General features: G+C 42.8%; 2 protein-coding genes across 3 annotated transcripts; one reads left to right on the top strand and one right to left on the bottom strand.

Moving 5' to 3' along the window:
* Positions 1-25,674: 25,674 nt before the first annotated feature.
* On the top strand, positions 25,675-84,428 carry LOC128909277 (amine oxidase [flavin-containing] B-like). Of its 2 annotated transcripts, XM_054200718.1 has the most exons (16): positions 25,675-25,782; positions 45,997-46,091; positions 47,045-47,182; positions 62,738-62,842; positions 63,613-63,704; positions 66,560-66,701; positions 67,903-68,052; positions 68,705-68,864; positions 70,283-70,379; positions 71,112-71,165; positions 75,309-75,366; positions 76,351-76,448; positions 77,538-77,649; positions 79,297-79,359; positions 79,775-79,935; positions 82,938-84,428. In XM_054200718.1, exons 1-15 carry the CDS (start codon positions 25,737-25,739, stop codon positions 79,928-79,930), a joined length of 1,566 nt encoding a protein of 521 aa, XP_054056693.1. In that variant the 5' UTR covers positions 25,675-25,736; the 3' UTR covers positions 79,931-79,935; positions 82,938-84,428. The 2 variants fall into 2 exon arrangements, with proteins under 2 accessions (XP_054056693.1, XP_054056685.1); XM_054200710.1 differs by having other exon boundaries at positions 79,775-84,428.
* Positions 84,429-92,713: 8,285 nt separating this feature from the next.
* Positions 92,714-132,978, bottom strand: LOC128909271 (amine oxidase [flavin-containing] A-like). Its single transcript, XM_054200699.1, has 15 exons — positions 132,867-132,978; positions 120,478-120,572; positions 117,738-117,875; positions 110,876-110,980; positions 109,527-109,618; positions 106,357-106,498; positions 104,381-104,530; positions 102,088-102,247; positions 100,751-100,847; positions 99,127-99,180; positions 98,149-98,206; positions 97,639-97,736; positions 96,061-96,172; positions 94,541-94,603; positions 92,714-94,078 (listed from the first exon to the last, which is right to left on the bottom strand). Exons 1-15 carry the CDS (start codon positions 132,943-132,945, stop codon positions 93,923-93,925), a joined length of 1,599 nt encoding a protein of 532 aa, XP_054056674.1. The 5' UTR covers positions 132,946-132,978; the 3' UTR covers positions 92,714-93,922.
* Positions 132,979-139,136: the final 6,158 nt, after the last annotated feature.

The raw sequence follows: 139,136 nt of genomic DNA, 5'->3' as shown, positions 1-139,136 counted from the left end.
AGTTGTTCAGATAATGTTGTGGGGCTTTGTCTTTGCTAACACACCCTCTCACTGGACCTGGAATGAGAAGGCTTTCTCCTTTTTTCCCCTCACCGCACCTCACCCTTCAGGCAACGTCTTCCCTCACAGAAAGGCTGGTTCAGCTGGGACCATCCTGTGGTTTGCTCAGGATGAGATGTGATACAGGCTTTCAACTGGCACCACCCTATGCCCTCTTTTTTTCCCCATTAAGTTTCTGAGTCCAGCTTGGCTTACTTTTGGAAGGCACCAGTCCCAGCAGTGGTGGTGTTACAGTTGAGCTGGAGGAATTGCACTCATGGAGACCAGAGGGAAACACCAGACCTTTGCTGGTACCCTTTGCTTGTAAGAAAAGCCTTATAATGCCAATACATTTTGTGCCTGTCAGAAATAATCTGTGATTTTCCAGAGTAAAACAGCCTATGACCTAGCAAATTTTAATTATTCTGTTCCCAGCTGCAGTGGGTCTCTTAAGTGCTTAAAGCTGCACAGATACAGAAATGGTTTGCTGGTTCAAGCCTTATATGAATCATTAAACTGAAGAGCTCACTGCTTTCTTGGAGATGTCCCACTGACTTTCCTTCATCTCACCTTGCCCTCTGAGCTTGGAGAACTTCTGCCAGACAATTGATCCTGAGTCTGTCTGTCTCCTGGTGGCCTTTATCAGGGCTTTTGTAAGCTACCGTCACAGCGCTTATGGCAATAACAGAGAGGTGAAGTTCAATGACATCCATGGTACACCACAGCCTGCACTGGGCCTTCACATGAGCCTTAGTTGACACCTATTCAGCAAGTCCTTGCAGATCTGCCACGGAGCCCTGAAACTCAAACAGGAATGTGTAGATTGCAGCCAGAATATTTTTGTGAAAGAGGAGAAAAATAAAAGATGGGAGGTTGCTGTCTCATGGGAATAGTCTGATAGTCTGTTGCTTTGTGTCTCTCGCCTCAGTTCTTCGGATCTGATATGAGAAAAGAGATGCTCCCGAGTTTCCTCCCATGGGTGAGTGGCTTTTCAGTGCCTAGTCCTACCTGTGTAAAGACAGTGGTTTCTTACTGAATTTGTCAGAAACAGGATTAAACCCTCTAGGAAACAAGGAATTTTTCCTCTGACTTGGGCCATAAGTATTTTTGAAAAATCCAAATGCCATTAAAAAGGTCAGGGAGGGTGTGTCTTCCTTTGACTCTGTAGTTATTTACAATACAAGGGCTGTGGAAAAAGGAAAAAAAATGATATCCAGGGTAAAAGTGACTGACGGCCTTCTAAAACAGATTGCACTATAGGTAACAGGTATTAAGACAGATACTCTTAGAAAAGTGCAGCAGGCTGTGTTGGAAAGTAGCATCCCAGTAATTTTACTGTGTTGCACATGTACAAATAAGCTGTTTGGAAATCCAAATAGTGAGTCTATCCCTTTTATTTTGCGGGCAAGGGGTTACAATCTTTATTTATGGTTCGAGAGAGAGGACGGGTAATCACTTGTCTGCAAATTATATTAGCTGGCTAATGCAGTGAAAATGGTCCTTGGTGCTTCTATGATATGAAGACGACGCTTTATGTACATCAAGATACAAAAGATCAGAGTTCACTAATGAGAATAAGTAATCTTGTTTGGCCTGCACCAAGAATACATATTTCAAAATGTTTTGGTTTGCCCTTTTTTTTTTTTTAATACACCATTTGGGAGAGGTCTAGGAATCAAAAACTTGTATGAACAGACGAAGGGACATGTATAATTTGTTCGAGTCAGAATTAATGCTTCCTTTAGATGCTGACCAACAGTATGGCCCACTGAAACAACATTTTAAAACCAGTTAATCACATTCCCAAGTAATCTACATATATTTATGTCATCTGTATTTTCTAGGAAGAATTAAAGAGCCAGTCCTGAGTTAGAGCTGTTTTCATTCAGATGCACAACTGCTATGCCAAGCTCTGCATGGATCTCAAGACTTCCTAACACAAAAACTAATGGAGGTTAGCACTGGTGTTGTGTAGTGTAGGTAATCACTGTACAAAACAGAGGATTAACCCAGGGAGAAGCAGTACGTGGTGTGCCAGGATTTATCTCCCTCAGCCTCCTACCCAAAGCACTGGAGACTTCGTCTTGCTGGGTCTAGTTCTGCTTCCAAAATGATTGATACTCAGGAGGAGAGAAAGAAGGCCCTCTTCCCTGAAAGCATCAATCCCTAGGTCTGTAACAGATGGAGGTCAAACCCCCTGTTTGAGTGGAGGAAGGTCTGGAATCAGTCTCCAGTGTCTCGGATGAGCGTGCTGCCACGCAGGAGCTGTGCAAAAGGGAGGTGGTGCAACCACCGAAGCGGTTGTCACTAAACGCAATGCAGTCTGACTGAGCTAAGCACGCTCTGAGCATTGGCAGAAAAATCAGGCTGCTCTTTGGACTGGAGTTTTTTGTGTGCCAAGTGACTTTATGCAAATGCAAGTTCCAGGTAGTGCCTGTATAAAAGGCAGAGATAACCTCTGCTGGTCACAGAGGCTTCTGTCTGAAACTCTGAGGCTGAACATGTCCCAGGCAGATGTCTGAGTGTATTAAAAATTAGATTTGCAGAAGTCACATGGATAGTATTGAAAATTCAGAGTTATGCTCATTTTCTTCATCCCTTTTGCCTGCCCTGCTCCTCCTCACCCACCCTGCACCTCTAACACGTGGAAACAATCATGCTGCTGGGATCCCATTGCTAGTCAGACACATCTCCACATTGTCACATACAGAGCGTGTCCAAACATTCCCAGCAACTGGGAATGGGATGCTGGAAGAAGAAACCTGTGACCTGCTGCAGCAAGACTGTGCAGACTTAACCAATTCTAATTTTATATAAGCTAGATTATGTTCAAATATTACCACTCCAGGGACTAGAGTTTCTACTGCCACACATATTTCATTCCTTTGAAGTGCAAGAGAGTCCCTACACTGGGACAACGCATCCCTGTGCTTCCTAATTTCTCCCATGTTGTTTCTTTGTTTATATGTGCTGCTGCCTTTAACGCCTTGAGCAATGAGGAGCTGGTAGTCCACCTCTCTTCCTCTGTACTCTCCAATTTGGATGCAGCCTCAGGCGGGAAGTATATGCATCATCCTCCTCTATGCTGAAGACTTCCTTCCTCTTTTGCATCTTGTTTCAAAGACAATGATGTGCTAATTCTGGTTTTTCATCTGCAGGCACTGTAGAGTCCAGGACACTGGGGCTACCTGTTTTGTGACCTGGTGTCGGACACTCACTAATGACTACTTTACGATTTTTTTCCCCTTAAACTGTAATGATAGATACAGGTACATGTGTATGTGTATGTGTACACACACACGCATGCACAGAGAGAGAGAGAGACAGGGAGGGTGAGACTGTGTTTACACTAGGATGGGAAAAGCTATAGTTTCTAGCCTTGGATAATCGCAGCTTTGTGGGAAATGATTTATAGCACAGTCTTTCAATGAAACATAAAAAAGAAACATACAGAGACACACGCAAATGTACTTTTCTATATTCATAAATATATTTTTATGCGTTTAAACCTCAATGGTGCCATTGCTGTCAGACAAAACAACTGCATGAATGACCTCGAATGCAATAAAAGAAAAGGTGGTGAACACAAAATGCCGCTAGGTCAGCAGCATACCTGGCTGCAACGGAGGCAAAGGGCATCACTGACTCTGCTCCTACGTTTTGCTGAGTAACCTGCGCTATTCCATGGAGGTGGAGCACAGCGTGTGGCTCAGGCATGATGAAATCCCTGCGGATCCCTCCTCCCTTCCTGGGAGAGAGCCGGGGCTGGGGCTGAGCCTTTAGGTGGAGCTCACGTACCGCCGCTCCCGGGAAGAGCAGTGCTGCAGCTCCTGCGGGACACAGCTGGCCGAAAGGAAGGAGAGAGCCGGGAAAGCAGAGCTGGTCTCCCGATTTTCACAGCTCGGGTTAACAGCCAGGCTCCTCACAGGCTGAAAAATGGTTTCTTTTGAAAGCTGTTTGAAGACGACTTTTGTCCTGCGTACACAGGACCTAAGGCTGCGAGTGGCTCCAGCTTGGCTAGGCTACCTTACGTTACCGGGGCTGGAAGTGGCGTGTGCACCTGGCTGCCAGTGCAGGATGAGTACGGCATCAGAGACTCTCTGTGTAGCTCCACACAGCCAGGGAAGCTCCCTTCAGGTCTACTTCCCATCCCAGTCTAAAAGGATCCCATAGACTTTCAGCTCCAGAATGAGACATAGGGACTTTCAGCTCCAGAATGAGACATAGTATGGCCCGGGAGGAGCACGGGACGGCGGGTGCATCTGGCACATTTTGCTGCATGGCTGCAGAAGGCTGTGTTGGGCTGTGGGATGGGGAGAGCGGCGTGGGGGCTGTGTGATTGGGACGGGGGGCGGTTGCACAAGCGAAGTGCAGTGGAAAGCATGAAGAAGCAGGCTTCTGGGCAAGTTTTGTGCTCGGGAAAGGAAATTTGGCAGGCTTGCAGCTACTGCTAATTGTGTCCTTCCCGGTTTTTCCCATCCCTTCTGTGAGATCTGGCAGGCTGGAAAATGGACAGAAATAAGTGGAAGAAAGCTTTATGCTAGCAGCAAATCACGAATCAGTGGACTGTAATTAAGTCACATGTGAGGGCTTGCAATTTCATCTAACACAGTAAAACCTGTGTTTCACACTGTAAAGGTGATACCAGGCTTGACAAGCAAGGCCTGTGTCAGCTCAGGAGGATAAAGAACCTGGGTGTCCTGGAGAGCACCAGAGGATAGTATGCAGCAGAAGGGGACGGGAATGGTCCTTAAACCTATAAAACATGAAAAGGCAAAATACAGCACTCCACTTTTCTTATTACACCTAAAGCTGACAGTAATATCATACCATGCTCACAGAAGGGACTGACATAATCTCAAATCTTGTCCACCATGTTTTTATATTCCCAAGCCTCCTGGGATGAACAGATGTTTGGGACAGCAAACTTTTTAAAAAGCAACTTTACACTGAAGCTGGCCAGCTGCCAGCTGTAGGATGCTGAGGATCTTGCATGGATATCAAAGAGGGATCAGAGGTGCCAAATGCCCTGTTGAAGGCCTGGCAGCGAATGGGAAGGTTAAATTTATATCAGCTGTCCCCAGCTTGCTGCCCCAGGGCTGAACTAAGAAGTTTGGTGGTTAGAGTGAGCCTGGGCTGCAGGGTCAGGGTGCAGATGGCCTGTCCCAACACTGCAGCTAGAGCGGTGATGCGTGTTAACAACAGAGCTGCTCTAACGCGCCTGTTCTTTCATGACATTTTGTGAAATACCATGACTATGAGCTCTTGCTCCTTCTTGCACTTAACGTAAGTTGACAGGAGGTTTGGTCAGGGACAAACAAGGTTGATATTGCCAGTCTACAACAACTTCAGCCAGGAGAGTCTGTCTTACAGCATCCAAGTTTATGCAGCTGGGGCAACTAAATGGGAGGCAAAGTTCAGATACTCAGTTAGCAGCCAAGGCTTTTGAAGAGCGGATTTTGTCTTCTGCCTTCAGCTTCATACTTAAATGATATTTAAGTCTTTACAGCTGAGAATCAGTGACAGGTAGAAGATGAGATGTAAAGTAATGCCTCCAGGGAAGAACTGTCTGCAACCATGCCATAGACAAACGAGAGTCCAGAAGGGCAAGAGGCATTTTTGAAAAAAAACAAACGAAAACAAAGCCTAAATCCAAACCACATAGGCTTTGTAATTCTGCAACCTGCAGAGCTACTCTTCTTTCTTACTTTATTTCAGCGGGATTCTCACAAATTCCTGGTCTTTTTCTCTACTTGTGCAAGAAAAAATCCTGATGGTTCTGAATATCTGTAAAACAGCAAATTGTTTGGTGGGTTGTTTTCCAGACAAAACTTCATCAGCTGAAACTACATCTGTACCAAAAATCCTTCCCCATTTTATGATCTCTCCTACCAGTATCCAAACCTCCCTCTCATGTACATTATAAGAAGTTTTGAAAGGAAATCAGGTTATAAGGGAAACGAATTTTAACAGTGGTATTGGTGCATGCTTCTCATTTTGTTATTACTTTATTTTCCTTCTTAGTCCCCTGGGTTTTTTTTCACAGGAAAAAGCCAAATTACTATAAATATGTAAGCAACATTAGTAATTTAAGATGATCTCATAGGTCAGGGTTAGAAGACTCACTATCCCTTTCGTATGCCAGACCACTACCCACTACTGTAAGTAGTTACTGAGATCAGCAATAACAAATTCCAGCATGGCAGCATTACTGCTATTTGCACTGTAAACATTACCCTTCTTGCTGGTTTTCTTCTGCACCCTAAAAATGTGCACAAAACCCATGACTAGAATATACTGAATACAGCATATTATCCTGTGTGACACGCAGAACTTGGCAGGCAGGATTTGGCTCACAGATCAAGGCACCCAGAATCAGGCCTATGTCCAATGTCCCGTTGCAGTCGGTGGAGATCCGGAGACTACTGAGTCTCCTGTCAACTCACCTGACTAGACATTGGTGTATACCTCTGGGTGAGCTGCGTAGCCTTTTAGACTGAACTGACTGTCCTGACTACATGCCAGTGGATTATAACAGGAGGTTAGACACCTATTGCATAGGCAGACCTGTCCTCTCCAGTCTTAATCTGCATGCTGAATCAACCTGCTATTTCTTTCCTCAAAAAAAAAAAAAAAAAGAACAATTCCATTACTGTAATTTATTACTTTTATTATTATTCTTATTGCAGAAAGTCACAGGTACAGATCAATATACTGTACACACAAAAAAAAGAAGGACAATTTTAACTCAAAGAATGCAGATCCCGGTATAATCGCACAGCAGCTGTGGAGATCAATAGGAGTCACAGGGATGCTCTTAACATAGTTTCTCTAGTGATAGCCTCACAAATAAAATGAGGAAACATGGTCTAGATGGAACTTCTGAGAGGTAAATAAGCAACTACTCTCAGAGAGTAGCTACTGGTAGACACTGTCAAAATGGGAGTTTACATCAGCAGGGGCCTTTCATATTTTCACTGATGATCGAGATGATGGAATAGGGAGGATGCTTACTCTATTTACACATGGCATTAAGCAGGAGGGACTGCAAATACAGATTAGTATTCTAAGCAATCCTGATAAATTGAAGGTACTGCCTAAAGTAAACAGAAGGGAGACCTGAAGGATGCATCAGACAGGAAAGAATAATCAGTTGCATAAATATAAACCTTCACCAGGAGGAGATGCAGGGGATATGGAGGGTCACAGCAGAGCATAAGTCAATAACATCACGTCGTTATGAGAAAGCTAAATGCGATAGTGGGAGGCAGCATGAGGTAGCCGAAGCAATCCTGCCGCTTTATTCAGTGTTAGTGAAGCTTCAGCTGGAATAGCGTGATCAGTTTAGAGCTCAAAAAGCACTAAATGGAGAAAGTACAGACAAGAGAAATTCTAACAGTCAGAGAGCACAAAAACATAACCTATAAGAAAGAATTGAAGGAAGTCTGTTGTATAGCCTGTAGAAGAGAAGGCTGAAGGAAAATCTGCTGATAATATTAAAATATGCAAAAAGCAGCTGCAGGGATTAGATTCTTAATATCTATAATGAAAAAACATTCTTACGCAGAAGACAATGAAGGGCTGGAGAAGATCACAGTAGATGGCTGTTAAGTTAGGTGCCTTTAAGAACAGTTTAGACAAATTTTAGGTATAGTTGATCCTAACTCTGGGTGGTGCAGTGAATTAGATGATTTCCTCAGGTCTCTTTCCATGCCCCTCTGTGTAACAGCCCGTCACGACCATTTTGTCATAATATGTTTCACTTGGGAAAGATCATGACGCATGACTCCTGAGGAGAGGTTAAAAAAACTGTGCCAGTAAACAAATCAGACGAGGTCAAGGCATACGCCCTCATTGCAGGAGCTGCTGCAGAAAAAATTATGTCGAAATGATTTTCTTTTCAGGAGGCAGAAAAGGAGAGTCACTTGCAAGCTGCTGTTAAAACCGAGCTAAAAAGACAGCAGAGCTGCAATGGTTTGAAAGTGTAAATATACCGTGAATTTATTACACATAATGGGGCAGCTTGCAGAGGTCTGGCAACATTTGGCTTGTTAAAGTGTAGGCTAAGGTAGCCTCTTTGTCCTGACTGTTCTTTGGCAAGAGGAAATCTAGCTTTAGCTTGCAGCTGTGAGCTTGAGCTCTCGGTGCCCGCTGCAGATGCCGGTAGAGCTGAGGTAGGTTTAACCCAAAGTCTTAAAAGCATACCTCTGCATCTGCTTTTACCCTTCCCCCCCCACACACAACTTTTTCTCTCCAAGACTGACTTGATTCTATTTCTCCTGGTTTACCTTTTTACTCCTGTTCTTTTTTATACTTTGTACAATGACTTTAAAACACTTGTCACATTGCCAGGAGGCTTGGAAGTCTCTTGAGGCTTGAAGTCAGGTCCTTGACACAGCCAGTATCAACACTAATCCTTCTTTACTATAATGCTCCAGCAATAAACAGATATGCTACTGGTCTAAAGTACAGTGTCAAGACCATAAGAAATAAGAGAGCTAGTTTTTGAATAAAGGAACAGAGGCTTAGACTTTATAGCCATGAAGGTATATAGGACAGGGGATGTCCAAAAGGCAGGGGAAAAGGTGTTTTGAAACCTCAGAAACCAGCCCAAGAGAAAACATTTTGAGGGGAGAAGGTAGTGGTGAGGCATAGGGATATGACTTGTAACTACGATGCAAAAAAAGATGTAAATGCTTGTTTCATAGAGAACAGGCACACGGCGCTACACTGACTGTCTGGGCAGTCGTCTCCTGGGAGTCTCTGCTAATGGCAAAGAGCAAAGGTTAAGTGAAGATGTGTGAGGAACATCAGCCTTTCCCTGAATGAGCTTTGCTGTGCATATGCCTCTGCTAAAGCAATACAGCTCTGAGATACCAATTCAGGAGGCTCCTGGGTAGTTACACGGACTTCTTGTAATGCAGTATCGTCATTTACTAACCCCTCTTTTTCACTAGAACTGATCAAAGCAAGCACTTCCACTTTGCAAAAGCGCTGATTATGCTTTCCTCCTCTCCTGCACCCCCCACCCTCACCCCTCAACCCCAGCTGAAGAGGGAGTTATGTTTGTGTACTCCCTGCTTTCCTATCTACTTCTCTGTGCTCCTGGAACAGCTGAATTTCAACCAAAGCAACACTAAACCAAATTCAAGGACAAGCTAGCAGGGAAAAAAGTCAAACCACAAAAACAGATCTTCAGTTGCACCAGGAAGGAGCGAAGCCCAATTTCTCATTCTCTGGATTCAGCGGAGTACCTCATCATACAAGGTAAAGACGTGCCACACCATGCTTTTTCTGGTTTTAGGGTTTGTAACATTTCTTTCCCCTGTCTGCACTGACAAAGAGCAGCAAGAGCCTGCTGGACACCGGCTCCTCTGCTGCCGTTCAACATCTGAGGCAATGAGCAGCTCCATGATGCCAGGTGTTTAGTAACATGCAGCCGTATTTTACAGGCTGGTTGGAGTGTGAGAGGCAGCATGGAAAGAGGATGATTGTGGGGAGCTCTTCTCTTTTTTTATACCAAGTGTAAATCCTTCAGTCACAGACACCACAGTTACATAGTCTGCTGGAGAAGGCAAATGCCTCTTACAGCTCATGAACGTGTATGACCTATGGACCATTTGGGACAATAATTATGATCTGGAATATGACCAATGTCAACAAGGAGATAGGGTGACATTATCATTGTTTATTTGAAGATTACTTCATCTTTAACCTGTCTTGAAAATCACTAAGGTTATGAACCTTCTGGAGAAGCATACACCAGCCAGTAGAATGCTTTGCCCCTCTCTCATTTGATCGCCACGGCCTTTTCAAATGCCAGCACTGAAAATTTTTCTCTACTGAGATGTAAATATAGGACATGTGTTCAGGCTCTGAGGCTTCACAGGACTACATTAATAACCAGAACATAATTTTTAATTGTATTCTGAGGTATCATTCTGATTTTACTGGATTATGAATCATGGCTGAGTATCAGACAAACCTACCAAAACTCAACGTGTAGAGGAAAAAAATAACCTCATTATTGATAAAACTCGAGACTTTTCATTTTGCTGCTTCATACATTTAAACCAGGTTGTTCTATCACTTTCATTATAAATAAAAACAGCTTCTCTGTCTCCTGGCAGGCAACATATGTGCTTCTCCCCACCTTCCCTCTCCTTCAGGGACTGGTACTTTGATGGGAGCATGATTAGCCAGTGGAAAAAAAAGAGGAATCTTGCTAGAACAGAAGCAATGTCAAAAGAATGCAATAAAAGACCACACTGTTCACACGAAAGAGAACAAACAGGTACTTCATAATACAGATGAGACACATCACCTTTTTGCTTGCCTATTCAAAAGCAAATAGTGACAATACAGTTTGTCTTATGCTGAACACACATCAAAATGCTAAGATGAAATAAGTATCAAATAATGAGGCCTGTGATAAAATTGTTAATTTTATGATATTCCTCTTCAGTATTTATCTCTGTTACAAATGTTTCCAAAGAATTCCTCTTGAAGAGCACTAATACTGTTGAAATACAACTAAAATTGCTACGATCTATGACTAATATTAGTGTAGGATAGGACAGGACTAGTGCAAACTGCAGAATATATGCAGTGACAGCTCTCCTTTGAAATAAACTGTTTGATGCTGTGTGTGGCATGCTTGAATTTTAAGCTATAGCTTGCATCTGGAAGTGCTGGAAGTATTTCTTCCCAGTAAGACATTCAAGTCTTAGACTATTTCTAGTGGATAGAACTGTGGCATGCACTTCACATCAGCCAGAAGACAGACATTTATGAACAGAAAAGCCTTCTTTTTTTAAACATCTCTAATCATAATCAAAACAATTCCGCTCAGAAAGAATATTGTTCCATACTTAGGAATGAATGGTATAATTTTAATTTTATGCCATAACATTAAGCTGTGCCCAGACATTAGTATTCATTTTTATTTTATCTTCACTCCTCCATAACACCCAGAGGTTACAGAGTCTGGTGTTCTTCGCTTGGTGATCTCCAGATTTTTTATCCCTCCAGCCTACGTTACCTCTCAGAATTTCTGTAGGCAACCATACATCTTCAGCACAGTTCTAATTGGAAATACTGTGAGGGTGATGTTAGCTCCATGATCATTTGCAGATGACTTGCCACAGTCTTACAGAATTCCATGCTTTGAAGACAGACAGTTCTTCAGGATTCACTTACAGGGTACAAAGAGTAATTTCCTTTAAAATTCAGAATGACATTATTTGGTGGCTAATAAGCAACGCCATTATCTCTGGAACAGGTCCTTGTTCTGGATGTGCGCTACAGTGGGTCAAATGATGAAGACCAGCTGTCTATGAATGTTGGAAACCATTTTAAAGAAATTCCATAGTTACTGCTCATGACATCATATTATCTAACCTCAGTCATTTGAGGAAAGACTATTCTCAATGCACAGTGCCATCTTAAGACATTAGCCCCAGGGCCAGGTTCCAAATTGTCAAATCCAACGGCAAGTGCCCTGGCCACATAAGACTTACTGTGCGCCTGCAAGATTATCCAGAGAGGAACTGTGCTCTGGTTCTGCAGAATCCCTGTGCTTACCTTTATTAGAGCGTGTCCTATGCACAGGTGCTGTACCTGTTTCTGCGGTCATTGGTCAACGCTCATCTGGAGCTCAGGACACCTTGCATAGGCTGTTAGCAGGAATACTTTCCAGAGGGGGGTAAAAACAAATTAGAACTATTCCTAATGAAGAAATCAATTAACATCAAACAGCTGTCATGATCATATTCCATATCCGGATCAATTAAATGTCACTACATTCACTCCTCTGGAGTACATGTGTGAATATTTGTGCTATCTTAACCTCCTGTCACCATAAAGGAGACGAATCTAAGCTTTACCTGCACTTCCCTGTGTACTGTTGATTGCCAAAGCCTTGTACATCTGCAACCTCTTTTCCAAGCACCGCAAAACAATGTGAAAGTAGGTATAGTGACACTGCCATACCACAACAAGATGAGAACTAGACACAAAATTTCACAACACAGTTTAGAAGGCACAAACACTGTTTACTTTACAAAGGCTTATGCAAAGGAAAACATGACATGGAAAATTCCAGGCATGCCCTTGGGAGAGATAAACTTTTATACAGAGCAGAATTCTCTGTAAGGAGTCTGTTGTGGTTTAAGGCATGACTGCCATCTTCCTTCCCATTCGGAGTGGCCGGAAAGACCGTTCAAGTGAACAACAGCACTGCTTATTTTGCTGGGTTCCTCTACACCTTCTTAGGCCAAAGTCTCACTATTTCCTCACACGGATTAGCAATGTGTTCAGTATCAGCAACACCTGAAGTCACATTCACTGTGAAGAAGAGAATGCCACCTCAGCTTCAGGAGGCCTCTCTGGCCCTCCATCAACATGGAGCTCATGTGAAACCTGCGAGTTTACCTCTGACCTGTTGATCAACCCGAGTAAATACAGACACGACTGCCCAGCCCAGCTCTGCAACACGGTTTGCAGTAGCACTGAACCTAGAAGACAGTTTTATGTATAGTGATCTCCCAGGGGCGTGAAAATGGTGCTGGCTTTCCCCAGGAGACAGCTCAAGGGTGGAACAGAGGGTCTTAAGAGTTTGACTCCCGGCTATATAATTCAGTGGCTACTGGCCAGCTTCTGCAAGATCTCTCACCACTTGCCGTGGGACCAAATCTACGGAGCTGTGCAGTGGCGTGTAATCCATGCTGCGCAACACCTTCTTCAGAGGAAAACCTATACCTGTTTCTCGAGGGAATGACACTTTATAATGCAGTAAAAATGCAGTGTTCATGGGGATATGGCTACTGAGTGCCAGCTTAAAAAGTAAAAGTACATCAAAGAATCTCACTTCAGAATACATTCCCTCATTAAGCAAGCCTCATGGTTATATAATGTTTACAATCCCAGAGTCTCCTATGCAAATGTCAGCATTTTTTTCAGAAATACCACATATATTTGCTAATTAATCATAGCATGTTTACTTTGCTTATCTCTACTATTTTTATTGGTCAGTCAATCCCAGACAAAATGCTGACTATTATAATGAACTCAGGGTATTTGAAATCACTAACCAATATTCAAAAGGCCATTTCTTTCTGGTATTGTCTATACATATTCTCCAAGTACAAAATTATGCAAATATACTTGGTTTATCAAAATCTTACATTGGTGCTAAGGCATTTATTACTGTGAATTTATAGGACCTGACTGACAGAATTGCTTCAATTGCTTCACTTGACTGACATAACTTAAAAGTCACATTTATTTGCCAGAAGAATTACCGGATGAAATACTTCTTGTACCTTTGTCTGGAGAGGTACCAGTTCCAGAAACCTGTGTGTCCAACTTCTCTGAACTCCTTGCACACGCTAATGTTCTTTTCATCTAAAATCATACATGAAAAGCGAATCAGTTTTTTCATACCCAGGAATTTTAGAATAGCAATAAAAACCATAAGACAGGCTCTCAGAAAACAGTCCCTGACATCAGTATGAATCTCTCCACCGACTCCAACAGCCACTGGAACAAGATCACAAAATACATCGGTATTTATTTGCCAAGCAAATAAATGTGGCAGAAGTTGCAGATGGCTATAAACTAACCCCTCACACCACAGTCTGCAATACTAAAAAAATCCAAACAATGAAACTTATTTTGTGACCTACCTCCAAACTGGCGGAGACACATAGCGGATGAACCAACCCACAGCTGAACTAGTCATATGCACAATATCAACCAGAGCAGTAAGCAGTGCTACTATATTCAGAAAGACGTCGTAATAGTTTCCCTGACCATTATGCTTATATTGCAGATACATGCAAGCACCAGGAATAAAGACTGAGGAACTTCAGGCTCACTCAGCCACGGTAGAGAACGACAACAGTGGGGAATCAGAAGAAAATAATGCAAAACAAGACAGACCAAAAGGATGTTAGGGAAGCAGGCAAGACTTCAAAAAGAGTACAGGCTCAAATCAGTGCATGGCCTGATCCCAGGGCATCATCTGGAGTTCTAAACAGAACATTCAAAATAAAAGGATGCCTATCTGAACAAGCAAAGCAAATGGAAATAGCGTTGCAGAATACTCTGCTGCAAGTGCCTGCCTACAATGAGTTACAAACATCTGACACATCACCATCAGGTATCAACCATCCCCCAGAAGGGTATTAGAGAAAGCAATGGCCAGTGCACACAGAAAGGAGGCAGTCAGCCAAATGCACGCGACGGCTCAGGACCAAAATTTTAATCCCAACAGAGAAAATGCAGAAGGCTCACCTTGGGTTTTTTTTCTGCCATCTGCTGTGAAATGATAAATGCCAGAATATGAAGGATCACTTCAGTGCTTCTCCCAGGCATGCAGACAGTGGAGTCAGATATTTGAAATAGCTTCTGTTTTCACACCACAACCTAGATGGGTTGATGATATTCTAGACTCTAGATGATATTCTGATTCAAGAATCTAGTTCATGAAGATAGAGCCAGGACCAGGTGAGGTATTTACGTAAAATAGTTCTCAGCCCTGACAATTCCATTCAATGCAGTCACCAGCAACAAGAAACTAGATTTCCTTGAGCTGAGGAATGGAACAAGAACCAACGTCCCCTGGTGCTGTCTGGCTGGTTGCTCATCTCTATAAAAGTAACAGCATTTTAAAATAGCCTGTCTAGTACTGACCTCCTGTAAAATCTACCTTTTGTGAAATACAACCCACAGTAACACTAACTGCATGCTGGCTACCTCATAAAACCAAAATACTGACCACAAGAAATGTGAGAGGAGATCAAACGATATTTTTATATGAAAACTATTGTTTAGTGTCTGTATGTGACAGAAGTTAAAATTCTGATGTATCTAAACTCAATGTATTTTTATTTCATCAGAACTAGAAGATCGGCTTCCATAGATCTGTAAACATAAAGTGAATGCAGCAGGCTCATTTTGCAGAAAACAGAGAGACTTATGACTGATCCTAGCTGCACTGTAGAGGAGTGCTAATATAAATAAAATACCTCTGCCGGTTAGGCTTATTAAAATAACCAAGCGTTTCAGAAGAAGCAGGCTATAAAATGGAAGACAATAAGTGAAGACAGACCTAAATACTTAAAGAGACAAAAAATAGCATGAAGACAATATGAAAAGCCTTACTTATTGTTAGACCCAGATTGTACAGATTTTAAACTATGGTACATCTCGTAAGTGGATACATATGTATTTTTTTTTAATTCTCTGGAGGAGGTTTGTCTTTTATGGAAAAGAGTTAAAGGAAGCATACAAGGAAAAGTTGATGAGGAGCTAGGCTTGAGAATTTATAGGGAAATTAAAGATTTTAGAGAAAGTTTAGGCCTGAAAAGAATGAAAAATATGTATCCAATAGAAAGGAAAAATAACAACAGTATGGAAAATCTACCCCAAGCCTCAAAGAATAGCATCAAGTCCGGACCCCAGAGGATTTAGCACAGAAAGATTTGGATTAAACTCAGCACTTTGCAATGCCAAGATTTTGAATGTTTAGAAAACACAGAGTACAAAGGGCAATTATAAGATAAAAACTTGATTCTGGTCCAGCACACAGCTAATGCTGTTTGTGTCTGTGGGTGCTTAAAAGTCTGTGCTATGATATTAATAATTAGCAAGGCCCCACTCGTCTTATGTAAAGGGGTTCTCCATGCCCATTCAGGGAGCTTTGCTTCGGGGCACTAAAGGGCACTAAAGAAGGGCACAGAGGATGAGCAGGACAACACGGGCCTTTGCAGAGCAAGGAGCCAATTCATCTTGAAGTCACAACCTCCTGCTGCTTCTCAGAAGCAAAGACAAGATCCTATGGTCTGTACAAAATAACCCGACTGGTAAGTTTCCACAGAAAATTTGTATTGATTTCTCCTTTTCTTCAAGGTTAGAAGTATTAGTTAGCACTTCTGCCACCTTCACCAAAGAACTCTATGAGTAGCTCTTTGCTCCCTAAGTCCATACCTGGAGTTTTAATCATCTGAAAGTTTATCTAGTCTAAGTCAATTAGTATCCTTGGAGAGAGCCAGGCACCTCAGGAGGAAACATGTCCCACCTCTCTTCATTAACTATCCTAGTATAGTATAAGTCAGTCTCTAGACCTACTATCTCTTCAGTCTCTACACCTACTCTCTCACCAGAGAAGGGAGCTTGTTGGCCAGTGCAGATATTCAACATAAGATGAAATGAATCCCACTTAGAAAAACTATTACCTCTTAACCTTCTCCTCTTTAAAATTAGATTTTTTCACCAGCAAGCATATCTCCCAATCTGGTAATTATTTTCAGGGCTCTTCACTGAAGCCACTTCAATTTATACAGGGCCATCTTGGACTATAGAAGTGTGCACGGAAGTGCAAACAACATCCCCCTAGTAGTCACAGCAGCATTACCACATACAGGCATAGTAATACATAATACATGCATAAAAGCCTCCTCAGTGCTAATAACCTCCATATCAGTACATGATAGCCTGTTGTTCATTATTTCAATTCTTCCCTAAGTTTGTACTGTAGGAGCTTCCAGAGTATCTTCCTGTCTGCTTTTTCCTGCAGAAGAATATGAGGTTTGCTACTGGTGCTGGTCTGTTTCACCACAGCTAACAATTAGGGGATGAGGCATTAGAAGAAACATGGGGGAAAAGTCATAATTAGAGAATAAGGAACCAGAGGAATGCAAACCTAGGAATTCCTTTTGACTCCATTCAGGTGAAATGGGTTAGCAGTGAATTAATGAAGGCTGGCAGTGACCAGACTGAGAGGGAGCTATCTTTCAAGTGACAGATGGAAATGGTGTGCTGTGACTTCCGTAGATGAGAAGCAGCAGGACCAGCCTGATTAAGAAAAAGTAAAAGGTCACCTGCCATTATTCACTAAGAAAACATTTGACATAAGTGAGAGGCATAACCTGTCTCTTCAGGAACTCTTCAGATTAGGTTACTAGCAAAGGACATGGCAGTCATTTTTGTTAAAAGGATAAAAGTGTTTAACTTCCTCATGTGTTCTGAGGTATGCCAATGCATGTTATACAAGGCACTGTCTGTTTAGAGGTATAAGGAGGAACTTCACTGCTATCATCCGCTTTGCATCTTTAGCTTTTGCTCATCTACTTCAAGAAAAAAAAAGAAGAGCTCCAACAGACTCTAAACAAGAAAAAAACAGGCATTACATAGCAAAGTGTTGATTTTCAGTTCTGAACTTATGCCTTCTGGTCACTGCTTAGAAAACACTGATTATTTTTGGAGCAATACCCTTTGATTGCAAACTGGCTCTGTCTGAAGCAGGAAGATACTCATTCGGACTGGTCTTTGCCATTCCAGGTCCTGCCCTGCCCGGTGGTCTCTTTTGTGGCAGTTAGGCTATAGGTGAACTGGAGGGCTTAGGAGCACCTCATTCCTACATGGACAATGGGGGAACCAGTGCTCTGCCTTAGCATGATGCACACATGGAGTTTGGTTTAGCTGCTGATGTTGAGATTTTTTTTTTCTTTTCCATTTTATTTTTACTTTCTAAGAGACTTTGATTTTTCTAACTCCTTTACATGTACTTAAAACAGTGCTTTCCATTCTGTCATTATCCTTGTCTATATGCGTCACCTGTGGATCTGTCTGCTAGGACTTCTGGATGGCGGGAACTGGCATTGCCTGTGAATGAATGCAAAGTGTCTTTTGAAATTGGTAGAAGTCCATGTCACAGATGCCAGATGATGTGCCACAGTACCAGGCACCTCTGCCAGATACCAATATTAATACCAATAGCGAACATGACGGCAAACCTGACAGTGGATTTTTTTTGGAGAAAAATTTTGCAAAAGAGAAAAGTAATAGGAAATTGGACACACCAGAACAGAACTGTAGCTAATGGTCAGGAGAAGATTAGCATAGTGCAAGGATGAGCTTGATGTTGGGAAAATAATTTATGCTAGTTTAAGTTTTTTCCCCTTATTTTTCTTTGTTGGCTATATTAGTAACTATGTATATACTTGTATTATTACCATAATTGTTACTAATCCTTGTATCAGAATGGTGGTTACATCAGTCACAGGTTTGTAAAAGCAGGCTCATTAGGACAAAGAGTGGGAAAGAAAACTAGAGACTATGGAGTAGGAGGAGCTGGAATGTTTGAGACATCACATCAACTTTCCTCCACTCCTTCTTGGGGTTTCATTACACAAGCAGTCTTGATGAATGGATTCTCCATGAGATCTAACGAGGGGACATGTGATTGACTCCTTGTTGTGTTAGAGCCTGCATGGCCTCCCTCCGCTGAATGGGAGGCTACCCCTATACCCACTGCAGATGCTTATGGCCAGGAGGATCCTTAAGTCTAAAAAGACAAAGAGCTAATAAGAAGAAAGCCAAAATTATTTGGTGTTATAATGCTGTGGTCTAGAAACTTGTGCGCTTGTATTTAATGATTATTGTATCAGTAGGGACCTAGCTTTGCTGGTCTTTCTGACTAATCTGATCGGCTTCAGGGTCCTGAGGGCACCACCAGCCCTGAGTGCCCCATGTCAGTCCCCCAGAGCTCCCCCCACCTGCTTACGGCCCAGGACCCCATGTCAGCCCCCCGGGGCCATCAGCCCCTGCCCCAGCAACACCACATTAGGGCTGGTCTCCAGCTCCCCACAGCCCTGTCCTGCCTGGCCATGGCCCCCCCTGAGCTGGGCCCACCCGCAGGCCCATGGCCTTGCCTAGCCTCAGCCATCCCCATCCTCAGGGATGTGCCCTATGCCCAGGACTGGGGCTGACATGGTGCCCCTGGCTGCTCTGGGATGGGGGTGGGACAAGCCTGGGCTGCCAGGTCCTGCCCTGCCGCTGTCCCATGGGGGGATCCCAGAATCCTGGCCCCCAGTGCCAGGCATCTGCCGGCCTGGCTGCACCATGGCACTTGTTCTGTTCTTGCGCTATAGCTGTGTGCGCTCAGGAGTAACATGTTTACATTCACTCATCACTTTTACTAATGGGCTTCATCTTGTAGGTTTTACATTTAATGATCAGTCCTACTTTGAATGGAATCTGACTGATAAAATATTCAATTTTTGCTTATTAGCTCTAGATTAATGTCAGACTGGTGCATGTTGGATTAAAAATCTTGGCTATTAACATTTAGGATCTGCAGTTAACATTCATTGCTAATCAAGATACATTTTGGTCATGGCTGATGCCGCCGTAGGGCGAAGGGACAGACTAGACAACCTCCTGAGACTCCTTGCAACATTTTCCTTTATTGGAAAGCCTGGCATGGAGCTTATGCACATTTAGTTGTACAGTATTTCAAAAGCACTGACATGTGCTTTCACAATTTCTGCACTGATTGCTTTAGAGAAATTTGAAATTATGTAAAATATATGTTCAAAAATGTATTTAAACCTGCCTGTCTTCTGTAACATCAGTATTCAGCAGACACAAAGGTACTAACCAGAAGAACAGCAGACCTGGTTGCAGACCAGAGAGGTAGCAAGCCATGTTCAAGGGATTCTCTACCACAAACCAGTGATGAAGTACAAGTACCAAATTCAGTAGGTGCCTGGAATCACCAAGTCTCAAATGTATATGCTCATGGCTGATGGAAAATGCAATCTTGCTCTTTACAACCAATCTCTTCGATATTTTTCTCCTCGCGGTTTCTCTGTATGTGACAGCAATGCCCTAAGGTTGTGTCTAGACTTACCTGTGCTCCTGAGCCTGAATCTCTGACCATCAAACAGCCGAAAACCTGCCAGGCCCTTGTGCCCTGACCCGAGTTACAAAAGTCTAGGACCCACTGTGGTGTGCCATGGTGTCCACCTAGCCTGTGTGTCCAGGCTTCCTACCTGTGTGGTAGGGGACGGTGGCAGTGGTGGGGCAGGGTGGGAGGCAGGATGAACACCCAGGGCTTGCTGACATGGACCTGGCACAGTGGGAGTTTGCATCCAGACCCAGGAATTTAGAAGAATTCCTGGCTCTGATCATATCACTGTCGCTGAAGCACCCTAGCAATGCAGGTGCTAATATAGCTTGCAGGTAATGGAGGAATCCATTTTGATGCTTTGATTAAAGGTGATGTCAACGTGTATTACCTGCCGGTAGGAACTTTCAGCTGTGAAAACTGTCTTGTCCTGAAGCAGAGATTTTCCCACTGAATCTGATGAAGAGAGACTGTAACACATAACAAAGAGCAAAAAGCTGGCTTATTAAATACACTGCTATTTAAGGAGCAGAAGCTGAGAGGATGCATAATTTAAAATGCTGCACTGTGTTTTTATCAGCCTCTGATCAGACAGTCATGAATCATGTGCCTAAATTCTACCTCTTAGTCTTTGTAAATTTGGAGATCTTTCTCTTTGACCCCTACTCCATCAACTTTCCACTAATTTCTCCAAATTTAGTCCAGAGCTGTCAGTACATTTTCTACCAGACAGTATAGCTGTAGCATAGCATAGCATAGTATATTTAAGCTGTCTCATTGCGACAGTGTTTAAGTGCCTAACAAAATTTATGAAAACAATTCTCTTCCAAGGTGAGAAAATGTGGATGCTCTCTGTTGCTCTGTTTTCTCAGAAAGTTTGCTTTGCTTTTAACTTTATGCATTCAAAGGATAATGCACCAAAATCAAGGCAGAAGTCTCTTTACTTGTTTCATTAGTTAGAAACACACGGGATGTGGGAAGTAATGGGACCATAAAAACCAAAACCAGAATCCTAATATGATTAGAAGAGAGGGTTCCAGACAAAAAAAAATAATCTTTATGCCATCAAAGAGGCTTTCTTAGGATTATGTATACCATTCTGGTCATACCTGTTGAAGACAGATACTTTTGGACTGAGACAGGTGTATAAAAGAGCTATTAGAATCAGCAAATGTGTATCCCAGTATGTGAGGACACCAAAGTGCTTGACAAGCATCAACACTGCAAACAGAAAAGGAGCAAGGGGAATATGATATCTGTTTAAATGCATCATGGTGCAAACATTTTTGAAGAAGAAACTACCGAGATGAAAAAAATGAACCTTTGAAACATATTTATTGTGGGAGAGAGAAGGGAAGAACTACCGGCTGAGCTTTGGGAGAGGTTTGGTCTGCAACGAATGTTAATTGGAGAGGCTAAATGTTAATAGCCAAGATTTTTAATCCAACATGCAACAGTCTGACATTAATCTAGAGCTAATAAGTAAAAACTGAATATTTTATCAGTCAGATTCCATTCAAAGTAGGACTGATCATTAAATGTAAAACCTACAAGATGAAGCCCATTAGTAAAAGTGATGAGTGAATGTAAATATGTTACTCATTAGGACTATATTATGTGTCCATGATGACAGAAAACAAGACTTAATGACACAGATGTTTGCTCTGTTGTATCTCAATAGCAACACTTTGAGGGCTTTGTGCCCTCAAACGCTCCCAGGGACCTTCATGTGACGCTAGGGCATGCACCACATACCCTCAACTGCAGGCAATACAGCCCTCTGTTTCAAACACTCACATTAAAAAAAAATAAAATAAATTATTCCTTACAGCCACAGGAGGAAGAGAGGGACCAGAGTAATCCCAGGAATAAGTGTTACCTATTGTGGACATTGGGAATCTGTGGCACTTGGCATTAAGTACATAGATGTAATCATAGCTACCCTTGCCAATAGCCCAAATAAAATTACCCACTTCTGCTACTGGAATAGCCTCCCCTACCTTTCGTGTTTTATATGGGGTTTGAAATAATATCTACAACTATTATTTCTGACAGCCATTTGATCATAGAATCATAGAATGGTTAGAGTTGGAAGGGACCTTAAAGATCATCTAGTTACAAGCCCCCTGCCATGGGCAGGGACACCTCCCACTAAGGTTGCTCAAAGTCCCATCCAGCCTGGCCTTGAACACTTCCAGGGATGGGGCATCCGCAGCTTCTCTGGGCAACCTGTTCCAGTGTCTCACCACCCTCACAGTAAAGAATTTCTTCCTAATATCTAATCTAAATCTACCCTCTTTCAGTTTAAAACTGTTACCCCTCGTCCTATCACTACACTCCCTGATAGAGTCCCTCCCCATCTCTCCTGTAGGCCCCCTTTAAGTACTGGAAGGCTGCTATAAGGTCTCCCTGGAGCCTTCTCTTCTCCAGGCTGAACAACCCCAACTCTCTCAGCCTGTCTTCACAGGAGACATGCTCCAGCCCTCTGATCATCTTCATGACCCTCCTCTGGACTCACTCCAACAGGTCCATGTCTTTCTTATGTTGGTGGCCCCAGACCTGGACACAATACTCCAGGTGGAGTCTCACCAGAGTGGAGTAGAGGGCAGAAACACCTCCCTTGACCTGCTGGACATACTTCTTTTGATGCAGCCCAGGATGCGGTTGGCTTTCTGGGCTGCAAGTGCACATTGCTGGCTCACATTGAGGTTCTCGTTCACCAGCACCCCCAAGTCCTCCTCCTCAGGGCTGCTCTCAAGCCATTCTCTGCCCAGCCTGTATTTGTGCCTGGGATTGCCCTGACCCAGGTGCAGGACCTTGCACTTGGCCTGGTTGAATTTCATTAAGTTTGCAGGGGCCCACCTCTCAAGCCTCTCCAGGTCCCTCTGGATGGTATCCCTTCCCTCCAGTGTGTGACCACACCACACAGCTTGGTGTTGTTGGCAAACTTGCTGAGTGTGCACTCAATCCCACTGCCCACGTTGCTGACAAGGATGTTAAACAGGAGCGGTCCCAGTACCAGCCCCTGAGGAATGCCTCTCAGGGGCGTCTCTCAGTATGAAGAGGTCTTGGAGTTTATTTAACCATCCTTGAATCAGACAGATCCTTTTAATCAGAGTAAGAATATGTATTTCTGAGCAGGAATTGAAAAATGGCATCTTCTATTAATTCAGCCCCACCAGTCTCCCAATAACTTTTTATTCATGTTGTTTGGAGAGACCTCTTTTTCTCTTCTCCATTAACCACTTCTCTTAGAGATAAGGAATTTCTCCCTGTAAATGATCAATCATGTAGCATTGCTTCAGGCAGGGCAAGTATCACTCAGAAAAACTGTTTTGAGAGGGAGATATTTATGACACTTTTAATGAGACAAAGGTTCTTTTCTTCCATATTTTCCAGGTAGAAATGCAATAATACAAGTAAAAATGTAGATGGTCTCATTAGACCGCTTTCTTTTATAAGAAGTTGATACGTGTATGGCCTTAATAAGGAAGAGATCATATCTAAAAGTACACAAAAAGGGTAAGCAAGCAGCTAGGCAAAGTTCTACTTCAAAGTTCATTCTTATCTCGGATAAGGAATGAGAGCAATAGGGAAAAATGGGGTGAGGAGCAATAAATTTTTTTTCACAAATTTTCATAATTTTTTAAAGCAAAAGATGAGTTTGATCAAAGCAGACTTCACCAGCACAAAACAATCGAATGTCTAAAATCATCTGGAACTGCAGTTCCAGATACAGCACCTAACTGCAGTTATGATATTCCTTACTACAGTGATGAAATGAGACCCAAATCTCACATACAATAAAATATCCTAGACATTAAACACATTAGGTATGGCAATGCAGCTTTCTGCTGACCCCATTAAAGGGAATATATATACTCGCTAACTATTTCTTAGGACTAGCAACCTCAGAAAGAAATCCAGTTCGAGTTCTGAAGTATGCTGGTGGATTTCTCACATTCAGAAAATTAAAAGGGAATGAAAAAAAATGTGCACAGACAAGAGGCAAATAAATTATGGCCACTGCCCTCTCCTCTTCCTCTTTTACTCCTTTTTCTTCTCCTCTTATCTACCTTGATCTCTCCTCTTACCAGCAACCAGCCTGAACTCCAGAGATATAAATGTATCATTCTGCTAAGCATATCAAAAGAAATAGTACCACGTCCCTTGTCTTTAAAGAATTTCCTTGTTTATTCCAAGAGGTGACATGGCCCTCCAGATGATGGCTCAGTCCCTAGCACATCCCCTGTCCCTCCGGCATGCCTCTCCCAGCCCAAAGAGAAAATACTGGATCCTGGAGGACTCGCCTTCCCATGAAAGATAACTGCTGCATGTGTTCTCTGGGTATCACCGCTGCAATTATTAATCTAATGGTCACAAAGTAATAAAGATATCAGGTAAATCAAATGAAAATTTCCTACTTCAGATATTGAGAACTGTGATAAACTAGTTTCAGCTAGATATTGCTCTTTCTCTAGGTTTGGGTTTTTTTTTTTTAATTTAATCTTTCCTTTAACGCAAACGTCCCCTTATGCTGAAATGGTGTTTAGTTCACTATTTCTTCAGGTTTTGGGGGGCTTTCATCCTAAAGGCTGGACTTTGTCTGTCAATTGCCACGCAGCTCAGAGAAAGAGTGGGTAAGAGACAAGGAGAAGAGGCAACCAGGTGAAGAGGGATGGAAAAGGCATTAGAAAAAGGGCAGGAGAAGTATGGAGAGCACATCTTTAGGGTATGAGAGATGAAGCAGAAATGGGGAGGAAAGTGAGGTGGAAGCATATGGATTTATTTTTTTTTTATGGAAGAAATTTTTATGATGAGAGTAGTGAGACACTGGAACAGGTTGCCCAGAGAAGCTGTGGATGCCCCCATCCCTGGAAGTGTTCAAGGCCAGGCTGGATGGGGCTTTGAGCAACCTGATCTAGTGAAAGATGTCCCTGCCTACGGCAGGGGAGGTTGTACTCGATGATCTTCTTACAACCCAAACCATTCTATGATTCTGTGAAAAATATACGGGGACAGAGAATGCTTGTTAGACAGTATACTTGTAAGACGAAGGGTATTTCATCCAGGGGTGTCATGAAGACGCTAGAGCCTTAGCACTGGACATTAAACTTAGTGTCCACGAACGAAGTGTCATTCAGCGTGCATGAGATATGTTTGCATGCTTTGACCATTCACAAATCCAGTTCTCCTGGAGCCACCCTCGTGGTAAAGTAGAAACCCGAGTGATGGGAAACCCTGCTGGGTGTGTAGGGGACCAGCCTAAAGGCTCCAAGTGAATTTGATGCCACTGTTGTTTCTGGATGAGCCAGTCCTTTTCCCCGCGGGTGGGGAGTCTCTTGGGGGGTCTCAGCAGATGACTCTCAGTGTGGAGGCCGATCTGGAGGAGCACTGACCCATGCCACCATCGCACAGCACAAATTGCGGTTGGCTCATTTTGAGGCGTGCTCAAGAAAAGCACTAACTGGTCTTCCAGAGTCTGTACCACCAGCTGTGGCTGCCACAGGTCCCCTTTGGTGGCCCCAGTGATGCCGCAAAGGATGCAGAAGCAGACTCCAACATTTCCATAGCCTTCAGAGAGCGGAGGGCAGCAAGCTCGGGGGGGCTGCGCTCCTCAACCAGGGCCACGGGTGGCTCTCTCCCCAAACCCTCCGGGAGGTAGGAGAGAAAACAGCAATGGCTCTCTCCGTGGGTGAGCAGGGCCGGTGCCAGGGGTCGGCCATCATCTGGAGGGTCGGCGGCCCCTCAGCAGGAACCCTGTTCGCCCTTCCCCCGGGCGGGCCTGTCGCCCCCCGGGGGGGGGCTTCCGTCACCGGCGGGCCCCGGCACAGCCCCGAGGACACGGCGGGGCCCGTCGTCGCCAGCCCTCGGCATCGCACGGGGCGGCGGGAGGCGGCGCCCACCGGCGGGGCGGGGCGGGGCGGGGTCCGCCCGGGGAACGCCAGAGCCGGGCCGCAGCCGCCGTGGGGAGGGAGGGAGCGGTCGGTGCCGGGGCAGCGCTATGGCCGAGAGATACGACGTGGTGGTGGTCGGGGGCGGTATCTCAGGTGGGTCCGGCGGGCAGGGGCGGGGGGGGTCCTGCCGGCCCTCCCGGGCGGCCGGAGGCAGGGAGGCGGCGGTGCCGGCGGGCGGACGGACGGAGCATCGCGGTGGCGACAGGGGAGAGGCTGCGGTGGTGGTCGCCACCTCCTCGGCCTGAGCGGGTCTCCTCCGGCGAGCCCCAGGTGCCAGCGCATCCCGACCGGCTGGGGAAGGCTGGCTGAGCAGTGCCCCTGGCTCAGGCTGAACGCCACAGGGTGCAGGCTGTGTGTTGTTATTTTTTTTATTCTACTATTTTATTATTTTCATTTAATTATTTTATTATTTGTATTATGTTATATTTTTTATTCTATTCTTTTTTATTCTATTATTCTTTTTATTCTTTATTTTATTCTTTAGTTTTTCATTATTTTATTCTTTATTTTTTATTTTATTATTCTTTATTTTATTATTCTTATTATTCTTTATTTCATTCTTTATTTTTTTCATTTCATTATTTATTTTTTATTTTACTTTTCTGGTTCTTCCACTGTCCAGCCCTGCCGTCCCCCAAACCTGTGTAATTCTCGCCACAACCCCTGGAAGTTTTGGGCAGGCGAGGCCATAGGCGCTCGGCATCCTCTGCACCGAGTCTGGAGATGTTATGCAGAGGCGCTCGGTCGTGCATGATTAATTTAAATCTTGGGGTGCCTTCTGTTTAGAGCAGGTAGAAAGGGAGATAAGGGAGAAATCAGCTGGATCGCTCAGTAAGTTTGTAGTTCCTCATTCAGCACAGGTGCGGATTTGAGAGCACGGGTGGTCTGGCAGATATGGAACAGCAGGCATGGAAGCCTTCCTGCGCTGAGTAGCAATCTGCTGTTTTTAACCTAAGCCTGGCGAGAAGACCTCTGTGCTTGCCCAGAATGAATCTCTCTCTCGTGCATTTTGTTCTGAGATACACGTGCCAAATAAATTGTGTATGTGCAGTAGGTTATATTTTTTTTCTCTGCCTTTGATATATCAAACAGTTGCTTTTTGGCCTGTTAACGTTGGGAGGTAAGCGGTGTGGTAGCTCCTGTGCTGCATGTTAGTCTCCTCGGTGCATAATGAGTATGCAGATGTCCACAGATCCAAGTAGTATCTCTTGCCAAATTGCAAACAAATTACTCAAGATGTGTTACAAAACATGATTTTATTCATCCTTTTTTTACATAGCTTTTAAATTCCACTATTTATTTATATGTAATTCTAGATGTCTGTTTAACTATTATATTAAGGTGTGCAGCATGCAATTTGAATGATACAAAAAATGCAGTGAGCAAAAGCATTGGCATTATCTCCTAAGGGTGATTCTCTGATAACAAACTGCCGAATAATTATCGAAAGTTTCAAGTATGATTTTGCAATTAGCAAAAACTAACCATCGCTTTTCTGTAAAGCACGATTGATTCCGAACACAGTGTTATGGCTAATTTTTAACTTACACCGTGTTTCACAAAGTCAATTACAGGAAATTAACCAGTGGTAACTATCTCTTTATGCCTTCTAAACAAAAATGTTTCCCGTGGCGTGTTTTTCTGCAGCGGTAGTGCTACAGGTTCCCAGTGTTGAATGAGTCGGAGTGAAAGAGTTAGTGTAACAGCTTTTAATATACCCTTGTTTTTCATGGTTGCCATGGGAATATTCTCATGGCAGGCCTGCACAGCCCACGTATGTTTTTCTGAAAGTGCAGATGGAACAGAGCAGCAGTGCTATGCCATATTAAATCATGTGCTTCGCTCTTGGCTATCTGCAGCCAGCATCAAGTGGCGGGGGGTTTGTGTAAGGAACCAGTTTTCTATTTACTCCCTTTTACACCAAATCTTCTCCAAAGCACTCTAGTTTCATGCTGTAGCAACTTTTCTCCTCACACAGAGGCTGGAAAAATACACATGCACAAAAATTACTAATGACTAAGCACCTCTCTTCAGTCACTTTCCTTTAGCTGCGATGTACAGCTCCTGATTCACCTCTGTCTTCTGCCCACTCGCTTCTCTGTAAATCATTGACCTTGCAGCTAGGTGATGAAACTATGGTTTTATGTCTCCTTGCTCTGATAGAAAACCCATGCTGACAAGGGTCAGCAAAAAAGACACTGAGGCGCTGGAGCATGTCCAGAGAAGGGCAATGAAGCTGGTGAGGGCTCTGGAGCACAAGCCCTATGAGGAGCGGCTGAGGGAACTGGGGTTGTTTAGCCTGGAGAAAAGGAGGCTGAGGGGAGACCTTATCGCTCTCTACAACTACCTGAAAGGAGGTTGTAGAGAGGTGGGGGTTGGTCTCTTTGCCCAAGCAACAAGTGATAGGACAAGAGGAAACGGCCTCAAGTTGCACCAGGGAAGGTTTAAATTGGATATTAGGAAAAAATTTCTACACCGAAAGGGTTATCAAAGCAGTGGAACAGGCTGCCCAGGGAAGTGGTTGAGGCACCATCCCTGGAGGCATTTAAAAGACGGGTAGACATAGTGCTTAGCGATGTGTTTTAGTGGTGGTTTTTGTCAGTGTTAGGTTGATGATTGCACTAGATGATCTGAAAGGTCCCTTCAAGCCTAGGAGATTCTGTGAATCTATGTGCCAAACCTCTGCAGAGATATCTTCTCCTGTCCACTGGAGAATGAAGTATATGATTTTTAAAATGGGTTGCTCCTTGGAGATCCGGTTTGTTTTTGCTCCGGATTTGATATGCGTTCCTTCAGAAAGTCCCTGGTTTTGAGGTGCAGCCGATGGGGACTGTACTGTTCCTGCCTTTAGGTGAGGAACGCATGTGTCAGGGTACAGCTGTAAAACAGCAGAAAGCTCTTGTAACCTTCAAGTGTGCTTGAGTTAGCCGGTACAGCCGTAAGCAAAGCAGGTAATCACAGAAGAAACAGAGTTGCCGTGCCGATCTGAGGAGGATGTGAACAAACATGTTGCAGAGAGCTCTGACCCTCTTTGGCAGCAGTTCTTTTTATCCAGATTTAATCAGTAGGGTCTAAAATTTAAAGAGTAAAAAACCTGATGATGGAATAGCAGTGCAGAGACCTCCACAACACTTGACCATCACTGTTCTCCTTTGAAGGGGATGTTTTATCTGAAGATACCAGTTCTTTTGCTGAATGGTTTTCAGTGTCCTTTGCTACAGGCTTGTTGAAAAGCAGAGACTAAAACTACAGAGATGGCTAATTTAAGTGTTATGTAATGAAAATCTACTCCAAATTACTCTTCATTAATTTCTTTCAAGTCTAAAAAAAATGGTTTGTGGCTTCTCTGAAGATTTCAGATCATCTCAATACAGTTGATGACAGCAAAGACCTTTAAGGATAAGGAGGGTTTACTAAGGAGTAGATTCTGTTTTATGGGTAAAACTTCTGCTGAAGTCCTTGAAATTTTTATGAAAGGTGTAGATTTTAAAGGAATATTTTAAAAGAAAAATTCCCAACTTAAAAATGCATATGTGAAAACGCTTAGCCACACACTGTATATAGTATGCCTGGTACTAAAGAATATTTAGATCAGAAAACTAAAGGGTCCTCATAAAGCTGGAAATTGCATCGTGACAGGTTCTTCTGTCTGCTCAGAGCCGTGCCTTTTCTGTTGAAGGGCTCCTCAAGCATGAGGATGGAAACGACTATGAGAAAACTATGAGGTTGTGTCATCAAACTTGCTTATCTTCTTAGTAGAGGCACCGATGACAGAAATTTTCTTAAATCAAATCTTGGAATCTGTTCAGAGGTTTCGTTTAAAAACTTCCTCCACATGTTTTCAAAAGTGCCTTCCTGTCCCTGGTTTTGCCATGGGAACCTCTTTCCTTTTTTTGTTTTCAAAGAAGTTATCAGATTTTATCCTAATGTTATGCCAGTCCTACTTAAGAAAATGCTTCTCTTAAATTTCTGGTTGCACACATTTTACAATCAAAGTGAGGTTAACTGATTTTTATTTTTTTTTCCTGAAAGGTGAAGCCTTTTTTAAATTATGGTGAATGTTTTTTGAAGTATGCTTAGTGTTTTCCCGTTCACAAGAAACCTGTCATGTTCCTGTAAGTTTAGAACCAAAACCTACTGTAAGATAAAATATTTCCATTGAAACATCAGGTTTTTAAAATATTTGGATACCTGTTATTGAGCTATGACTTTGCTCTATACTCATCTTCTTAGGTGTTGCTTTGTATGATGATCTAATAAGCTGTATAATTACAGTAGCTCTCACTACCATCTGTTGAGTCAGTTTCAAATTACTTAAAAGACCAAACCAAAACGCCCAAAACCATATCAGGTGTTTTGGGGGCTATTATCTGAAGATGTGCAATCTGTTTTAAAATAGACCGAAGCAGAGGACAAAATTTTTTTTCAAAACAAAACTGGGTCATGTTGTAAGAAAAGTATACATGAGATGCATAACCTCCACTAGTTATTGCTTCTTTTTGTTCTCTGGTAGTAATTTACAGTGTCATAATACTCCTCCTCTGAAAAGATCGTTTGCCAAAGGAGATGCTATTTTTGGAGAACATCACTAGTCTAGCAGTCCTATACTAGATGCCCATTTGGAGAGGGGAAAAAAAAAAATCCCAGACCAAAAAAAAATGCAGGCAAACCAAAATGAAATAACTGTGCATGATCGAATTGAATGGATCCATCTGTGGAAGGACTGTGACCCTCTCCAAGGAATACCACCCTCTCCGAGATGCACTCGGAAAAAGGGAATCCAGGACATTTTTCTGTCAGTTGACGTGATGAAGCTCTTCGTTCACATTTTCAGTCGTCCGTCTCTGCATCTGCCATCAGGGGGTTCTTCCTTTTGTATTCAACTACTCTCATGGCTACTGCAAAGGAGTATGAGGCAGTTGCGTGGAGCCTGCCATTTAACTTCTAGATTCTTCGCAATAAAAACTTGGCAGTACACAGTAAACAGGACAGAAAGCAGCTGCGTAGTGTTGTGAAATAGTTTGGTAGCCTAGGCAGCAGGGACAACACTTGTAATTCACTGACCGATACCTCCTAATCAGTCTGAAAGTTGATTTGATAAGAAGCTTTCCAGCCTACCTGCAGGAGCCATCTCATCTCCCAAGGCTCAGAGCAATGCATCATTAAGGAAAGCTTTTCCATTAGCTTATTTAAGTGTTATGAAAGGGTGATATTAGGGAAAGTTCATTGGTCTGTTCAGTAAAATGTGAAAACCATTCTGGAAGGGGCAAAAAAGGTAAGTTAGGCTGGCAAAGCTTTGGGCAAGGAATTCCTGGGTAGCTACTACGGAAATAACTGGTGGAGAACTCAATTTTGTGTGTAGCAGTTGATGTTAGAGTTACAAACTGTAGACCCCACAGGATGTTCTTATCTATACTGCTGAATTGCATGGTTTTTTTGGCAAACAAGATCAAACACAGGTGAGGCTGAAAGTTCTTTGTAAGAAGGTTCAGTGCATTGTTTACTTGGACGACCACCTGCACTGGTGCTTTTAGTTCGTTACATTTGTCATAGTCTAGCCTAGTGCTCGACTGGAACTTAATCACACTGAAGGTGGTGGTAGTATTCATCTGCATTAGTGTATTGCTTCAGATCAAGTGTGTGCCTTGAACAAATCTCCTGATTGACCCTACTTATTGCTCTACAGTGTGCAGTGTGCAGGCTCAGAACATATGCATTGGATTCCTTTTTGCATGAGACCAAATGGGAAGATGTGCTCTAGGAGCTCACCTTTTGAGCTGCAACCCCTAATGTTCAGCCTGTAGGACCACACAAGAGCCAGTCTGAAATAAAGCCCCTTTCACACATATAGTATGAATACTGGGTATTCAGGATACAACTGTTTTACTCTGCAGATCTTCTGCGGTTCTGCACTATTTGCTAACATAGACACTGCAAACTTGCTGTCTTGGGATACTTCTAGTTTTGCAGATCAAAGATAGTAACATGGGAAGAGTAAGCACAAAATTTCCATTTTGTGCTGCTCTTACATGAAGACACAGTTAAAAATTTACTTGGTCATCCTGACCACGGATGTGCACCTGCATCCTCTGTCTCCATCCTCTATGTCTTCTCCTTGTCTATTTTTTTTCTTTCTTTAATTTTCTTAACACCTTTAATTTAATTAGCATCAAGAGACTGCCAAAAGATCACATTCTGTCCACTTGTTAATTTTGATTTGCTCATTTTACTCCTTGGCACCATCAAAGACAGGAGTAATTTTAAAGACATGTGATTCAGCATGCTTCCCCCCCTCTAGCAAGTGACCCTAGTGTCAATCTGCAGTGAATAGCAAGACATCAGTCACCACAGTGATATGAGTCTTGGTCAAAGGCTGGTGTCCACAGTACCTGAGGCTGTGAGGAGCAGCCCACTGCTCTGGCTCCATCCTGGGGGTGTTCAGGCTGTCTGACATGATCTCAGGAGTATGCGAGGACTTAAGGACAGCTAGTGAGTGGAGGTAGTCTTATCAAAAGGTGCAGAACTGTGGCAAAAAGCGAAGTAGGCATGTTTGTACTGCCTAAGTAGGCAGCCTGAGCAACGTGGGCTTACACAGCCCTGATAGTCCTAGAGGTGAACTTCCAGCGCTGCTTGTAGTATCATAAACCAGCAGAGAATTTGCTTTATATTTACGTATCTTACACAGCAGCTAATGACAATGAATTAGGTCTTATGCATAATTTAGTCAATTGAGAAGGCTTTTCTTCTTCAGAAGTTACTATTCTGTATGTAAACAATCTGGGTGATTTTGGCATATTTCCCACTGGCACAATTTCTTTCTCTATAGCACAACTGACAGCTGTAGTTAAGTAGTTCTGTTACTTAAAGATAAGAAGCCATATTGTCTCACTGCCCCTTCCCAGAAGAGGAGTCGCTTGCCTTTGTGTTTGTTCTTAGTTCTATAGCAGCTACTTCACAGAGTGCACTGATACAGTGGAGAAGTTTACCGTGGTTATAAAAGTTTGATGAACATTGGTATAGTGGATCGAAGACCTTCCTTTGGTTTTCCTTTACAGAGAATGTGTCTTGATGCACTTGCAAAGCTCTCAGTTACCTTTCTGAAATTAGGCATCGTTCATAGAATAGTTTGGGTTGGAAGGGACCTATAAAGGTCATTTAGTCCAACCCCCCTGCAGTGAGTAGGGGCATCTTCAACTAGATCAGGTGGCTCAGAGCCCCAACCAGCCTGACCTTGAATGCGTCCCGGCATGGGGCCTCCACCACCTCTCTGGGCAACCTGTGCCAGTGTTTCACCACTCTCATTGTAAAAAGTTTCTTCCTTATAAGTAATCTAAATCTACTCTCTTTTAGTTTAAAGCCATTACCCCTTGTCCTATTGCAACAGGCCCTGCTAAAAAAGCAGTTCCCATCTCTCCTGTAGGCCCCCTTTAAGTACTGAAAGGCCATAATAAGGTCTCCCCCGGAGCCTTCTCTTCTCCAGGCTGAACAACCTCAACTCTCTCAGCCTGTCTTCATAGGAGAGGTGCTCCATCCCTTTGATCGTTTTTGTGGACCTCCTCTGGACTTGCTCCAACAGGTCCATGTCTTTCCTGTACTGAGAACTCCGGAGCTTCAGCTGTGCTTCAATTTCTTGAGCAATTCCATTCATCTCACTACAGTTTCAATCATTTAATTTTTATATAGCTATTTTGGAACTTAACATGATTGTCCTTCTGGGCTGATAACCTATTTTGTCCTTGTAAACTTATGTCAGATATTAAGGTTCTTGCTGCCTTCTGAGGTGGTTTGTCAAAATGTGATCGTACATCTAACTGACTAGCTTTATTTCCTTCTGGACTGATTTGTGTCTAAGGTTTATAATTTTGTAACGTTGTGTGATCCTTGTTTAAAGTTTTTTCTGCTGATTTCAGTGGTCAATGAGAGTGCACTACAGCACGTTGGTATTTAAACCATGCATGTCTAGTATTCTTTTTAATAACCCACCCATGCACCTGTATTTTGCATAGCCTTTTCTGTCCTGTCAGTTTTCTGTTCAAACAGTTTGCTTAAAAGTAATGTCAGTTTGAAGTCCCTTAGAAACTTTATTTGCTCCATAAACCATTATTATGACCAGTACTGGGGGCTGGAGTGGTGTAAGGGAACAGAAAGAGGAATGGGCATCAATAAGTCAGTTGTGGAGACCCTGAGTTCTGGATAAGTTAGAAAAAAAGGAGGTGCTGGAAAGTGCCTGTCAAGCCATAGAAGAGTTGCATTGACTTACTCAAGAAACAGTGATAATATTATTTATGGGAAGAAGAGGCTTCTAAGGAGAAAGAAAGTAAAATATTTTCAGGGACAAAGGTGTTCAAGGGAATTCAACTCATCTTTTTCTTCTCCCCCATCTCTTATTCTGTCCCCTCTCCTCCTTTGTGCTGCCCCCACTATCAGACAGGTGTTGCCACCACCCTCGCAAATATGTGGGGCTGATGTACCCATGTCACCCACAGCCCTACAAGGACTCTGCTGCCTGGACTTAGTGTTAGGACGAGTGGGCTTTTGATGGCATCAGGAGCATTAGCAGCTATGGATGGAGAGCAGGGAACTGCTTAGGAAATGATGGGCATTCAGGTTTTTTTGTAGGTGGTCTGTGTGTGTGTGTAGAAGAAGGAAGGGCAGGGGACAGGATGGGGGCACACGAAGTGCAGACCATCCCTGGAAGAAAAGGTAGTCCAGTCTAGGAAGTCTGCGACCTGGTGAGCTACTTCTGATAACTGGTGTATATGGCAAAATACATCATAAATGTGCTAGTAGTTTTTAAAACTAGCTTAACACTGAAGAGTCTGGCTGTGGTTCATTAGAGCCTCTGTCAGCTTGTAGTTACAAGGATTAGGTTACGGTGGTGACTGCTGTTTGGCACTTCATGTTTCAGGTGGTTAAAGAGTTCCATGAAGTTTTAATTGATTCGAAACCTGTTCATCTTACAAATATTACTTTGTACTATACAACTTCTTCACTATTTTTCAGTTTCTACCATATAACTCAGCTGGCAGTGAGGGAGGTGGGGAGGAAAGATGCCTTTGTAGCCTCCTGCCCCCCAGCCGGCTGGTCTTTATGTAGATGGTATAATTCATATGTAAAACATTGAATGCAGTCTCTTTGGTTGACTACACACGGCAACAGCTGCTCAAACAGCCAGTTCATACTATGCATCATGATTACCTGGATAGCTTGCATATAAACTCGCATCCTGTTTGCTGGAGTTGATAAATCTGTCTTTGAATGCATTAAATATTGGAGCGAGACACCTCTTTTGTTCCAATATGAGTCATTTTTTTATGAGGCTAACTTGGCCAGAGACTGAATCAGTGAGTTATGCTAGATAGTGAGCACAAATGAGGAAAGGAAAGAGTGTAAATTCTTTTATTTTACACCTTAGACGCTTTTCTTTTCCTCTATGCTTCTTTCACCTTTTTCCCCCCTGGCATGCATTATTATCAGAATGGGACAAAACTAATGGTAGCATTTTTTTCTTTCATAATAGTGATGTTTTTCTGACCTGTTTGGCTCAAACTTTTTCCTGCCTGCCCTTAGAGATGGAGGGAAGAGAGTCACTTGAAAATCTTATTTGATGGTTCCTTTTTGGGTTTCTCTGGATAACATCCATGTTCTCAGCCTTTGGTATCTCAGCCTGGTTCATCCTGAGCTGGCCGTTAAGAAATGGAGTGGTCTTTTTGGCATATCAGCAAAGAGGTGGCTGGCATGTAAAGTGATTATACACGATGCTGGGAAGTGGTGGGGTTCGTCTGCATTTTTCAGTTATTCAAATAGATAAAATGTTCACAAATCCTTGTAAGCTTTACAGGTGAGTAGTATCTAGCCTGAGTGTTAATGTGTGTGCACACATTAACATATTATATGTGTGCTATAATGATGATAGGAATTTCCAGGGAGTCACTGGAGCATGACTTGGTGGATATTTAAAAATGACATTGAGATATGCTCAATATAAATCCATAATTATTAGGGGCAACTGGGTGAAAATAGTTGTGTGAAGACCAGGGAAAACATGAAACAAAAGGGATCACTGTGGAATGAGGGCATGGTGGCCCTGCTGGGGGCTTTGCTAACTGCCATGAGAAGTGACTTTTCTAGGTGGATGCCTGTGAGTCTAGATGGATGCCTATGATATTGAGAAATCTGGGAAATTACATGTTACTCTTTAATGTCAAGATATGAGAATGACAGTGTGTTTATTTTTTAAGTTCAAATCTTCTATTTGATCATGTATTTTAAGCACTTTTCTCGGGGAATTAAAAAAAATGAATTCTTTCTTTGAGAACATGCAAGATTTAGCAAAATGGATAAGCATTTCTCTTCAGGGGCAACTGCGGCATAATTTTGCAAAATTTTCCAGACGTAGCTTAGTCTTTTCTTCCCATGTTGCTGTGTACGGAAGGCAAAACTCTTCTTCAGAGTAAATCTGGCTGTCATTTTGTTTGCTTGTATGTCTCCCTCTAATAGTAATGCCTAAAAGTATGCTTTTAGAAAACTACCTGTGTAGCGCCTGAGCCGGTTCATTGTGCTAAGCTTTGTTTGTTCCAATGCTACGGTATGTTTGTTGTAGTGCTACCTTGTCTTTCAGTTCTCTGTATCTCCTCTACTTATTCCCTCTGTCTGTTGTGTTTTGAGGCAGCCTAGACTGTAAACTATCAGAAAGGGATGACCTAAGCCAAAGGAGGCCCTGAGATTGAAGGTGTGAGATAATATTGCAGTAAAGATGATAATAATAGTAATGCCGTTAACTTTAACTCTTCAGTATACCCTGGGGCCATAACAAAGGGCATGCAGAATGTGATTGGTTTTTTTTTTTTAACCTGACTGGAGCTTAGAAACAGAATTCTCACTCTTCCTTTTGAAGTGTGAGGCGGGCATTGAACGAGTGTACTGCTCCATGTGTAAGACGTGACAATGAAATGAACAGAATACTGAATAAATGATTGATACTAGAAATACTCATCCTTTGAAATGCTGGAGTGCTCAGTTTCATCAGTCTAAAGTTTCACTGGAGGCTTCAAATGTAAAAATTCAATGGAAACTAAAGGGAAGCCCTGGACAAGGGCAGAACAGCTGTGGCTTCAGCACTTGAGCCTGGGCACCACAGGACTGAAGGCACTGGGTTTCCACCCAAACGCAACAAGTTTTCTTTGTGCTGTGCCGGCAGGGCCTGAGCTTAAGGTATCACCACTTTGCTCATCTCACTGGTAACCAGCCAGGCTCTATATCACTTAGCTGGGTGTGATGCCTGGGACAAATGGCAATCCCAGGCACAAATACAGGTTGGGTGGAGAATGGCTTGAGAGCAGCACTGAGGAGAAGGACTTGGGGGTGCTGGTGAGTGAGAAACTCAACACGAGCCAGCAATGAATGTGTGCTTGCAGCCCAGAAAGCCAACCGCATCCTGAGCTTCATCAAAAGAAGTATGGCCGGCAGGTCGAGGGAGGTGATTGTCCCCCTCTACTTTGCTCTGGTGAGACCCCACCTGGACTATTGTGTCTGGGTCTGGGGCCACCAACATAAGAAGGACATGGACCTGTTGGAACGGGTCCAGCGGAGGGCCATGAAGATGATCAGAGGGCTGGAGCACCTCTGCTATGAGGACAGGCTGAGAGAGTTGGGGTTGTTCAGCCTGGAGAAGAGAAGACTCCAGGGAGACCTAGTAGTAGCCTTCCAGTACTTAAAGGGGGCCTACAGGAGAGATGGGGAGGGACTCTTTATCAGGGAGTGTAGCGATAGGACGAGGGGTAACACCTTTAAACTGAAAGAGGGTAGATTTAGATTAGATATTAGGAAGGAATTCTTTACTGTGAGGATGGTGAGACACTGGAACAGGTTGCCCAGGGAGGTTGTGGATGCCCCGTCCCTGGAAGTGTTCAAGGCCAGGCTAGATGGAGCTTTGAGCAGCCTGGTCTGGTGGGAGGTGTCCCTGCCCATGGCAAGGGGGTTGGAACTAGGTGACCTTTAAGGTCCCTTCTAACCTGAACCATTCTATGAAATGTGGACTGAATGTTTTTAATGTTGATTTTAAGAACTCTGCTTAATAAATGCTGTTCCCTGCGCACTGGATTAATCATCTAGGAGCACTTCCAGGGAGAAGAGATCACAGAAAGCTGGGACTAGAGTTTATGCTCACGTAAAGTCGCATTAACTCATAGGGATGCTCATACTGACCTCAGTGACAAGGTTACAGAACCAGCGCTCAGACAGAACAAAACTCATTGCCTCGGCTAGACAATGAAATGCTAACAGAAATAAATTTTATTTGTTCAGAGTGCCGTATCCTAGGCAGAAATGTTATGTCCTTTGTACAAATATTTTAAGTAAATGTACATTTTAAGCAGATACGCAGATTGGTAATGTCTTTTTTTGCTCTTTGGGGTTTCTGAAACTGTAATTTTATTATTTTTTAAGTTCTTTGGTGTTGTGATATTCATTTTAATGGCATTCATTGCTGCACAGTGATACAGCTTAGGAAGAAAGTTTATCTCCCCCCCTGGTGAAAATACTTGCATCAAAAAAGAGTTGCTTTGATACCTTTCACTGTACTGTTCAGCATGTGAAGGTAAGGCATTGAGAATAACCAAGAGGAACAATTTACAGAGACCGAGCTCTACCATGTTTTTTCAGCTCTGAGCTACAATTTTTGTATCTTTCTTCCGTGAGATTGAGTCAGATATCTAAAGTGCCTTTGTAATTAGAGAACTTAAAATGTTACCTTCACCCTGAAAGCATATGGGTGTAGGTGAGGGGCTAAGTTAATAAAAGGTATTGTCAGGGTGCAGTATCTTGTTGTCCTTGTAGCCCTTTGCTTTTCAGAAGTATTGTCACCTAGACAACTCTTGGAGCAATCTGGGTGCTGTGTACCTTGTCTTGCAGAGGACTAAGAAAGCAATGAAGTGGGAAAACTGACTATTGTTCATGCTCACCGTTTTTGATAGCGATGTGCCAGTCTGATGTGAACTGAGTTTCAGGCAGTGTGCTCTTAGCTGTCTCTGTTGTAGTGCTCCCATTATAAATTCAAGGGACATGCTCAAAATCATAAAAGGATGGTATTCTTCACAAGAGCAAAATCCCTTGACCTTTCCATAATGTGAGAAAAGTTACAAAAAATGCCTGTATCGCGTAAACTCACCCAGACCCTGGGCCAATATTGGCTTTGCTTTTTTTGCTGTTGTTGGTTTGGTTTTTATTTTGCTTACAATCCTTATCTATAATGCCTTTACAGGCATTATTGTCTCAAGCCATTATTTCAATTAAAACATTTTAGCTGGCTAATGATGAGTGACAGAGGTAAAGATGACCAGCGCCAGGTTCAATCTTTCAGTGGCAGAGCAGTAATCGGATTGTGTTCATTAAAGCAGTCAGCACAAACAAAACCAATGCTATTAAATTGCAGTTTCTAACACTGTAATGCAATAAAGAAACTGTGGAAGACTCAAAGGAGAAAACCCACTGGTGGAAAATGGCTGCTTAGCTGTGGATGAGAACATGCCTTTTCTCTGCTTCTGCCCTCCATCCCTTCAGTATGGCAGCGGTGTGCAAACTGTATTACGCTAACGGCACTGAACTAACAGCGTGTTTTTGAGTCATCTCTTAAAAGGAGGTCAGAGAACCCTGAGTATAAACAAGAAGGGGTTTTGTTTGAATTTTAGAGTAATTAGGCCTAAGCAACAGCAAACAGGATTCTTCCATTAACTGATCTAATTTTTCGATGCTAGGAACTTACCCAGCGGGGATTCCTGGTCAAAGGAGTGTTTTTTTGCTTCCTCCACAATTTACCTCAACTGCTTGGGGCATAGTCCTCTTTATTTCTTCCCATTGCCCTAGGTCAAACACTGCAACTGTGTTGACCACGGAGAAAGGGGTTCTGCTCAAAAGTTCTTCTGCAGTGTTAAGACAGATGGATTTTGTTTTACTGAGTTCCGTGCAGCAGTTTCGGCCAAACTCATTTATTTGCTGTATGCGTTTTGTATGTTTTTCTGAGCATCAGAGATGTTAGGTAAGGGTTCCTGCGTGAAGACATCTAATAGTGAGGGAAGTTGTGTTTCCCATGTGATCCCACAGCAATACCAGCTTCTGTAACTTTTTGTAGGTTTTGACAGATTTGCTGATTTTACTTAACACTTCAGCTTCTTAAGGCTTCGTGATTTTTGTGAGACTCCTCACTTCCATTAAGAAAAGACATTAAATTCCTGGCCCCTCTGGTCAACATGAGACTTAGACTCAAAATCAAGAAGAAGAATACAAGTCTTGAGATTTCTAAAATAAGAGCTTCAAGATGTTAAATGTCCATGGTCAAAGGTGGTCTGACTAATATTTTTGAATACTTAAGAAATATTTGAATTCATTTACCTTAGTGACTATGAACTCCTTATTTGTTTATACATAATCAGTTATGGTATGTTTCCTTTTTTTGCTATCAGTCTTGTGAAACACTTTTACATCCTACAATTTCTCCATTATCCCCAGGGCAGAGGACTGTGCTCGTTATGCCATTTCCAAGGTGCGTTTTGAGACAGATCCTCACGTTGAGCCTCGTGCTATGTTTGTGTAATGCCCTGGACCCCATCAAAGTGGTCAGGCTCCGGTGCTGCTGGCTGCTCTGCCCACTGGCTCTGGCTAAAGGAGCAGCTGGCATCTGACGTCTTTGCAGACGGTGATTTAGATGTGGCAGAACAGGTTGAGGGCAGGGAAAAAGTCCTCAAGAAATTCGTCAGTTTTGCCTTTATGTACAAGGTACGTTACAGCAGCAGCTTCTCATGCAGATGTGCTTGAGCTTTCAGCTGGCTGCTCGGTGGATGACTTGCAGTGCAGCTGCTGCACCTCCAAATACACTGTGAAAACTGGTTGTTAGCCCCTGCTCGAACACACGATGTCAAGGCGGACGCTGTCAGCAGTTAACCGAGCTGCTTGTAGGCCTCCTTCAGACGTGTATGTCCAAGTTGTGGAGGCACAACAAAGGTAAAAATCAGCTCCTTGCCTCTTCGAAGTGTTGGATGTTTCTATTCTACTTATAGAGCCTGTGTTTGGATGCAGAGCCCCAGTGTCTAGCATCTGTTACAAAAGTTAAAACTCCCTTGGGCAGTACTTTGTAAACATATAGTTGATGTCAAAATAAATAAAGAGGAGGAGAGGGAGAAATATCAGCCAATTTCATGAATCTGAGGAAATCCAGGTGTGAGACATGCAAGTTCTGCAGAAAGACCTGCAAGTAAGTGCAGTCCAAGTATGATGGCAGCCTTTCTTCCTGCTCAACCTACAATTTTAATTGGAGAGACACGTTTTTAAGATTATAAAGTAAACAGGTTTTTTTGACAGCCATCTTGGAAGCTATTAAACGAATGCCAGTGGCTTAGGGGCTCTTTCCTTGCTCCCTACATGAATTAAAATTTAGAATTTGTAGATGATATTTATAATTACATATATGAAAGAAGAGGTGGTTTTTTTCCTTCTTAGAAGGGAGATAATAAATACGGGACAATATGATAAATTGGTGAATAATAGAGAGAAAGTACATCAGGAACTGCAGGAATGCCTTCAGAAATAAACTTAGTCCATATAAGTAAAATATTATTTAATATAAATATATAAATAAAATATAAATATTAGTCCATAATACGTGGGAGTCAGATGAAAAACGTGACTCTTGTAGCATTTGTCAGTCCAAATGTGAGTTTGGATTCTGCCCTAGCACAGGAATTTAAATTTTTATCTTTAAAAAAAAAACAAACAAAAAAACCCAACCAAACAAAAAACCCCAAGCAAAAACTGAATTAGATGTTATCTTAATATAAGAAAGGTGTTAATATTAGGAAGTGAGGTTATAATGAAGCTTGAAGCTGTGTAATCAAGTGGTGCAATTTAAGATGTTTAGCAGGTACACAGATATCAAACAGGAAAGAAATAAGTGTGAACTGAAGATGAAATAATTATTGTGGTTATTACATTTGAGTAAGATCTGTGTGAATGCAGAGTGCTGCGTGATGGAGAAATGATTTTCGTGGCTTGAACTTGCATTATAAAATTCTGGGGGAGGCAATCTCTCACCAGTATCTCTGAGTGGCTGCGGTTGGGTACCAGGTTGCTATGGTAACGGATGAAGGCTTGGCTGGTTAAACATCCTCTAAGCACAGTGGTATTTTTCAGTCTAGGGCTTCAAATAAGACCTATCATCTTTGCTTCTTTGTTGTTTGCATTAATTATCTGCCTATCAGTTCTCTGAGCAGAACTGCAGGTGAGGCTGCTTAACTGTATGTTTTTCTGCCATGTATATATGGCTCTTTGTTGCCCTTTGAAGAAAGCTGACTTGCAGTGGAACCTGAACCCAATTACTGTCCTCTGCGAAGTGGGGGCAAAAGTGGTTGAGCCCTTATAGTGCAATTCAGGTCTGATTCTTTTGAAATGCTCCTGGGGAGGAGGGAAAGGTGCCACTGGGTGATGAAACATTGCGCATGAAATAGGAATAATAGCAACATCAGTCAGGTTTTTGGATGAACTTTACATTTGGATATGGCTGTTTCACTTGCGAGGACTGGGGGAAACATTAAAGATCTGCCTTTGGTTAGTGATGTGCAAGAGTGAGAGGTAAGCCAGAGGCAGTGCTGAAATGTGAAACTTGTGAAGGGTTAAACACTTCAAGAGGAGATCTTACATCATGTGTGATGGATTTTTCCAGGCTTTGCTTCACAGGCTCTGTGCATGCTTTTTGTGGCAATTGGAATATTAAGCACAAGAGAGGCCACTCTGACTCTTGCCCAGAGAAAAGATTGTGGTTTGTAGGAGTTTCCTGCAGCAATTTTTAGTTTCTGAAAAGCAAACCTCAACCTCGTGCCCCAATATTCCTGTGCTAGTATTCATTTCCATTTTAATATGTTTTTGTTGCTGTTCCTGGTGCCTTATCTGTCCTTGTATCACTTTGGCTCGGAGCTCTCCCTCTGCAGCATCCAGTCCTCTCGCTGTTATTGTAGTAGCAGCCCAAGAGCCCTTTTGGGGTCTTGTGTCCAGCTCCAGGGAACAGGTACAGGGTGGTGTGGCAGTACTGTGATTCCAAATGTGTGAGATACCAAAAATAGCAGCATTCCCAGCTGTCAATATTGCACTGTAATGTGGTATCTGCGACAGCAGTCTTGCCTTATCCTGTGCTGTGCTTGCTCTGAGACCTAATATGGTCCTTTGCTCTGGGCCTCTGCCTTCACATCTTCCAACTCTTTCCCCAGTTACACATTTGTGATGAGGAAGAGGAAGAGCTAGAGGTTGGTTTTGTTCCCTGCCTTTGTCAGCAATTATCTGCATAATTTCTCTGGCAAACTTTGGGCCAGAATAGAGCTGTCACATAGGTCAGAGAAAAGTGCTTAGTTTGGGAACCCTGTAGACTGCAACTTCCATTATGGAGTCAAGCTCCAAGGACACATCCCTCCCTGTACAGAGATCTGATCTGCTGGAGGATGGTCATGGGGCAGTGAGATACTAATGAGCCCAATCCTCTCTTCCACACGGGTTTATTTTTTTTTTTGTATTTGCATCAGGAAAGAGTAAATTGCCATCCATTTCTAACAGATACATCTGTGGATGTATGGAGAAAAAGAAGGTGGCATTTGCCCCGAAATAAACAGTAGGGAGTAAATAGTAGGTAGGTGCAATAGGCTGGATGAAAGGTGCGTAAGGACCTTCTGGTGGCATCTGGGCTGACCACTGCAAATCGGATGCATTTCATCTGAATCTAGAGAGCTATCCTTTCATAAGCTTGTCTGTCTATTCATCTCTTGGAAATAAACTGCCTTTGTTCCCGGCTGTACTGAAATGTTTATGCATTAGATATTAATACAGAAAGTCAAATCTCATATTCCTTAATCAGTGTTGGTTACTGAATATTATTAATTGATTAGTCAACGCCTGTTACCATGATAAGCCAACAGAAACCTGCAGTGACAACAGCCTTCAGATTATGTATTATTTCTACAAATTATTAATAACTACTATTGATCCTCTCCCAACTGATGAAACATTTGTCTTTTTTGAAGAGCAATTTTTTTTTTTCTTTAACTGGTAAGCTATATTTATTTAGGAGTTTTGTTGCCTATTTTTCCTTCAGGAGCCAATCTCTTTTTGCAAATTATTTGAAGGGGTGGTCTGTGTTTCCATACCATGACTGTTTTCTGTATTTTGTTCTTCCTTGGTATCGTTAAATATTTGTGAGTGTAGTCAAGGCCACTGATCCAGCCAGATGTTTTTGCAATATAATTTCCTCAATAAGGAAGTATGGAAAGACCTTTACCAGCGTCATTACTGGTTTTCTCACAAACACTTATGTGAAAACACAAGATAAATAAGCCCATGAAGCTAGAAATAAAAGCAGGACAGTATGATCTTTTAATGGAAACATCTGCTGCTTCTCTTCAGAAAATGTCAAATCCTTTAGATAGATAGGTCTGTACCATTGTCTTTTTTTTTTTTTTTTTTCTTACAGATGGGGAAACAAAGGGCTTCAGTGATTTAACCAGCACAGTGCAGCAGGTTCACTGCAGTGCTGGGAACAGGACATGGTTCTCCTACTTGTAAGCCACTACTTGACAACGAGGATGTTCTGTCACACCTTTAGTAGCTCTTAGTAATATTCTTTCTCTATCCAGGGCTGCTATATTTTCTTAATTATAATTTCATTCAGTCCTTCCTTGCTAGCTTTGGCCATCTGTTCTTTCTGCCAGCTCTTTTGCCATTTCTTTCATGGCTGTCTTATGCCTAGAACAATCTGCCTGGATGACTCCTCCTCAAAAACTACATGTGCTAGGACACAGAGAGGAAAGTGATTGCCTTCTGATGGTGACAAGACAGAGAGCCAGAAAGGTTAGCTAAATTGCAGTGTATGAGTGTGGCTTGTAGCCTGGCCTGTGCTGAACTTTATTCAACACATGCTATCAATTCAAGAGGATGGCGAACCCTCTAGAATATAACTCTTGTCATCCCACTAGAAGCTTGCTCACATGCGGCCAAAGTAAGAACATCAGTTTATACAAATCTCAGTTTGTGTGCTGAAGTAAAAGGCAGAGATGATCTTAAGCAGTTGAGAGGTTGCAGGCTGTATCTGCTCCATGTTGTGCACCCTTTCTAGTTCCCATCATGGCTTGACATGCTGCAGGGCCCGATGCTAATATTTTCCTCTGTAATTATGAGGATTTATGGCATCAGAGCTAAAATGAGATGTTCTCTCTTGTATTCCTGTCCAACCTGCTCTAAGTGACCCTGCTTTGGCAGGGGGATTGGACTAGATGATCTCCAAAGGTCCCTTCCAATCCCTACCATTCTGTGATTCCCATTGTTCCCTCTCTTGGTGTCTCAGCTTCAAGAATTGCAAGATGGAAGTAAAAATGTATGAAGAAAATGGATAAGGAATGAAGCAATTTTTTTGTGTACTCTTACCCATATTTTTTCTTCTTGTTGCCACACAAAAGTGCACATTCTGTCTCTTCTGATTCAGACCATGTGTTCTTCAGGAGAAGAAACCTGTGACCTGATGGCGGGAACTTTGTAATGTACTTAAAATTTTCAGAGCTGGAAAGCAGACACTTACACAAATAAGCTTCCGGAAAACTTTTGAAATTTAGGACAGTCCTAATAAAACTTCACTTCCTTTTTTTGTTGGGATTATAAAAGATGACATGCTGATGTTAGAAAACAGAAAGCTGTCCTCCCCTGTGGGTGTCTCTGCATGGCTGGATCACTGTCGTAACAAGTGCTGGTTTATGCAGCAGAAGAGCTGAGCATGTGATGCAAAAGGTGCTCAGCACATGAAAATTTGACCACAGTTTTAATATGTAGCTTCAGTTCCATTTCACGGTTATTGGTTTGGGTTTTTTTTTTTTCATAGAATCATAGAATCTTCATGGTTGGAAAGGACCTTTGAGATCATCGAGTCCAACCATACACACACAAAAAAAACCCCTACAATCTCTGTTACTAGAGCATGCAAATATTTAAAATTATCTAAAGGGTGTGGCTTCCAATGCCCCCCCGCCCGTGCGGCATCCCGCCAGCCCAACGAAGAGCATCTTACCTTGACGTGGTGTATCAGGTGCTCAACTTCATTCACTTTATACGTCTCTATTCCTAATTCTTTAGATAACCGCAGGACACGATTTTGTGTCCCTGGCGAAGTGTTTGAATGAAAAATTCAGGATTTGGATGGATAGCGATGTAAGTGTTTACATGTCAATTCACAAAAACCATGGGGTGCATATACAGAAATATTTTTTAATTGTTCTTTTTATCTTTTAGGTCTCTCGGCAGCCAAACTGCTGACTGAGTCAGGCTTGAATGTGGTGTTGCTGGAAGCCAATGACAGAGTTGGTGGAAGAACTTTCACCGTAAGGGTAATTATCTGCAAACCAGTTTATACTACATATACATACATACATGCAGTATATACTACACATCCATATAATTATACATGTGCAGGTGGTTTGTATATGCATATTATATGAATACTGTACATAACTGTATTTATTTATCTTTCCTGCTAGAGGACCTACTTAAGGGAAAATTTCTAGAGCACTAGCAGGTGGGGAATTTCCTGATATCATACCAGCAAGAGTAGGGAAAGACTGGCACGATGGTGGGGACAGAATATTTCCGTGTGATCTGCAGACTCTTGAGTCATCAGTCCATTCCTCTGGGAAGGAAAACATGATTAGCTAAGTTTCAAAATCATTTTGCAGGGAGAGACCCTGGAGAAGGCTCTGTGAAAAAACAACCATAACAAGCCCCATGAGGAGTCACATAGGCTAGAGGAATGGCAGGTGTGGCTGGGAACTAGAGCATGTCTAGAATTAGAACATGACTAGAACAGTATGTCTCCCTTCACTCCTTTACCTTCTGCCCTATCTTGACCTGGGAGACCCCATCCCACACTACTCATTAGAAAATTTTGCCTGTGCTACTTCCTAGTACAGTCTGTTTTGATCTAGTCCTTGGCGAGATGCCTGACTGAGCAAGAACTGCACAGATGTCTCTGACTCTGTCGTCTTCTCTCTGCCTGTCAGGCTCTTTCCTCTCATGTTTGCTAAGGCTGTAATGTAGCAACGGGCCAGATCAGCTGATTATGAACTCCTTATCTGAGTTCCTCTGTAATCACCAAACCAGAACTCTACCAAAGAATGAAAGTTTTCCATGGGGAGAGGAATCTTAGCCAAAATGCGCTGGGAGCATTTCATTTAAAGAATTCCTCTGTATTGCTCTTTTAACTTGTATGCTATTTACAAAGGGCTTATCTTTTTTAAATGCTTTTTTTTTTCCCCCCTTTTGTGTGTTGTGTGTGATAAACTAGAATAAACAAGTTAAATATGTGGACCTTGGAGGAGCTTACGTGGGGCCAACACAAAATCGTGTCCTGCGGTTATCTAAAGAATTAGGAATAGAGACGTATAAAGTGAATGAAGTTGAGCACCTGATACACCATGTCAAGGTAAGATGCTCTCACATGCTGCTGTAGACACGCAAGTTGTAGTGATCTCCTTCCTTACTGTTTTCCATCCGTGCTACAGTGGAGTATACCTGTTTAAGCATGCATCATCTGAGTTTCTTGGAGAAAAATAAGTATTTTGATAATGAGAAACTCATACAAATTGCTATATGCATGCACATCTACATGTGCACCCTGTAGACGCATCCTGTTAGCTGTTGCCTTGGTTCGGGTCTGACTTCAGGTCAGCTCTTATATACGCTGCCCAAGGTGTCTGAAAGTTCCGTTGAGAAGCCCTAGAAGTATCTTCAATCAGGCTGAAAGTTTCTCAAGGTTCTCCTAAACCAGTGACAATTATTATCCTGACTGAAAGAAATGTGAGAGGTTAAGTCTGGTTTTGCTGATGGGGAAACTAACATGTGGAGTAGTAAAAGGCATTGTAATAGTAATTGGAAAAGGCTCTGGGAGTCAAACGTTGTTGTGGAGGCAGATCTAAATGATCTGTTCATGATCTTAAACAAGACAGCTATGGCAAAGCTGTTAAAAAGCCCACGTATTCATACTATACTTTCTCCAAAAGAGCATCCTTTCTCCTTTCCTGATATAGAGCAGTGTTGCACTCCCACAGAAGGGAAACTTTCTATGTTAGTCCTGAGGAAATTAACATTGAGTTTCATTATGTGCTTATGAAAAGCCATTGTGCAATGACTGGCAAAATATTTGTCAGATAGTTGTTGATGTTTGATCAAAGGTTAAAGAAAACATTGACAGATTTAAAAACAGCAATAGAAAAAAGGTGTTCTGCCATATGTTTTCCAATGTTTTCCCCACTCAATTGTTATAAAAAAGGAGCGTGTTCTTAAAGTGATTTGCTATGGTGACTGTCAACAATTACTTCTGCTGTGGTATAACTCATGGGTACTTCCACACTGTTATGTCTCATCTGCCTCTGGAATCATCTTCAAAGCCAAATTTTCTGCTTGTTCACACTATTTAGCCTTCAGAGTCTCCTCAATAGTAATAGGAGATCATCCCATGAGGGGAAACCTTAATGGTAGAAGAAAATTGACGTGGCCACTCAGGATGACCAGCTCTTAGGACAGCTTTGCTGTCCTAGCACGGAGGCATTCCAAAATGCTGCCAGAAGTCACTGAAGCCAAAGCTGAAGATGACACGTGGGCCTGATTTATTGTCAGCAGCCAGTCAAGCATGGCTGCTTCTTTGGTAAGCCACACCCTATTTTCTTTTAGGATCTCTAGGAACCAGCTTGTGGAGGAATATTGGTATTACTAAGCTGATTGAAATAGCCTTTTGTTTTCCAACAGGCTTTTAGAGTGAGGAAGACAGAATCACACAAAAGTAGATGTTTGGGCTCTTGCCAAGGACAGTCTGTCTTTCCCTTGAAGACAAGTGTGTTATTGCATGAGTTACCAGAGGTTGTGCGTAGCCTTTTACCATCATCTGTAAATGCCTTTTAGCTCAGGGTGGTGAGTGCTGGTGTGAGTCAAGGCTCTCAGCTTTTCTCTTTACTCAGCACTGATAGAACTTGCTGGCATTCAGGGATGTATTCCAGGCTGGCAAAGAGGTGCATGCCTTGGCTTTGTCTGGATGTTGGGCGTAGAAATGGCCTTGAATTGGGACACTAAAGCATTAGGACACAAGTCCAGGGAATGTATACAGTAGTATGGCTTGTATCCAGAAATCCAGAGGTGGGGGAAGCCACTCTGCTCCTGGAGCATTCAAGCCATCCACGCCTGGAGATATGGGGTCCTTGCTACTTTGGCTAATGCCTGCATCCATGCAAACAGATCCTGGGGAGCTGTGAGGAAGGCTGAAGGCCTGTCATTGCTCCAGCACTCGTGTGTCTGTGCTAAGACCTACTGAGATGCTCATAGATGACAGTTTACGCCCTTACATAGGGCAGGACGATGGAACGTCCATGGCAATTTGATGCAGGCAAGTGGCTCGGTCTGAACGCTGGCTGGCAAATGTGAGATTGGCACTATGCCTTACACAGAGCCATGGAAAAAGCTGCCCTGGAAGGGAACCTTGGAGATTCCTACTCCACCCTGGGCTTGGAGCAGCGCCTGCCTCATAATTAGGTCAGGTTGCTTGGGGCCATTCCCAGTCAAGTGTTGAAAGTCTCCAGGGAGAAAGATCCCACCTGCTGTCTGAGGGGCTCCCAAGGCATGCTAAGAGCCTGCAGGTTGGATTCAGACAGAGTTTGTAGGCTCAGGCTCACAATGTGGCTGCCTGTAGAGGAGCTCCTGAAGAGAGGAGGGAGAGAAGTGTGTGCCAGGACTCCCTGTTAGCCAAGCAGGAAGTAAAGAGAAGGAGATATTCCACAGTCAGTAGCACCCGCTTTGAATCTCCTAATTTTGTTCATTTAAAATATTTTATTTCCCTTTTGCTTCTGTGTTTACACAACTGTGGAAAAGTATTAACATAGTTCAAGAATTACTCTGAGTTAAATAATTGGAACGTGAGCGCTATATAGTAGACATATGCATTGTTGCGTGGCCAAATCGGTGTAATAATCTTCAGCCTTATGCATTTCGTGTATCTGTAATATATTCCTTACAGGTGTCACACTTTCAGCCATGTGGCTTGCCCATGCTTTCCCTGCAAATGGTCAATGCTCTCGTGTGCTCCCTGAAATCTAAGCAGGACTCTCAAGTCATAGCTTGCAAACCAGATTCCGAAATATACAAAGGTCTGTTGCCGCTGTGTGAGTTTGGATTCACATGCTCACCCAAGCTTGGTGACTGTGGCCAAAAACAGTTAAATTCTGGACCACAAAATTCTCTGAACCCAGAGAGGCAATGAAACCTAAAGGTTTTAATTCTTCTCTCGCTACGCAATCAGGTATCACAGTGCATCTTGTAAAATCAGATGCTTTTTTTACATATACCCAAAGGCAAAATCAAGCCTTTCATAGTTAATTAAATTCATTTTAGGGGCTTTTTAATATAAGTAATATATGCAGCTTCTTTGTACTACAAAATGAAAAGAATGCATTTTGTTGATCTCTGGGTGGGTCTCCGCTAATTAGGCTTTACCGACTTGATTGAGTTGTATGGTTTTTTTCCCCTTTAATCTTTTTTAATGTCAGGTTCTGTTGTGAGATTATTTTTTGGTCTTTCTTATATTGTGTGTGATATCTTCAGCGAAAGTAAAAATGATATTTCTTGCCCTACATTTTTTTTTCATTCCCTCTGCCTGTTAAGCAGCCTTTTTCACGGTCTTTGAAAAGAGATTAGTATGTTCTTTTCATTTGTGTAAATACTGGTTCATCAGCCTTAGTGAGAAAATTAGTATAGCTCTGCAAGTAGTATTCGGTAGGCAAATTGCTGCCTGAACACCACTGCTTTTCAATAGCCTAGCTGAAGTTAGGTTCATAAATCCAGATTTAAAAAGCTTAGCAGAACTATCTGAGAAGTCGTCATCTCCTAACAGTCCTCCCATTGGACTGGTAGGCAGATGTAAAACTTCTTAAAACAAGATAACTTTTCCTTAGCTGCCCAAGGGAGGATTCAGGGGCCTAACTTAGATAGGGAGATTTGCAGCTTTTGACTGGTGTCAGTCTTACAAAAACAAACCAAACTACATATAGTCCAGGCAATTTTTACCTTTGCCATGTAACAGTCCCTGTAAAGAAGTATTGAAATATGAAAACATGTCAATTATTGTGAGGGTTTAATTTTCAACATATTTTTTTGTTAATTCAAATTGCACTTCACTTTTGTGCATTCCCAATAGCCATGCAAACTCCCTGCATTTTAAAACACAGATTTACCATTGTTATCAAATGTAACACAGGTTCCTTGGCTAAGTAAGATAGCTGTGGAACTGGTTTACTCTGCTACTGTAAATCTGTCTAAAGAAACACTTCTTTGTACGACTGGTTTGCCAAATTAATCATTCTAGATCTTGATTCCTTCATATTCATCTTGCATGATTCCTCCAGCAGTGTGCCTAGGTAGCCAAGAAGGCCAACAGCATTCTGGCTTGTATCAGGAATAGCGTGGCCAGCAGGAGCAGGGAAGTGACCGTGCCTCTGTACTCAGCACTGGTGAGGCCTCACCTCGAGTACTGTGTTCAGTTCTGGGCCCCTCTGTACAAGAGGGACATTGAAGTGCTGGAGCGTGTCCAGAGGAGAGCTACCAGGCTGGTGAGGGATCTGGAGACCAGGTCACATGAGGAGAGGCTGAGGGAGCTGGGCATGTTTAGTGTGGAGAAGAGGAGGCTGAGGGGAGACCTCATTGCCCTCTACAACTACCTGAAAGGAGGTTGGAGAGAGGTGGGTGTTGGCCTCTTCTCCCAGGTGAATAATGACAGGACCAGACGAAATGGTCTGAAGTTGCGGCAGGGGAGGTTTAGGTTAGATATGAGGAAGAATTACTTTACTGAAAGAGTGGTCAGGAGCTGCAACAGCCTGCCCAGGGAGGTGGTTGAGTCACCATCCCTAGAGGTATTTAAGAAATGTGTAGATTTGGCACTTCAGGGCATGCTCTAGTGGCAGAGATTGTAGGGGTGGTTTTTTCTGTGTGTATGCTTGGACTCGATGATCTCAAAGGTCCTTTCCAACCATGAAGATTCTATGATTCTATATACAGAAAGGATGATCTACTCTTTGTCCTGCTGTGGTGCCAGCTGAACATCCTCTCATTTTCGCTGATGGAGAGCTTGCATGAAAACCTGGCAACATAGACTAGCAACAAGATTCCTCTTATTGGCTACATTAGACCATCAAAGCTTGATTTTCAAAATCTAGTTGTTAGCCTGTGGTAGATACTGCCACTGATGCTCACTGACATTTTTTTTCCAGCTATTTTTTCCACCAGAACTTTCTATGGGATAATGCCATGATCCTTCCTGGAATTTCACCAAATTACAGCATTTTCGCTAGAAAGGGTTGGTAACATTTATTCCTTTTAATCTCTGTGTTGTCTGTGACAGAGACAACAGACTGTAGATAGTGTTAACAGCTGGCTTAGTAGTTTTGACAGCCAGTTTCCTCCTGTGGTGTTAATTAAGTTCTGCTTGTTGTTTCCTTAGTGCCAAAAGGCAGACTTGGCATTGTGCACATCCAAGGGGGTCTTTCAGGTTAAAATGCTGGGTGAAACACGAAGCATCCCCTCCCTACTCACTGGACAGGTTCGTGACAGTGAGTTGCAGATTAACTCATTACCTCAATTAAGTTCCCTGTAAAAGAATGGAGTTTCCTCATACCCATTCATCTGCCAGCAGCACTGGCTAGAGGTGTCCAAATGCATATCATGCCCTCTTCAAGTTTAGCACAACTTTGATACAAATAGAATCATAGAATGATTGAGGTTGGAAAGGACCTTTAAGATCATTGAGTCCAACTTTTATCCTAGCACTGCCAAGTCCACCACTAAACCACGTCCCTGAACCCCACATCTACACGGCTTTTAAATACCTCCAGGGATGGTCTGTCAACCACTTCCCTGGGCAGCCTGTTCCAGTGCTTAACAACCCTTTTGGTGGAGAATTTTTTCTTTTTTTTTCCTAATACCCAATCTAAACCTCACCTGGCACAATTTGAGGCCTTTTCCTCTCGTCTTATCACTTGCTACTTGGGAGAAGAGACTGTCACCCACCTCACTACAACCTCCTTTCAGGTAGTTGTGGAGAGCGATCGGGTCTCCCCTCAGCCTTCTTTTCTCCAGGCTAAACAACCCCAGTTCCCTCAGCCGCTCCTCATAACATTTGTGCGCTAAACCCTTCACCAGCTTTGTTGTTCTTCTTTGGACTTGCTCCAGCACCTCAATGTCTTTCTTGTAGTGAGGGGCCCAAAACTGAACACAGTATTTGAGATGTGGTCTCACCAGTGCTGAGTACAGGGGGATGATCACTTCCCTAGTCCTGCTGGCCACGCTATTTCTGATACAAGCCAGGACGCTATTGGCCTTCTTGGCCACGTGAGCACACTGCTGGCTCGTATTTAGCCAGCTGTCGACCGACACCCCCAGGTCCTTTTCCACCAGGTAGCTTTCCAGCCACTCTTACCCAAGCCTGTAGTGTTGCGTGGGGTTGTTGTGACCCAAGTGCAGGACCCACCACTTGGCCTTGTTGAACTTCACCAAATTGGCCTCGGCCCATCGATCCAGCCTGTCCAGATCCCTCTGCAGAGCCTTCCTACCTTCAGGCAGATGCCCAGCTTGGTGCTATCTGCAAACTTACTGAGGGTGCGCTCAATCCCCTTGTCCATATCATTGATAAAGATATTAAAGAGAACTGGTCCCTATACTGAGCCCTGGGGAACACCACTGTGACAAGCCGCCAACTGGATTTAACTCCATTCAGCACCACTCTTTGGGCTTGGCCATCCAGAAAGTTTTTTACCCGGTGAAGTGTGTGTCCATCCAAGCCGTGAGCAGCCAGTTTCTCCAGGAGAATGATGTGGGAAATGGTGTCAAAAGCTTTACTAAATCTAGGTAGATGACATCACAGCCTTTCCCTCGTCTGCTAAGCGGATCACCTTCTCATAGAAGATCAGATTTGTCAAGCAGGACCTGTCTTTCATAAACCTATATTGACTGGGACTAATCACTTGGTTGTTCTGTACGTGCCACTTGATGACACTCAAGATGTTCTGCTTCATCACATTCCCCAGCACTGACGTGAGACTGACAGGCCTGTGGTTCCCCAGATCCTCCTTCTGGCCCTTCTTATAGATGGGCATCACATTCGCTAACCTCCAGTCAACTGGGACCACCTCAGTTAGCCAGGACTGCTGATAAATGATGGAAAGTGGCTTTGCGAGCACTTCCGCCAGCTCCCTCAGTACCCTTTGGTGGATCCCATCTGGCCCCATAGACTTGTGAGTGTCTAAGTGGTGTAGCAGGTCGCTAACCATTTCCCCTTAGATTATGGGGGCTTCACTTTGCTCCCCATCCCTATCTTCCAGCTCAGGGTGCTGGGTACCTCGAGAACAACTGGTCTTACTGTTAAAGACTGAGGCAAAGAACTTCTGTGTTTTCCTCATCCTTTGTCAGTATGTTTCCCCCCACATCCAATAAAGGATGAATATTCTCTTTAGCCCTCCTTTTCTTGCTACTGTATTTATAGAAACATTTTTTATTGTCTTTTACAGCAGTAGCCAGATTAAATTCTAGTTGGGCTTTGGCCTTTCTAATTTTCTCCCTGCATAACCTCACAACATCCTTGTAGTCCTCCTGAGTTGCCTGCCGCTTCTTTCAAAGGTCATAAAGTCTCTTTTTTTTCCCCCTGAGTTCCAGCCAAAGTTCTCTGTTTAGCCAGGTGTCTTCTTCCCTGCCAGCTTGTTTTTCAATGCATGGGAATGGCCTGCTCCTGCACCTTTAAGATATCCTTCTTGAAGAATGTCCAGTCTTCCTGGACTCTTTTGCCCTTCAGGAATGCCTCCCAAGGGATCTGTCAGCCAGGCTCCTAAACAGGCCAAAGTCTGCCCTCTGAAAAACCAAGGTAGTAGTTTTGCTAACCCACCTCATTATTTCTCCGACGATCAAAAACTCGATTATTTTGTGATCGTTATGCCCAAGACAGCCTCCAACCATTGCATCACCTACCAGTCCTTCTCTGTTCACAAACAACAGGTCTAGCAGGGCACCTTCCCTAGTCGGCTCCCTCACCAGCTGTGTCAGGAAGCTATCCTCGACACACTCCAGGAACCTCATAGAATGTTTTCTCTACACTGTATTGTATTTCTAGCAGGTGTCTGGTAAGTTAAAGTCTCCCATGTAAACAAGGTCTAGCGATTGTGAGTCTTCTCCCAACTGCTGATAGAGTGTTTCATCTGCCTCTTCATCCTGGCTGGGTGGTCTATAACAGACTCCCTGCTATGATATCTGCCTTGGTGGCCTTCTCCCTGATTCTTACCCATAAACACTGAACTCTGTTGTCACCATCATCAAGCTCTGGGCAGTCAAAACACTCTCTAACATACAGGGCTACCCCACTGCCTCTCCCTCCTTGCCTATTCCTTCTGAAGAGTTTACAGCCTGCCATTGCAGCACTCCAGTTGTGTGAGTCATCCCGTCATGTTTCCGTGATGGCAACTATGTCATAGTTTTCCTGCTGCCCAATGGCTTTCAGCTCCTCCTGTTGCCCATGCTGCGTGCATTGGCATAGATGGACTTCAGCTGGGTTATTGATCCTGCCACCTTTCTGGGGGGAGAAGCCCTAATTCCTACGTGACCCATTCTCAGACACTTCTGTGGTTTCTAACACATCAATAACCCTTGTGTCTTTGCTGTTGCCTGGCTCTCCATCCCCTACCTCCACTGAGACGGCAGACTGAAGGACCTCTCTAGGACACCATTCCTCAAACATTGGTGTGCTGACCCTAGGCTTATCTCTAGCAAGCCTGGTTTTATCCCTTTCCCCCTTCAACTCTAGTTTAAAGCTCTTTCAATGAGCCAGGCTCGTTGAAATATTGTATATACAATCGACATCTCTGGGGAGAATGATAAGGTGAACCCAGTCTGCAGCTCATCACAGAAGGTGAATATTTAGTCTTATATGTGCAATATTTTTAACTAGGACCACAAATCTGCACTAATGCTAGTGGGTTACATACTGATCTACAATAGATCTGCAGAAAAAAAAATTTTATAGCCCTCTTGGGTGTCATTCATTTTCAGTACTATTGTGCTTATTAAAATGCAGTTTGCTGTGGTCTTGTTCATGAATAAAAAATGCAATGGTCCTGTTGTATTGGGATTTAATTAGCAGCTGGGTAAGTGACTGCTGTATCTAAAATTATAGAGTTTAGTGGTGTTTCTTCTGTGATATCAGTGACATATGCACTGAAGCTAAGCAATATGATTTATTTAAGCTTTTGACCTGCTTCTCTACAAATCTAAGGGCAGTATCTCCTGGCATAGTCTGTAGTATAGAGCGTAACAGCTTAAATGGATTTTTGAATGACTAGATAAAAGTGCTTTCATTTTTCTTTGTATATCTTAATTAGAGTGCAGTCAGAGAATGAAAAGTCTGTGAGACTCTCAGTTGCCATCAATTTAAGCGTGACAGAATGGCATAGCATCTTTTGGGTTTTTTTCCCCTTTTTGCCGACAATTTGTAAGCAAGAACTCAGGGAACTGAGAAGAATACATCTGCATCTTTAAGGAGCTGGGCATCTGGTGTCTTGAAAAGGAAGCCGAGTAAATTCAAAGATGCTTAAATTACTACTCGGCCTTGGTAGTTTCACATGTCATTATTGGAATGCAGATCTAGGTTATTTTAACTCTTCACTAGATAGGAGGATGCGGGCTTTCCTGTCACAAGATGCTGTCATTAATCACACTCACTGGTAACGTCAAAAGCGAGGTTAACCTCAAAATCATCAGCCTCTGAGAACTGAATAGGCTGAGGTTGGTGAAACCATCTCCCGGACTCCCACAAGGGATATCCTCCACGCTGTGAAAGAAGATCAGTATTTGGCAGGAGTATAGGAAAGGCTGGTCGTGTTTCAATCTCATTGGACCTGTAAAGGAAGTGGCCTTTTTTGGTGCCAGCCGCCAGCCACCTGGGCAGTAATTGCAAGCAGGAAGTTCATAATTAGGCCTTTTAAATTAAAAAATAGATAATATTTTTGTATTACAGCAGCCTAAAAGAAGCAAGAGTGTGTACGGCAAATCTGCAAAGTGATCTCTGTCAGAGGGGACTGTAGAGCAAGGTCTCGCAAGGGATGTTTATTGATCAGGAAGATTGACTGGAAGACTGGCAGCTGTGACCTAATCGTAGCATGAGGATGAAAGTAGTAAGAAAAATGAACTGGAAATCAAGCATGCATTTCTTAATTAAATCCGAATGGAAAGAAACTTCCTCGGTCTTAGCTCACAGACCCCAGGGTCTGTTCCCTAGGAGATAAGGAAAAGGAGCTGTGCTCCCACCTAGCTTATTTAATTCAGGCTGCTGGGAGAAAGGCTTCAGTTGCATCTGATTGTAAGAACCGATTTTTTTTTTTTTTTTTTTTTTTTTTTTTTTTCCCTTGAGGAGCTGACTGAGGTCTGCAGAAAAAGAGAGAACTGTGTATTTCATAGAGGAACAGCTGGCTGAGCATACCGAGTTTGACACATTTGTAAAATTTTATGTAAGGTTTCTTTTTTTTTTTGGTATGAAATTTAGTAACTTGGAGTGTCTCAGAAACAAAACTAGTGAGCTTAACATTATCTTCTACTTTAAAGACAGTTTCAGTTGTGAGAGAGCGTGTGTGCCCTGCATGCTTGGTTATGTTATCTGTGGGCAGAGTTCATTTGATGGCTTTCTTCAAAATGAAACTCTTCTTTTCTCCTGTTTTCGTTTGGTTTTGCCCATTTATCTGCTTTTGGGAGGGGAGGGAGGGTTTTTTAAAGACTGATTCTAGCAATATGGAGAAGTTTTCTATCGATTTTATCCACTTTGTTGGCAGGTTTAATTCAGGTGTTGAAAGTCACACGTAGGCCCTGTTTCAAAGACTATTAGGACCACACTCCCTGTAGATCTGTGCTTCATAAGACACCTGAATGCTTTCTGTAAAGGTGTTTTTTAGTGTCTGAAAACAAAAAATTCCATTCTAGTAGGAAGGAGGCTTAGTTAACTCTCCTCTTAGCTGATTAGAACAGTAAGTTGTATTTGCTTTTAAATTCAGAGCAGAACCTCAATTTCCCTTTCTAAATCACTTCAGTGTTGTTTTTCTTATTCTGCCTTTTTGCAGATAAGACAAGTATTCCAGCAATTGTATGACGGATGTGGTGGCAGAATGAAGATGGACTTTATTTCTATGATATGGCAGAAACAAATTGTTCCCAATTAACTTGTTTCTTTTTCAGGATGCATGTTTCAAGCCAATGTGTCTGGCTATGCTACACTCAAAATGGAATTACTTTTGCTGACCAAGTTTCACAAAACACTGGCATCCACAGCTGATGATCTCAAATTAGATATTGAAAGATATTTGGAGGATATTTTGGTGTGCCTTAGCCAACGGTACAAAGCTACAATAGTATCCAGATTTTCTTGTGCTGCATTTCTATTTTTTAGCTTTAGGAGATCTGTCAGTATAGTAACCAGCTGAGTGTGTGAGCTCCTGAACAGTTTTTCAAAGAAGGGAACTTCAATGAAGGTCAACACTGTAACAGGCTTCTAAGTAGGCCTGTATACTTCTCTCGGCTTGGTCCACCTAGTTGACATGTTCTGTTGTGAATTATAATCACACAAGAGTCTTAGTCACAAAGACACACATTGTTAGATGTTATGGATTAAAAAAAACACCAAAGAACACCCCCCACAAACCAAACCCAAAGGATAGTTTTCCACAGGGCGGTAGATGAGAAACTGAGTATCTGAGACAGGTAGAGAGTTACAGCCTGAAGTGATGCTGTGCTTTTTCTCGTTTTCCTTCTCACAACTTTGCATGTTTCTGTGCTTTATATGAATGACGTTAACTAGGATTTTAAGTTGAGAGAACAAGGTGTGTGTGATGTACCAGTGCTGTGCATCAGCAGAGGGCACTACGTGCCTATAAACCTGTGCAACTGCGAATTAACATGCAGAGTGACATCTTGGTGAAGTTAGCAACAGTTACTCCAAGGTTTAGACGATTTAGCTGAGGGAATATCTGTGCTCAGTCAGTGATCCAGAGAATGCACCGCACCACCTCGTTTCTTCCAATGAAAGCTGACTATATTTATAAGATGTTTATACTGTGCTGTAAAAAACACATGGATCATTGGCACCAGGGGCTTTAATTCACGATACTGCATCCTACTCGGGCGCCACCTGGGTACATAACATTTAGGGGAGCATGAAGTTGTCTTGTGACTGCAAAAGCAGACTTCCTCCTGAGATCCCACTCTGCGTTGAGATGCTGATGTTTCCTGGTAGAGCGCGTTCCTTCTCAGCCAACCATTCACTCAGTCTCACCCTCCCAGGAGAAAGTGTGTGGGATCCTGTCCCTGTGCCCTCCCAGCTGCTGGGGCTGATATTAAAGGAGTTGCTGATACTCAGTTGCCATGTTGTGGTTTTCTCCCCCTGTAATAACCCACTTCTTGTGTCAGCTATTTGACCTGAAACAGAGTTGATGTATGCAGAAAGTTTATTTCTGTGCTAATTATATTACATGGGTCCAGTATAACTAAGCCAAATGTTGGTTGACGTGAAACAGATGGATGAGAAAATCTGTTGGGAATTGTAATATTTGTGACAAGCACTGGATTTCTCATTTCCCTGTTTGTTTATTCCTGAGACAGCTGGGTTGCATGAATTTCCTCCCTATAGTTTCAGCTTCTTCAGTATGCTTTAGCCCATCCTGCAGGAGAAGTTTTTGTAAGCGGCAAGTGACCCATGCAATAGCAGGTAGACCTCCAACTGCTGATGCTGGTGTTCTGCTTTTGAAAGCATTGCAAGTGGCATCATGAAATAGTTTCTAAAAATATATATATGCCTGTATTAAATGCTACTAAGCTCTAAAAAAAAAAAAAAAGGTAAGAAATACTTCTGAGCATTATAGTACTGGTGTTGAAATATGTCAAATGATCAGAAGGGGTGGTTATTATTGCTGGTTTTATACTGCTCTGATTTAGGTATAAAAATATTTGAAAAGGAAATGTTCTGTGCATCTTGGGGCATATTTTTCATCTTGCCTTGTTTTTCTTTAAAGATTATGCAGCACCAGGAGGTATGGTGAATGCTATTCCCAGCAATATGCTAGGCATAATTTCTCTAAATATCAATAAGGTTGTTTTCGCAAAAGTGCAAATTCATTAGAAATAGAGATGAAATATTTCAGTTTTTTGGAAACTACTCAGAGCTATGTGTAGTCTTTCTTTGGTGCTGCTATTTTTGTTTTTGTGTAGAGCCTAGTCTTGCAGTTTCTTCTCAAACAAAATTCTGATTGACAGCTCCTGGAGTTTTGTCTTTGTAGGAAATAAGGATCAGGCCTTAGGTAACGTCTTACAAGCTCTTGAAAGTAACTTTCGCAGGAGACTCCATCGCTTTTATGATTGTTTTTATTTTTCCAGGTTGAAGTTTGGTCTTGTGCTTTATGAGACTCGTCACACCAAATTTCTGCACAAGAGACATACCCAAGATTGCCCTTTAAGCAGTTCAAATGCAGTGAAATAGAATACTAAAACAAAGATACCTTTTGTGTGTCTCTTAGCTGTGCGCTCATGAGGAAGCCCCACAGGGAATTCGTAAGACTCGAGTTAACTCAGAGGGGATAATTCAGTTAGGATTGCCTCTGGCAGAGAAGAAAGCTCAGAACAAAATCAATAATTGGAATAGTCCATTCTGATGCTACCCTGGTTTTCTTTAGCACAGCAGTATACGTGTTTCATAAATGTAAATCTGGGAAATGCTAGGTACTTAAAACTAAGCTGATATGCTCTGTCTTTGAAATACCTACAGGATGTTTACACTAGTGAAGGGTGGCTTCAGTGTTCGGAAGAAGGCATGGTAAAACTGACTTCTTGCTGTCATAGCAGTTAGTTATGGAATTTTAATATGCCCAAAATGGCTAAAAGGTAATTACCAACATGGTTCAGATTTTACTAGCTGGGACAGGAAGGTACTCCATCTGAGAGCTTTTGCTGCTCTTTCACAGCCCTTTGGCAGCAGAATATGAAGGTGTGCCCCAATTCAAATTAATTTCATGTTAAGAGATTCCATAATAGTACACAGATGCCCATGTCAGTACCAAATGCTTCTGATGAAACAAACTCAGGATATGTTTTCCTGATTCCAATTAAACGTATTTTCATATGATTGAGAACAAGAGCTGTAGAAGTGCGCTTTTTGTTCCATGTTGAATGAAAAAAAACCAAACAAAACAACTCAGTTTTCTGGAGTACTTGTAAATGTGCTGTAACTCAGTGTTTCCAATTTGAGAATGGATGTTTTCAACCTTGGTACCTCTGGCTTATGAAGTGACTGGAGATCTACTCTGGCTATGACAAAACTTCTGATTGAAAACTTTTTAGAATTTGATGGTTTGGCATTTTATAAACCATAATCTTTCCTCAAAAGCACTGCAAAATGAAATTGTTGTTTTGCACCTACTTCTTTGTGTGTCCATGTGCCAAAGAATTAATTCCTTTCCTCCCACACTTCGCTTTCTTCCTAACTTTTGTTACCTTCGTGTTTCTGACAAGGATTCCGTTAGTCCTGCATCTGTATAAAGACTAGGTGAAAAAAGTTTCTTCTTTACTTTCTCTAACCTGTTGGGGTTTTTTTTTGTAAACTAATTTTCTCTTATTCTTACCCTTAGGTTTGATTTTTGGCCTTACTGCTTTCTAACTGTCTCTTGCTTTGAATTAGAAGTCCTCAAAGTTGTTAGCCAGCATTTTTCAAGGTTACATCTCATTTTTTATTTCTGGACCAAGTTTTGAGTCTTTTGGGGTCCCTTTGTGCCCTTTTACTGTCTCCTCTGGTGCTTGCAAACACCTGCAGGTTTGAATAATGTGCCCCCTGTCCCTTCTTTCACATTATTAATAAAGAGGCTAAATCACATCAAGCTTGACACTTCTTCGAGTAAGTGGTCTTTGGATACTTCTCATCAACAAGACCCAGTGGTGGTGGTGTTACTTGGTTCTAAATATTAAATCTTGATGCAGTATTTCTTTTGAAGCCAGTGGAAAAGTTTGGTGTTTTTTTTTTAGTGATGGGTTGGTGTGGCGCTGCATCAAATCACTATTAAAAGTTAGCACTTCTACCAGTTGACATTCAAGCTGATGCAGTGCCCACTTAAATACGTAATTTAATATAAGGTTTGAAAAATCAGCTGTGTCACACAATATGGCCTTTATTGTTTATCTATATTATGGAGTCCAGAATGCATTGTGGAAAAAATGAGTAACCACATAATGCTAATGAGCATTTCTTTGTGAATTTTTAAAGCCGTTATGCTGCCATCCATATAGTTAGTCAGGGAAATCTCATGTAAATAAAATAGCTGTACAAATTACCTGTCTTCTTCCACTCTCAGTTCAGATAAACTTTCTGACTATCTAGTAGTGGAGAGGTAGATATATAAAATCTACCTATTAAATAGATAATGAAGTAATTAGAACATTCTTATTGGCCACACTGTCACTCTCTGGAATTTATGGCCAGAGGTGTTGGATTGGAAGAATGAATCATTGTTAGTAAATGCTACATTTTTTGTAGGGCTTGGGATTTTTAGGTTAGCTGAAACTGGTTTTTTTCAAGGAAGGTATCTGAGCTCTGATTTTAGTGTATAATAAAGCTCTTCACAGCTGCTTTTTTCTGATTTTGAAAGAAAAAAACCTCCACTAAATACAGTTAACAGTTCGGTCTTTGCATGAGCATTTAGGAGAAAAAAATGTATTTTTCTCTTTTCCAGTAGCAAATAGCCAATTTTTCACCTCACTTGAGCAATGCTGATCCATCTTGGTTTTTTTGGTCTGGTCTTAGTGACTCTGCTGCAAGGTATTAAATTTGTGCTTTATTCCAGTGAACACTTAACCATTTGGTGCAGCTTACCACACCTAGAAGCCATGATTATGTGTTTAGTTTTTATGATGTTTTTGTTTGCTTTTCATCTTGTAGGGTAAGTCTTACCCCTTTAAAGGTCCATTCCCTCCTATGTGGAATCCATTGGCCTACCTGGACTACAACAACCTATGGAGGACCATGGATGAAATGGGAAAGGAGGTATGGCATGAGGAATTGCAGCTGAATGTCTCAGCTCAGCTTTGTCTCCAGGAGGGGCAGAGTGAAGGTGGGACTAGGATGCAGATAGGCCAAGCTGCTCTAGCTTCAACAAACCTGGTGCTGGCAAGAGCAGCATCGTGCCATGCATTTTGGTACACACTGATGGTCAGAGCACATGCTATAAGTGGCATCCTAGCAAGCTTTTCTGAAGGCCATGCTGCTGAGGCTGTCTGCAGGCATACCTTCATTTCTCTGTGTTTATGAACATTAGGGCTTATGCACGTGAATTTTAGCACTTTGCCTGACGATTGGGTAAGTAATATTTTAAGAGGCTTGTAGACCTCAAATGTCCTTCTCCACCCTCAAATTCAACGCAACCATTTTAGTTTGTTACCAGTAATGTATGTTTTCCATTGACTGATCTATAAGGCTTTGAGAAGAATCACAGAGAACATCTATGTTTTCACTTGCACAGATGAATGAGAGAGATATGGAATAACTCAGAGACATTCCCCAGCACTGAACTTTGCCTTTCTAGGCAAAGTTTTTAACGTTATTCACTATTCTTAAATCTGAAAAATAAAATCTTATAACAAACAAACAACAAAAACCTAAAGGTATCCTCTGTTAAGTTCACTGTATTACCTGGCAGGAATTTGCTGGCTGAATTACCATGTAAAGATGAGATTGTTTGTGATTTTATGTGTTTGTTGTCTCTTTCTTATGCCACTCGTTCATTTGCTGATGAATGCTCTTCTTTGTCTCCTTAGATTCCCAGTGAAGCCCCATGGAAGGCTCCACATGCAGAAGAATGGGATAAAATGACTATGCAAGATTTCATAGATAAAATATGCTGGACAAAGTAAGAAACTCTTTAATACGAAATATAATAGCTTATATTTATATACCTTAAGGCCTCCAAACAGGCGTTACTGCTTTGCAGACAGATACAACTACCACTAGAATAGAGCCTTTTTAAAGAAATGCGGTGAGAAAATCTTGTAACAATGGACCAACGCACCTGTTAGCACACACAGTAGATTATGTTATATTTCTATAAGTTTTTAGCCTAAAATAAAGATAAAAGGAAAATGTATTTGGGGAGAGTTACTTCTGAAGACATAGGTAGTGCCTCCATCTGTTATATGCCCATGCCCTCTCTTTACTGTGTTTTTAACTTTTAAGAGAAAAATGGTCTGGCTACAGCAGGTTTTTGAATCAAACTTTTGATGGAACAACAACATTCAGCTGATTTTTACCAAAGTGCTATAAAAATAACATTTGTCTTGAAATAGCACTAAATCACTTTAACACCCGTCATTCTGTTGTTTAACTGCTGCACTATATACCACCCAGGAAAACTGAAAATGCTTCCTGTTTTTATGTATACATCAAAGCAATTTCTCTTTACTTGCAACAATAGTTTGATTGATTTTTCTTCACACTGAAGCAAAAAAAAAAAAGTTAATTCCACCTTGCTGTAAAGCAGATTGATTTCTACGGCAACCTCTTCAGAATTGCTAAGCACCCAACGCGCGGCTGCAGCGAGCCTGCAGGAGCGTGGTGCAGAAGCCTTCTAGCACCCACTCAAGCTGACACTGTCGTCGAACGGGGGCATTTCTACAGCTTTGGCCAACCTCTGGAGAGCAATGTGATCATTCTTAGCGGGCAGGAGGCTCTTATCCAAAAACTTTTAATCTTCTGGTTGTTTTGCTTTAACAAGAGTGACAATTGCTCAAAAGCATATAGAAAGCCTTTCTAGTTTGTGTCACCATCTATATTTAGTAGAACGAAGTAGAAACGTACACTGGCAGTTCTGCTGGCCATCTGAACCTCTGATTTGGTAAGGAACTATACAAGTAAGCAAAACGCCATGCACCGGTAGTCAGTCACTCAATGTCCAATATCTCAGGTGATTACAGTCATATTTTTTCAAACTGTGATGGAATAAGACTTGACATTTTACCTGAATATTGGCGTAACTGTCAGGCTCCTTTAATTCCAAGATGCTTTTCAGATTTTATATGTTGCATCTCAGTTTGATTTGCCCAGTTTGTTCAAGATTTAGGTAACATGCTGTAGAAACTTCCTGCCCTGGAAGGTAATGATCCAGAATGGTAATCTTCTACTATTTTCTCTCATCTGTCAGCCTGTACAGATTTGCTTTTGGCTAGAGTTGCATGCTGGAAATACCCCGAGTGCTCTTGATTGAAATCATACTGCCATTTTTAGGTAAAACACTAGGAGAAACTGGGGAGCTGAAATGATGAAAAGCAATGGAAGAAGGCAGCAGAAACTAGGAGACTTTAACCACCATGAAATAGCTTCTGCTTAACAAATATTAATAAATACATATACTAATTCTTCCATATATTTCAGAGTTGATCATAGTTTACAGTATATGTTGATACAGACAAAAATGGATAAATTTTTTCTTTATTATTTTTGGTTGTCAAGAATGAAGCCAGAATGCACCCGTATTTCAGAAAATGCATCAGCTTTTTACCTTACTGGCACTCTGCATCTTTAGAAAGGGCAGAAGATGCCTTTTTTCCTCTGTAGATCTACAGCTCTTTGTAATAGTATGTTTGAGTTACGCTTATCACTTTTTTTTTTTGAAAGTTCGAACACTGAAAAAAGAAAGAGGCAAATAAAAGTGGATTCTATACTGGCTTTGGAAGTTATTGATTGCCTGATGCCTGGCGTATGAAATACCTGAATCTCAGTCCCTGTCAATCACAATGCAGTTAAGTTGAGCATCTCCCAGTCCTGTCCATGTCCCTTTAAACTCCTCCTGAGAGCGAGGGCAGAGGAAGTATTTTCTTCTAACAGGAGGAATGTTTCCCTGAGCGTTAATTAACTCTGTCTTAGTGCACCCCAAAATCTTATATGGGTTTATACAGTAGTTTTCAGTAGAGCTGTTATGAAAGCGCCAGCTGGAGGACATAAAGTAGTGATCCTTTTTCAGACACAAGTTGCTTTTCCACTTCTGTGTTCATCAGCACTGACTACCAGACCACTGTTTAAAATATTTGAGTTGAGCATCCAAAAGTATCCTTTCCCTTTTCTTGCCAGACTTTTGCATGAATACTCTGTCTCTTCACTTACGGCTTCCTACTTACACTTCTTTCCTTGTTGTGTTCCAGCTGCAGCACCCTCCCTGAGCACAGCAGAGGAGTGGGCAGTGAGGGGTTGCTGGCTAATCCAGAGAGCTGAGATAATTAGCTTAGATGAGATCCTTAACTTTTTTTATGACGAGTGTTGAATAATCTCTATGCTGTATGCGCGAGTGACTGCATTCAGCAGGTGCAAACAGAGCTGCAGATCTTTTGTGTAACCCAGGAACCATGGGAGGACATGGTGTGTTTTTAGAATCCAGTGAAGACAGGAGGGCTTGCTTCCCTTAATCCTGAGTCTAGGTTGACAAGCTAACTGCCTTAGTGGCGTAAAGTGACATAAGCTTTCATGGGCTCCTGTGTTTCCTGGTGCCCTGATTTGGCTGGAATACAGCAGTGTTTGATTAACATGTTTTTGCAGGGTTGCTTGAAAAATGTCACATAAAAGGAATTGGTAGTTTCTTACTTCATCTGAAATTAAGGAATCCTTTATCCGCAGTGAAAGAAGAGGTTGCCAAAGTCAGTCTCTCCCGTACTAAAGAACGATCTTGTCACCCTTCTCCAATTTTTGAATTAACTCACTTTCTTGTCTTTGTTGCAGAGCTGCCAAGAGTTTCGCAACTCTGTTTGTGAATGTTGATGTCACTTCTGAACCCCATGAGGTCTCTGCCCTTTGGTTTTTGTGGTACGTGAAGCAGTGTGGGGGGACGACAAGGATATTCTCAACGAGCAATGGAGGACAGGTATTGTCAGCCATCACCTTCTGTGTCTTGTTACGGGCTCTATTTTAAGTTCATTCTTTTACTTGTTTATTTTAGTTGAGAGGGCCAAGTGGGCCGTCCATGATTTTGAGACAGTAGCACGTTGATAACTGTTTCTCTTCATTTACACATTAATCCGGATCTTGCAAAACTAGTGTTGAAGGCTGTTCCTGTGCTGAAGGCATTGGCCCAGGGATCAGTAGATTTCTATCTGTTCCTGGCTCTGGTTCTTACGTGTACTTTGCTTATCCATATTGAAAAAAGGAAGTTTCATTTATGTGTATTTCTATCATGAGGCTGAAGCAAACCTTACCACTTTGGAAGCACTTAATGGAAGTAGCAACGCTACCTGCGTGAGCGTGTAGAGTGCTCCAAATTAATACTGAAAGTGTTGCCCGGAGCTGGGTTCCTAAAGATGCAAGCTTCCAAGGATTAAAACTATTAACATTTTAAAATCAGTCTGAAGAAAATGAACACTCCTCCTTAAATATGCTATTGTTCTGAAATACTTGAAATATGGTACATTATTAGTGCTTCTGCATTTCAAGAAAGGACTCTGTTAATGATCATCTACTTGAGAAAAGCAAATTTTACGAATAGTATTAGAAATAATTATATTTTTAGAAATGCAAATTATTTAATCATAAATAACTAAAAATACAGATACATTAAAACATGTTAAAATGCATAAATATGCATAGATACACAATAACTATAGATAATTTAAATGTCAATGCATTGAGTAAAATATTTGAATTCTGTATGATGTTAGAAGTGATTTGAGTTTAAGTTAGGTTAGATTATATACTGCAGGAGATATTTTTGGTGTGAGCTATGTCACTTCTTATAACTTGTTATTTATTATGAGTATCAGGGTTCCTACTTCTGATACACAGACGTCTGCAGGGATAAGAATGAACTCGAAGAAAGGTTTAAAAGTTACTGATACTTCTGGCTTTGGCTGGTGGTCAAATATGGGAAGTATTTGAGGAGTTCACTGAAAGAGAAAGTAACATGGATGCATTTTCCGGGTGAGACTGCCAAACTTCCCAAAAATGTTTTGGTAACAACAGAAGAAAGGGGCGTGTTTTGAATGCCAAGCAAAATGTTTGCCGTGATACATACTTCACAAGCACCGCTCTGCTGAGTCCTCTTTGCCGAGTTGTTGTTTTCTGTGTTTCAGGAGAGGAAGTTTGTTGGAGGCTCTGGCCAGATCAGTGAGAAAATAATGGAGCGCCTGGGAGGCCGGGTGAAGCTGAGGAAGCCGGTTGTCCGCATCGACCAGTCGGGTGAAAACGTCATAGTGGAAACCTTAGATCATGAATTATATGAGGTAATGAAACCTCTAACAGTTAAGCAACCACTTGTGCTGGGATGGCTAGAAAACCTTTTGCTTTTCTTTTTTTGACTTCTCCAAGATCCTCTACAAACATGTAGCAGAGATTTAAGTGACTACGACAGAATGTCACACTCTCTGATTGTCCTGAAGTAATAGCAATGATAGAGCTTTAAAGTGATGCCCAAAAAGCAAAGTGTATATTCGAACTCTTCCTTTGCTAGCATCTCTTCTTTGTGTTCAGTTACCTTCCGACTTAAAGGATAATTGCAAGGTGAACACAAAACCGTAGCTTAGTAATAAACTTTCTGTAGAAAACATTGCAGGCTTTGCTTCCAAGTTGCAACAGAGGAGTCCAGGTGGAAGGGAGACCAACAGACTCTTATAACACAGTGCATTTTTTTTAAGCACTGGAGAAAGAGCAGCTGCCCATCATTCAAACAGATGGCTGTTTATATAATGCTTGTTTGTTGTTTAACAAGCAGGATTTTGCAAGGGTTCAGTTTTGCAATTCTTATGCTAAATGCCAAAATTGCTTCAGAAGAAACACCCTGCAGCCTCCCCAGATGCCTGCCAAGATCATTAGAGCAATATACTTAGGATGGAGTAGTGGAGAATGTATTTGGCTTATGTATAATTTCTTTTCCAGTGCAAATATGTGATCAGTGCCATTCCCCCAGCTCTCGGCTTGAAGATTCATTTCAACCCGCCTTTGCCCCCAATGAGAAACCAGCTCATCAACCGAATCCCCATGGGCTCAGTCATCAAGTGCATCGTGTACTATAAGGAAACCTTCTGGAGGAAGAAGGGTATTGTGTTTTAATTGAATAGTAGTGACAGAGAGAGGTACATGGTAATGGAGTAGACTTTGTGTTTAGAGGATGCAGGACCTTAGAAGGAGACTCATACACTTCTATGCCATTTTTACCTTCCCCTGTTTGAAAAACTTGAGAGATCTGTTGGGAAGAGAGGGTGGACGGGGAATAAAAAGGAGGTAGGCATGAAAGCAGAACTCATGCCTGTTGTTTATTACCTTGGTTGTTCTTTGTTGTCCTCTCCTTCAGTGGCTCCTAAGTATGAGATGAGTCTCTCCCACTTGTACAGTAATGTAAAGGTACAAGTAATGTGTGATGGAAAGAGGTTTTATCCTATCAATTATCAGCCTGCAAAAATCCTGCCTTCTGGATGTACTGGGCACGATTTATTTAAAGTGTCCTCACATAGACATCCCCAGCTGGGCTAGTCATCCTGGACTCCCTTTACATGTTGAATACTTCCATCATGATTCCTCAGCTCTCATTTAGAACTTACTGAATCTAAGACAAACTGCAATGGAATAGCACCCGTTTCTCATGACTGATTATAATGAGTCCACATTTGTGTTTGTCTACAATTGTCATTTGCCCTTCATCTTTGTGAATGATTTTAAGAGTTATGGATCCTGGCATATTCTGGCTATTAGGTTTGGAATGGATTGGCAAGAGGTGACTCCCATTTCCTGATAGAACACATAGTTTGCATACTTATTTTGCTAGCACCATTGTTCTTCTTCTAAGAACAATTTATTTTTCTTCAAACCTTCCTTTTAAGAACAATTGTATTTCCAAAACAATGTAGGAATATCTCCTACGTCTGACATAAATGTGATATATGGAACAACTGTGGCAGAGGCACTTGACTATCTTCAGTATCTGAGAGCAATCTGTTTCTCTGCAATTAATAATTACGTTGCTAACCAGGTTGCAGAATAATTTATTTTTCTATCATAAATTCAACACTAGGAGATTCCTGTATTGACTTTCTGTTTTTAAGATGCTTGAAAAGGATTGTTAATTGTCAGCACATCTAAGATCTAAACTTTTCTAGAGAGGATCTAGCACTTCTGACTGAAGGCAACACTACACTGCCTTGCAGATCATCAAGGGAGCTGTGTGCTAATCTTTGTCACTTAATGGGGGTTGCTTTACTTTTTTTTTTTTTATTTATTCTCTTTTCCTTTGTTTTCATATCTCCCTGTATCAGAATCATAGAATCAGAGGATGATAGAGATTGGGAGGGACATCTGGATGTCATCTAGTCCCATGCCTTGCTCAAAACAGGATGAATTTAGATCTGGTTGTTTAGGGCTTTTTCCAGTCAAGTTCTGAGTATTTCACAACTTCTTGGAAGCTTGTTCGTGCATTTGGATACATAGATCCTAACTTCTTTTCCACCTTGTGCTTAACAGGGTATTGTGGTACCATGATCATTGAAGATGAGGATGCTGCAATTGGTTTAACACTTGACGATACTAAGCCTGATGGCAGCTTTCCTGCCATAATAGGGTAAGAGACAAAGAAAGTGTCTAGTTAATGCATTTTTGTTTTGTCTTGGCAACAACTGAAACAGAAAACCTGCTACTCTTGAAGGGAAGTACTTTAAAATAGTAAAAGGATTGAGTTTCTCAGTGTGTGATGAATATGTTCTATGATTTTTTATTTCATAAGAAATTCTCTATGATTTAATAGCTAATTTAAAAAAAAATGAAGTTCTGTTTTTCTTTTTTTTCCTCACCGTCATCTTTTGCCTTTTTGTGTGGCAAAGTACAAAACTGGGGAAGAGGAAAGGAAGGAGAAGAAAAAAGGTTCCAGATATTTAAATGAAAATTTGTTTTCTAGAATTATACTTTGGTTTGTTCTGTTTGGTTTTTTTTTTTAACAGACAGAGAGTATGATCAATCTTAGAAAGTTTATTAAACAATAATTTCCAGTTCAGTCCTAGGCTTCACCTCTTGTTGCTATATGCCTGCACCCACTGCCATATAAAGTTAAGGTCATTGGGAAACACCTCTACAAATATTCTAGCCCAAACTTCAGAGTGGTTCCTTCCACAGTGAATCCTGCAAGCGGCAGGCAGGGCATGTAACACTATGCAGAGAGGTGAAATGGATATTTTGGATAGAGACCCAAAAGCTATTACTCTGAATCACAGCATCCCATCATAAAGTATTGACATTTTAAATAATGCAGGAAATGAAGTAACATAATGGAAGTAAATTGTTTGTGGTCTTTTTGCAGTTTCATTCTTGCTCGGAAGTGTAGAAGACTGACAGGTCTCACTAAAGAAGAAAGGTAAGTACAAACACTGGAGATCTGCGTGGAATCTGAGTCAATTTTTTTTTTTATAAATGACCAGAGCAGGAAAAAAATGCCCCCAGTTTGAAGGAAGTTGTCTGTAACCTTGTGACAGTAGGCGGACGTCACTTGAAGGAAGAAGATATTTTACTTGGTTTTGGGTGAAGGCCCCACAGAATTCCTACAAACTGGCAGCAGATGAGGTAGCTAGCTCCTGCCCTTTGGAAACTCTCTGGTCCTGGTTCTCATTTTCCATCAGGGCTGCTCTGCTTATGTGACTCTAACAAAAGAACTGCTTTAAGCTGCTGAATATGAAAGTAGTGTAGATATTCTGCTGCTCCCACTGGAAAGGGTTGAGGGCCAGCTTCATTGGCCCACACTGCTACCTCTCTGGATCCCTGCAAGTGTGCTGAGCTTTTTGAAAGCTTGTCAGAAGGGGCAGGTTGGGCCACTGTGCTTGATTATTTTTTTTTTTTATTTTATTTTTTCTAATCACCCTGGAGGGTGCTTTCAGTGTCTGTAACTTACCTCAGCATCATGAAAGGGTCAGGAAGCTGCCTCCAGCTCTCCACCCTCAGTTATGGGGGGAAAAAATGCCCGTTAGGCACAGATGAAGGTGTTTGTTTGTTTTTACTGTCATCTTGAAACAAATCTCTGCATTCGGTAGTGCTCTTTCGTTTATTACTGAAATAGAATTTACAAAGTAATGAGGTTTTTCCATCACACTGATTCTCGGTATCTGATCAAATTAAAGCTACAAGTAGAGAGTTTGGATATGAGGGAAGCCTTATTTTGACATGGAGAAAATACATTTGTTTTTCAAGCATGCCACAAGGAATACCGTGTCCAAGTAAACATTTTTACAGTAATAGTTAGTCTAACTAGAGAAGATGTAGTCATCTCAGATTAGCTTCGGAGGTAGTCTAGCCGTCTGTAGATAAAGGGTCTAAATGGGGCTGTTAAGGTCCCAGTCTTTTCAAATGGCAGCCTGGTACCACAGAGCACTTTTAATTTTGGCAGGATTGGACAAGGCAGCCTTTTCCTCAGCACTCAGGCTTTGAGATAGACCCCCAGCAGGTGTGTGATGATAAAAGTAGTGTAGATATTCTGAAATACAGCATGCCCAGCATTTAAGCCATCATAAACACCAAATGGTGTCTTACGCTGCGTGTCAATAAACTAGATACAGATGAGCATTTGCAGTATTTGAGAACAGCGTCTCTTTCTGTGAAGTGAAGCGTTGTCCTGACTGTTTGCGAGGCACCATTAAGGAAAGGTTGCTTTCCCCTGGGCGTTGAAAGCATTAGCAAATTATCTCACTCTGCTGCTGCCTACCGCCAAGTTTTAAACAAAAGGATTTTGAATTCTTGTCTTTTGAGGAATAAACCTCGAGACGGGGAAGGACTTTGCTTTGGTAAAGAATGGTTGTGAAATATGCTTGGGTTGGTACCGGATAGATGTACCCTGGTGCAGGGGTACCCCTCTGGCTCCTGCAATCCTGGCCACAGCCAGCCGAGGCAGGAACCCGCTGGGCTGCACTGCACTGCAGCTCCTCTCCTGCACAGGAGCACGAGTCTCCTTCCAGTAGAAATCAGGGTCCAGGAGAAGGCAGAGTGTGAACCTGGACCTTCTTGCAGTGTACAGTCAGGGTACAACCAGTTTGTGATGTTTAGATGGGACTATGGGGTGTCTACGGTGTCTGTCTCTTCTGAGGACAGGCTTCTTGTGGCACCCTACAGAGGATGCATCTTGCTGAGATGCTGTGCTCGCCTGTCAACACAAGCTGGGCTCTCCATTTATCATGTTGATGACAGGGTAAGGTTTTTGGTAATCCTTGGATATGAAGAGTAGGATGTAGAGTCCGTGGCAGCCATCCTAAAGCATGGCTGGGAACAGCAGTTGTGGGAGGAGATGGAAACCGTTTTACAGCCTAAGCCAGACTGTAGGGAGTAAAACTCACCGCTGCCTTCCAGCTGGTCTTCCCAGGCCTGGTGCCAATGAGTAATTACAGTGGTTAGATTGTGCCCTACCTCTCACTGCTGTGTCACCGGGCTCAGTGTAACTCTCAACAGGACGCTACCTGGCTAGCTCCAGGCATAAGAGTCCTCTTATTTAGTGCTGGTGGCAATTTCACAGCTGAGTCCAAAGCCAAGAAATAAGGATTTTACTCACTGCACATCCTATATGTTCCATGTTAGCATTAACCATAAATCCCTAAATAAGTATTTATTTAAACTGTTCTAGGACAAAAAGTGCAGATGTTGCAGAGAGACCAGCGCATCTGCAAAGATTGCTCTTATTAAGGGGAATGTCCTCAGTGATAGATTACTGCTGGTACAATTCACTCCTTTAGAAACTGCTTTTCTATGTGGTTTTTTTTTTCCCTGTAAAATAATACCTTATTATTGATGAATAATTCCTTCCAAGGTCGAAATTTCTTAAGAATCTCAAGATGCCCTTGATCTGAAGCTCAATATTTTATTTTGCATGTCTATCTTAAACTAATTTTTATCTGTATTTGCAATGCAGTTAGCAAACAGCAGTGAGCTTGGGCCTTCTTGGAGCCCTGCGGTTGGCTGTACGTGAGAATCCCTGCCAGCTTCTGGTGGGCCATTTCCAGGCTCCCTGGAGGGTCTGCAAGTCACATGGGGAAAAAGGGCAAGGCACAGACAGATCGAGAGGTGTCCTTCTCATCCCAGTCACGGTGCTGGGAGGAACAGAAGCAGATGGGTCACAAGGTGATAACTTGCTTTCCTGTGGAGCCTCGTGGTGTTACTGACCTGCCCTGAAAGCAGGAGCTGGCGGGCATTTGTGAGAAGTGGCGGGCAGACCTCAGCAGAGGCTTCACTGGATCATGCTGTTAAAATGGCTTTATTCTGTTCAGACACTGGGTGGGTGCTGGTGGTCTGCAGGGCACGATGGTCACCTCACTTAGGGAAAGATGAAGAGAGATGGAGGAAATGATCCCTTTTGTTATGGCTCTTGCTGGATTCATGTCACCCCCTGACTGCAGAGGGATGTTCGTATATCGATGCTGCAGCTCTTCGGAGCCCTCCTGGCCAGTCACTGTGTCACCATGCATTTCTGCTACTGGAGCAGGATGACCCTTGTCCTCTGCCCCGGGACACAAGGAAGAGGCTGCTTCCTTCCCCTCTGCCAGCAGCAAAACCACCCCAGGGCCACCGCTCTTCCTGAACTGTAGTAGCCCTCACTTTCCTGCTCCAAGCCCCATCCGGCACAGGAGGACACCTTCTTCAAAGCCTTTCTGGGTTGTTTTTTTTTTTTTCCTCCTCATCCGCTTTCTGTAGCGTTCTTTGAGTTCAGCTGCTCCTGGGTATAGTTGGTCTCCTGTATAACTGGGTTGCTTCGTACAACACTATATAGTTTCCTCATATGCTTATATAGCTGCAAGTGTAGCCCATACTGTTACAGAGCTGGGACTGCTGTATTTCTGTGCCTGGCACGTCTGTCTATGAAGCACAGGATTTGCTTCCAGAAGTAAATGTCTTTCCCGTATTGTGTTTGTGTGTTCGTTTTTCATAATTGCTAACTATTATTTCATCTTGATCTTCTTGTGTTTGGGAGTCGGTGCAGTGCGGCTAGCAGTAAAGATTAAGACCCAAAAGCTTATAGGAACAAACTTAATTGCACCTGGGGTTTGCTACAGAACGAAGCATATTCATGGATTTATAGACTCATAAACTAAAACAGGAGGAGATTTTATAGACAGAGAAATAAAGTACTGATTCCCTGAGAGCCTCAGGCTATCAATACCTGCATCTTTGTAGGAACAAACCATAAGTTAGACTACATGCCAAGACAAAAAAGTGCAATGCCTTACTACTTTCTTTTCCTGACAGCCTTGAGAACCTTTGGATAATGTATGGATTTGGGCTGCTAGAGGTATCTTAAGGGAACAGCTTGCATAACTGCTGGTGAAACCGGCCCTTATGCAGCACAGGAGTTTGAGTGAGTTATTTCTAGTGATCCAGAGGCTGAGCGGCTAAGGTAAATCCCCAAAAGCTGGAACCTCAAGTTCAAGCAAATATTAATTCTTGTTCTCTTGAAACTAGGACGTAGTAGAGGTGCTTTGTTTCCGCTTTCCTTACACAGAAATCTTCTGTTGCTTCTCTCTTGCAGGAAGACGAGGCTGTGTGAGCTCTATGCAAAGGTTCTGGGATCAGAGGAGGCTTTACACGTAAGCGCACAATCTCAACCACGGCATCTCTTGTCAGACTTGTTGAGCTGGGGAAGGGCAGAATGAAATCGGCAGGCAGCAGTGCTCCGGCACAGCCTTGCGTAGCGTTGAGGAAAAGGTACCTCCTATGGGAGCACTTGCTGCCCTCTGTAGAGGAGTGGAGAGAAGGTTATGGCAAGTCTTGGGTTGTGCATGACACTGAGGATAAGAATGAGCTTATGAAACAGTTAAAAGGTAGGTAAGTTCTTGTCCAGCTTCATGGGTGGCATTCACAGTGCTTACCACAGTACTGTTTTCAGATGTGGCAGATTTGCCCTTACCTCCCAGCCTATGCCGGGCATAATGTTTCTTCGCTCTTACTAGGTGCTAAGATCTGTTGCTGCATATGGGGTTTTTTTGCCTTTCTCTTGTCTTCTCTTCCCTGTAATGGTAAATAACTGATAGGATATGTGTGATCTCACACTTCGTTTATGTGATCAATGCCGTTTATCCTTTAAGGGCAGTTTTACATGAGTAAAGTGTTATAGACACCAATCTCGAGATGGCATCATTTTAAACACATTGATATTGTCCGCAGAACGATGCAAGTGCCATACTTTGCATTTTTAATGGTATATATTTGTATCCGATGTATAAATTATAAGTAGTATATCTGTGTACACCAGAGGTTAATTTTGCTTTACATGGCTCAAAGCATAAATTTGTGCTCAAAGCATAAATTTACATTGACAGGTTGAGAGGATTACGTTCTACAGTGGCCAGATCGGCTAGTTTAAAAAAAAAAAAATAGCTAGCAGTGTCTAAAATTAAGGCTTATTGTGTCGGATCCACATTGCATTAAGAGACTTGTTAAATGTGCTTGTCTTGTCAGACATTGACATGCAACAAATCATAAGCTATTCTTCTCTGCTGTCTCCTCAGTTCTTTTATTAGCTTCCTCGGGATTTTGTCCTTTCCTTGAGTGAATTAATCTCTGTTTTACAGCCAGTGCATTATGAAGAGAAGAACTGGTGTGAAGAGCAGTATTCTGGGGGCTGCTACACAGCCTACTTCCCACCAGGCATAATGACTCAGTATGGAAGGTACAGTGTCTATTTATAGTGGGCTTCGGAGTAGAAGATAAGACCAAGTTAATAAATATCCTCAGAAAGGGTCATAAATCCTCTGTCACTGTTCACTTCATACCTTTAAGATCACTGGTGAATATTTTAAACAGATATTATAACCTTCCGCTTGTCTCAGTTGGGCTTTATGATGGATGAGTACAGTATCATTAGGGGTTTTATTCACTTCTGTTATTTGGTGAATACAGCTGACTACATTGTTGGAAGGGAGTTGGGAAGTTTTCACAATCTTTTTAGAAAACTGGCACTGTGTATTTGAGATCGGTGTTACCATTTCCAGCACATCTTTAGCTGGTTTTTCATAAATACTGGCAGACAGTTAATCCCTACTAACGCTGACAGCAATGAGTGATTCCTTTGGACTGTTCATTTCGTTTTAGCAGTCAAGACTTAATATAGTCATCAGTGTGTCATTGTATACAGTCTTCTCCAACATAAGTTTTTGCATGAAAATAAGATTTACCAAAACCAAAAAGGCTTACTGGTCAGACTTGTGATTGGATTCAGATACATAGTCTTTAATGTGGTGGCATAGCCTTACTTTTGAAGTATAAGTTTTCACAATTTAAAAAGAACTTAGAGCAATAAAGCAGTTGTAATGAATAGCAGATGGAGGCCTTAGTATTTAAAGTATTTTAATGATAATTATTGCAAATTCTGTGAAAAATAGAGTAAAAAAAAAATCCTTTTTGCTTGTTACTTTAGATATCATGGTGATGTATTTCAGGATGCTACAGTGTGCTAGTAATGCCTAGCATTTGTAGTTATGACACTGGCTAAAATCGTGAGATAGAATAAATCTCATGTCAGACTAATTGTCCTTTACTCCTAGGACCAGTGTAAACATTTAGAAAATACGAACACTGGGGTGTTTACTGTAAGAAATTAAATGTGGTGCAGATCCACCCCCTCCAACTCAACGCACCCAAAGTTACTACCTTTAAGTGCTCGCTGTTATTTAAAACACTTTTATTTGGATATTAACCTGAGGATTTCAATTATCTTTCCTCATATGGCTGATGTGACGTACTGCTTGTCCCCCTCCAGGATTATTCGGCAGCCCGTTGGCAGGATCTATTTTGCTGGCACAGAGACAGCCACAGAGTGGAGCGGATACATGGAGGGGGCTGTACAGGCTGGGGAAAGAGCAGCCAGAGAGGTACAGACGCAAGACTGTCAAATATCCTATGGAAAATGTGGAAGATCTTTTGGTTGGAGTTGAAATGGGAACTGAGTGTTGACAGCTTTCAAGCATTTTGAAATCTTGATGCAAATCCCTGAGAAGGGGATAGACTTCAAAAAGGATGAAGGTTTTGCACTTAGATTTGGAATGCTTAGGACAGACTCTGGCTATTTCATCAAACCCTTCTCTGTTTCCAGGGTTGAAATCCTTTCTTCTTTAACAGAAGCCACACGTTCTCACCCAGTCATTTTTCCCCCACAAATGCACACTTTGTTTAGTCATTGTACTGCGAGATGATGGCTGTTTGGCCTCCCTAGGAACAGCTCAGTTCTGCAGCTCTGCAGACCAAGCCAGTCCCTTCCTCAAGTGTTTCCAACAATACCATTGACACACTGTTATAACATTGAGACAGCCTTACATAACGTCATTAAACAACGACTTAAATATTTTGTTTCTGAGAAAATGCCAATTTCTCAAATCTTTTCATGAGTATTACGGTTCATGGAGCAGCAAAAGAAATTTCGTCTTTGTTTTATGAGGTGAAACGAACCTTGCGGCTGAAAACTGCAGTCGTAGAACAGAAATTGGCCTGGAAGGGATCTGGAGAGTTCATCTAGCCCTTACCCCTGCCCCAAAAGACAGGGATCAACTGTCACTAAACTGTCCCGTTTGTGAAGGTTATACCTAATCTCTTCCTGAAAGCCTCCAGAAGTAGCGCTTCATGACCCCTCTAATGTAAGGACGTTACAGCAGAACCTCCACAGGCCTCAACAGAGAAGTTGGCAAGTGAGCATGACTGGTAAAAATTTTGTTGTTTTCCTTTCATCATGTACTTGTGAAAGGAAAATACGTTTAAAATCCAATGCAAGGTTGTTTCTTACTCTCCTGTATCAAAAAGTTGATGGGGTCCATGAATCTTCTCTAGAGTAGAAGCTGGCAAATCTTGTTAAATCTACAAGTGCTTGGAATAGGAAAAGCATTAATATCACCACCTCCATTTTATTTTACTGTGGAAGAAGTTCATCTTGCTGTCTTATGTGACTGTCATTTCTGATGATCTTTGCTATCCTGCACATTTCTAGTATCTTTGACACTTTGAATGGTTACTTTTCCTTTGTGAAGGTTTTCTTTTTAGTCTTGCTTTTCTCTGGCTGAACGTGGTGGTCTGTCACCACTCACATGATTCTGTTTCTCTTCCTACGTCACGGCAAAATTTGCAAATCATGCTACTCCTGGGTATATAGCTTGCCCATGCAGTAGCTGGTTTATGCACACCTCACTTTGCCATGAGTGTACGCTTAACTCTTAGTCATATTCACATTACCCTGTTCCCACAGGACTAGTCAAGTTCTGATTTCTCGCATAGATTAACTAAGCATAGAGCGTTGGGTTTTTTTCTATTACTGTTTCTGTTTTCCACTAGGAGGAGTATCTTATTAAATATCAGGGACCCCAGAAATGAGTTGTACAAAGGTTGAGTTTTCTTTTAAAATTTGAATGCACAGAGATTTATGTGGTGAATTGTTAGCTTCATCATGCCATTTTAAAACAAAAATTGAAGGCAGCTCTTTTTCCCTTTCAAAGAATGAATGGTACTTACTGGAGAATGTTTTTTATTTTCAGATACTGTTTGCTATGAGGAAAATCCCAGACAGTGAAATTTGGAAGCCAGAGCCTGAATCAATTGTAAGTCTTTCTATAGTTTAAAAGGATTTTTTTTTTTTTTGCTGTTTGGCTGATGAGATATAATTTGTTGGCTGTTTTTATTTAAGTTCATTAAACCAAAGCCACAATAAACTTTCTCTTAGTCACCAAAACTGCCCTTCCCTAAACAGGAATATGATAGAAATTCACAAAAGGCACCCATCTGACAACGCGGTAACATAGGATTGGAAAGAACTGCACTTTTTAACTCGGCTATGAATCCTTTCTGTGTGTCTCTCCCTCTTCCCTTTAACTGAGCAGAAAATTTTAATACACTGTACTTCTTCACAACGTGAACTCTTCAACCCAGATTTATTTCTGCTGCAAGAATCTCTTGATGTACATCCTGCCTCTCACAGTGGAGGTGTCATGTTGATAATGGATGCTCTCCCCACAGGATATTCCAGCTTTGCCCATCACTACAACCTTCTGGGAGAGGAATTTGCCGTCTGTGCCGGGACTGCTAAAGCTGATTGGATTTTCCACTTTCTTCACTTCTGTGGCTGCAGCAGGATTATTTGCCTACAGAAAGGGACTTCTGGTTCGAAACTGAAAAAGGTGCCAAAGCAAAGCCTCACGCTTGAGCGTTTTTCCTTTTTTTCAGAGTTTTTTTTTTTTGGCATGTACTTCCCTATCTCCAAAATCAGACAGGACTGGGGAAGAGGAGAAAACAGTAGAGAGACGAGGCTGGAGGGGAGGGATAAAGGAAGGAGATCGATGTTGAAAAAGAACACCTTGAATCTGGGCCTGCTTCTAGCAGTAATCTTTTTGTTGTTGAATTTCTGGGATACCTTGCCAAGCGTTATCACCTCGAGGTTTTTATCCAGATCTCAGAACAGAAATGACAAAATACCTCTATGAAGCCTGTTCTGATGAGATTTGAAGTTGTTTTTACACTTACATCTGAACCAGACCCTGAACTCCAAGTCTTCACAAGCATTTCCATCTCTAGTTGTAAACAAAAGATTTCTGCCTTCCTGGGTGGTAGACTGACAAAAGAAATCCAAGAATAATTAACTAGCTCATGCAAATTGCTGGTGAGGGTCTTTTTAGTGTTTTTATTTTTCACCCAGATGTCCAGAGCCCAGGCAGCACCTAAGGGACAAGTCAGACAGCCTTTTGAAGTGGGGCGTCTAAATTTATCCATCTGAACTATGCAAGTGTGGCCAATAGGTTGTTAGCATTTCCAGCGGCATATTTGTCCTACAGTGAGTTAAAGGACAATGCTTTTACTGCCTTTGGTAACGTGGTTGAATTCAGGCTCCCCAGCTGCGTTCACACTGCCTGGACCAGCAGAGCCCGTGTGCCCCAGTTGAGTCCGTCCCTGCGCGGGATCAGATCTCCTCTGCCTAGGAAACTGGCGGGCTGCAGACTATAGCCGATGTGTGCAGCAGTGTCGCTGATCAAGCTGTTGGACCTGAGGGTGGATGGAGAACCTTGAGCTAATGTACAGACACAGCCTTTCAAACCTTTTTCACCCTGTCTGACATCTCTTTGACTCCAGGGTCCTCTTTTAGCTCCCTAAGTTGCTGCAAGATAGCAAGAGAACAAATTAACCTCTGTCTATGCCAGGAAGTTGTGAAGCCATCCATAAAAAACTCTTTTGCATATTTTTTTTTTCTTATCTCCTTGCTTTTTTTCATTTACTCAAATTTATACTTTGAATACCTTGAGGCTGTCTCTTGCCTGGTAGGGCACAATGGGCTTGAAGATGTAGCATTAGCATTAAAAAAAAAAAAAACAACAACAACAAAAAACCCAACCAAAAACAAACAAACAAACAAAAAAAAACCCCCAACTTAACTGCCACCCAACACTTGCTTCATGCTGAACACAGCTTAACTGGTTCAGAGCTTCAGTTTTTCCTAACCGTATTGATGGGATTAGCCCTTCCACTTCTGCCTGCTGGGCTGTGTTGGACTGACTGTGCACCTTTGGTAACTAATCAAGGATCTAAATGATAGAGAAATCCAAGGGAACCGTGAATAGAATCATCACATGGAAGTGCTTCTGCCCTCCCTAGCTTGGTACCTTTCAAACAATGTAAAAAAACCAAAACAAAACAACCCCAATGCAGCTACCAAAACCTTAGGTGCCTACCTGTCATTATCACGGTACCTTGTTCTAGGTATATCTGCTGCTTTACATCTGCCTGACAGAAAACAGGAACTCACAGGTATAACTGAGAACAAGATTTGGTGCCCATGAAGCTTGAGAAAAGTTGTACGTCTGGAATTTTCCTAAGCCCCTTTGCTGCACTTCTCCCTTCAACCTGTGATGGTTTGCATGTAAAAAAATTACATTGCAGTAAAAAGCCATGGAGGGAAGTGTAATAAGGATATATTCAGCAACTGGTGTGAGCAGACGGTGGAAGAACTGTATCACCAGTCTCAGGCAGACTTTTTGGGATAGCATCTGATCTTGCTTGTGCAGAGTAGTGCTTCATTCTCCAAATAGTCCCATGGAACTACTTATAAAGCTGTAATATTTGTTAGCAGTGCATAAGTTTCTGGCCCGTAGGTTTCATTCTTTTTAACTTGATGTGCCAGTTAAAGATCTTCTTGTAGCGGCAGCTTGGATTTTATCACAAATGAATATCCTCATAACAGCCTCTTAAAATGCATACGGGAACTTTTCAGCCATAAAGATCTTTAAGTCGGAAGAACAGTGCAGCAGTGTACATATGGCCTTTCTCATTGTATCCCATAGAGCACTAATTGGCTGGGACATTTGCCTGCCACAGAGTGCTTCTACGTGGCTTTGTCTCTGTGTGATTTATTTACTAAATGAATTAGAAACAGAAAGCTGAATGGGAACTGTGCAAGTTCAGAGCTTTTGCAACTCAGACAATTCTCAGGCCAGAAATAAACACAGGGACCTAAATTTGGGAGGACATTTTTAAAGTCTTGGCCCAATATTTGTAAGTGCTAGACGGTGAATACATACTTAATATATTAAGAACTGCTGCATTTGCAGATGATTTCTCTGCCAAAACTGTTTGGAATTCAAGTCCTGCTTCTGCCCTAGAGGTGTTCTGCAGGTCTCCAAAGGGGAGCAGATCCATGAGACTAATGAGGATAAATTTGTTTCATTCATTTCCAAAATGCATCTCTCTCTTCTTTGCTCCTGAATCTGGCAGAGGTTTTTCCCAAACTAATAAGAAAATGTTGTGTGCCACAGGGGCAGAAAATCAGGAAGGAAAACAGAAGTTCGGTATAGTTAGAACCGAACTGAACCATAACTGAAGCTTTTCATGGGATCGGTAAATTTAAAACAAAAGTGTATATAGTTATAAATCTTTCTTATTCTTAGTTTCAAAGTGAAACAAAAATGGAAAAAAAAACAAACCGACCACAAAGCATTCCTCGTTTTATTCTGCCACAACTAAAAGGTAGGTGCGACTTGAAATTTCAAACTAAATTTGGATCCCCTGTGATTTCTGGCTGAGTCTGGTAGAACTGGGACGTCTGAATTGCAACATCTGTATTAGCACTTGAAAATCTCTGTCGACTTCCTTCCAGACTGCCAAAGCATTAGGAATGCGCTCTTTGTCTTTACAGCTGTGTCTTGCTGCGATTATGCTGTGGAGTTTATCACCACCATGGGATTAAAAAGAAGGATTTGCTGCTGGTTTCTCAACATCTTCCACATAAAAGGAATATGTGGCACTTTGTGTATGTGGATGCAAGTGGGATGAGAAAACTGACAAATGTAGGTAGAGAATCAAGTTGTTTCCCCACGGGTAGAGGGAGCTGTTAGCACCGGTTTACGTTTTTAAATTTCCTTCGTGCCAACCCTTCAAAGAGAGGAATGAAGTCTGGTTTAGCGGGTAACCAGTTGTGCTATATTCTTAATTTATTAACATGTTTGATGAGAAATCTGATACCATGGAAGTTCCAGCAGTTTACCAGCTTCGTAAAATGTATTATAGGAACAACCATGGAAATAATTGTATTTGTCTCTTATGAACTGATTTGTGTTATCATGCATATTTTGTAAGGCTCTTAAGAGTTTGCAAAAAAAAAAAAAAAAGAGGTTTATTTGCTTGTACACTGTTCTGATAGCAACTGTATATTGCAGAGGATGTCGGGTCATGGCATGAAAATCCATGTTAACCAAAGTACTTGAAAGCTAATTGTATACACTACTCAACAATAACAATGAAGTGAGCAATCTGAGACAGCCCCTTGTCTTTCCTTTAACTAGTGCATTTTTTTTCTCAATGCAGATCTTGATTCCAAATAGCACATCTGCTGTCAATACAACAAAGACATTAATGACAGTTAAGAATATGTCTGAGCATGTCCATCACTGAAACCCAAGGGCTGGAGGAGAAGCTAGGGACTTGTACTAAAATAATCTTCTTGTGACCTTAGTGGGACTATTGTTTCACTGAGGTAGACTTTACAGAAGTGCAGAAAATGTAAATTTTTTTTTTTTTGAGACATGAAAGAAAAATATTTTTGAGGAGGAAGGAATTGTATTCCCTCCAAAACTATTTGGATGCAAAAGGGAGCCAGTAGTAAATGGCAACAGATCTGCCACTGCTCTCAGACAAGAAGCAAAACCACTTAAATCACAGATTACAAATGCTCCCAAATAAACCTGACCTGTGTTTAAATGGACTAGCATTCCCTCTCCCATCTCCACCACCTTAATCTTGCAATCTGTTCTTCGATAGAGATAAAAACGAGATGGCCAAAGCACTCTTGCTTTCAAAATATCTCTACAGTCAAGTCGTTTAGGCGTTGTCATAGACTGCTGCTTATAGCGTGTCCTCTCTGGTCATGTACAGGTCAGTGTTCAGTGGTGCCTGCCTCTGTGTTTTGGAAAAAAAAGAGTGACTTCACTTTGCAGGAATATATATGCTCTGTGTGTGATGAATTTGTGCCTTTTATAACTGTAGCATTTTCTCAAGTGCCTCTGTGGTGACTGTCTCCCTTGGTTTCCTTCTTAAGTTCCTTTTTCAATAGGCTCTGCAGATATTTTTATCTGACAGCTGTGAACTTTTTTTAACCTTAATTAGAATCAATAAATATTGTCATGTCACATTTACTGTTTGAGGCTTTTCTTTTGTGGAAGCCCCTTTTGACTTGGTTGTGATGGTGCATATCACTTAGTAACACAACATTTTGCATTTCATACTGAAGCCAGTGAGGTATATTCAGCTTTTCTCAGTAAAGAAAGCTCTGTAAAGAGGGAGAGGATAAAAAGAAAAACCAAACCAACAAACTCTGAAAAAGCCAAAAAGAACCCACCCCCAAAAAACACCAAAAAAATCAAACTACATTTGGTAATAATTCATCCTAACATATAGGCGGCCTACTGTCTTACGCTTAAGAAGTAATTTTTATTGCTGTAGGTGGATTTGGAGTGTCCCTGTCATGAACCTACCTCTCTCATCTTTTTTACCAGAACACGTATGGGCAGGGACACTCTTTATAGCTGCTCATAAGAGTCAAGGGTGGCTGAACATGGGAAGAAACAGACCTTGTACCAAGTACTGTATGGTGTAAACATAAAAAACCTGGAAGAAGAGAGAGACAGAAATCACTGGTTTAATTTAATCCAGCAGCTCAGTGTCAGTGCTAGAGAGATAATGTATCTGAAGAACAAATTCAGCCTTGGGTAGGGATCTGTGTTTCACAAAAACGTAGTCTGTCAATACTGGAAAAAGCGTAACCATCCATGTGAAAAACACGTCAAAAGCATACGGTGCTATTTGTACAGGCTTAACTTTCAGGATTACTTACAAGTTATAAAGAGGCATAAATACCATGAAAGCAAATATCCTCAACTAATCCTTTGCATGCTCTATAAAGCATCCGTCCCCCAAGAAACATATCAGAACCAGCAATGCATTTCACAGGCCCTCAAAGCAGCTCTCAAATGGTTATGACTCTTAAATGTTGCTGCCTTGAGTCAGATGTGAACTACCTCTTTAACCCTGTGTTCAGACATATCCTGTGGCATCCCAGAGGAGGTACTGAGATGGTAGTAGTAGTATTTATTAATTTATTTTAAAAGCTTTCCGTGTGCCTGTCAAAGACACTAAGTCAGCCAGGGGGCACTTCGGTATTTCCAGCAGTCCAGTGTACGGAAAATTAATTTAGACAGATTAACACAGGAAGAATATGTTTTGTGTAACATCTATAGAAGATGCTAACATGATTTCCTGAGAAACCAATTAGAAATCCCACTCATTGTTTAGGAGAGGATAGGACGTATTTGCAAATGATTTGGCTAAATCATACCAAACTCACTTCTAGCAGGAGAACTGAAGATCATTTTCCCCTCTCCCCTGGATAATTATACCAGTCTACTTATCTGAAGCAAATCCCAAAATGTTTGAGGGACTGACGAGTTTTGCCTTCTGGCTCATGGCAGCATAAATTCCCCTTGGGCCTGTAGAGTAGCCTCAGAAAAAAAACATCCAAGAACGAAAGGCAAAACAGGCCTTGGGTTGTACAGAACCAAGACACAGTTTGGTATCTACTGTAAACGGGTGGAGGCTTTCTGTTTAATTTAGACCAATGCATTAATGTCCAAGTTTTTGCCACCTTGTTGGACGTGCTTCCATCAACAGGGCTCCCAAGACACAGTTGTTGTCTGGCTGGTCCTCCTCCGTGCGGGGAGAGAGGGGCTCTTCGCCTGATGGTTCAGCCCATGCAGGACTGGAGGAGTCCTATGGACACCTCCTTCTCTCTCACTCTCCATGTAGGAGGATACCTAAATAGATGGGGTTTCTAACTTTGGTATCTCAGTTATGTGCTTCAAATCCATGGGATGAACTCAGGTTAGGAGAAGAGATTTTGAATGTAATGCATGTGTTTCGCTTGCTCTGCAAAGATATTAATTACAAGGTTAGATGTTTTTGAAGAACACAGGATATTTACTGACCAAGAGAGCAATTCATGAACAAAAACACAGTTGCCTTGTGCCTTTCAGACATCCGAGGGCACCTTGTCCAGCCTCCAGCTGCTGCTCCGAAAGGCAGCATGTTCTTCCAGAGGCCATGAGTCCTAAACAAGCCCTGTGCAGGTGGCACAGGTGTTCTTTGGATACCAAACTACGCAGCTTCTACCTCCCACCAACTGCTGATGGCAATTAGGTACTTAAATGCTTCCTTGGGATATTTAGCTTTGGAGAAATGCAAACAGGGATAATGCAGGCCCTGTGAATCTAATGTGAAGCAAATTAATAAATTGGATGTTAATAGGCAGCTGCACATGTGGTGTGCTAGTACATAGCTGTCCTTTACACAGGCAGGCTACACAATGATTTTGTTGGTAATTGGAAATAAAAACAAAGGCATGATACTCTAGTCAGTTAGAATATTAGTGTTATTTAGTGGTGTTTACTAGAAAACCCTTCGGTTAGCAGCTGAGTGCCAAGTTAAGCTGTAAAAAAATACACCTGAGTAAGAGGGTTTGTAAGTTGATTTTAGTTTGCATGATTAGGACAGTCAGTAGCAATAAGCTATTCTGAAGCTAGGCTAGAAAAAGGTCAAAAATTAATTTTAAATAGCTGTGATAAGCTGTGAAACACACGCTAAGAGTCTTGTCCGCTGGGTCTTTACCTAGGGCCGTGCTGGCTCATCCCAGTTTTCCATTCTTCCTGGCCTTGCTGAAAGAGGCAAACCAAGTTGTTCTGAGGTTTCATGTCCATTGTAGGTCAAAGACAGTCTCCCTTTGTGTTTTGACAGAGTGTGAGGGATACCTTTTCTAGTTTAGAAGTAAAGGGTTATTAGCTTTCACCCAGGGCTGGTTTTTGCTATGTGCACAGGGCGTTTTCTGTTAGCAATTTTTACAACCCCTCCTTAGCGGAACAGCCCTAACAAAATAATCAGTATCTATCCAGCTCCATTTACTCTGGCTTCTACAGGCTCTGTAGACTCCCTCCCTGCATTCCCGCAACTTTGAGGGGGGGAAAAAAGCCCAGCAATCCGTTCGTCTGACCTGCAGCAGAAAGGCTCTGAGCACATAGAGCCCAGCCTCATCTACCCTAGGGCATAAAGTCGTTGAACGCCAGTAGTAACTTTGAGGGGCGTCTCATCGAGTGCCGTTTCCCTGCAGCAGCAGAGACTTGTTGAAGAAGCGCTCGAGGAAGCGGTACCCAGCAGAAACACCAGCCTTTGGCTGATTGGGTTTGTCAAATGGCTGGGTTCCCGCCTGCACCGCTGTCTAATGGGAGTCAACGCTGCACTCGAATACGCTGTAACGCTTGCATGGGAAGGAGGGGACAAAAGGAAGTGTATTAATAATGCACCGAGGCATCCTTGTCAGCTCTCAGGCTGTTCGCTCCCAATTTGCATATGCTCCAAGTTGTAAGAAAACACTTTGCACAGCAGTGTTGCATTTAGCAGAAATTACATTATAATTTCAGATGTGGAAACTTCTATTCCAGGTCTGAGGCAGTGAGATGTCCCATTGGGCTGTGCAGTCATTATCTTAAACAATTGAAATGCATGCTTTCACTTAATCAAAATCAAGGGGAGATGTTATTCCAGCCCCCACTTGCCAATTCAGGCCAAAGTGGAATGAGAATATTAAACTAAATTAGAAACTATGTTATTTCCCAATCATTTTTTTTATGAGCCGGAGCTTGGCCGGAGTGCTTTTTCAGAGGCTGCGTATTTGAGTCAACACCTCTGTCTATACCCTTAAAGCAAACTGTCCCCAAAGAAAACCCCTTGCCAGAGGAGGGGAGCGTTCAGGTGCGTTTAGGGTCTGTGCTCACACTTTTCTCCCAGCTCCTTCATGCTGCCAAGCAGCAGAAAGGACTTCAGCCACCCTTCAGAGGAAGTCTTGCCGTGGCGGCAGAGTGGTGGTGCCGCAGCCATGTCGTTGCCCTGATTTTTGCCAGGGACCAGCTAATGCCAGGAAGGAGAGGCTGCAGGGATGGCGCCTGCCTTTCTCTGCTTCCTCCAATGTGGCATATCGGAGCTTGGAGATGGTGAGAACTGGGGCTTGATGCCAGGGACTTGCATCCCTTCCCTTCAGTGTGTTTCCATTCCAGAGTTTGATATTTTGGGTACTCGACAGGAAGAGTAAGCACCGGTGCAGAAATACCCACGGAGACCTTTCTGCGAATCAAAGTGTTGAGCTTTTGCCACGTTTTTGTTTGCGAGGTGATAAAATACTGCTATTGTGTAGCCAGAAGATGGCAGCCTTTATTTCAGCCGTGAGCCCCGCGGTGCCATGCTGCTGTGCAGCAGCTGGGCGGCTGGCCACGCTTCAGCACAGCTGTCTGCAGCTGGGGTCTACTCACAGTAGAGTGTGTGTGTTCCCATGTCCCTGTCCCACCCCCCCCCAGTGCTAGGCTCTGCCTTTTGGAATTCAGCTGGACATCCTGGATTTAACCATCGTCTTAATGAAAATGATGGTGCTCAGGCTATAATCCAAGGAGTTTTCAAGTGGACGGTCTGGCCGTGAAAGTCCAAATGCCAAAACAAGCGGTAATTACATCCTTTGCTTCATTTTCTACACCATCTCGAGTGGAAGCTGTCTTCTTGTACTGTAAGTGGCAGCAGAGCTCACGGTTATATTTCATAGAGAAAGAGTAACTGTGGGCAGGTAGAGATGGCAAAGGACCTCTGCCTTACACCGTCATGTGCTTGGCAAGGTCACAGGCACTGCAAACTCCCACCCCTGTCTGAGCGGTTCATGGGTGTAGGCTGGGGTACATCACGTCTCCTGGGACCCCTGGAAGAGGAGAGGGGCAGCTCGGAGGCGCTGCTGACTCCTCTGGCACCCAGCAAGTGACCAGCACCGCTCTGCTAAACTTTCCCTCTCATAAGGAATGCACGCTCACTTGCGAAACTTTTTCTCCCTGCTCCTCCTTTGTGTCCTGGGTTATTCTCTCTGCTACGTAAGATGAGTCAAAAAAAACCCAAAAAACAAACAAACAAAAAAGCAACACCAAAGAGAGCAAGAAATAGAGAACAGAAACTGGTAAGCCAAGCACTACAAATAAAGAGCAGAACAGGAATTGCAACCAGAGCCTGAAACACTGATTGCCAAGCACAGGAGCTGAGTGAGAAAAGTTACAGTTCACTAACAAAGAGCACATTTAATTTCCCCTTCTGGATTTTCACCAAGATGAAATTTGCTTTCTCGCTGTGTGTGTGGAAAGCAACTGTTGCAGGGACCATTTACATAACAAAATTGTTTGTTTCCAACTGCTCCCTGGAAGAGAAACAACCCAAAAGGAAAAGAACCAACTAAAATAATGTTTCCAGAGAAGACTACTCTCTGGATTTGTCCATTTTTCTGTGTCCTGATGCTGCTGTCAGGAACTGGGAGCTGACCTCTGTGCAGAGAACATCAGACCAGGCCCCAGCTTGTTCCCGGCGTGGTTTCTGGCCAGGGAAAGCTCCTGCTGTCAGGCAGCAGAACTTGGTCAATGGGATGTGGGAACCGACTGGTGGGAAACCTGCATGTTCTGGCCCATCAGACTGTGCTACCTTGGCACATCCCCCTGGGTGGTATTTTCATTCAAATATATAATGGTAATTTGTGCCAGTGGCTGGCGGAATGTTTGATCCTGGGCAAAAAGATCAAGCATGAAGCTGGGGGCTGGATCAAACATGGACTGGAAAGTATTGCTGGTGAATGACTATTGAAGAGACCAAGCACAGGCTGGAACCACTTCCTTGCCCAGGGTGGATTTGAGTCTGGATGGACCTTTGTCACCCAGGTGAGTCTGGCCATACCTCCCCTTTGCCCCAGCTGAGGGGCATGGCTGGAGGGACGCTGCCTGACCTGGGGGAGGTTCACGTTCACTGCACCAAAGCATGCAGCCCCTGCCACCGGGCGCTTCATCCTCGTGATGGTGGCCCCTTCCCAGACCTCTCATACAGTAGGTTTGCAACCAGAGGGGTTCAGGTTGTCAGTTCCCACACTGGGCATTTTGGAGGTTGCATGATGGGTGGATGATGAAGGAAGGAAAGCCTTGCTGGACCAATGACGCAAAAAAAGCCAGACAGCAGCTCCCCTCCTGCACCTCCTGCCCACCCAGCTCCTGGTGGCCCAGCAGCCTGCCCTGTTTCAAGGTCTCCTTCCCCACGGGGCTGGTTGATGGCAGCGGGGAGGGGGCAGCCGTGCCGCCCTGCACAGGCAGGAGCGGCAGCCGAGGGGAGCAGGGCAAGAAGGAGGTGGGAAGCACAAGAGTCTCACAGGAGTATTTTTCTGTGCCAATTTCTGGTGGCTCTCAGAGGTGTTGAAAGGCTAATTATGTGACATGCTGTCAGGGGCTGGGGCACATCTGCTGTGGTATCTGTAAGCAAAACCTGCAATTTAATTAAAAAACAGGCAGGTTCTCTCACATGTACCGTCTCCGCTTGCTTATTTCGCACCGCCTGAACTATCTGCTCTGTGGCGCTTCTTATTTCACTGCTAGTACAGAGGATTAGTGTACTTTTTAAATTATTTTTCTCTCTTTCCCCTCTGCTGCTCCTTCTGCCAGTGCTCGCTCTGGTCTTGGCTTTATTCCCAAGCACCAAACAGCAGCCTTTTCACCTGAGGCTTTCCCGTTTTCCCAGGCCATTCAGTTCCCACCCTGGTGCTCATGGACTTGGCGCGGACCTTGGCCTCTCCTGTCTCACCCCTTACTTTAGGAGGACGGAGCATCTCCCTCCTTCCGCCAAGGAGGTTCTTCCTCCAAAAACTGGGACGCTGAGCGCCCCTGGTTAGGGAAGGTCACCAAAGGCTTTCCCACCCCACGGCCTGCGTGAGGACTCCACTCGGTCCCCAGAAGAAAGAGGCGTTTCCACGGTGCTTCAGCCTCATGGTTTTAATAACAGCAGCAGCTCACTTGGAGAGTTGTCAGCGGTGATAAACTCAGTCCCATTCCGTTTCAAAATTGGTTTAAGAAAGATGCCTGGCTGTTTAATATTTAAGCTAAATGTTTAATGTTTAAACAGGGAAATTGTTCTGATTGTCAGAAAGGGCATTAAAGCAGGATGGAAACTGGTCTATAATCTCTGACAAATGCTGCCCTTTCGCTGCAGCAGCGTGGTGCCTGGGAGCTGCAGGAGTTTCACAAATGCCAATTTTAATCAACCTCTCTCATTTCATTTTGCCGCTTACCACTCCCACAGCAGCGAGACGTGCTTTTTCCCTGTGAAGCGGGGAACGTTGTAGTACCTGGCCCTGCTTAACAGTTTGAAACTCGCTCAGCCAAATCGAGTGATCCACCTTATCGTGGATAAGGTGAAAAGCCAAGCTGGATGGTGTCGGCTCATGGGTGTATTCCAGATGATTTGGGGTCCCTTTTGCACGCGCACACAAAAGCTGTGAAATTCAGATGTCAAGCTTAAAGTCGGGAAAGTAATGAATGGCTCTAATTGCCACAAATACGCGTATGGATGAATATTTTTGAACAGATACAGATAGTGCTTTTCAGGTGGTGGAAATATCCCCCTGGGGGGAAGCATGTAACGGTGCAGAACCTTTGCACACCACAAAAGGCTTGTCAGGAGCGAGCCTGCGCTCCCTCCCCGAGCCCTGGGGCGGGCACTGGGGCTGTGCCAGGCTGCATGCAGGGGTAGTCCTGGAGCACAGGAATCCTTGTCAGTAACGGCTGGAGCCGGGGAGAACAGTAATTCACGTTAGTCATTTTTCCGCCCTTTAAAATGTTCCTACAGTGGATGCAAAACCAACCTGTCAAACGACCTGTCAAAAATCCTTTAAACAAGCATTTAATATTACAGTTTAGTGTGTTCAAAATTCAACATTGCTGCTTCCTACTGAGACTATTCTCTCTAGCGTGTGTAGCCCGAAGTGCATGTGTAAGTTCAAGGTAGACGGGACAGCCGAAGCTGGAAATGTAGATAGTCTTATAAATAATCTGTTCATGCTTTTTTTACCCCCAGAGAAACCGGTAGCGGCTGGCTGATCCTCGCACAGAATGCCTGCAAACAATGAACAAAGTAGCTCAGGGGACATGTACTGTCTGCACAACCTTTTCTGTGCGGTGCTTAACACCGGCACCGTGGGCACCTGCTCGCATCCGATGACAAGGGGCCACCTGAAGCATCCCTTCCCTCTGGAAACAGCTTCTGGGTTGGAACCCACCAGCACCTCAGCTGAGATTGGTCTGCACTCACGGTGTGTACAAGGCTTTTGTAGAAAAAAACAAGAGGACACATGAATGTGGTTGAAGCAGAGGCCAGGAGTGAAGTCATCTTAGGTAGGCAGATATTTCTGTTGGCATATAGACCTGGATCATATCAAGCAGGGGAAGGATTTGGTGGCTGCTGCATGTGATGTGCCGAGTGATTTAATGCACTAGAGGAACACCACCTTCCAAAAACTCAGAAAAAAACAACACGAGAAAGAATCTGAAGAAAAGTTTATAGAAGAGCTCCTCTTACCAAGGTTGCAGGGCTACTGCAAGGCACATTTTACCCATGTTGAATGACAGTTGAGTTCATGGACACATACAACGCTCACATTTCATGGCAAAAAGACCGCATAATGATGGTACGTTGTGAAACATATATTCCAGACTTCAGTTAAACACTAAAGTGATTATTTTAAGTGTATCATGTACATAATAACAGCGGAACAGGCAGATGCATCCAATTACTGTAATTTACAAGGCAGTAATTCAAGCCCCAAATATATTTCTCCTTATTGGAAGAAGGCGGTACAGATTACGAGCAAAACGAGGAATTGACAGGGAGCCAGGAAGCTGCTGCCATTCGGAAAATAACAGCCAGCACCTGCTGCAAGTTGGAGGGGCTTTAACTTTGCTAATTCCTTTCACTCCGCTTTAACAGTGAACGGCTCGGTTGGATTGGATGCTCTCGGGCCAGGAAGCAACCGAGAGCCGCGCCGTAGCTGTGGCCGTGCCGCAGCGATGCGGGTACCCTGCAGAACAGATAAGCGCAGATGTTTGCTGGGTAGCGGGCAGAATAAAGTCCACTCGGGCTTCCTCTCTCACCGTTTAGCGAGCTGCTTCGTGCTAATTACCGCTTTTCAACCAGCTCGCGGTTCAGTTTCATGTTGCGATGATTAATAATTAATCAAATGCATTTGAAAATTAATTTGGCAATTCTATGTCTGATTGGCATGCTAATCTCTTCTGTGCAGCGGGGATGTTACGGGAATAGTCTCAGATATTCTGAGCCGCTAACCGAGGTGAATACATAAGGGTATTTATTATCTCATCTGGTAAAAAATAAAGCAGCAAGTGGAAATGAATGCATTCTTCAAGGTCTCTCTGCCTTTCAGGAAAGGTGTGACTGCATTTTGCCTTGCCTGTATTAGGAATATAACATCGATATTATCATGTCCCATCAAAACAAATGGACAGGAAAAGGCAAATTTGAAAAACACCCCCACAATTGATTTATTTCTCTTTAGCTGGTAGCAACTGCAGTAGATTTGATGCATTAATTATGGTACTAAAAAGAAAAATCACAAGGAGAACAACTTTTGCCCTTTCCAGCTGTCCATGCCACTTCTCTCCAAAAATAACACTCATCTGGTAAAAGGGAAGAGGAGGGAGTACGTGTCTTCCACAGGACGTGTGGTCCCCACTAGTTTCTAATTAGTAGTCCCTTTTTATAGGCAAACAGCCCCACCGCAGCCACAGAGGTGAAACACACGGTGGAGCTAAGCAGGCACAGCAGTCCCGGCACGGACGGCAGGTTCCTCTCCCAGAAGCTGGTGGTGAACGGTCGGGCTGGGACATCCTGCGGGAGAGAGGAGATGGTACCACAGCAGGGTCTCCCTCACTGCGGGAGCAGGGACGAGGCAAACGTCCCCTGCTAGGCTGGGCAGATCACAGGTTTTTCCCAAGGACCAGGTCGCGGGGCGGGGAAGGAGGGTCAGGGCTGTCAAATGCATATTTTCTGTCATCCGTGGGACAGGAAAGCTGGAGTGACTTGTGACTGGAAGGAGGTTATATTTGGCTTAAAACCATGGCCTAGGACTGAGCAGAACTAGGCTGATTTCCCGCATTTTGCGGTCCCCCGGGCTCTGAGATCCTTGTCCCTGGGTCTTGGCCATCCACCCCTCAGACAGGGGTAACAACAGTCCTTGGATGAGTCAAAAAAAGGATGATGCATGTGAGGTAACCGAAACCTCGATGAAGCAGGGACCGCAGCCTGAGGGGTGCACACCTGACTGGGTGACAACGAGACAGTCTGGCTTACCTTTGACTCTGGCTCTGGCATCCAAATTTCATTCTCTGAGATCCTCCCCATACTATGCAATATCTAGAAGAAAAAAAATATTTGTACCACGCGAGAAGAAATGAAAACCCACACTACTTTCAGTTTTGGAAAAGCAGAGCAAATCAGAGCAAAGTGACGTTGATAAAAGGCATAACTATGACTAGCTGAAAGTGCTTTGAACCAGAAATTGTATAGTGGTTTCTCTGTTTATATCAGCAAAGAGAGAAGAAGGAAGCAGTTTTGGTTGTTTGTGTAACTATATGATAGCTGGTCATCAAACCATTGTGGGCCTAATCAGTGTTTTAAGGATAAAAGGACAGTTTCACAGAGTCATTTGTAAAAAGCAGGACTTCACTCAGAAATCCACACGAACTACAGCTTCTCCAGATGTTTACTTAAAATTTTTTCCTGAGTACAAGTAAAAATGCTTTTTCACATGACTGTTTGAGAAATAGCAAGGTGAGGTTACTGCCACACGCTTGGGACTCAAAGCCTGTTAGAAGTGATGCTGCTTGGATCACCAACTAGAAAGAGGAGAGATACAACTCTGGGGCTCTCCAAGTACACAATTATGAAGTTATCTCTTGGCTATTCAGGCAGTACAAAGCTCTTAGAGGATTTTTCTTGAGAATAAACTGATGTTAATAATCATGGACGTTCTCAGTGGCAAATGAATGTCTCCAGAAGAGACAGCGAACCGTCTCTGTAACTACTGCTCACGGTCATGGAGAAAAGAGAAATTAGGTGACTTGAAACAGCAAGTGATGAGGATTATAAGGTGAATACGACTTTCTCTCAAATGGAAGCAAAGGGCTGATTTTCCCTTAAATAACAGCTCCATGGCTCTGTCATACAGCAGTTGTAACTGTAACGTACGCCCTTTAATGTTTTTTTTCCCTCCCTCCAGACTGTTGTAAAGGGATCTCACTGTGACTGGGAACCCAGCCCAGTGAGTGTCATTCTGAGGAGATTTAGACATTATCAGAGCTGCCCATTGTGAATTCATAAAGCTGAGCTAATGGTACTCTCTCATAAAAGGAGAAGCAGAAGGGATAGATGAAAAATGAGAACAATGCTCAGATTTCCAGATTGCTACACAGGAAATGGCTGTAAGCATTTGTAATGACTTAAATTACTTTTAAAACATACAGTGTTTAATTTGTTAGAAATTGAGGTAGTATATCTAAGGGCAGCATCAGGTTGGAGAGTTTTTTCCTCTAGACATGAGGCATCTAGACATGAGCTTCGTTTTAAGTCTCCAGTGCAGCAACACACTGTGTAATGTTCTGATTTGGGTAAGATTCTTGGCTTCATGTTATTCAATAACAAACTTAGTAAAGTTAAAAAAAAAAAAAAGGCTTTGGTTCACATCCTTTTCTGGGATTCTTTCCCATCTGCACAACTACAGAGTGTGATGCACAAAATCAGAGCCTCCAAGCTGTACTTAATCCTTTTTAACCTTCCGCTAGAGATGCTGAAAGCAAACCAACAGTCTGTACCTCTCTGGCTGCTCTCTCTCCTGCCTGTACGGCCCCCTCCATGTATCCACTCCATTGGGTAGCTGTCTCCGTGCCAGCAAAGTAGATTCTGTCAACAGGCTGGCGAATGATCCTTCAAAACAAATGGAGAATGTCAGATGACAAGTAGCAGCAAGGTGATGATCCTTCTAAAAGCAATTTATGGGCTTTGATGGAGTGCTCAACTTCAGTTCTTCAGAATTCCTGCAGACCTGGGCTGGAGAGCATGGTGCACTAAGCTGTCTCTGCATGACCACCTACTTGCTTCTGTACACAAAACTCGAGATCTGGGAAAGAAAAAAATCTAAGGCATAAATCAGCGTGCCCAGTTTCTGTGCAAAATAATAGGAGCCTTATTTTAGTGCTGGGATAAGGGATAATCCTAACAGCCTCCAAAAATGCGTGGCAGCTGACAGATTTATGTCTTCTGCATGGCAGCTTTGTTGTTATCCTGCCATTACAATGGGACGTGAATGATGTTTTTGCAGTGATGGGTCACTAATACCAGCTTCTGTTTGGAGGCTGGACTTGCCTGGCTGCAGGTCCTGCCAAAAGAGGACAGCAGCTGAAGGCCTCAGCATTCAGAGAGTTGTATTTGCCCCGTAAGGTCATATAAGCCAGCCCTTCAGCCGTGCCAAGCTGCACAAACATCCCGGTCAACCCAGCCATAGGTAATAAGCTCCCTTTCCCATAGAGAGATTTGCTTCCTCTAAGGGCTCCCATCTAACCCCAATTAGGTTTTCCCTGTCTGCCTGACACGAGCTTCCCCAGGTCAGAGGCCTCACCCATCACTACCAAGTGTTCAGATAAATTACAACTGCAGAGGCTGGGCACGGGATGGCTTCTTCCCACTCGCATCTTGGCACAGAGGCAGGGTGTAACTCCGTGATGGACACGCTAAGGAGCTCACGCTGCAATGTGCCACACGGTTTGTCTGGTCTTTGGCTACAGATACAAGATTTGTCTGGTTGTTCCTATTATGTGCTGAACCGTGCCTTCCACACGCTTTTCAGTGATATACCAAGTATTAATCAGTATTATCTAATACTTGCCTTTAGGAATGTAGCAATTCTGCGTGGGGAGGATATGGGAGGCTTTGCTGAGTGGGAGGAGCGAATGAGGTTTCATGTAAGGGTTTTGTGTCTTCCCCTTGTGATGTGACTCAATGGGCTTCACCAGAACCCGGCGCTCCTCCTAAGCAGTCAGTGGAGACTCTTCATCTGTTCAAGATATGTGCCCTCAAGGTCTTAGAAAGCCTTAAAGGGATCTACTGCAAATACTGCGTAGCAACGAATACTGTAAGTAACCTTGTGGGGAAAGGTTTCCTGTCTCTAGCAGGTCCCTTTGTGACTATGCATTTATTTTGTTGAAAGTCACAAAAGAAACTCTGCTCTTACTAAAGTCAATAGCAAGATCCTCGTTAGCTGGGGAGCAAGGGAACAGAAAGAGGGTTGGAGTTCCCCCAATATGCTACATATGCCGTAAGTTTGTTGCATAAGGTATATCACTGTACACGAGCTAAGAAATGTAAATTAGAAAGTAAAGCATTCTCTGTTTTACCTTCCGTAAGAATACATTATGCCTGGTGGGAAGTAGGCTGTGTAACAACCCCCTGAATATTGCTCCATGCTCCAGTTCTTTTCTTCATAATGCACAGGCTGCAAGAATTAGCAAATATTAGAGAGTGAAACAGTGGCAGAGAAACTGGAAATAAAAAACCGATTTCCTTTGAAGAAGGGGAAAAACAGGCTAAGGATATGTGTCAAAGGAATGCCGTGTCACCTGGCTAATGTCATTCATCCGCACAAAACACATCTTTGCAGTTTTACAGAAGCACTAGCCTCCCATGGGGAAATGACAGGACAAATAAAAGCATACACTGCCTTCTCTTTTCTTGTAAAGAGTGAGACTGGCAGCTCTTTTCTTCCTGTACTAGATGCTGCTGTCCTTCCCTTGAGAGTACAGATTGTATGGCACAACATGCAATTTTAGGTAGCAGGAATTTTGGCTTCATCCTCCAGATGTACAACATCTGTACAACAGAGGTGAAAACAGGCACTAATTTCTTACATGTAAAGCCTCTTCCATCCCCATTGCCTTGGCATATGCCTCACAGATCTTCTTCTTCCTAGATGAAAATAAAATCAGAGTCAGAAAAAAAAAAACGGTGGAAAAAACCCTCTTGGTTATTGCTCTTAAAAAAAATAATCACATTTATTGGAATACATTGGAAAGAAAGTTGGGTTTGGCTTTGTTTTTGCGTCTGATTTCAAGTTCTTATCCTAACATACATATTTCAAATGCTGATGCCTAAATGTGACATCCAAAATGGACCCAGGGAATGGGAAATGTAGGTTGATTTTGGCAATGAGCCCTAAAAAAATAGATCTTTGTACAGTTATTTTAGGATGCAGAACCAATTCATTCTCACATTCACTGGTGTAAGACCAGAAGAGAAGCGATATAAATCAATGAGATCCCTACAGATTTACTATAGCTAAGAACAAAATATCAGCTGGAGAATACTACTCACGTTCCTAAGTAGAACTCCTCGCATGTGTACCAAAAATCGCATTTAGAAAGTACCGTTTGTTCATTTCACAGACTAATGAAGGAACCATACTGTTGTAAACACGGAGGTTTAAAAATTTTGTCACTCAGTCTGAACGCGAAGGACACCCAAAACTACGTATGTCAGCTCCCTCTATCCCTGGGGTGGAGCATCATTCAGTGAGGATGCAGTCAGGAAACGTCTTTGGAAAAAAATCTTCTCAGTTCACACAGAAATACAGAGCTGATAAGTCATAACATGGAAGAGTGGGCAGGACTTGGAAACTGAGAAATATCCATAACTGGATGGATATTACTATTAATGTCTTGGCTTGTTTGTGCCAAAAGCTCAATTTTTGCCCCAGTTTCTAGTACTGGTAGTTGCACTGAGCATGTGTATACGTGCAGATGCACACACGTTTTCACACACATTTCTGTGGGGAAGCATCCCAGAGAACTGACTGACTTCTGAAACATTTACAGTTTCTGAACTCTTACCTCTCTTCCTTACTGAGATGGGCCAGTTTAACAGCCTTTCTGGTAAGGATGAAACTGAAAAGAAAAATATGGCATATAAATATCATGCAGTGTCAGCACCCCGGCTGATTCGCAAGCTCTTGCTTGAAATTACTCTAAAAAAAAGACAAGCAAAGCACTTTACCGGTACGTAATGGGCTTGACATTTTATCATCATACCTCATCACTTAATAATTACAAGTCACACAGGTGAGAAGGCCTGTGCAGGGCACCCCGTGGAGTTAATTGAAAGGGAGAGCAGGCATTCCCAGGGGCAGGCGCAGAGGACTGCCTGGCAGCTACCAGATGAGAAAGTTGCAGACTGCAAGTGTGTTTTCAAAGCTGCCAGCACAGGCCTCATTTTGCTCTGTGGGAATGAACTCTCCATCCCCACTGACAAGGGAAAGCAAAGTAATACCCAAAGTGGGCAGAGAGACAACAGTGTCCAGCAAATTAGCCTGCACTGCCAACCCTTTTATACCTAAGTCTTATCCAAAAGGACTGAGACCCTAAGTTTTCTTGAGCTTTTGAAGTCTCGAAGACAGCTGGCCATACCACTGCCTGTGTCATTAGGTGGTAATAAGCGACGGGAGCCTGCTGCCCCGACAAGCAACACACAGTGTCACGGACCAGTCCTGTAAGAACTGGCATTAATATTTATTTAGCTTGAAGGAAACAGATTTGGTGATTAGGTCAGCTGACCTTAGTGGAGATACCTGGGGGATGAAGTATGTTCCTGTGCTGTTTTAGAAAGTTGCATAAATCCACAAGGAGAAAGCAGGAAACTGTTTGCCATATGGGGTTTGGAGGCAGCTTATTGCTCTCAGGTCACGGAAGTTTTTAAGCCTTGGACATGCCCATAAACATGTGTAGCTCAGTAGAAGTGGCAAGCTTTCCTTGCCAGATACTTAAGGAGTAGTTGCTTGACATTTATATTGGCCTTTTTTTGTCAGTCTCACCTCAGATTACAGTGGAAACATTTGTAGATATTGTTTTTTCATATTGGCTTAACCCATTTTAAAAGCCAGTCAATGCTTTTACATATTTTCCCATCTGTTTGTCCAACTCTAACTTTTTTACTTGGCAGTTTCTTCAGAATCCTGATTTCTTCACTGCACAGCTGCTGCCCTGCTCAACCACCAGCTGATGCTTGTTGTCCCGCCTCAGATCAATGGGAAGAGGAGGCAAACGAGGATTTCTTGGACAACTGGATTTTCGTTTTGGCCCAGGAGCTAAATGCAAGGCCCAACATAAGCCGAACACGGGTTCACAAAGCTAGGTAAGAAAGGGATTTATTTCTAAATCTACTCCACAGCAAAAAAAAAAAACCATTAACTGAATGCTTAAAATAAACTACAGCTGAATTCAGCAACTCCTTCCCAGCCATCTCCTTTGTATCAGGCTATTTGTAGCAGAAGCTTCTCCTAAAAGCTTATACGAACTAGAGAAGCACAAGAGACTTGTCAGAAGTGCTCTCCTCAAACTACGAGGACTGTGGGAGCGGGCACCCCTGATGTAACCTGGCCATTTCCCCTCTCCCTCCTTCTCCTACTCCTTCATACAAAAAGAAATACACATCTGTAAGTATGGGCTAGAAGCTCCTAACCCCATAATGGCAGGGAAAGATCCATCAGGTTTCGTGTCATCTATGGTTATTCCAATTGGAGACTCTTCATCCTCAATGACGAGGGAACCACAATAACCTAAGAGGGGAAAAGAAACCGAAATGTTTGTCAGAGAAACTTGTTGATGGTCATTGTTTCTGATAGTAACGAGCAAGGGAAATTATCCATAAAAGGAATTGTACAATAATACCTACTTGTCTGAAGTGTTTTTGTAACTCACTCTCTTTGCTTCCCTATGACTCTAGGAAATTTTGTACACAGACTTATAAAAGTCACATTTAAATTCCATTATTACTTAGCAAGGAATTTCTGTGGATTGTTGCAAGTCCCTTTGCCTTTCTATATTGGGGGGCAATAAACATTAAAAATAATCTAGCAAGAGCTATGATGATTCATTCTATGAATCACTTTGGCCAAAACAACAACAGCAGCAAGAAAACCCAGTGGAATTACATCTGGTCACTGATTTTGCTGACGATAAGGCTGTCAGAAATGGTGTCCCATAATCGTAATGCAGCAGAAACATGGGCCATCTAATCTAGTATCACATCAGTACATGTTTCAGACGAACACACAAAACCCCCCATATAGACAAGGATGTATAAATCTGCCTACATTTCTTTCTAATCCCAGTTTTTGCCCTGAAACATGAAAATTATATTCTTACGGTGAAAAAATAGTCTCACCCAGTGCAACTCTCAGTATCATTACATAGGAGGTGGAAACTAATCTGGTCCTACAAGTAGCTCTGGAAACAGTATCAATTAAAGCTGCAGAACACATGATGTTGCAGTAATGGAAAAAATATCCTGATTTAAACAAAAAGCTAACCTACTTTTTCCAGTTTTTCCAGTTTTTCAAGTCTGTAGAACAGAAGATTAAGAACAAGGAAAAGTCTTGCTTACACCTTAAGCTCTCCTTGTCATCTCCTGTAAATTCTCTTTGGCTACCCTTACTCTGCCCCTGGCAGGGAGAAGCATGGACTTACTGCGGCAGGGTCACCGCTTCTGTGCATTGCGGGTTTCAGCAACGCTTCCTGCGGAAACCTTTCTTGTTCTTTCAGTCGTTCCTCCTCACTAGCAACAGTGAGATTCGGGATCATATTCGGGTCTGAACTCATTGCGGGAAAAGGTGTGCACTCAGGCTTGGAGGAAGAGCTCTCCTTTCTTTCTAAGGAGCTTCACCTTTCTCTTATCTGTGTGTTTGGTTTGGGGGTTTCGCACGTGTAACCCCGCCTCGGATTTATTCCCTGAGAGACAGCAGAGCTTCAAAACTAGTGTAGCATGGGGCTCCCCAGCCCTTCGCTTTCCCCACATACCCTTCCTCTCCCAGAAGGCTTCCCTGTAGTACATCATGCATTTTATGACACACCCCATAGGCAAACGATGAATTAACTGGTTTCTCTTTGTCGGCAGTTCTGGTTTGTAATGAATCTTCGTTGTCAGGATGGGAGGGATAGCACTGATCACATACTTGCCCTGAAACGTAAAACACAGTCAGTACAGACAAGGCACTGCCTGCCTCTCGTTGAGCTCAGCCCACAGGACACCTTTCAAAGATGCTCTTATCAGTTGTTAACAACTTTCCCACACCTGACTTTGCTGCTTAGCTGTCCCACACTGATATTTCTAGGTGACCCAAATAATTCTGCCATTTCAGATTAAAAAGCTGGGAAAAAAATGTTGTTTTGTGGTTAGATGATTCTTGACAGCTTTCCAGACACTACAGGACTAGAGATGAAACTTGTCTGGAGACAGGTGGGGAATGGGACAAGACAGATAGATCTCATGGCACAGGTAAGAGTGCCTTTCACCACCCCCAGGAAAAGGTGAAACACATTTGTCGAAATTATAAGCTGTCAAAAAAACCCCCCAAAAAACTTTTGTGCATGTTCAGAGAATACTAATTCAGAAAAAGCGACACTGATGGTGATTTCAGCTTTCCTGAACGCGCTCCATCCCTCTTGCAGGTCCTGTGTCTGACTGGAGCAATGGACGCTCTGCTTCGGGACTCAGGGTGACACTATATCACAACAGACACTGCTGCTCTCAGGCGCTCTGACGCTTGTGGGGCCACTGAGTGCATGAAGCCTGTCTCCTCTGACTTGGCTGCTGCTCAGCCAGCACAGAGGGAGAAGCATGGGCTTTAACTCCAGGGTTTAGACACGCCTGGAGGAGGGATGGAGTCCCTCGTCCAGAACATCCTTAGACCGGCTTCTCTGCCAAACAGCCCTTTCCCTTTCTCCTCCAAACACTGCCGCTGGTGAGACTGGTGAGACCATCACTGGGTCTGCCACTCGCAGACTGTGATGGTCCTGTGCAAACCCCCGTGGCAGGGTGGGCCCTGTGTGTAGAAGGGAGCTGCCGCCCCGTGGGTGCCACTGTGGGTAATCACGTACTGACGGAGCATTTCACATCTTACTAAAGGTATTTGAAATGTCTTTTTTTTTTTTTCCTTTCCAAACCACAAACTTAGATATGAACAGGAACGTTATTTTTCCTTTCTTTGAAATGGTCTCAATGCAGAACTAAAATGGCTCTGCAGAGGGATCTGGACAGGCTGGACCGATGGGCTGAGACCAACAGTATGAGGTTCAACAAGGCCAAGTGCCGGGTCCTGCACTTGGGTCACAACAACCCCATGCAGCGCTACAGGATTGGGGCAGAGTGGCTCGAAAGCAGCCCAGCAGAAAAGGACCTGGGGATGTTGGTTGACAGCCGGCTGAATATGAGCCAGCAGTGTGCCCAGGTGGCCAAGAAGCCCAACAGCATCCTAGCCTGTATCAGGAATAGTGTGGTGAGCCGGACTAGGGAAGTGATCATCCCCCCGTACTCGGCACTGGTGAGGCCCCACCTCGAGTACTGCGTTCAGTTTTGGGCCCCTCGCTACAAGAGGGACATTGAGGTGTTGGAGCGTGTCCAGAGAAGGGCTACAAAGCTGGTGAGTGGTCTGGAGGACAAACCTTATGAAGAACGACTGAGGGAGCTGGGGTTGTTTAGCCTGGAGAAGAGGAGGCTCAGGGGAGACCTTATCACCCTCTACAACTACCTGAAAGGAGGTTGTAGAGAGATGGGGGCTGACCTCTTCTCCCTGGTGACAAGTGATAGGACGAGAGGAAACGGGTTCAAGTTACGTCAGGGGAGGTTTAGATTGGATATTAGGAAACATTTTTTCACTGAAAGTGTTATTAAACATTGGAATAGGCTGCCCAGGGAGGTGGTGGATTCACCATCCCTGGAAGTGTTTAAAAAAAGGGTAGATGGGGCACTTAGGGACATGGTTTAGAAGTGGCTTTTGTCAGGGTAGGTTAAATGTTGGACTTGATGATCTTAAAGGTCCCTTCCAACCTCAGCAATTCTATGATTCTATGTAAAAATATATAATCACAGAAAAAGGCAGAAAAGGCACAGTAATGACAGAAACTAACTAGCAGAACACCAAGAAGAGACCCAGTCATAAATAAATCTGCAAAGCAGGTTTCACAGAGTGTCAGTGTAGTCTGGGAAATAGACGAACACAAATGGATACTTCCTGATTACATCTGGCTAAGAGCTACAGCAGATGTATTCCTCCACTAAATGCATACTCTACTTTTATTCTGATCAAATTACCTCATATATCTCATGGTTTAGAGTCTCCACAATGACATTATCACCTGTCTGATCAATACGGACCACAGGTCTCTCCAGTTTAACTCTGCCTTTGAGGCGTTCCATTATTTTCTCTGATATCTGACCAGAACCCCCTTTAAACTTCCTCTCCTAAAAAACAAACAGAAAAGAAACACAAACAAAAGATCACCAGCATTAATCACAATGACATTGAATATGACATGCTCATAATAAAGAAACTCCAGGCCAAATCTGCAAGTCTTAAGGGTGCATAAAGAGGCCCAGACTTTCAGAAGAGCAAAGGCATAAACCTGAGCCTCAATGGAGATTGCTGCCTAAACCACTTTTGCAATGGCTTCCTCAATTTAGCTGGCTTAAAGACTCTTGAAGCTTAGAGAACAAACACATATAATGCAGGTATTCTAGCTAGGCTAAGCATATCACTTCATTAAAAAGAGGTTTTGAGTATTTTACCCATCACCGTGCTACAAAAACTGTGATGTGTGACACAGGCAGCAACTCGCATCTGTACAGCGAAAGCCTGCACCAGAAGCAAGACAGATCTCTAACTGGGTTTGGCCTCGACTGCAGCAGGCAATGAGCTTTATCTGTCCCTGGGAAGACACAAAGACATTGCTGTCTGGAAAAAAGCACAGTCTGTGACATATATTTCCTTGTGATGTCTGTGCAGAGGCTCAGGGGAAGCATTAACCCTCTTTTATCTACCAGCCACCAGCGTTATATCAAGCAGCTCACTTTTACATATAAGATGCTGGTACTGGCAGGGAGGAAAGGATCCACAAAGCCTTGTGCTGCAAGACTGAAATGGCTGTCTGAAGAAGTTTTATAAGACTCATTGTGGCCGCTACGTCAGAAACGCTTAGCGTTTTTGCGCAACTGATACTGATTGGGGTGAGGGGAGAGGGAAGGATGGTAGAAACCAAGACAGCTTGCCCTATCCAAGCACAAAGAAAAAGAAGTGCTCTTCCCAGTCTAGCTTTCCCCTCTCCACGTGTCTTGTTTAGCTACGAGTGTCTTGGGATTAATTTTACTTTTAATTCTAGCTGCGATGTCTAGCAGCTGCTGATGTGGGAGAGCAAATGCAGCTGAGGGGCTCCTGAGGTGGAAGGCTCTTAGGTCTTGCTCCTACCTCAGAGCAGCGTTAGCTCTACTTACATCTTTCTTGACACATCGTTGTCTAGTCTTACCCCAACAGACATCTCTCCAGGCAACTTCTCGTAATGTCTCCCTTCCCGGCACACTTGGAAGGGTGTGGTGCTATTTCCACTTTTGCTGTTGGTAGCTTAAGTCTGAAATACTGGGTGTGCTTTCTGAGGCCGTATTAACTGAGGTAAGAGGCTAGTAAAGGTTGCTGACATACCACATCCAAATTACTTTGACAGCTCCCTCTCCCCATTTCTGAAGCTTCATCCAGAACGATCACATGAAAACCATGATGTTCTGCAGGCAACCAGGCACCTGCCATGGCCAAGGCGAGAAACAGTCTGAAGTAGCTCATAAAACATGCTGCCACGTGAGCTCTCCCAGGAAGGAAGGGCCTTTTACTATCTACTTCCAACTCTTGCCATTAGAGGCTTCAACGCCAAAAAAAACACATTTCACCCTGAAGTACCCTTGCTTTGAACTCCTGAAAACATTCAAATGTGCTAAGTAACCCATAGAAAGCAAATTGGCAAAAAAGCAACAAAACAAAAGGACTGTGCTGAAGTGAATGCAGGAAAAAAAAATTGACTAAATTGTCCCAATTTATCCCAAAGCCTAGCTAATAAAAGTCCCCATTGTACAAAGTTAGCCGAGAGGGCTGTTCCATCCCATGAGAACACAGTTGTCTCCCATGCCACGTGAACTTGGTGTTTCAACCTCTTTTCATTAATTGCAGGGCCTTTGATGGGTACGACACTCCACTTGCTCTTTCTGGTTTCAAGAGAGGAGGAAGAATATGAGATGTTTTGTACCTGGCCCCCATTGGTGATAGAGAAAATCCTGGCTGTGCCCCCACACTGCCTCACGTACCACAGGAACCAGAGAGCGGAGACCTCATGAGGCTCAGATGTGACGTTGACATTCACAAAGAAGGTGGCAAATTCTTTAGCAGCTCTGCATGAGACACAGGAGCAGAAACAGGCACTGAGTAAATGCGACTCCCTGACTGCTGTCAGGATTGTCTTTTTTATTCTCAATAAGGGCTGCCTTCCCAATGTCAGAAAAGCCAAGATGATTTATATCCGTCTCATTTTTTAGCCTGTAGCAAGACTGTTTCAATGGGTTTCTATCCGTACGTCCCTCCCTCCAACAGCATTTACCCATTCAGTTTGAAATCCCACTGATTTCACCTTAGTTATTGCTTTAAATGGTTTCCCAGCTTCTATTCCTTTCGTCACAGCTAATATTTTTCTCAACAGGAGAATGCATTTGGTAACCAGTTAGTGAAACTCTTCTGCATTTCTCCTCCATGGGGAGTTCATTGGGCACATCATTTCCAAGGTCTGATGGGTCCCGCGGGACTCAACTAGCCATGAGGCCAAGACATTCCCCATCGCCCATGTAACACTGCTGCACAGACCTTTTGTGAAACCAAGAATCAGACACAGCAAATAACCCAGAGGAGCCAAATTGGCAATCGTTGCCATAAATATCAGGAAAGGGTCAGCTGTCTACTACAATAAGTCCTCTGAACATAAACAGAGTTACAGCAGCAGGAAACGAGGACCTGGCTATTCACATTTCAATTATTTGTGGCTACAGATTGCTAAGAGAATTGAGATCATTTTGCAAAGAAGGTGAAAGGTCTTTGACTTGGATGAACTTTCATAAAACAACATGAATGTATAATCATCTGCTAAAGGAAGGAACTTTGCAAGTTATCTGGGCTAAAATATGTAACACATAAACTTTCATAACCTCATTTCCCTGAGTATGAAGTCCAGCCACCTCTATTTCATTAGCCAGGATATGAAAACATCCTGCAAGCAAGAACCCTCTGCCACAATTCTGAACGCACCAAGACGCTAAACAGTTGTAGTAGGTTCAGACCTGAGAAATGTGAAGAGAGTCTCCAGAATCATTAGATGCTGATCTGTGACACATGACAAACAAATCTTCTTTTATAATCTTGACCCAAGTCACATAGAAAATGCTGCGGAAGAGCTTTTCTGTTTAGGGCACTACAGTTTTTAACTATGTGTAGAAAAATCGGGCTCGCCTTGAAGATCTGAAAGGGCTTTTTACTGAGTTTTTGAATGTATTTCAGCCGAGCAGATCCATTAAAACTGGAATGCCACAAAGCCATCGGCAGTAGAAGCAGTCTTGCAGAGAAGCATGTTACAGGAGAGATCACTATAAACCCAGTTCTGCTTATACTCCACCAGCTCCCTGACTAAAAGGAACAGTAAAAACTGGAAGAGGAAGAGACAGTGCACTTGCAGCAGAAAGAGTAGTTCAAAATAACTGAGTTTGCAGGCAAATGGCTCATGAAACTAATTGTAAAGAAAACTACAATGCCACAGAGAGCAAGAGAAAGTCCAAATGGCCGTACCTCGTATCACATGGAGCTGGAACAAAGTTTAAGCCAGCAAAATAAATTTCAAATGGAAAGTTGTGGTCAGGAAGCTGCAGGCACAGTGCTAAACCACAGTCAAAATGAAAGGGCAAGCAGAGCGCAGCCGCACAAATAAAAGATGGTGAATACAAGGGAGGAGAGCGTTAGAGAATAGCACAGGGGCTGGCACAGCAAGCGGGGACACAAGTGCTCATATGAGCACACTTCTCTTTGCCTCATAAAGAGAATTAATTGAAAAAGGAAAGGCAGAGAAGAGTATTTCCAGTTGTCGTCACCTCACGTTGAGCATCATTCCTTTTTTTCATTCATACAGTGTGGTCCCTCATCGACATATAAAACACAATGGCCATTTTCTAGGCGATACATCACCTTGGGCCCTCTTCCTACCAACTAAGGTTGATGCTCTGTTGGGCCTGCTACTCACAAACAAGGAAGACCTGTCAGATGATGCAAAGGTAAAGGGCAGCCTTTGGCTGCAGTGGCCATGACACTGTGGAGTTTAAAATCCCGACAGGAGTAAGAAAACCAGCAGAATTGCAACCCTGGATTTTGGAAAAGCAGATTTTATCCTCCTCAAAGATCTGCTTGGCAGCGTCTCATGAGAAACTACCCTGCTGGGCAAAGAGGCCCAGGAGAGCTGGCTGGCTTTCAAGGGCAGCTTCCCCGGAGCAGAGGGAGGGTGCACTGCAATGGGCAGAGCTGAGCAAACACAGCACCAGGCTTGCTGGGACGAACACGGACCTCCCGAGAGGGCACAAACCAGCCAGGGAGGTGAAAGGCAACAAGAAAGGCTGCCTCCGCTGCCTTGTTTCTCTCCAAGGGTTTTGGAGGCCCAGCAGGCACTACTGCTGAAACAAGGAGCAGCATTTGAACTTTCTCCAGAGTTTCCAGAGTCGACAGCTGCTCACTTCCCCCTTCCTCAGGTCTCACGCTGCCCCATCCATCAAGTGACCACTGGAAAGCAGTGCCCTCTGTCACGGCGTGCTGCCCTCCGATGTGCCAGCTGCACTTGCCTGCTCTGTGGTACATGCGACACAGCTCACTCCATAAAAGCAGACACGTATGATAACTGCACAGAAGAGGACATCACTCCACAGCTCCTAGCCTGCCATGGGGCTGGGGAAGCCCCCTCACCCCCTTCTGCCTCCATTTCTGTGCCTGTGCCTGCAACTGACCTTTATTCATGCCTGCCAAGCGGAGCTTTATTTGCATGTTGCTTTTCCTAAAGACAAAGGTACATGTTCTCCAACTGAGTGAAGTGAAAGCGTGGTGGGAAGAGCGCACGTTGTCACTCCTGTGTGCATGGGCCTGCTGAAGCTTACCCAAGGTTTCCCCAGCACCTTTAATCCCACCTGCCAGCCAGCCCAAGCTCTGCGTACTGCCTTATCCTCCACAGGCCCTCATCCATCGCCTGACAACAGCCCATCACAAAGACCAGCCTCATTTCAAACACCTCCTGTGTTCTCACCGCCTGTACCCCAGCTGTCCTCAGCTGTACCCCAGAATTTGCCAGGGAGCCACTATCATTCTGTGGCTGGATTTCAAAATGAATAGAGTGTCACGTACTTGGTCCAGCAAATCTTATTTATCAGCTCTTTCATGGTCATTTTGTCCCATTCTTCAGCATGCGGAGCGTCCCATGGTGCTTCAAGAGGAATCTGGAGACAGAGGCAAAATATTCAAGAAATTATTCAGTACTATGTCATTGCCTGGTCATAGCTAGTTAGTAGCACAGAGTTGATTGATATGTTGGCCAGGAGTTACTCTTGTCCCCTGCAAATAGCTTTAAATTTGGAATAAATTCACTAAACGGAATACTTTTCACTCACACCTTTGGGCATGAATTGTACCATGACCACCAAATCTGGCTTTGTCTGACCGGTGAGTCCCAGCGTATGAGTATAGTTCACCTCGCCTTTAGTCGTCCAGAATTGAGGTGTCTACTCTAATTAAGTTGTCTTGGTGTCCTCTAACAACTGAGGGAAAAAATTCTTTCTCCAGTCAGGGATTCAGTCAATTACCAGATGGGTATCTAAAGGCTTCTATGTCTCTCTGTTAACTACAGAGGGAGGAAAAATGTCTCAATACCATTAAATTATTTTAAACAGTTAAATACTCAATTATAATCCATTGCATGTAAGTACTGTGACATGTGAGGACACTATCATATATTTGAACCTTAAAAAAAAATATTATTATTTGACAAAAAAAATGTGTAGTATCATATACAAATTGGATTCTGCAAAACCACACAAACGCCATGAACTTTGCAGGAATACAGTTAGTTATGCTTGAAATTTATTGTAAGGTAGGACTTCTTCCTACTTACAGCCAGATTATAAGGCAACTGATAAATATTTGAAAGACAGCATGATGCTTCAGGGGCTACTTTTTGCTTACAGGAAGATCTGCCGTTGTGCTCCTTGAATTTTGAAGGCATTTATGGTTTCAGAATTTTAGAAATAAAATTTTAGAAACAAAATTACTATGAAGCCAAATTGGAGCCCAGCTTAGGCAGCTACAGAAAAGAATCATCCTTACTCAAAAACGCTGCCACTGGGGAAGGGGTAAAACCCTTCTTGTGGAATGGTTTTCCCTGGCATGAGAAAGTACGTACACTGAGGTTCGACCTCATTTATTCAGATATCTCAGACACCTCCAGATCTTTTTGTATCCTCCCATAGAATCATAGAACGGTTTGGGTTGGAAGGGACCTTCGAAGATCATCTTGTCCAACCCCCTCTCAGTGAGGAAGTCCTGTTATTCCTGGGCAACAGAGATATCTTTCCTGATGAAAGTTTCTTTTTTCTTACGTTAAAGAAGCCATAAAAAAGACTGCCAAAACCAAACCAAACCCAGATTTACTCACGGTGACATGAGCACTGTATGAAACAGATGCAATTTACACAGCCTACCTCTTTTCCCAGCTTGTCCATGGTCCTCCAGAAGTTATTGTAATCCAGATAAACCAAGGGATTCCATGTTGAAGGGGAAATACCCGTGAAATAGCGTGACTTTCCCTAAAATACGCATAAGAATATAAGTAACTGAAACACCACAAAGCATATCTTCATTACTCAAGAACACAAAATTCTCAAAGTCGTCACATGGTTGATCTTTTGCCACAAAAGACCTATTATTTTTCCCTTCCACCCCCACCCCCCCATCCCGGCATATGCATGTAAGCAATGGAATGCATGAAGCTAAGTATGAGGGGAAAAGGCAGTTGGGCTGACATTAAAAAGGACAATAACACTTTTTTTTTAGTCGACAGGGATGGTGAGGGGTACATAGGTTCTAAGCAGCTTGTCAAATTCTGGGCTAAGGAGACTCAGGCAATGGCAAAGCGGATAATATTCCTTTTTCCTAAGCATTCTTTGTTATTACATATGAATGAATCTAATATTTGCCTGCTTGCTAAAATGTGCATCCCAAAATTTGCATGGGTCTAAAATTGCATGCATTTTAAAGTGTCTGAACACCTTTATGGTACACCTCACCTATAAAAACCAAACGTACCTCTTTATTATGTCAGGTACCTTGGGACAAAGCTAGGCTAAAAAATAAAAAAAAATTGCCAAAAAGAAAGCTTTTGGCTGCAGGAAAAAAAAAAAATTGTACACTTGCAAAAACGGTATCAGTACTTACAATGTGCATGACACATAGCTGCAACAGGAATAAAGACCGTTTCAGATAATCCTGTGATATAACGATAAGCGAACAATCTAACAGCAGCTGGTTCTTTGTGATAACTTTAATCTGAAAGAGGACTGTATGAGCAGGCAATATTTTCTCTTATTAAATCGCTTTGAACCTTCCCCCGTGTAAGTCAATGGCAAAGTTCTCATCAGGCCTTTTAAATGTTTGCCCTTCCAGGTGTGTTAAAAGTTTGCATCCCCACTTCATTCTGCTTTAGAGAGCTACATTGGAGGAGGGTGGGTAAGGGATGCTGCTCCAGCCTTCTCCAGGTGCATGCGTGTATGCAAAACACACTGCTGCCATGGCAAGAGCAGAGAAAATGCTTCTGTGAACTACCAGCAAAGGACTGCTCTGCAGGACACTGCCTCTTCCTTTTCCTTGAGCATGATTTCTCGCTGCCAGTTTGGAGCACTGTGTGTTCAACCACAGAAAAGAGGACCAAAAACCACATGCAAAGCGATACACTGCATGGCTAGAGCTTTTACTGCCATAAACTGATGCTGTATCACACAAGGAAATCCTGATACAAAGCACTAATAAATTGCTAATAATTTTCTTCTTATTGCATAACATTTTGTTTTTCAAAAAGATCATAAAATACTGCTCCTTCAACGTTCATTTATTGCTAGACTTTTTATTCCGGTGAGGAATGCAGGTGCCATCAATGTGTGTTCCTTGACAAGCTTTAACACCAATAATCCTGCCCTTATAGGCAGAGATGAGGTGCAGTACTGTCAGGCCACCCAACAACAGGTGAAGATAAGTTATTACTGAAGTTCTGTCATGTCAATATTCCAAGGGGACAAAGGGAAAACATAAGCCTGCTATTCAGGAGTAGCAGGGAAAACTTCCCAGAGGTTTTCCCCCTGTTCCAGTAACATCTCTTTTCACGCAGTTTTTTGACAAGTGACCGTGCTTGTACTGAGTGGTGTAACTTGCAAATACCTATCCTTGGCTAACTTCACTCAAAAAAAAAAGGACTTTCTTTTTAAATAAAAAAGAAAGCCAAAAAAGCAGCTTCTTCTAAGGGTCTTCTCCTCCTCTTGTTTTCAGCCAAACCTAATACTTATATTGCTGGAAAAAACAGCCCCAGAAAAATCTCCCCCAGTAACTCCATGCTGAGCTTTGCATCAAAACAGCTTTTCCAGCTCCCAGTATTAACTCTACCGTGTTCAACAGCTACAGGTTCAGGAGCTCCCAAACTATCCTGTTTGCTGTAGACAGGGAAATTTATGAGAGAACTTGCCCACTGCCTGGCTACCTAATATTTTCCTCCAAATTTTCCACCTCTATACTAGCTTTAGACCACCATAATCACAATCTGCTGAGAACGGATCAAGAAATCTTACGACCTCAGCCACCGGAATGACACGTATCACATTAGTATTCATTTATCTGCTATTTGAAAAAAAGAACTATCCTTTCATTACTGATCTGAAAATATTATCCCCACATCTTTGGTCAATGGCATAGCCCAGGAAGATCAATGGGAAAACATTTTATCCTCTGAGAACTATGAAATGCCAACTGCTAACTAACAGCCTAAAGTTGCATTACCTGTTGCACTCTTCTGCATTCAAAACCCCATCATTTCAGTAAGACTGAAGACCAAGGTGAGGAAAAGCTGGAAAAATACAACAGTGCTAACAGACCTCGAAGAGGCCGAGACTGAATTCAGAGAGCCTGAAACAGTTTACAGACGGACTAACTCCTTGTGCAGGGGGGCCGGACCTATAAGAGGTGGGAGCTGACCGGAGTGAAGCCCAATTCTAACAAATTCCAGGAGACAAATTCCCATTGCCCACCAGAGAGCATGACCCAAACAGCCTTAGCCACATCCGTTTTTCAACTCCATCTTCTGCACAAATATCTCCACAGCAGGGAATAAATCTAGCCCAAATGACCTGGGGCTGGTGAGTTATTCATTTGTTTTTAATATTGTCTCCCTACTAGGCAGAGGAGCTCTGGCAGCATGTTTCACAGAGGAGCTCACTGCAAGCAGGCAAGGTCTTGAAATATTCCATTTTTAAACAAGTTTATAGAGTTCTGGGTGTATTATTGTGAGAACTACTGTTTCCTTAACTGAAAGGAAAATAACCTACTGGCTTTGTTCCCATGCTAACACAAGGCTGCTTGACTGACCCACAGAGTTTATCTAACTTTTTTTTCATTTCCTGGTGGGTCGAATGCTTTCTCGCAGACCTCAGATTTGAGTCCTGCTGCCTGCCTGGATTAGTTACCCCACACCAGTCCAAAGGAAACAATGTCCCCAAGCACCGTAATTCGGTGGTTAGAAAGAAGGCAGCAGAGAGATGTGCTCTGCGAGGTCTGTCTTTACCCAGGGCTACGCTGTGGCTTATAGCCATAACTACAGGAACTAAGCCCAAGCTGCCCCAGCTGTGACACCGCTCCAAGTTTCAGTTTGTGCCAGAGGAGCAGACAATTTTGCCAGTGTTGAGAAAGGCAAGTGTGGCTCTTGCTCGCTGTGCTGAGGACGCGCTGCGCATCAGGACTGACAGGAGGCACATTCCTTGCTCCCCAGGGCAGGCGTTGCTCCTGCCCTCGGACCACGCACAGCACACATAGCCAGAGCAGTAGCTCCCGACGGTGTGAGCATCTCTGTGGTGTGAACATCCTTCCCTGCTCAGCCTCTGCAGCAGGTCTAGCCTCGCGAGCATTGCAGTGCCTTGGACTGCCTGCGATTCCCGTGTCCAAACTGCAGATACACAGCGCTTTGCACAGATTTAGTCACAGACTTACTTGCTGCACCCTAATCTCTTAATCTTAAAGCTAGATGAAGGAAACGAAAGACTCAATGGCCAGTGTGAAGCATGGCATACGAATGTTCATCTTTTGTCAAGTGTTACCTTGTTCTGAAATTCATAAGCAAACAAATAAGCAAAACCAGTCCTTATTTACTAATGTTACGTATACCCGAGCTGGGTGTTGCAGCCAGATATTGGAGGACTACAGTTATATGAGAAGGTTAATAACACACCAAGGCCCTAACGCCTTTACTTTCTGAGGTCTTCTACTAAAGAGAAGGTGAAAAAGGAGCAGAGCGTGACCTTAAAGGACCTGTGTAAGAATAAAGAGCTATCTGCCCCTTCTGGGAAGGGAGAACTCCAGCACATCTGCCTTTTCTCAGTCCTAAAGCATTCTTGATAAATTACGGGATAGTAGCCACAGACAAATTTGGCTGTAAAGAAAGTCTGGGGCTTGTAACAAAATCTACAGCTTGAAGTTACAGATTTACGATGACAGGATACAAATAAATTCCTGGCTGATATCAAAGCAGTCCATGTTACCATGCTAACTGATGGGAAAGAATGAACAAATAAAACAAAAGGTAAACAATAGTTACACATTTGGATTTTTCAAATAAACTGTAACTACAAAGGAAACCTGCCCACAAGACGCAACATGGTTTTTAAAGCTTGTGATACATGGAATTTTTCCACACACATATGGGAAAAATTCCTTTCAGAGCAAAGAAGCTAATAAATCCCTCCGGGGTTTTCCACTTTCCCTTGGCTGCTTCCGCTTTCCCCTAACTCAGTCCAAGCAGTATCCTGGAAACCTTCAGAATGAGCCAAACTTAACTGATAAGTATGGCAAATAAAAGTCAAAAAATCTCTTAATCTGAAGATGCTGGGGATTATATACAGTTGAATGACTGTCACAAGAAAATCTAAAACCACGTTTAGTCATTCCTCCAACAACTCTCCCTCTCGCCTCTGACAAAAACCGCACGGCATTGCAGGCTTTGGAGAAATGCCCTTGGGAAGAGACCTTCCTGTCTGGCCCCAGCTACACACTCCCCGGCAGCCATCAGCTGATAGAAATAGCAGATGAGATGCAAGGAGAAAAGTTTTAGTCATACTTTTCAAACCTGAAAGGCAGCAGCTGGCCCAAGGCTGACAGCGTATTAACCCAAGAAGCCAAACACATCCATCTTTCAGATTAATATTCAATTTCTGGGGCAATGATCCTTTAATATCAAATCATCCCTTTGCGAACACATTTTCTATCATCTAGGAAATCCCACAGATGCTCGGGCTCCTGCAGCATCTTTAATGAATATGAGGAACGCGTCTATAGCCAGGAGAGCACAAATCCCTACCCAGCCAACTCACCATCCCAGCACGATAACGGTGTGTAGCAGGTAGGTAAAACGTACAAGCCCTAAGGTCTCTGAATGCTCACCAACCCACCCAATAGCCAGGACTGCACAGCTTGTTTTCAAGAGAGTTCTTGTAGAAGTGGGGTGTAAGAGAGGGTTCAACAACAGATCCCTAAACCACAGGACACGGTGACAACACGGTGTCTCAAGGAAAGAGTAAGGAGAAAAAGCAGTGGAAAACCTCAGGGAAAGAAAACAAAAGGCCTGCAATTCATGGGAAGAGGACGTAGGAGGGATGATACCTACTGGAAGAAAAGCATCGTAGTCATTAATTCAGTGCCTAAGTCTATCCACACTGGGAGACCTTAAAGCCCCTTTGCTCTCACCCTGTTCCAACAACTACAATTTCCTGTGGACCCTGTTAGCTCAGCAAATCTAGAATTGAACCACAGCCTGTGATCCAGCTGAATAGCTGGTAATGCTGCCTCTTGCTTAGGAACATGCTTCCACTTCAAAGAAAACTTACAAAATTACGTGGTCATTAGCAAGGACATGCATAATGTAACGTGGGACAAAAAAAAAGCTGCATCTTCAGTGTCAAAATGGATTAAGGGCTCAAATTCATGTAACCCATTAGAGCCTTTTATTTAACACAAGGAAGAAAAGTGCCTTTTAGGATGCTAAGAGATACATGTCTGAGCTTAAATTAAATAGAGTGGGACAAACATTCAGCTGGTACAAATCAGTGCAGCCCAGCTGCTGTAGAATTACACCAGTTTTACATCAGGTGGTATAAAATAATTTTTTTGAGTATCATGGAGTGACTATTTTATGAGCATGACATGAATCTGCCCAATCAGGAGAGATTACAGAACCAGATGGTAAAACTTTGCAGTATGAACGCATTGCTCTAATCCTAGGAAGAAAAAGTGAGAAGATAATAAAAATGAAACCAGTTAAGGATCCATCACACTGTGTTCCTTTTATCAAATATGTCAACTCTGATGCACATAGGTTTCAAGCCTTGTTCTGTGGATGTCTGGGAAGTACCAAAACTAAAAGATATTAAAAAAAATACAAAACTGATGGTCTTGTCTTGGGAAAGTAAAACAGTTTATGAGTTAGGGAGATAGACGCTTGTACCTCATACCTATGGATCTTAGGCCTCTCTTCATCCCTCTCCCAACAGTTCTCCCTCTGCATTGGTTTGGGCAGTAGGTCCTGAATAGGACCTCTGCAAAAATTCAGTGAGCTAAAGGACTACGACCAGGGCTCCTCTGAAGACAAGTTTCATTCCAGATCACTTTAGTGACACCAGCACCTGCTCAAGAGGAATCCCCGCTGCCCCATGTCTCAGACATGAAATTTATGGCAAGCCTTGGGAAGGGCCTGTTTCCTACTGTTAGCTAGAGAGGAAACCTCAATGAGTCTCAGATTAGACGCCCAACTTCCAGACGCCCATTTGTAAGTAAGGTGAATCCCACACTACCAGACTGGGAGAGATATCATGTGAATCTAGTGACACAGGTGGGGCAAATAAGTTATACTGCTCCCAGACTAGTCCCTTAGTACTGTTGTCTAGTATTGTCATTCAACAGTATCCAACAGTTTTATTATTATTTTTTCTTATTTAAATTTGGCTTTCATTTCAGAACAAGTATTTCCTGAATTTCAGGCAAAAACTCTTTAGAGGATATGTTAAAAAATAATCAGGTGTCAAATGTATCCCAAATTTTTTAACTGCTGTCAGTCTCATTTTCTGAACACTTTTCAAAAGAAAACAAGAACGATTGATCGCATTCCCAGTAAGTTAAAATAGTATAACAACACTTCAAACACGTGCTTACTGGATTATTAAAAGCAAGCTTTAAATGAAACCTCCTTAATGACTGTCAGTAATTTCCAAAGCTCAATGGTACCTTTAGGTATCTCAACATGAAAGATACGATACTTACCCCCTTATAATGGATCATATGGCCCTCAACATTCACTTTATAGGTCTCAACACCCAGCTCTTTTGCCAATCGGAGAATCCGGTTTTGAGTAGGTCCCACATACGATCCACCAACATCTACGTAATTAACTTTATTGTTCTGTCAAAATAAAGAATACAGGAATCAGAAGCCAAGCAGGAAGCTCCTCAACACAAACCTCTAGAAGTAGAAATAATTATTCCATACTATCACTGCAACAATATGCACAGGAGAAAACTTGTACTGACTGAGTTAAAAGTAGGCAGTGCTGAGCTGTGTAATGACAGACACACAGAGCACAGTGCCTTTACTCTGTAGCACCCATGTGTGCCATTGGGTTTAACTCTTGTTTAAATTTTCCCATAGCTTTCAATATTGTTTTTTCAGTCTCACAAAAGATAATGAAGAAACATCCAACCAAATCAATGCTTTGGTTAAGTCTAACCCCACTTTTTCAGAATTCATGTAACTTTTCTTGTCATTGCAAAACATTTCTCAAGTTGAAACCATCTCCAGTACCAAAGGCTTGTTTTCTCACCGTAGATATCTGCTTAGACTTAATGCTGTAGATGCTGACCCCTGCACTGCATTATTCAGAGAGTAATCTTTCCAGCATGGCACACCTTGGCTCTAACCCAGCGCATCCTGACACTGAAGGCCAGGCTGGATGGGGCTTCGAGCAATCTGGTCTAGTGAGAGGTGTCCCTGCCCATGGCAGGGGGTTGGAACTAGATGATCTTGAAGGTCTCTTCCAACCCAAACCATTCTATCATTCTATGAGTCTATGAAGGTGCTCCACACACCTCTCAGACCAGCATCAAGAGCACTTGGGAGGAAGGAAGAAAGCAAAAAAGTTTCAGGGACGCATACTATTACAAGAAGGCTGATTTCCCAAGATAGTAACTCTTTTTAACACTGTTTATAGTGAGTATTTTAAGCTAGGCATTCTCAGTGTCACAGAAGGATGGTGTTTATGCTTCATGTACAATGTTTTCTGGTGAAACACCACTGTTTATCTCTGGTTCCCCAGCAATGGCATCTGAGATAATTTAAACCTCCTTTACTTCCAGGGTGGGAAGCAGAGGTAGTTATCTGTATTATATTACCCCTTGACACAGGTGACTCATCATTTCTTTCATTTTCTCTTTAATGGCAATCAAGACATGGTCCATTTTTAGAAGCAGGAGTGCTATTTCAGATAATTTTAAGCCGTGTTAAAATGCACATCTGAGCTGTAATGACGTCTGGCCCTGCTCAAGCTGCTTCTTATAGGACTTTCAGTTACCATGCCCGTTACAGTATGCAAAGTGAGATGGGAATGAGAGGAGAAATGCTTTGGCACTCACAGTCTCAGATGATAGTTTCCCTCTGTTAAAGGCAGAGCAGATCCTGCCGTGGACAAAGGGTGCGAACTATGTGGGTGGAATTTAATTACCTTAATACAGATGTTTAACACCAATTTAGACAGCCCAGGGTATCCAAGACTTCTGTGCAAGGCTGACAAATTTGACTCATGAAATATGGAAGAACTGCAGCTGGAGGCCAGGCAAGGTGTCCTAGGGCAGCTAAAATGGCACTGCACACTTCTGGTTAGGCACCCAAATCCCATTTGGTGTTCTCAGAGTTGCTTCCAGACCAATTTTAAAGAACCTCCTGTCAAGAGGTGCCCACTGGCATGCATTGCAATGCAACCTGTCCAAACAGAACTCTATTACTTCACAAAAGTGATGGCAATTTGAAACACCTGTCTTCTTTGGGAACTCTACTCCCTGTCTTCCCCCTAGCTAATGATGTCAAACCCAACAGAATCACAGAATGGTTGAGGTTGGAAGGGACCTCTGGAGGTCATCTGGTCCAACCCCTCCTGCTCTAGGAAGGTCACCTAGAGCCAGTTGCCCAGGACCACGTCCAGACAGCTTTTGAATATCTCCAAGAAGGGAGATGCCTGGGCAGCCTGTGCCAGTGCTCAATCACCCTCACACTAAAAAAGTGTTTCCTAATGTTCAGATGCTTCATACCTCCTGTGTTTCAGGTTTTGCCCACTGCCTCTTCTCCTGCCACTGGGCACCACTGAAAAGATCCTGCCTCCATCCTCTTTGCACCCTTCCTTACCTCCATTCTATACACTGATGAGATTCCTCTGAGCCTTCTCTTCTCCAGGCTAAACAGTCCCAGCTCTCTCAGCCTTTCCTCACAGGAGAGATGCTCCAGTCCCTCCATCATCCAGATCATTTATGAAGATGTTGAACAGGATTGGACCCAGTATTGACCCCTGGGGCACACCACAAGTTACTGGCCTCCAACTAGACTTTGTACCACTGATCACCATTCTCTGGACCAGGCTGTTCAGCCAGTTTTTAGTCCATCTCCCTGTCTGTTCAACCAGCCCACACTACACCAGCTTGTTTATGAGGATCTTATGGGAGACAGTGTTGAATTATTGAAGTCTAGGTAGACAATATCCACTGTTCTTCCATCATCTACCAAGTCTCATTTCATCACCTCTTGGTGAATTCATGCTGACTGATGACTTTCTTGTCCTTCATGTGCCTGGAAATGGTGTCCAGGATTAGTTCCTCTATCACCTTCCCAGGGACTGAGTTGAGGCTGACCTGCCGTAGCTCCCTGGGTCCTCCTTCTTGCCCTTCTTGAAGACAGGAGTGACATTTGCCATGTTGTAGAGCAGCACAAGTGAGAGTCCAGCATCTCACAAAGCACTTACCCTGATAGTGAACGTCCGTCCTCCAACTCTGTTCCGGGCCTCAAGAACTACCACGCTGACCCCAGACTCAGACAGCAATTTGGCAGCCGACAAACCTATCAGAATAAGAGAAAGTGTTTTAAAGCAAATGGCAGCAACCAGCCACATTAATGGTCAACAACTGAACCAAAGCTTCAAGGTCAGAGATTTGTTTTCAAATCCCTTTCAGACCTTGTTTTCAAAAATTCCTGATACTTTTCATGGTATCTTACCACAGAAATTATGTGTCTGCAGCTTAGCTGCATGTTATAACCATCTCCATAAGCAGCATTCACAGACTGAAGTTTCCTCCTTCAGATTAGCATTTTGGCATTTTAAAATCAGTAAAATCTCAATCATTAAGGGACACTAATCTTACTCTTCCTTTGTGCAGTGCATAGAAAGGCAGAACCCAGCTCGTGGGTCTTGCAATGCTAAACTAATAGAAATAATAATATATTAAGTAGGCATGTTCCAGAGAGGTAGGCTTCCAACTTCTTATCTCACTCATGACCTCTCCAATCTATTGCTATCTGCTGTCCCCACTGACACGCAGAAAGTCTGCTTCACTGTCAAGATTCATTTTAAACAATGGAGTTTGACCATGGCAATCAAACAGGCTGTATGTAGATACTTTATAAAAGGAATTATGGTCTCAGCAAAAATCATCTAATTATCGGACTTCGTGATGGAGGCACTAGAGACAACTGGAAATTCAATAGGACAGAAGTCCTCTTTGCTTTTGACAAATGCAAGCTGAAATTGTAAAAAGCAATTATGAGTTTGTGAAATCAGATTATCCTATTGCCCTGCGGGCCAATTTGGCACTGAAGCATTGTTTCTTTGGAGTTGTTTCCCCTCCTTAAGTATAAGAAAGCCAGCCTTATTGATCAGAACTTCCAAGATACCCTGCAGTAAGGCATAATAATATTATGCCCATGTTTATTACACTACCCTGAAATGTGATTAAAAGCTACTGTTCGTGATCCCACAAAGAATGCACATCTGAAAAGACCAGAGGAGAGGAATCATTCTGGGCAGCATTAAGTGTACTCATTTATTGTGAGGACAATACGGAATAGCCCATAAGCTTCTGCCACATAATCTTTTAATGGGGAAGCGGAACACCATTCACTGGAAACCAGAACTGAGGAAGTTCAAATGTCTTACATTGACAAAAATTATATGTAAGATTTCCATACTCATCTAAGAATAACTTCACAGCCTTGTGCCACACAATATTCTTTAGATCGGTGCTGGAACAGGAGTATACTTAATTCTTCCCCCTATTTAATATTCTAATTTTTAAAAATGCTAGCCATTTGACAGTAAACATCTTATAAATTGATCTGATTTCTTTTGATAGTTTTTGATTACTTTTTCCTGTGTGAAAGACTACAGGGAACATCTTACTTTTTTTTATATATATAGTTAATTCTTTAACGCTTTTGGTGGTGATGTTCTCTTCTTCCTCAACACAAAGAGAAGACACAAGTCTATAATGTTGGAAACACAAAATGCAGCATTTTCTTATAAATACTTTTATTTTTTATGAAGAAAAATGATTTTTCAAAATATACAGTGTTTTTTGTCACAAAAAAGTGGATTTCCTACATATATAAAAATAAAAAGTTGAATTTCTCTATTCTGCACAAATACCACTGGACATTCAGGCATGAGCGTGTAATTCTTTTATAAGAAAGTTTACTGTAGATATACAAGTCTTGAAAATACACATAGTGTGTTCACGTGTTGCACTATGGAACATGCAGCAGTGAAAAATCTTGTCCAGGTATAAAAAAAAATTGTATGCAAATCCTCAGTGCCTAAGACCATAATGTCCTGCTGTATTCCATAGCTATATTCACATCATAGCTATTTAGGAAGAATAATGTTTGCACTGTACTGGGTTGGACATTAAGCTTAAAGCTTAATTATATGATATATCCAAATAAAGAAGGACTGCTAAAGGGTGAAGAACATGCAGTAATATGACTGAGGTTCTCTAATCTGTTTTCTTGTTAAACTGTACTTCTCGCACTCCAGCCTTACAGATTTTTAGTTTTATTACTGTTAACCCAAGTGTTACTGTAGACACTAATAAAAAAAAAAAAAAAGGCTTCAGAGCTACACAGATTGGGAAAAGGCAAGAGATATATCAGGACAGCAGTGGCTTACTGGCTTCTGGGAGAGGGCCTGACGCAGAAATAAAACCAATGCAAAATATGTTGATTAAAGATTGTTACTACACGTTTATTTGTTTAAAGCATGGAAATATTTTCCTTTTCAAATGGAGGACTAGCAACAACACCGACGCACGGGATCTCTCTATGTAGCTGTCTACTGTACCAAATTCTTTAGCTCCATTCTGGTGTGACTGAAGTGCACCAGATACAGGGGCTTCCACAGGTATGTCTTAAGCATCCCACAGGACATGAAGCCTACATGCCTTTGATACACAATTAATCTCAAAACAGATTGCACATTTTCCCTTTATCTTCTCCATAACTTGAATTTTCAATGCTTTTGTTGCTGTTCCAGTACCCTCCGCAGGACTGGACACCAGAGAGTGACCATTTATTTCTGTTTCATCAATGGGGTGAGAATGAGAGGGAGGAAGGAATGAGACCTTCTCCTTTCCAGTTCCTTACCCTCTCTCTGCCTGCTCAGCTCCCCTCAGGCCACATGGAGCTGGCCTCCCGCCTCCTCTCCAACATCTCCACTCCTTCCCCAGAGGACTACCCATCCCTGGAAGTGTTCAAGGCCAGGCTGGATGGGGCTTTGAGCAGCCTGGTCTAGTGGGAGGTGTCCCTACCCGTGGCAGGGGAGTTGGAGCTAGATGATCTTGAAGGTCCCTTCCAACTCAAACCATTCTACGATTCTGTGACAGCTGTCACGGGGGAGGGCAGGACCTTCATACCACAAGGGCCTCCCGCAACGTGAGCACTACTCTAGAGCCATAGCCCTCCGCCATGCCTGGGTTTTGGCACCAGCCACAATGTCCTGGGATATTGTGGATATCCACAGTGTCCTGCGAGCACGCCACACCGGAACAAACCGGGCACTGGGCTGTGACCCCCTAGGCCGCAGCCAAGACGCAGGCGAGGTATTTTAAAAGACACCTGTGGATGCCTGCATGGCTGTGTCACAGACATGCCTGTCGCAGCTGAGGCCGCTGCTGTGCCCCATTGCCGCCTCCACCTCCTGCAAGAGTGGCCTAGAGATAAAGCTGCAAACCATCCCAAATCACCGGCAGCACTCCTTACAGACACCACTCTAATTCTAGGAATTAGAAATATACCACTTGCCTCAGGAAGATGAAAGGAGCCTGCCAAAACCATGCCCCATTTGAAGTATCTGGCTGTAGAAATTCACTTGTTATTAGATGAGAATAAACAAGGCAAGATGACTTATACATCCTCCACAAGGGTTTCTATGGCAATCTCACACCAAGCTCCCCCCGTCTGAAGACACCATGCAGGAAAGCTCTGTTCCTATCGATTCTGCAGCGCTATTAAGGACTCAGAATTGCTGCTGTTACAGATCATACTGCCTCTGCTTTCATTTCAGAAAACTGCCACAATCCTATCAAGCAAAGCAGTTTCAAGTGCATCAAAACACCGGATACACTGTTTAAAAAAAAAAAAAAGAAGAAAGTAAGATGAATTTATGTCAATCTGCAGGCTACCAGACTTACACTATGGCTGAAGCACAGAGATGCTGAACAATACTGAATTTTGTATGTAGCATGATGGAAAATACAGAGAAAGCATGTCTCTACTTGACAGGAGAGAAAGGTTCAACTCTACTGGTAGTGCACAAGACTGGGATTTAAGAGACCCGAGCTTATTCCCAACAAAGCCCTGTCACGTGGGAAATGTTTCCCTGTTTCACAGGGAAGCATTTATAAGGGTGGCATTTATATGAAGAATTCCAAGTTGCCTCAGTACTGGGCTTGATACAGGGTGTATGAGCAGACACGAGTTCTGCAGCACAAATGGTGGCAGTTTTTAAAAAGTTACTTTATCAGAAACGTGACAGTAACTCTACTTTTCAAAATCCAGGCTCTGTAAATCCACAGCATCAAGCAGATTCACTGATACACCATGATCGGAAGCAAAAATCACCAGCATCTTTCCCAGAGACAGAACTTTTCACATGAGGTATGCTGAACACCTCCAGAACATATAAGGGCAGTGCCCATACAGGGTAACAAAGGGCAGTGGAGTGATGACAGTCTGATATCATTAACTCTTTAACCCTTCAAACCAAGGCCACTATGTATGTGCCATATTGAGCACACCAAAACAAAGGCAGAGAAAGTTACCTGTTACTATTGAAAAGCTAACTGTCTGATGGTTACCTAGATGCATTATTTGCCCACTTGCTAGCTTCTTTGACAAAGTGCATTTGCCTTTTATGCATCCGCCACCAGGCTGAAAGGTTATCAAAACCAACCTAATAAAACATTCCTTCCCAAAATCCTTCCTAATCCACCTTTCTCTACATGGAGTGGGATGATTACATTGTGTGAAAGACGACTACCCCATTACTGCAGTGTTCTAACAGGCTTTAATTGAATAACACACAGAAAAAAATCTTTCCGGAAAATCTCTACATTTATCTGATCTTAAGAAGGGGAATAGTTTTAAAACTTTTTTGCTCATTATTCTAATATCCATCAGTAAAGACAATTGGCAATATATCCTCATTAAAGTTCCACTGTAATGGCATGCTAATGCTGTGTTTATTTTTACTGTTTCACCAATGGAAAACCTAACTTTTTCCGAACACAATTGAGTAATTAAATCTGGCAATGGCCATCTTAGAATCAACTCTCATTATTCAGCTAGAAGTCTCTTTGCCAAGTAAACACGAACCTGTCAATAAGAGGCACAAAACATTTCCACCATGACTGTAGGGTAAAATCTCCCATCCTCACCTTTTTTCTCCTTCTACTCCCCCAGGAGTTTCTTTTCATTTGAATTTTTGTGCATACCATGGTATTTAAAGAAGTTTTAAAATACAGTTAAAATGTACTCGGTTACATTAGACTAACTCCAGAGAATTCACTAAAGGACAACAACATATATAAGGTCAAGAATGAAAGAACTGTTCTCCTTCACAGAGCAAGGTTTTCAAGATTTAAAATTGCCACTGTAAACGAAAAAAGAACTTACTAATTCAATTACAACCCCTTAAATTTGCGCAAAACAGCATGAATATGCAGTGCTGATTGCAAGTCTACATTCATTTCTTCTTTCAATGTTGCCTAATAACATAACATCACTAACTTTCTGTTTGTCAGAAACTGTATTTTATCTTCCCTTACGTTCTTTCACAACACTTGTTGTAGTATACTTGATACTGGGGATGAGGTTGTGTTTATTTATTTTGTCATTTTCGGGTAAATGTTTTTCATCTACATCAATTCTTTTTTTTCCCCTCTAGCAAAAATAATCCAGTTGATTCAGCAAAGATTTCAACCATCAGAGAATAAATATTTTCTATTACAGAGTACATTGTCCAACTGAGACCAAGCCACTCTAACTGGTTTCAATGGTGCTACTGTCTAAATGCTTTCAACAGATGCAAGCCTTGTTCTGAAGGGGACAAAGACGATTTCTCATGGACAGCGTTAACAGAAACGCAGTGGGCAGGAAGAAGGAATTGTATCACGAGGATGAATCCACTCCTCTGTACACACCCACTGGGAATTTCAAGTCCAAAGCCCATTGCAGTAAACATCTCTTCCCCAGAATAATGCCCACCCCCCAAAACAAAGGCGGAAAGAAGTTAACTAGTATAATCATGGAGTTAGAAATGTAGCATCCTCCTTCCCTTTACATATTAAAATGAGTAGCCCCAGCTAAGATGACGATGGTTTGATACCATCTAGTTAATGGAAACATCTAAGGTAATTATGCACATTTTCTAACTATTGATAATTGTTTTGGTCAGTATGCAGAATAAATTCCTGTTAGCTAAATGGTGATCTTCAATGAAATAAGTATGTGAAAAAATGTTGCTGCTAAACTACGGTCAATGTCATTGCCACAAATATCAAGAACGTCAGCATTGTTATTCCCAGGAAGGACATAATGCCTGCCCCATGCCCGTTTTTGTTATGCTAGCATAGAGATCTGTCCTAACTACTTAGCGATTTCTTTTGCTCCCTGGAGCAAATAACACTCTTAAGACTTCAGACCTACCTACTACCAGGAATACTCTTTCCTACCTTTCAACACCTTTCACCTCAGCATGGTGCAAAATATATTCCTCAAGGACAAACCATAGGTTTACAGCACTCTCCTAGAAGTTTTGAATTTGCTAACCTATGAATCACGCTGGTGTACATTTTGGTTTTTGCCAGAAACAAGCATGACACATTCTTCATTCCAGAGCAGAATGAGCTGTGATTACTGAGGTCACCCTCTGGGTTAGACAACGTTTATAAATGATGCATTTATCATAGAAAACCACATGAAGAATACAATGGAAGATGAAGAAAATAATACTATTTCTACATCTGGTTACATAATGATCACATCACAACCATATTTTGTCCAAAACTAAATATCTGGCACTGAGCATAACACGAAGGAGCCTGTTAACCAAAACCCATGCCCCACATCATAAGGTTTTGCATCTTTAGTAGCAAAACTTTAGAACACATTATGAAGGAGATAAATGGAAACTGGTATTTCTGCTTATTTGCAAGTATTGTATAAAACATCTATTACACTTTATATGGGGGTCTGATAGTTTTGTTCCGGCTGTAAATTTTTGTCATAATGACAATCAGCTTGCTAGCGATCCATGGGGAACTGACAGCCCTATGAAACATTGCTATTTAATTCTGCATCCCAAAAAATGGCCTTTAGGAATTTCTGGTACCAAGGGACAATATTATCACCTTTTATCAGAAGGCTGCCCAGGGAAGTGATTGAGTCACCATCCCTGGAGGTATTTAAAAGACGGGTAGACAGAGTGCTTAGAGATATGGTTTAGTGATGATTTTTGAAAGAGTTAGGTTGATGGTTGGGCTCGATGATCTCAAAGGTCTCCTCCCACCTAGGCGATTCTACGACTCTATGATAAAGCGTGAAGGAAACAGGTAGCCAGAGCCCAGAGCAGGGCAGATGTAAAGAGATAAACGCAGGGTACATTTTATGAACCAGCTATTGCATTCCTACAGGTCAAATTCTGGGTAAATTTAGAAGTAACACTCGAAAAAAAATCTACTGAAAACTGCTCCAGATTTACACAGGTGGGACTGATAATATCTTCCACCAGTAACTGTGTATTTGACAGTTTATCTGACACTACCACCCACCAGCAGCTTGGCACGCTGTCAAAACAAACAGAGCAGTATACAACATAAGTTGTGCCGCCGTTAATACCAAGTAAGGAAAATCTGCATTTCCTCGTTATTCAGTCTTTCACTCGGAGAGCACAGCCAATGCGTAGGTAGCTCAAGTGGTAAGGTTGTCGATCACACACCGCGGAGCAGGAGATGCCAACGCATAGCGCTCTTCCATGAAGAGGGGAAAAAAAAAAAGCGTTAATAGTGTATCATATGTTTTATTTCAATATAAAGACTAATTACTACTATTTTTACATGCCAGCTTCTCCTACAATTTGTGGCCCTTGGCCTCCTCCGTAAGTGCAATAGAAAACACTGCTGTTTCCTGCACACTGCTGGCAAACCTAAGCATCTGTTTTACTGAGCCATGAGATCTCCTTGTTTCGAGCTAAGAACAAATGTGGGTTTATTTGGAAATAAGAACTATCCATGTCAAGGAATGCTAATCTTCAGTGCAAGTTTCAATTATAGCTGTGTTTCCCTTGTGCTTTGTCCTTGTAACATGATGTGCTGAAATTTCTTCCAAAAGATGTTTGCGTACAAGTTCTCTTGGACTTGCCTGCTTCTGGACATAGTTCTCCGTATCTGTTATGTCTCTGGCTTGCATTATGTAGACAAACAGTCTTAATCCTCCATGCCTTCTTCTGATAAACTGGGCCTTCTGGTGTCCAAAATTCATGTCTAAGGCCAGGCCGGCATACAAACGTACCCCAAACTTCCCACTGAAAAAGTTGAGGTGTTTTGTTTACACTCTTTTTTGCCAAATTTTGAACTATTTAAGCTTGAATTTTCAGAGCGTGTTTTTCAGGCTGATTATTTTTTGCTGGAAAATCTTGGTCAAAATTGGCTGGCTGTTTCCAAACCTTCAGGAAACATTCTTCTTCGATTTCGAAAACTGATGGCTTTTTTTTTTTTTTTTCCTATTTTGGAAGTTTTAGCAGCCACTTGAAATTTGGCAAGGAAGTAGCCTTTGAGTCAACATAGTGCATTTTGTTATCCATGTGAAAATATGCCCCAATAAGGTCAGTTAGAAAGTTCTGAGGAATTACAGGTCACATGTAGGCAGCAGCCATTTTCTAGATCTGAAAAGCTGAAATAGCTGAGGTTTCTGTCAAAACTCTCTGAGGACTTCATGCTGTCCAGTCATTAACAAGCAGTCCCTAAGGAGTGACTGAGACACCCCGGACCTCCTTACAACCCATTTCGTATCTCGGAGCACCAGTGCACATTGCATCCTAGGGCTATGGAACCAGAACTGTGTCCAGTTCTGGGCTCCCCGGTTCAACAAGGACAGGGAAGTGCTGGAGATGGTGAGGGCTACCAAGATGATGAGGGGACTGGAACACCTCTCTTATGAAGAAAGGCTGAGGGATTTGGGTCTCTTCAGCCTGGAAAAAAGATGGCTGAGGGGGGATCATATCAACACTTATAAATGCTTAGAGGGTGGGTGTCAGGAGGATGGGGCCAGGCTCTTTTCAGTGGTGCCCAGTGACAGGACAAGAGGTAACGGGCACAAACTTGAACATAGGAAGTTCCATCTAAATATGAGGAGGAACTTCTTTACTTTGAGGGTGGCAGAGCACTGGACCAGGCTGCCCAGAGAGGTGGCGGAGTCTCCAACTCTGGAGACATTCCAAACCCGCCTGGATGCGTTCCTGTGCAACCTGCTGTAGGTGACCCTGCTGTGGCAGGGGGGTTGGACTAGATGATCCCCAGAGGTCCCTTCCAACCCCTGTCAGTCTGTGAAAACCTGAATTTCCCTGTAATTGTGGGCTTAGCTTGCAGAGCAGCTAATGGAGCTGAGATGGGGACAACGTGTCAAAAGAAGTATGGCAGCAACTTGGTGCATAAAAGAGACAACTTCTGGAAGCCATCAATACAGTAGTTTGTCCACGGAGAGGATAACAATCTCCTAGTCCTCAACTAGTGTAGCCGCTTAACTCAAGTGTCAGAAGACCCTCTGACAGGATGTCAGGGTTACGATCCTGCCGATTAATCAGACATGCATCCATGGCACGTCACGTGCTGTCAGCTTGCTGTGTTTAACAAATGAGGAGATTACATAGCCTAAACCAAAACGCACAGGCAAAAGATCAATATCAATCCAAACCAGAACACCCGCTTCAGTCCAGTAGAAAAACCCTATAAATAGAAAATGGGAGCAATATTCAAGGCATAAAAACAAGGACTTCCTGTGGGTATGGGGAAAGTCTTTAACTTCAGGCATCCATTTGTTTAATATGCTTGAGTATAAAATATTATAATTAATATTAACTGTATTACAAGGGACACTATTTATTAAGAATGATACAAACATGTGCCTGGGGCCTTTCCTGGCCACCATCCACATTTTTAACACGTATGCCCATGTGAAAAGCGGAATCTAGCTCAAGATCTGCAGCTCCCTCTCCGTAGGGTGTCCAATCACACTTGCGGATGCAATCTGAACAGTTCGAACACGATTCCACAGGGTACAGCAGGAAAGTCTCAGCGGTGGAGGCCACCAGGGCTGAGTTCGTCTTCCAAGAGCTTCTCCACCGTGAAGCACCCTTTGCAGAAGCTCCCTGGATTCCAGCTTCCTACCAGGCAGAGTCGATTCTGTGTCCCTGTGAATGACCACGTACAGACGTGTGTGTGCACACAGAGGCCAGGAGCACGGACGAGAAGAGCCTGTCAGGTTGTACAGAAGCTGGCTCTCAAGACCATGCTTCACTTCGAGGAACAGATAGCTCCAGAGGTGCCAGACAGGATTTGAGCTTCATTTTGCAAATATTGTACAAATAATTGAAAAAGCCACAATCTCACTGCTGGGAAGCTCAAACCTAATATAATAAGCAGCTTGCTTATACCTGATATACATTTAATATATTTCTAGTAAAGAACGAGTTCACCCGAGAGTTTCCCATCCTTTCTTGCAAGCATCAGATAACTAGTATCTAAAATACAGCAGAAGGAGAGAAGACAGTAATCTCACCAGACGAGGCAACTGCAAATATATCTTCAGAGAAATAAGCAGCAGCAAGTCAAGACTGGAGTCAGAAAGACGTGGAGGGGAAACCCTGTCTGAATGGAGCGTGTTTTACTGTTTTTCTCACCAGAACCAAAATTCCAGATACAGATCACTTTTTTTAAGACCAGAAAGCAGCCCTGTCTAAACTCTTACAGAACTGAGGTGTAGGTCTATTGGTACAGGAACAGCAGCGACAGAGAAGCTGTGTGAAAAGCAAAACAAACCAGGAGCTGATAGGAATTATAGTGCCCAGGTATGAAAGGTATTGTATATTCAAGATGGATTGATTATGAAATAAGGCATTTATTGTCCATTTTTCTAAGGCTGCTTTCTTAAAATGATGCCTGCTCTAATTCATAACAGGCTAACACCCATTTCTATGCCACTGGCATGACATAAGCGTTGCCACTGGCAAGAACAATATTCCTGCACCCCAAGAGTGCTGTGACATGTTTATTTGTCTTCCTAATGCCACTGACAAATTTTCAGGGGCTGTAACACCTTGAAATTTCCTGCTTGGCTCCATTTCAGACTCCACAACAGGCTTTAATCCAAGGCATAAGCGTTCTGAAGTAACTTACTGATTCTTGCACTAGTGAGGCAAGATACCACTTGGAAATGCTCGATGTGTTTTCCAAAACACTGCTACAGTTTGGAAAGCCGGAGAAGCAAGGGACCCGCAATAAGAGGAGCTTCTCAGAATCCTAAAAGCCACGTTAAGATCACATCGCCATCACCTGCACATGGTACGGGTGGTTAATTCCCTAAGGGCACTCTGTGCATTACAGGAACTTTAAGGATGAAGACCAAATGACTTGTGCTAGCGGGAAAATACACAGGTATCTGGTAAAATTTAAAATCCAAACAAAACTAAGTCCAAACTCTTTCCTTCTGTTCAGTGATACTATGGATTATTTATATAATTACGTTGTCACAAAAAATACTTAAACAATTACTGTTATTTTAGGAAATGAAACAATGTAATGAAGTAAATGATTTGTTGTTTTGTGCATTAATTCATTGCAGATTAAAGAAAGGAAAGCCTCTGACTCCTTCTCAATTCTAATAAAAAATAATTTTAAATGGTTGAAGTATCACTGAAGTCACTCAGTCACATAATTCACCTTTTCTGAACCATTAGTAAAGTAAAGACTCCCTGAAAACTGAAACCTGGCCAAAGCTGCTAACACAGTATTTATCTGATGGACAAACCAAAGACAGATTTTCTCCAATGTAGCAACATTATCATCTTAGGTACCATCAGGTGCCATAAGAAAAATGTCTTCTGTTTTTCAAGAAGGTGGATCAGGGGCCACAGTGCACTTGCTAGCATTAAAGTAGATCTGAATCTGAACAGTATTTTGGGAAGTACTTTTCCTAGTCCATTACATCAGGAGAACTTGGCTGTCTACGGAGTTCAACTCTTCTCACAGTAACAAAACCCAAACTGTTTTTATAGATATTCCCAGATGTCTTTCTAAAGCATTTATCAAAATAATACAACTGTTATCCCTGCAAGACCTGCCTAAACCCCCACAACTTCAAAATACCATCTTTCTCGGGATGCAAAAATCCCAGCCGGTATCCCTGCATCCTCCTGCACCTGTGGACATTATAAAGTCAGTTTTTCTACAGACTCTCTTCCGATGAGCACGAAGTACAAAACAACGCAAGAAGCAGCAATTACCTCCTAAAAAAGCAACCTGGATTATTTTTTCCTGTTTTTTTTTTTCCCCCCCCAAAGTGTACCCGAAACCCCTGAGGACCCGACACCTCTCTAACCATCGCCCAAGCCTTCAAGCCAGCCATGGGGACCAGCCACCCCCGGGCCCCGCCGCCCCCAGGCCCTCCCGCGCTGCCCAGCCGGGAGCACCCCGGCCCCGAACGCCGGTGCCCCCCGGGGCAGGGCGGGCTCTGGGACCGCTCCCGGTGGCTGGGATGCCACGGGGGAGGCCGGCGGATGAGCGGTAGCCGCACCACCCGCTCCGGACCCACCTGAGATGCCGCCCCCGACCACCACCACGTCGTATTTCTCGGTCATGGCGCTGCCCCCCGTCCTTGCCGCTGTCTCCATCCCGCCCTCCCGCGGCGGCGGCGGCGGCTCCGATCCGGCTGTGGCGGACGGGCGGGCAGCGCCGCGCCGTCCCGCCCGCCCCGGACACGCCCCCTGGGCGGGGCTCCAAGCTGCCTCCACCAATGGGCATCAGTTAGGGGCGGGGTCTAACGTAGTCACGCCCCCTCCCCGGGTGCTCGCCCTCCGCCCGGCCCGACGGGGCGGTGCGGGGTCCCGGAGGAGCGGGAGTGCGACGGTGCCAGCTCGGAGAAGACCGGCGCCAAACGCTGCCTGCCGGTGTAGGTTTTGCCTGGGAAAGTCTCGGTGCCGGCTGGGTTTCCCACCAGCCCCTCCTGGGTCCACCAGAAAGGATGGGAGGCTGATAGGCTACAGCATCCCTGCTGCGGGATGCAACAGCTCTGGCTGCTTGCACCCACCAAGCCCCTTTTATTTACTAAAATTTATAAAGTATGCCAGCAGTGAGTGTGGGAGAAGGTGAGGAGATCCACGGAGCTACAGTGTCACAGGTTACAGCAGTATACAAGCCTCACCGTGTCCCGGAATCGAACAGCACTCCATCCACGAGCCAGGGAATGACGGGTTAACTTTTGCATGAAAGTAGCTTCCCAAAGACAATGCCTGAAATAATAACGGGTTGCCAAAATACCAGTTTTGTTTGTACTTCTACTGTTACGGCTCTGAAATACATGATGGTTGTGATTTATTTTTTTTTTGTGCGTTTTACAGCTCGTACAATTTTTATTGCCAAAGTGTAAATGTCATTTCTGTGAAACTAAGTAGAAAAAATAGAGAGTCTGTCCATCCCTTTACAAGTAAGCACAGAAGACCTTTACAATTCATAGAATTACAGAAAATCCTAATGCCACTTTATGTTAAATATTGAGATAAGTTCTGAGAGTTGCCCAGTTCTGCAATCATATGCCATATCTGAGTATGACCAAAGTGAATAAAAGCACAACACTACAAAGTTGGTGTCCTCAGAAATGCCTTGGCTTTCTTACAGTGGGGAAAAAATAGGACTTTTGGGTTGTGCTAATCGTGCCGAATGAGCAAGATGTGGACATGTTGGAGCAGGTCCAGAGGAGGGACACAAAAGATGATGAGGGGGCTGGAGCACCTATGCTATGAGGACAGGCTGGGAGAGCTGGGGTTGTTCAGCCTGGAGAAGAGAAGGCTCCAGGGATAATTTACTGCGGCCTTTCAGTACTTAAAGGGGTCTTATAAGAAAAATGGGGAAAGACTTTTTAATAGGGCCTGTAGTGATAGGACATGGGGTAATGGTTTTAAACTAAAGGAGGTCAGATTCAGACTAGATACGAGGTAGAATTGTTTTACAATGAAGGTGGTGAAACACCAGCACGGGTTGCCCAGAGAGGTGTCCCATCCCTGGGGACGGGGCTCTGGGCAATTTGATCTAGTTGAGGATGTCCCTGCTTATTGCAGGGGGGTTGGACTAGGTGATATTTAAAGGTCCCTTCAACCCAAACCATTCTATGATTCTATGACAACAGTGACTGAAGGCAGAAACATCTCTGAAATCATCAGGCTCCACGTGGATTGACAATACAAGAGACAGAATAATGAATCTTCATTCAAAGTAAAATCAGGTACTTAAAAAAGTAAAGCAGACTTGCAGTGCTAATTAAGTGTGCGGACTGGCTGCACACACAAAAGTACCAGGTGCTATAGCAAATAAGAGGAACAGCAAGATCCCTACTGCTCTGAGGGATTGTCTGCTGACACAGAAGCTCATTATCACCAGGATTGCTGCTGCTTGCATACCAGAGTAAAGTGAGCAAAAAGGAGACAGTCTGAGACTGTGAGAGTGATATGTATTCCGAAATGGAAAAATGCAATGTGCTAACAGCTGTCTGCGCTTATTGGGGAAAAAAGTCTTTGCTTCTTGACGGTGATAGGGGTAGCCGCTCTCACAGCTCTGCTGGCCCCAGTGAGCAGGTCACAGGGAATCCGACCAATAAGAAGCAGCACCTCCCTCATAATACAGAAGCCAAGTTTGGAAGAAAACAACAAAAACATCCTCTGTGATAAGAACAGGAAACTTGTGTGTATCTAGATAACTTGCTGATAGACAAGCTTGCCAAAAGTTCTCTAGTGCTAAAAAGGAGCTGCAACAGGCTTGTGAAGGAGCAATGGAGATGGAAGTGGTTTTACCTTGGAGCAGCTCTAACAATGAGAGATGACATCAAAGTGTGAATTGTATGCATTGTGATTGCCTCAACCCCTGCATTAAAGACTGAAAAAATATCTAAGGGGGCTACCAAGGATTACCTCGGGCATTCGCAACCTCCAGGGGTAGCAACGGCTGCCATAACTGTGTAGCTGCTAAGCCCTTAGCATCTCTGTGATGCAAATAAGAGACCTCAGAATAATTCTACTTTAACTCATATAGATCTGAAGACATGCAGGATTTGGGAAAAAAAACACCAACAAGCAGATGCTGAAGCCTTGCTAGAGAGCAACAGGATGAACCCAATAGGAGATGATCAAGGAGACCTTGTCAACCTCACAGCTGGGTCCATCAGAGTTTGCTGAGGACTTGCAGAAAATGCAAGAAGTAGGCAAGGAAGCAGGTGATGCGTCATATTGAGAGTGATCCTCCTTTCAGAAGTGTTATGACCACAATTTCAAAGAGAAATTTGGAATCTGCTCAGAAATCAGCAGAAAATAAAAGGATTGCAAACTTAACAGTAAAGGAAATTTTATTCCAAACAGATAAAATTTTATTTGAAAATAAGTTAATTGTTGCTCAGAACAGAGAATTGTATAATAAAGAAATGCTTGCCAATGCACTCTATTCCTTATAGACTATAAAAAAGCAGAGAGCAATGCTGCAGGGTGAGCATAGGACGCTGCTGTTGCTGAAACCATTTCCTAGCAATCTACCTGGTTGATTTACATCTGCTTCAGTGAATGACTGTAATTATTTGCTGAGCTTGCAGAATGTGCGTGATCATTAATGTGAAGGTATAGAAAGTCACAGGACTGATACAGACTTTCACATTTACCAGGAAAAAACCCTGAAAGCTGCTGAGAAATACAGTGGACCATCCAAAGCAAGGCTTTCACTCCAGATCACAGCTGTGTCAGCAGCAATAAAAATTGTCACGCAGACACGGGAATGCGCAAAAATGCGTCAGTTTCTTTAGCAAAGAACATGAAGACAAATGTCCAAAGATAAGTGCGATCACTAAGTTCTTTGTTGTACTACAAGTATTTTGCTTTCAGTTTTGACAACTACTGATGTGAGAAAGTCAAACTTCTCAGGTCACGTCATCAGTAGTCACAGTTACATGTTATTTTTCGTCTGCTCAGTACCACAAATGATGAGTAAAATCAGTCATCATCGTTGTGGAAGACACAGATGTTTTGCATTCCTTCCTGGTTTCACTGTTATTTTATTTTGCCAATGCATCTGAAAATTGGAATACAAACACAGGGAAAATCCCTGACATTAAAATAAAATGTTTTTGTCAACATAAAAATCATTATCTATTGTGCATTCACGTATGCAGCATAATCTTTTAGTTCTTTATTTGGTTTATGAATATCTTTTGACAGGTAAATAGAGAGAACCGAAGTTCTGTAAGGCAAGAATGCATTATCACTAGAAGACTGATTGTCATTATTAAGATCATAATTACCACCATTTAGCCAACTCTAAAGTGACATAATTCTAGTACCTTAACAACATCAACAGAGCTTATCTGAAATATCCTAGAACATGCAATCTCAAGTGTTACCGCCAGCTGAAATTTCTGCCATTAACTCATCATCTGTGTTGATTAGCACTCTACTTTGCAGGCACAAAGATGAGCTTTCCAGAGAGTAGTGGAGCCTTTTGGAAAGCTTGATTCACATAAATTTACATTCACAAACATTTTAATTCTGGTAATTATATGGTTAGTACTCTGGGTTACTTCAAGCTGAAATATGAAAAACGGCAAAAAATAACCTGAACTCTTCCAAACATCAGACTCGTTCTGTTGGGAGTCCATTTGTTGGGCCACAGCACGCACAATATGAACTAACTTCAAGCCTCAGCTGTAGGTGCTACTGTATTTTCTAAGGACAGTTTTCTATTTTGGAACAGTATCTGAGACTGCCTTATGCTCAATTTGGGGTCATCGATTAATTTACAGTACTAATGATGTTTACAGAGTTGTTGTTTTTTTTTGCAAGGACTTTATCAGTAAGAGAAATGATAAAAGGCAATGTAGCACATGTAAATACACAATGTTGTACACCATAAGTAGAAAAAAAAATAAAATATTGTTCAATAAAATATTTCAAGCTTTAGAGCACTTTCCTTTGAAACAAACAAAATCCAAACAAGCAACCCCAGACCAAAGTCTCTCCAAGGGTTTTATGAAAGTGGAAAGAGAGAAAATGTGTATTCTCCAATAGCAACAAATGGGCAGTCCAGCCCTCTGCCCAAAGCAGATCCAGCAGATCCATTCTAGGAAAAGTTCATACAATCTCTCTGCCTCCCTCTGGTCCATCAAAAAGGTAGTTTTTTAGACCGACTGGAATGGCCCCAGGAGGGGATTTGTGAAGAGATTTTCTGACAGATTGGTAAAAATTGGTAAGAATCAACTTGGTAAGCTGTGAATGGTATTGTAGAGTATTAATGGGCATTTTTATTGACGAGGATGTGTATTCTTAGATTTTCGAGTCCACTTTTTTACGTAGGTGTGTATTCAAAATGACCAGAAACAATCGCCATTCTGATATTGTAAAACAGTCTTCACTGGTATGAAAAATGCTTTTGTAGACAAAGATGGCTGTGACATGTTTATTCATCACTGTTAATTTTTACTGGCATGTTTTCAACAACTATAGTGATTTCATGCTTCCTGGCTAGCACTATTTCAGGCATCGCACTAAACTCCAATCCATGAATAAGCAACTTGAAGTAAGTTATTGTCACCCTTGGCTATTAGCATTTGATTAGTTCATTTTACCTTCTAATCGCAACCAGGAATCTTCTGAAATATAAACACAGGCAATAAAAATTCAGGGTTCACTCTCTCCTTGACCCGTGTTTCCCTCTCCCTCAATTAATGAGCATCCGACAGACCTTCTGGTGCGGTGACCATCCTGAGTGCAAGGAGGTGGCAGTGGGACACAGAGAGGTATGTGGGAGTGGGGTGCTCCGAGCCAGCCCCCACGACTGGCAGAGTTTCTGCTCTTCAGCAACCAGTTGGCACTAGACCTGCTTACTTGCTTTCCGGCTCCTGCACCAGTCCAGAGACCTTGGTCCCCTCCACAGTGCTGGATGCAGAAGGCATCATTCATGTGATTGCACTGCATTTGGGGGCCTGGAAACTTTCAGTAGGGATGAGGAAAATAGGCAACTGCATGGAAGGAGTTTTCCTAAAGCCACGAGGAAAAGGTCAACTACTATGACTTCAATGTCCCTGGGTAAATCTACTAGAATATATTTAAAACATTCATCCAAATTTCAAAGTGCTCCTCTACACCGGGGAACAGAAAAACAAAATACAAGCTGAGACTTATACCCTAAAGGAGAATGTCCTCAGCTACACAAAATGAAGTTTTCTATTCCCTCAGAGAAACATACTCACTGGGTACAGTCTTACTAGCCCAGGCCAGAAAGAGATACTTTGACTTCACAGAAATGTGGAATAAAATTTTAAGTATTGTTAGCCACTAAAGAGTTAGGTAGATATTTTCTTTCTGTGTTAGGATACCATCAATAATTTCACTTCGTAAAATATTTCCAACTCTTTATTTCACTTTATAATACAAAACACCTAGGCATGTGGGGTAAAAAAAAAAAAAATCAGAAGATAGTTTGGGAAGGAAATGGAATTACCTCATTAAAAATTTTCAAAGTAGCTTCCCTCCATGGTTGTGCAGTCTGACTAAAATTTTTATTGATTTTTTTAACAGCATAAAACTCCCCTCTTTGTATAAGTCTCAAAATTGTCAAATATTTTTAGACGAAGTAGATCTTGAAAATTTGAGCATCATGCTAATGAGTGTTGGGCAGGCTTCATCAGTGGGTGAAATAAAGCCCAAATCCTGTGTACCACAAGAAGTCAGGAATGCCCAGGCAGCTGTTGCGCAAAGAAGTGGTTGTTTGGTATGGCTGCAGGCAGAGAGGAGAGTTTGCTTCCTAGTATTAAAAGACACGTACACAGTGTCTT

The sequence above is a fragment of the Rissa tridactyla genome, chromosome 1 (assembly GCF_028500815.1).
Source record: "Rissa tridactyla isolate bRisTri1 chromosome 1, bRisTri1.patW.cur.20221130, whole genome shotgun sequence".
Classification (NCBI taxonomy): domain Eukaryota; kingdom Metazoa; phylum Chordata; class Aves; order Charadriiformes; family Laridae; genus Rissa; species Rissa tridactyla.
Note: the sequence above shows the minus strand (reverse complement) of the source record. Positions and strands in the feature narration are given on the sequence as shown.

Coding starts and splice junctions, on each gene's coding strand:
- LOC128909271 (XM_054200699.1), bottom strand. CDS start 132,945: ATGGAGACAGCGGCAAGGACGGGGGGCAGCGCCATGACCGAGAAATAC. Junction 97,737..98,148: donor GGATGGAAGAGGCTTTACAT/GTAAGAAATTAG, acceptor TAATTCTTGCAG/CCTGTGCATTATGAAGAAAA. Junction 96,173..97,638: donor ATAATGTATTCTTACGGAAG/GTAAAACAGAGA, acceptor TTTGTTTTGAAG/GATCATTCGCCAGCCTGTTG.
- LOC128909277 (XM_054200718.1), top strand. CDS start 25,737: ATGGCCGAGAGATACGACGTGGTGGTGGTCGGGGGCGGTATCTCAG. Junction 63,705..66,559: donor GATAAAATATGCTGGACAAA/GTAAGAAACTCT, acceptor TCTTTGTTGCAG/AGCTGCCAAGAGTTTCGCAA. Junction 70,380..71,111: donor AGCTTTCCTGCCATAATAGG/GTAAGAGACAAA, acceptor GTCTTTTTGCAG/TTTCATTCTTGCTCGGAAGT.